Genomic DNA, 144,179 nt, shown 5'->3' on the forward strand with positions numbered 1-144,179 from the left:
CACTGGGTACTTCAGAGTAGTCTGCAGTGCAGTGGCAGTATGCGTAGGCACATAAAGTTCATATTCTTTCATTTAAGGATGTTTCAACAGAGTGCGAGATATTAGCTTCCAGTAGTGTGGGAGCACTTAGATTACAATACTGTTACAGTACTTACTGTTATGAGTGCTACCATTTATTCACAGTAGTAAACATTGTGCTAAATAGTAAGTGTATACAGGATCTAGGCTTTAGAAAATAATACCACAGTTATAAGTACTGAACAATCTTGAGAGATTGTGTTTAGTGAAAAGCATTTGCTGGAGCATTGTGTAAAGCCACAGAAATAGGCAGTGATTGGTTGTCAGAAACCTTCCCAGATAAAATTCAGGAAGAAATTAGATGTCTGAGACTAAATGACTCATTGGTGACCAAAACTGCTGAACACAGGGCAGTCAGCCATTGTTTGACCTCTTCTGAAACTGTTAACAAGGCTTATAGACAGTTGGATAATGTTTTTTGAAGTGTAGATTTTGCTAGATAAATGGACAAGATCTGTCAAATTTCCAGTAATTTTCAAGAGCTTCTGCCAGCCCTCCACAAATAGCTACTCTTTCATTCACTATTGCACTATACTAGAGCCACATAAATTAACACAAGAGAAAATTATGTCGTAGGAGTTTTTATAGTTTAATGCATCCAGCTCTCCATTTTAGAAAGCAGAGAACATAAACAACAGCGTTGCTTGTAAGTCTGGGTGACGTACAACAGTTCCATAATCAATAATAGAAAATGTTACTGAAAGGCCCAATAGACCTCAAAGAGATAATGTGAATTGGCCATTAACAGTAAGTCATTATAGAACTTATTAAGTGAAGCCTTGGGGCTGTCATAGAGCCTAAAGGTTGACATAAATTTTTCATACAGGTTGAACTTTGCTAAATGTGCTTGCATTTGATTAATGATGACTTTCTTCAGTACGCTAATAAGAGAAGGAAAATATGAGCTTGGGCTGCAGCAGGGAGAAGAGTCTCCTGGAAGGAAGGGCCATCTTTGGGGGCTTTCTGCCAAGTACGAGGGAATTTATTACTCCCTGAAAAATTGTTCCTTCCCACCCAGGGATAGGGCACTGAGCACAGCATGTGAACATGGAAAGCCAGTTTTGTAGTTGTGGAAGTGAAAGCATCATAGCGCCAAACAACCAAAAAAAAAAATCCACCCCCCAACCCCCTTCAGATCTCCATATATCACAAAGAGCAATACAGAAGCGCTTTATATTTCTCAAGCAGCAATGTGAGAGGAGTAGTATATCTGCAAGGCCTGCTGGTGATGGAGCTGGAGGAAATTTGTGTTGGCAGCCAAAGTAGTGAGTCATGGACTCATGGAATGATTTAGATTAGAAAATAAGATAACAACAAAATAAACCCTTCAGTTTCAGAAAGGCCTGGAGAGCAGCATATGGATTTGGTCAATCAGAATAAACATGTTTTTAACTTGTGGTTTGTTGTTTTTTAAAAAGAAAAAAAGGCAAGCGGTAACCTCAGTCCAAAGCAATCACAAAGTCTACGTCTCTTTCACTAACACCAAAAATGCTAGGAATGTCTTCACATTTGGGGGATAGCTTTAGAAAAAAACTAGAGAGTAAGTTTTGATTTGGGGTTTTTTTGTCTTTCTAGTTTTTAAGCCTGTTTAATGTCAAACGTAAGCTTTTATTTTCATTTATTTTAAAAGAGCACGCTTGTAATCAGGAGTCTAAGAAACAGCCCTACCCAGGAGGACTCCAGATAAACCAAAAGTTTTCTCCTAGACTTAGATAAGTAATTAAGTATTGGTCCTGATTTTGCAAACATAATGGAAACAAACGCAGAAAACAAGAGCTGTATCTATTCCTTCTCACCTCCTGGCAGTATGAGGTAGAAGATGACGTTTTATTCCTCATCACTATCAGCTATGACTTTGCCACTCCCAAGCTGACACTCCAAAGCAGATTCTCCCCTGCTTTGCTCACCAGCCTGGATGGTGGTTCAGCTGTTGCTGTTCTTGATGCAGTTATAAGCTACTGCAAATGGACTAAACAAGTACTAAAAATAAAAGAAAGAAAAAAAAAATCAGGTTTTGAGTTTTGCAGTTAGAGAACTCACAAGGAGTTTGTTAATCTCAGGTTCAATCCCCTGCCCCATTTAATATTTAATTAGTTATAGAGCACAGATTGACTTGAACAAAAAGTCTGAAAGACTCTTGAAAAGGACATTTCTCTTACCCGGAAAGAGGTCTTAGAGTCACACACAATCCAAGCAAGTCTTCCCCTCTTTGGACATCTGAGTTCTCTTTCTTTCCATGAAGAAACCTGAAATGCTCCATGTACTCTGCAAAATCCCCCACAAGGGTAAGCACTTGCCCCCAGCATGTACAACCCACCACCTCTGCCCAGGAGACAGGAGGTCTTGGACATGAAGCTTCCATGTTGTACATGACACAGCTTTTGACTGTGCATGAGGTTGCAGCTTCTGCTCATCCTCCCCTGTGAGCAGGCACAAAGCCTCATTTTTGGAAGCCAGGTTTGCAGTTACCAAGGGAAGGAGTAACAAATACAGAGCTAAAGCTGGTGAGCAGGCAAGGCCCAGGACTTTGTGCAGAGCTACAAGCCGCACGTTTTGCAAGTGACTATGAATCCATAAATCTCAATTGAGAAGAGGTCAGAGTTGGTTAAAATTGTTCTTGTGACTTGGGTATTTATAGCCAGCCCAGCTTGGTCAGTCAAGATTTTGAAACAGCCTTCCTTATCAAATTGTGAGATTAATGATATAAAATAATGGAAAACTAGTATGCCTGGGCATGGAACTGGGTCAAACTGGTTGATCCTCAGTCTCAGTCTAAATTAGTGAAAACAATAGCAAAGCCCCAGAGACCTGCATCTAACTCATCCTAACAAGCTCACTCATTCACTTTCACAAGCCATTCCTTTTTTCTTTTTTTTCTTTCTTTTTCTTTCTCTTTTTTTTTTTTTTTTTTTTTTTTTTTCCTTCCTTCCCCATAGAATGTGGTTCTGTCGCTGATTTTTCAGCTTTGGTTACAGTAGCTCAGTATTTCAATCAGTTACCAAAGTGAAAACCTGTACAGGGTCTACCTAGATTTTTTGTTTACTGAGCCTTTAAATAAAATCACCTAATTCTGCTGGAGAAGTCATAGAATTCCAGGCTTTTGGGTCCCATAAAGCTAAGGTTTCCTCATTGTGAGCCTGATTTAACTTCCCGTTCTTCACTTCTTCTATAAGCTTATCAGCACCCACATGGTAAAATTCATCATTTTATTTTGCCAGTCAGTCAACAATACGGAGCCAAGAAAACATGTAAATTATCTAGAAGCTTTTCTCATCTGTGGTGATATCAGTTTCTGAAGCATGATCTTGCAGAAGAGCATGTAAATGTTGGTGGCAAGCTTGTACCCTTTGACATGGTATCAAAAACTGCTTGACATAATGGCAAGAACATGACAGAGGCAATCTAAAAAAAAAATCCCAAACAAACACTCCCCTTCCATATCAGTGTAAGTTTTGAGAGTTCCCTTAGCAACCAGCACTGAACTTGCATACCTAATTGCTTCTTGCAGCCGATGAGAGAAATTGTGTACAAGAGCACTGTGGATATACGTGAGAGCGGGGACGTGTCAACCTTGCTCACATGCAAGTTCTGGTGATACGCAGCTAGACAAGGACCTGAGTATTTTTGCCAACAGGAGCACATACACGTACACAGCTCACAAAATACACATCACTCCTGGTGAATGTCACACCGTCTGTTACTGAGGGTATTTGGAGGGGTTTTGTTATTCCTCCCACTTCCCCCCAAATGATGTCTCAGACAGGACTTACAAGAGGGGGAAAAAAGAGGCCAAAACATCATCTGCACTTGCTACCGTCCATTACCTTACCTGGCTCAGTCGTGGTGATCCTCCTTTTAATTAGTGTTTGTCTTCAAACCCACTGCAGTTGTAGTTAATCTTTTGGTTGCCTTCTATGGATGTGAGGCTCAGTTGGGAAGAGACAGAGACTATGCTAAAGTAACTCATACGAGTAAATCCCTTCCCAGGCTGCTCAGCTCCTTGGGAGCACCACAACAAACTGCAGCCCCAGCCTGCGGGCTCCTCTGGTTTGTATCAGGGGCCAACCCAGGGCTGCTGTGCTGGGCTGGTTTTTACACTCTCAGATTTTAAACCTGACTCCAGTGAGCACCACTGTGAAGTTTAACATAAATAAATGTCCCGTGGTTGTGCCAAACACTCTGTTCATTGGGGGTGCTGCAGACGATATGTCATAATTCCCAGTATTTCAGAGGTGGTGTTGGCTGAGATCAGCATGACTACGATAATTGCATATTCACTGTGAAGGGGAAAAATAATCAAATGAAAAAGGACAAAACCAGCAGGGAAAGAAAATTTATTTCCAAGCATCTACGAGAGTGCTACAAACAATAGAGACTAAAACTCAAAGCATTTAAGACTATTAAAAAATGTAGTTGACAATGTCCTTCTTAAAAATTAAACATAAAAATGTAGAAAATGCAGTTATTAATTCTAAGTCTTGCTCAATACTGAAATAAACCCAGATAGCATCAATGAGGATGGAGTCCTACAAATGACTTTTTTTTTTTTTACTTTATTTCCATTTGTTAATTTGTAAATTGATACTCATTTCATTTTTTAATGTTTATTTAAATTTATAATGGAGAAATGTGCAAATCTAGCAAAATATTCTTTGGATTATAAACAGAGAAAAATCAACCACCAAAGAAATTTGAACCAAGTTAATAATAAACTATAGAATTATATAGAATGCATACAGCTATAATAAAGTGAAATATTACAATAAACATTGTAGAGCAAATCTGCTGATTTAGCAAACTCTGCCTTATAAAACATAGGGATATAATGGGACAAGTGAATATGTTATGAATATAGAGCTGAAACATCATTCATAATTTTAACAAGTTAAATTTTAATCTAACTACATATATGGGGGTCTTCAGAAAAGCAATACACCAACAAATCAGATTTCCTCTCAGATCAAGCAGTTTGGTACCTGACTGCAAATGAAGGACAGGGTCTGTAAAATGAGCAGTAGAAAAATGTATAACAGTTCTATTTATTGCCTCTTCCCATATTGCAGCTGCTGATCTCTGACCCTAAACAGCAAACCATATTAAATTTAGCAGAAGTACAGCTGTACACAGATGCTGAAAATGTTGATGCATGAAACATATTCCAATCCCTTGCTCAGTCTGAACTAATATAAAAAAGTTATAGATCATTTTTCAATTAAAAACATACATTACAAAGAACAACTCTGAAAGCACTCTGTATGTCTGTCATCACAAATTGAAATGTCTTCCTATCAGTAGATGATGCTATTCTACTGCAGTAAATGAAAAAAAAAAAAAAAAAATCAAAATAAAATGGAAAAAAAAAGAGTGCCAGAATCTTAATTACTACTCAGGTAAGGTAATTGTCAGGTAGAACAGTCCTTAGGGAATTCATAGCTAAATTGAGTCAGATTTAAGTCTCTAGAACCCGCAGAAGCCTAACACAGATATGGAAATTCACAAGCCTGGAGTAAATTGTAAGTACGGAGTACTCCTGTCCATATATAAAGTCATTTCTGAACCCTCTGGAATTCCTAAGATACAAGATAAATGCATATTACATGGGAAATATTGAAAAGTATTACACTTAATTTAATCCAGAAAACACAGTAGTAGTATATGAAGATTATTACTGTGTTCTGGGAGCAGCCACAAGCTGTAGATAGAGAGGGTACAAAATGTTCACCAGACATTACAATTTTTTTTAATCTAAAAAACATTTGTAAAATGTACTTGATTTTTAAATAATCACTTAACAAGGCAACAAACCAACTACAAACACATAATAAATAAGGCTATTAAAAGGTCACGATTGTAGTAAATTAGTCAGAACTATAAATGGGACATTAGAAACACTATGTTTTTCCTTATATGCTTAATAACCAGAACAAGAATTAAAAAAGAATCAGTTTATTTCAAAGTCTGCTTCTTATATTGAAGCACATATTAAAGCAACAGTACAATGTTCATAAAATATAAGTGTGATGCTGTAACATTTCTTACATGTCAGAATACTGATATTTGTATGTATACTAAAATAAGAATTTTAAAATTGTACAAATAGATACATTAAAAATGACATAGAAATAGGGCGCCTCCCACTGCAACAAGACAGAGTTTTTATATCTGGCACGTATTAGTTCAAGATGAAAGTATAAGCAAAAAGATTTACAAGAATCAGCAGTAACAAGTTTGATGCTCAAGAGACATAATAATTGTACATTGTACTGTACATACATCATATGGGTTTAAGCTGGCTGAATATTATATATTTCAAGTTTAAAAATGCACTACCATATAGAGTGTCCATAGTTTAAGGCGAAATTACAGCTCAGAACTGTTATCTTTTCTAATTTGTGGAAGCTTCTTTGACATAAAAGATTTAGATGTTCATAATACATAAGATTTCCCTTATTTGTAGGTTTGCTTTTAGCATCTTCCTTCATTTAAATATTTTGTATTTCTTAAGTGGGTTTTTTCCTCTAGTGAAGTTGGCAGCCAACTTCTATATTTGCCTTTTGTAGGAAAAGGTACTTCACAGTATTTACCACTTCTATGTCCTTTTTTATCAAAGGAATCCTCTCTGTCAAACTTAAATGTTTAAATGAGATTTTTTCTTGATTTTTAAAAAAATACCTGCTTACATTTCTTCTGGATTCTTCTGAACATCGGACACAGTTCTTAAGGCCAAATCTTAAACTTTATTGTTAAGAATCATCATCGAAAGTGTCTTTGGAGCCATACAAGTCTGCAAGTTTCTTAAATCGAGGTCCCCAATTTTGTAGATAGTCGTAGTCCAAATCAGAATCTGTTGTCGCTGACTCTAATGAGCTAAGTGAACCAGCCACTGAGCCTCTTCCTTCATAGCCATAGATCTGAATAGAGTCATAGGGAGGAGCAGTTGGATCGTTATCAGCCTCTTGTATTCTTGTGCTGATGAAATCATCAACATCAACACTATTAGGAGCTGGCCGAAGCCCTGGTCTTGGCATATACTGATACTCAGGTTTTATGTCTTTGCGAGGAATAAATCCATTGATGCCATCAGGGTTCTGCAAAGTAGCGATGTCAAACGCTTCAGTATCTTCCTCTCCTCCACCTTCATCATCGTAAGTAATAATGTTCTCTCGGACATCTTCTTCTTCAAAAACAATCAGAGGTTCTTTTTTCTGCCTTTTCAGTGTTACAAACAACACTACAATGACTATAGGAAAAAAAAAAAAAAAGACAAGTTAGACTGCACTCTCAAACATTAGCTCCTTTATAAATAGATTATTGCATTCACTGAAACCTCAGCTTTTGTGCTGCAGTTCATCATGTATTTTTGCTAACATCTGCCTTTTTAGCTAGGTAAAAGCATTGACATTTGTAGACAAAATTGAACACACCAATTTGAGGCTTTCTGTTTGGGTCAAATGCCATTGCTTTTACTAATTACTCATTAGCGCAAGACTAATTAAAGAAAAGTATTTGTGGGCCCACAGTGCTGCATGAGCATCGTGACACTGCCTTTAAGCAGCCCAATCACATGGACACCTGCGACAAACCAAAGATGAGTCTTTAATCTCTGTTGTAGGCCCAAAACTTAACTCTAATTCCATGTTTCATTTCCATGAAAACACAATTTTTCTTAAGCAACACCTCAAAACATATGCCTTTGTTGTATTCCCTCTCATTTCAAGTTTCTATAAAATAATTTTAAAATACATAAGAAAGACTAAAAATGTTTTTTAATTTACCCATAGTAATTTAATATATTTTCAAATCATCAGGAAATGCTTTATAGCACGTTCTTAAAATCAGGTCTTCTGAGCCATTCGTCTCCAACACTAGAGGAGTTAGAGGGAAATAGGTGGCAGGAGCCATTAATCCTGGCTCACCTCAATAAGGAACTTGTCATCAAGGAGGATCACGAAACTTAAAACTGTATGTCATGACCTCCTTTAAACAGAGTCCCTGATTAACTGATATTAGGCCACAAAGGGTGATTCTCTGAGCACAGCTAAATTCATTGGTGTTTGCTATTGCAGTTATACTGTATTTGAGCCAGGAAGATTAGTACCTCCTATAAACATAAAAGCTAAGAAATTAAGATTTATATATCCATCTTGAAGCTGAAGGCAAGGTTAATTTTTTAACACAAACAAGTATAGAAGAGTAATAAGAACTTTTTTTACCTAACAAAATCACAATGCAAGCAAGAATGGCAATTAAAGCTCCAGTGCTTAATCCAGCATTGAGGATGTAGGGCTCGGCATTACAGGAGAGCATGGAGCCATTGCTGTCGCAGCCGCAGACCCGAATGGTGAGGGTGTTGGTGCTGCTCATAGGGGGGAGTCCACCATCACTTATTACAATAGGAAGAAGGTATAAATCTTGCTTTTGGCGACTAAATCCTTCACGTCTAACCAGAACACTTGCTGTGTTATCTGTTTAAAGAAGGGAGATAGCCACCATTATTTTTTTCCACAAAGTCATCCTCTTATTAAATGTTGAAAAAAGATATCTTGCTCTAATGGCCCTGAATTTTCAGATACCTTAGTGTTATTAGTACAATAGACCAGCACAAAGTATTGCCTTCCTAGTGACCCAAGAGCAATTACAGTATTGTGTTTCATTCACACAGCATCGGACTCAATTTTAAGTATCTTAAGGTGATGAGGGTAACACAAGGAACACAAAAAAATCTGTCAGTACCTCCTTTTAGCACCCCTCTAACTTCCTGGGAATCTCACAATGCTTCATCAGCTAGCAGAATGACTGGGCCTTGGCATTGCTGTTTGGGCTGGTTCTAGTCTGTTCCCAGAAATAAAACCTTCAGTGGAGGGGAAAAAAAACCAAATTCCCCTGATTTGTTGTTCTTGGTGTCAGACCTACAGGAATGGAAGGCAGAAATCTGTACCAAAATGGCCTGTGTTAATGACACTCCCAGCAAAACGAAAGCCAACTTTTACTGTGTATTAGCAGATTTAAGCCTCGGTGTTGACCCGCTTCAGTAAGAAACACTAAAGTAAGTAGTATTTTATCAGAAACTGTTTTTCACACAAGCTCCCGAAGCCAGAATTCAGAAAGCTTGGTCATACACGCACAATATGTCTGGGCACATTTTGAATTACGTGAATATGAGGAAGACTTAAAATATTGCTCTAACACTATTTCCAGTTGTCCTCGCTAAGCACGAGGATGGAAACCAAGGTGCCGTCTCAGCACAGAAGGTGATGGTGGGTAGTCCCTCACGCTTCCTGGGAAAAAGCATTTGAAGGGAAGCGTCTGCCATGAAACACTGGGATGCGCTGGTCAGTGCTTCCTGCTCCCAGCTGTGACAGACACGGCTGGGAAACACAAACAGGGTTTCTTTATTGTGCTCCTTGTTTCTTAGCGCCCAGACTGAACCAAAGTTTATAAAATTGTAAACATCCTGAAGTAAATGAGACAATCACATCCGTGGTTTTCAGACCTTCAAAAACTAGTTTAAGATAAGAGTTTACTTGACACAACCTTTTCTGTTTTGCCATGTTCTTTATTTTTCACTATATAGTGGAAAGAAAAAGAAAAAAGAAGGGTAGTCTAAGGGAGGGCTCTTCATCTCTGATGGTACCCATTTTACTATTGCCTCGGGGTACTGCAGGAGATTAATAATTTTCCTATTGAAGAGTCAGCATAAATTCCAGAATTTAATAATGCAAATCATAAAACCTCTCTTAATGATCTAATCACTGCTATTTCCATGAAAGTCTGTGAATAAATTATATAAAAAAGACAAGTATTCTTGCCTCATATTAACCACCCTTGCAGGCAGTACCCCGATGTAGGACAAAGTCTGAGATTGAAGATTCGGTGGGCACAAGTCAATGTATGGGGTGTTAGCACTAGGGCCCTGTTTATCTGACTCTCCTGTTAGTAAATTCTGCAGATCACATCAAAAGGGATGAATTTTTTTTTTTAGGACTGTCCTAGATAGGATCTGTTTGTTACATGCCAAATTAATTCATTTCCCCATATCTACACCTCTCCTGCCAGGCCCACCGTGCCTGATGCCCACTGTGGTTACCTTGGCATGACAGAACTGCAGTGTTTCTGATACTGAAGTCTCACAAAAATAATGCCTGGGGAGAAGACAGCTTGTTAACATCTCCCCTACATGATGGTTATATTTGCTAAGGACAGAGAAGCTGATTAAGATCTGATTATTTATTACTTGTTGTTTTTGGAGGTGCCCTTACTATTTTTTCTTAAATGCCCACATGCAGCATTTGCCTAGCTAGGCTTTGTAGCACAATGTTTTAAAAGACCTTAGTGATAGCAGTGTCTGCGTGATAGGACTTTAAATTAATGGGCTCGTAACAGTTTGGTATAAATAGAAATGTAACATCTAATATCTATTAACCTATCAACTAATACTTGAACTAATATATATTGATACAGAATAAAATTATTCCACAGGGTTCTCTAAAAAAAACATGTAATAATTCATTTCCTCAATATGAGAGCAAAGATCTGCTCTATTAAATGAAAGATCACAATAGGACAGATTATTCTTGTGGCAAAAAATATGAACATTAATATTGGGCTGAGCTACAGCTGCCTAGAGGCTGCAAGGGCAATATGGAAGGAAGCACAGGCAATATCATATATTAGTATATTTAGTCTGTTGGCTAAGATATATGATATGACATGATATTAATTTTTCTTGATTTTTGGCAGCTTAAATAGTATTCCTAACTAGAAATAAAAAAAGGATGACAAATCATTCAGTTATTATAGAGACTGGCCAATTCCCCTGCAGTCAGTTATGTTACACTAAGGCTAAATTTGATTCAACGGTTGATTTTTCTGGTTTAACTTGAAGTGATTTCTAGTTTAATGCATTTTTTAAAAAATAAAAATCCAATTAACATGCCTGGCTAAAGTTTAGAAAGGACTACCATATACCAACCCTAAAAGGTCATTTTTTGTGCTTTCTTTCTGTTTATGTTCACTTCTTACATTTAGAAGAAACGTAATATCCATAAGAGGAAAAAAAGTCTTTTACCTGGATAAAAGATAACATATAATCCTAGCTAATATTCTCATCCTTGCTGTTTCATTATTTTCACATCCCACGAGTGTAACTATAATCCAGGTAAAATGGCATTTTTAAAGCCAAGCAACAGAAGTTAAATGTCAATACCATCTTAAAACTATTACTTAACACATATGAGAGCTACTTGACTGACAGTCTTAACAAACACAATTGGGGTTAACACAAGACAGAGGGAAGAAAATAACCATCTCGACACCATCCAGAAAAATACACACGCTCTCATTTTTCCAGCTGTTATTGTCTGGGATATCCAATACCCAAAAGTGCTGTAAGTGAAGATTAGCTATAGTCTCCATGAAATCTGCAGAATTACAAGTTACAATTGCATTACTTTATGGTGATCTTTATAGTGATCTTCTTGACCTTTGATTTTTGTCTTTTTCTCTGGTGATCTTATTGATGGTTTTCCAATTTTTTCCTCAACACACAGGCAAATGTAGCTTAGCTTTTGGGGGGTTGTTAACTTATATATTGTGTAAGGAGGCTTCTAGATTAAAGAAGCTGACTGCAGTGTGGACATTATAACCTATATCAGAACGTGAGTGCTGATTCAGCAAGAAACCTGAAGAATTTCAGGGGTCCAGCCGTCTGAACTCATTACCAGTGGCAATTGCTGTGGATAATCCATTATGAAATCTCCTGGCTTTATTGTTCATGTGTTTCAAAATGTCTTGATTAAAAGGTCAGAAATCAAGAGCCAGAGGACGTTTCTATTAAAAAAGTGGATTTTAGTCACTGATTTTAGTAGAATCACAAATTTAATTTTAGTCTTTGTAAAGCACTATCTCGTGTATTTGAGAACATTACTACACCTCGCTTTTGCTGTTGCAGTGTAACTCGTCCTTGTGCAGCAGGGTAAAGCAGGGTGGCTGCAGTCCCTCCAGCGGCGCGGGCCGTGTCCAAGCCCCACACAAGGTGAGCGAGCCCCAGCAAAGGGCATTTCAGTTGAGAACAGAGCGGGATTAAAAGCAGGAAATCCATTTGCTAAAAACCGTCTCTCTGCTGTGAAGTGTCATGAGCTGCTGCTTTGAAGCTCTGACTTCAATAGGAGTAAAATCGAACAGAGCCTGGGCAAACACAGTGCTGTTTATTTACGTGGTATAATGTAAGTAAACAGCACAAAAGTAATTCAGTGTTTTATCACAGCATGTGATAAGCCATTATCTCATGTTTTCTATGGAAGATAGTCTCAGCTGAAAAACTTGGTAACACAGTAGGCTATTAATAGGATGTAGAACGTGATTACGTTTTTTGGATTACTGCAATATGTGATTACTTTTAGGAGTTGGTAGAAAGAAACTCTATTAAATGATAATTATAGGACTGTATTCACTTTAAAGTTCTGTAATAGACCCAAACATTGGAGTTTTCAGTAACTGTTCTCCAGAGTTAATAAAGCCATTTTTCTTTGAAACTAGCAATTCTCTCTGAAAGTGGTGGCATGGTATATAGGCTACTCAGATTTACAACTGAAAAAAATCCAACCTTTAAATGATCATGTAAGTTAATTGACTTGTAAATGGTAATGCTTCTTTATATGGAAGTATAGAGAATTTTAACATTTTTACTTTGCTCTCTACCATAACTTAAAACCCCACAGAAGAATTAATAACATCACTGCACAGAGGTTTATACAAAAACGAGGGAAAGACAAGATGGAAATGGATGGATTTCATTACGCTATTCATTTCCCAAACATGGAATTATACAAGAAGATTCGGTCCTTAAATACTGTCTTACGGAAATAACCTTTTGCAGTATTGTCAGGTACACTCACTACATTCAACTGACATCATCACTTCAATTATAAAACACTTTTGTCTGAGTTAACTTCGTCATTTAAAAAAAAGAAGGATTTTGCTGCATATGGAAATGAAAGATTAGTGGAATTGGCTGGAGTCAGGAACCATAACACCATTTGCCTGCAGCTGTATCAGAGCATCTCAATTCTGACCTATGCTTCCTCTGTTAGATTATAAAATGTAATCCATTTTCAGTTTGATATGGTGACCATACAATATCTCTTAAAGCGAAACTTGGCCTCAAGCAAAGAATACATTTTTATTTACTTCTCTCTAAAAATTCATTCATCTTTTTTTTTAAAAATGTGTTTTACTACTTTAAAGGGAATAAATATATTCCCTCCTGGATCTTTTATGAATTGCTTATGTATGTACAAGTGTCAAGCACTAGGTAACAGTATTACTTTGATCCTTCAAGAGTAACAGAGATTTTGTTTAGGAACTCTGATGATACTTACCCTCACTTCCGATATTGATATAAAATACGCCACAACGTAACACTTGAGAGAAAACAGTTTTTACTGAAATTATGTATCTGAATTACGTTGCCTTTTGTACTTCTGCAAATCTAGAAGAAATCATCTGGATTCGTTATTTAAACCAGTTTAACTGAGTTCTGCTTTTCAGAAAACAGTAGTTTTCTTCAAATATTAAAGCTTGCTAATTAAAACCAATTTCTAAGAAGCTGAATCATTTTTTTTTTTTCCCCCCTGTGCAGGAAAATTAATGAACATTGAATGAGAATACCCTATTGATTATCATTAAACCCCCCCAGAATAATTATGTATTAGGGCTGAGCCTCTATATTTTCTTCGGTTTACCCCGCTCTGGCTTCCTTGACCTCTGACAAGTTAGGTTCACTGACGCTATTTTGTCAGATGATCAAATAAGTTTTGATGCTCACCTGTGCCTGGGTTTTTTTGCCTACAAGTCTCACCATAGCAAGGTTATGCTATATTTCATGAACATAAAATTGGTAAAAAGATCAGGATACCCATTATCCTGAGATATACCCAATCTGGATATATTTCACAGCAGAAATCCGCTTTTGTATTTCCTTCAGAAAGTTAGTGTGGCAGCGATTTTATTCCATTAGGAATTCAGTCTATGTCTCCTGTGATTCATCATTTACAAAAGCTAGCAAGCAGAGTAAGGTGAACAAATACAAGCAACCTAACAATTTATTCTGCCTCAGCTAATTCTAGCTCAGCAAGGAAGTTTTCTCTAAATCGAGGACATCTGCCAATTACACTTAGTGAATGTTTTTGTTAATGATTTTTATCCTCTTCCTGGGAGGTAAAATGGCAGTGGATTTTTCATGTAGGGTATTATTATGTAATTTTTAAAAATGTATTCAAGAAAATGAAAGTGAGTTAACAAGCATTACATTATTCCACAAACATCCTTGTATTTCAGCTATATTTTTTCTGCCTCCCTCCCCTAAATCTCTGGAAAACAGACACTCTCTCAAAGATAATGAAAATGCTGTTGCATGACATTATGCTGGCTATTAGTTTTACTCTGTCATTTATTTAGACTCTAGTATAGAGGGAATCTTCACACAAACCTCTGTTGTCTCTGAGTGTAAAATTTGGATTATGAATAATTTCAGGTGGTAAACTGAAGATAAATCTTGGTCCATTGGCCGAGTCATCTTTGTCATCAGCACTAATTGTAATAAATTGCTGTAAAAGAAAAGTACTCTGTAAACAAACAGGTCCATTTCTGGATACATTAGATATAGACAGCATTTTGGGAAATTTCTTGAATACGAAGAATTTCGAAATAGCAGAAACCCCCAAAATACCTCAACAAATGTATGCAATTATAAACACAGAGCAGACTCAAAACTAGAACAGGCAATCTTTACTTGCTATTACATTTAACCAACATAGAATTATAGCTGTAAAAGTATACACTTATATACAACTATGTGCTAATGATAATTTAATAGACTAAATAAAGTTCTGCAGAAAATTCAGCACCTCAGAGGAACTCATAGCAACAATGTCCTTCTCAAACTGCTATACTAAAAGCAGAAGTACAGATAATGTGTAGAGCCGTATTTCTGTATGGCACTAACCCCTCTTCCTCACAGATCGTTCAGGGATAAATGTGTAGGCTAAACCCTCCAAGCACTGCGCTGTGATTCTTCCTGTAAGATGCTGCGTGTTTCTGGAATATCCAAACCAGGCTCCCAGCTGGGAAAGCTGCTCCCAGCCAGCTTCCTTGCCCATGGGACGGTGGATACTCACAGTCCATACCAGTCAGATTCAATACACGAAGCGCTGTATCTGTAACTGCCGATAGCAGTTCAAAATAAAAACAGAGGAAAGTGCCTTTCTGTGTGCTCTAGGCATTTTGGTCAAAATTTCGAAGTAAATGTTTGTTTACTGCCATTCATATGAGCTACCAACACAAAACTGAGCTAACACCCTGAAGACAGGAATTCATGCACAGAGAGATGGTAGGACCAGGCATACCTGATTGCTTCGAGCATTCTCACAGACAAATGCTTCATAGGCTGCTGCAAATTTTGGAGCGTTGTCATTGACATCAACGACCTTAATTGCAACTGGAACTTTGGCTTCCTGGTGTTGTTTGTCTGAAAGCAGGCAAAACCAAAATGAAACAGAAGCAGGAAAAACCCCTCAAAACAAACAAAATCCCTACTGTATCCAGGTAAAAGTGAAATAGGCTAAAGTATTTCTACTGGGATTTATTGCAGCTTATCAAACTGAGATAATTAGAAGACTACAGAATTTATACCATTGATGATGAAATACTTTAGTGAAATACTTACGGACTTCAACTGCAAAGACAGAGATATTATGCCAAGCAATTTCTTCCCTATCCAAAGCTTTTATTGTCTTGATGTTGCCATCTTCTGCATTAATAATAAAAAATCTTTCAAGGTCAGTGTGACGATCAATTGAATATCTAAAAGAAGATTGAAAATCAGTAATTAGATAAGAGACAGACTTTGTAGTTGCATGGATCCAAATTTGTTCTATACCGTTATTATTTTTGAATAATTGCAAGTAGTACACTTATTGCTGCCCTTAATATCATGGTCAAAGGGATGATACATGTTCCTTTAAAAGCAGATTCATGTGGTTAGTTTCTACATTTAGAAAAAATATTAGATCAGAATTTTTGGAGTAAAGGAAAATTATTGTTCTTTGATATCTCTGCATTAAAGCCCCAAAATATTTTCTTTTCTTATGAAACATGATAAAAATATCTACTGATATATTTATGTTTTCTTCTGTTTCATATTAATCATGAAGATCTTTTAAGTCATCTGATCTTTGGATTACTCAGAATGTTAATTGATCATACCAGATTATTAGATATTATCCATTATTTACATATTTGTACATCTTTATCCAGTTCTGGTTTTCGTATCTTTGCCTTGCAGTTCTTTAAAATGTTAACTATACCCTCAAAACAGAGCTTCATAATATAATTTACACTGAGAACATGACAAATAAAAATAATCTAATAGAAGACTACCCAATGTAACTGCAGAAAGTAGGCGTGTGTATGCGCTTGTCAGTAGCAATTAACAGTTAACAATTAACCAGCGTAATCTCTAATGTACCGCATAGTAGACTTCTACATTTTGGGAAAAAACATGCTGTGATAACAGCATAGGATATTTTATAGAAAATATAATTTAGAATAAAGCCTAAAAGAGATGTCCTTAAGTATATTTTAGGTAGACGTAGCTATGGTATGCTTTCTTACTGTGATAAGGCTTTGAGAAACTAGTAGCTTATGGAACAAGACACAAAAACAACGCTGTATGGTTAAAGTTATTAATATTCTGGGTGAATTTAGAATATTACTGCGGTAGATCTATCACACTATCTTAATAACTTGCATAACAATTCTACATGCTAATGCTTAGAAAGAAACAGCTCTCTCTAATGAAGCGTACCTTATAGCACTGTTTGCAGCATCGGGGTCTTTGGCATGTACTTTTCCAACCACAGTACCAGATGCTGCATTTTCTTGTACTTCAAAAATATAACTTGGCTTTAAAAATACAGGTGGCTCATCAGCATCTTCCACTGATATTTTCACTGTTACTGTGTCCTTGAACGGCCCATTGCTGATGAACTTAGGATCAATATGCACATTGGCTGCCTCTACCTTCAGACTGTAGGACTTTTTGGTTTCAAAATCTAAGAGCTGTGAGAAACAAGACAACAATGCATTCCAGATTTAGGAAAACTAGAGTGTAAAAGCAGTAAGCAGTCCCCTAGTATTCAATGACATAAAACAAATGTGAGCATCTGTCAACAAGCTTGGACTGAAATGTGTGTATTTAAAAACATAAAGACTTAAATGGAAGGAGCTACATTCTATGTATGGAGCAGCATAGGAAGGCACTCAAAGTATCACGTCAGAGGCCTTGTCTTGCTCTTTGCTTGCTGTATCACTCAGAAAATCACCTTTATTGGGAAAAATTAACCTTCTCTTCATACAGCCTTCCAAGTAGCACTAAAGAGCGATGGATAAAGGGGTTCCCACAAAATGCCCAGCCCGGTCTATCCCAAGCTGGCAGGCATTTCTTTAGACATACAAATGTGGCTCGAATTGCTACTAGGTGCACCATGAGACAGGACACAGACAAAATAAATTATTTAAATGGTAGGGGACATATGAAGATAGTTAGTAGTGCTTTCGTTTCTGTAGTTCTTTCCATCCATAGATCTCACGGCACTTTACAAAGAGGGGGTGAAATAATACCCCATGGGAGCCTGATCACAGTCACAGCATCTGCATTGCCATTGCCATGAAATCACTGCAGCGTTGCAGTATTGGTAGCCTCAAAACGATTATGCAGGTGCCAACCACAATTCACAGAGTACAGTAACGCCATAGACTGAGGGGTGTAACAGTTCGTCCACGTTTTTAAATACACAAAAAATACACTCCCACCTCTAAAACAGAGACAGTAATTGAACCACAGCCTAGTTTTGACCAGAGGGGAGACCTCTGGGTCTGTTCCTGAGAGACTGCCTTGATGTTCAAGGCAGGGCTAACTTTGAACTTAAGTTGCCCAGGCCTTCTCCTTTGAGTTTTGATTATCTCAAAGAAATATTAATATCTATAAAGATGCAAAGGGCAAAATAATAATGCTTCAATAATGAATAAGATTTAAGCTTTATAATTTGTAATTTAAAATTCATTTAGTAGCATTTTTAAAGATAATACTGATGGATTCTATATGAAATCACCTCAGTATTTTTGCTGCTTTTTGCATAGCCTGTGACTCCTTCAGAACAATATTGTGGACAATGCATAGCTGAAGAATTCAAACTATAGGGCATGAGGCTATTCAGACTGAACATAAAGCAACAGTGAATGTCCGCTACTTATCAGCACTAGGCAAAACTTCATTAACAATGAAGCTGATGGCATTGTATTTTACCGTGACTTTTTATTATGAATTCATTTAGTTTGTGCAATTAATCCACTGTACAGTATTTATGTAACTCTTCTTGGTTATTTTCTTCCATTCCAATTCAGCTAATGGGGAAATGGAATATTAAGAGTTAATCACAGCCTTAGAAACAAACTAAGTGAAATTGCATTAACTGATATTACATCTTAGGTAATAATCCCTTATTACCAAATATTCTGTCAGCAACAAAGAACACTAGACATCAGTAGGTTTTACTCACCTTCTTAAGCTTTACAACACCTTCCTGAGTCTCATAATCTGTTGTAATTTCAAACATATCCATGCCATCTCCATCAATGATGCTGTAAGCTACTAAGCCATTTTCCCCAATGTCTGGATCTTTGGCCTTCACTCTTCCTACTTCCTCTCCTGGGACAGCTGCTTCCGACACTGACATCTGGTACACACCTGGTGGAACAAAAAAAAGGCATTTGCCTTAAGTACGCAGTCTGCTCTCCAGTTGTATATTTACTCATTCAACTTGTAAGTTCCAAATAAACACAGTAATTTTTTTATATGTTCAAATCCCCTAAAGGAATGTTATATTACAAAGAGCTCTGAGAAGAAAGTCATCTATGAAAGCTTAAAACACATTGCTAATCTATATAACATTACCTCATCACTGATATTTTACAGATCTGTGTATCTCTGTTCAGGATAGGGTTAAAAAGATAACCTATCATTCAGAATGCAGAAACTGTTGTGACATCAAGGTTAGAATTCATATCAGAAATCCTACTCCAAAAATGGAAGGAAAATTCTCTTTCATGTGACTCATGGTATGACCTTCAGCTCTGTAGAGTCCAGAAGTATTTCTGCCCATTCATTCAGGAGACATATACCATGAATTGGATAAGACCTCTCTGCTGTGCTGACTAAAGAATTAATCTGCTGCTTTCTATGGCTTTAATTTGGAGTACGAATGTATAGTAGCAATGATTATTAAAATTTAACACAACAGAGAATACATACCAATTTGTATGGGATTCCATACCAAGCAAAAAATGGCTTTCCCTCATCAAACACCGATAGGAAAACCATCCCCAAGCATCTCACAGATGTGTTGCCATACAAGTTTTTCCTTGTTTATTCAGGGACACCAGAGGAGAGCAATACTGTTCCGGAAAAATCTCTCTCCAACAGTTGTCCTTTAGGCACCATTGATTCCACGACCTTCCCAACGAACTCCAGAGTTCAGATAACATAACCTGATCCTAAATGTACAAATGTATGTCGGCATTTTCTGCCACTTCATCGGCATTAATTAATTGGGGGGAAAAAAAAAAAGGGCACGAAAAAATAAAATAATCTAATTGATTCCCCTCTCTTTGTTGCCACACTTACACCCAGCAGGGACTTGGCTCATTACCTATAAAAACAATTGGCATATCATCAAAATAGATCATTAACTCCAGTCACAAAGAACCCAAAACTTAAGCACATATAACTCGTTAAGGGCTTGAACAATGGGGAAAAAAGAAAAAAAAAAAAAAGTAGAATTAAAAAACCCAATCACTTGGATGTTTATATAAACAGGTCAAATCCTGGTTTTAAGTTGGGGGCGAATGATTAAGTAGAGTAACTGTTATTTGGCATTTCTGATAAATATTCTCCCAAAACACTCTGTAAAGTGGCTTGAATTTGTAAAGAAAAATCCATCCTTTGATGGAGTTACACAACAAAATACCATGTACTGGGGTCACAGTATTATGATTTGGAGTGAAAAGGTGTGTTTGTGAGGTATGTAAAACCTGTCATTTTAAGGATGTAATACTTTCCTGTTAGAATGGTAGAAAATGCTGACATAGATTTTTTTTCATTTAGGGCCTGACTACATCATTTAAGCTCTTGCGTGAGGGTCCAGGAAGCTGCAACACCGGAAGAAAAGCTGTTAGAGAGATGGTCATGTCCAGGACGTATCAGTGTTGTAAGGGTTGCTCACAGGAGAAACAGGGTGGGCTGGTGTGTAGTCTGCACTCCAATTTAAAAACAAACAAACAACAAAAAAAACCCTCCAAAGAAACAAAAACACACATGTAGAGAAGAGATGCAGAACAGATGTGTGGGTCCATTAATGTACTTCCACCCAACTGTGAAGACTGAATCTGTTAATGTCAGCCCCGATTAATTTTATATGTGAAAAGTAAGTAGCACAGGTATGAAACATAACTATTTGACCACCAACGATTCACTTCAACCATCAATTTAAAAAATGTATTTGTACCCAATTTAGTTTGTGTTGCCATGGTAAACACAAGTCTTGAGGAGTATCCCGTCTTAACTTTTATCCTTGTGGAGATTCACCATTCACTGAGAGCGTTTATAGAAGTAAAGGATGAAGCATCAACACTTAAAATGAAAGACTATGTGAAATAAAAAATGGTTCTCAGTCACTTGAAGGTCTGTCAGAGACCTGAAATGGCATCAGCAGCAGCTCTTAATAGATTGTGCAACACTTTTGTCAAAGGTCAAATAAAGCAAGAGACTTCAAGCCTGAGAGATACAGCTGTAAGAACATAAAATAAATCTCCTTTCCTGTGTCCATCTTCATCAAAAAGCAAAGTGGATTTGTCCATGGAAAACTACTATCATAACTATGCTTGCAAATAGCTATGAAACTGAAGTACTGAAAGGCATGACATGAGGCTACTTGGAGGCCACTTCTTTCAAAGACTGTACATGTAACTGGAGAGTGTTCTGCTGCATGCGCTATGTGACTACTGCCTCCTGCAGCTCTCTCAACTCAGAAGAATCTGTTCCTACATAATACACACAGGGATGTTTGTTTTAACCTCCTATTTCCTCGCAAGGTTTTCTTAAAGTTCTTGGGGTCTGAGCAGAGTAGTAGACACTGCTTGCTTTTTTGAAATGTCTTTTACATTCACACTATAACTATGAAAACGGAAAAGCTTATCCCAGCACTGCTGCAGGGCAGGTACATCTTCTAGTATTTTTGACCAATTTGGTTTAACACACAAGACAGACCTCAAGAAATGGGGCCTCCTTCTCCATTAACAGAGAAGCCTAGACTATGTCTCCCTGATCGTATCATAGATCTATTTCTACTATAACATGGTCTGGTAGTTTCAAAAACAAAGTGTAGGGTTAGGAATCTTTGTAATCTGATCTTGACCTCTCATTTTGCAACAAAAAGCAAATAATCCAGACACTAAAGCTCTGTATGTTACTAGCAAAAATGTGTAAATAATATTTATCTTTTCACATGTGTGCTATGATAATCCATCAGTTACTGCTTTTTGAAGTTTTGAGTATGTCTGATACTTCACAAATACGGGTACTGGTAGTAGATGCAAGGATTTGCTTGTTACTTACTCTGTGGGAACTTTGGTGGGTTGTCATTGACATCTGTAAGTGTAATTGTCACTTTGGTTGTCCCTGAGAGGCCTCCCATGTGTCCTCCCATATCTTTTGCCTGTATTACAACGTGGTACTCTTCCTTAGCTTCTCTGTCCATATTCGGAAGGGCAGTTCGGATAATTCCTATAAATACAAAGAAAATATAGCACATACAAGTTTTCACAAGTTCACATGACAAAAAATTGGATACAACATCTTTAACTTGCACTAAAATACAGCGATATTTGCAGTGGTGGTGCAGATTCTGTTTTCCCTACACTGTGCATCATGCTACACAAGGAAAATAGCCCAAATATCCAACACAACTGAACAAAGAATAATCCTGGAGAATTCCTGTTCAGCACAGACACTGCCATTTCTATATCATACCACAAAATAAATAGTATCATCTTTCTAGTGTAGCGTACCCAGAAGCTCTACCAAATGCCAGGGGACCAACCTGCAAAAGAGCTTAACTAGAATCAGGAAAGAATGAAGGCAGCTTTGCTCAAACACATCAGTAGATATACCCAACTGTACTGCCTCAGTCAATATATTTAGTTCTTCCTTTTAATGTGTGCCAGTTATGAAGTCCTACTCAAATAAACTGCTCAATAATACCTGTTTGAGCTTCGACCGAGAAGTACGGCTGACCTTCAAGAATACTGTAAACCAATTTGGCACTGTTCCCATAGGTAGGATCATCAGCATCTGAAGCTGTTACCTGAATAACTGATGTACCTAAAAACGGAAAGCAAACAGAGAAAAAATACAGTCAGAAGCAAACATGCCTGTAAGAACCATGCAGAGATGCTTTCAGTCATACGGCCTAACCGTTTCTTAACTTTTTTATTTCCAGGTTTCATAAATGAAAAAAAAATTACTCGGCAATTTATATACGACAGACTCATATGCTCCAAAAAGATTTGTTACCAGCTGTGATGTCAATGTGTTAAACGGTAAAGATATAAAAGTCAGCAGTCACTCTGTACCATTATTTTTTTTCCTCAGTAGTTTAAGCGTTATATTGCTTTTGTCATTAGACAGCCAAACAACAGACTTTATTTTTTACATTTTCTTCACCAAGTTTCAGAGAAATCATTCCTGTAGAAATCTCTGAGGTAGACACAAGCTCAAATAGGAGATGAAAATGGAATAGATAGTGTGGCAGTAACTCCTTAGCTTTATTACACAGCTCTGCCAAAGGAATGCTCTTGATGTTTACCCCAGAGAATTCACACTCCATAAATTGCAGGGGACCCTCACATTCCTCCGAGGAGGAAATAGTCCTGTTCAATGAGCCATCTAGAGACACTTCAGCCATGACAGTTAGTAGCTGTGCAGGATTTGGTTTGGTCAGCAAATTAGATAAATTGACTGAGTCCCTGGCTGAGCATGAAGTAAATTTTACTTCCCAAAACTCTAGACAATAGGAATGGAATAAAGCCAAGATGTACTGACAACGCAACGTATTCCATAAGGCCAGGAACTGAAGTGCGTTTATGAGTACTTACCTACATTCGATCTCTCTGGCACATTGGCATGGTAGTTTTCATGAAGAAACTCAGGCGGGTTGTCATTTATATCTTGAACTTTAACAATGAATTCAGAAGGTGGTTCCAAAGGTCTGTTAGTGTTTCTGTCTACCGCTTGTGCTGTGAGAGTGTACTGAGCTCTTTCCTCCCGGTCCAGTGTCTTTGTTGCGTGGATGTTCCCTGATTTGTCATCAATAACAAAAATGATTCCTGCTCCTTCACCTGAGAGAATGTATTTAATGTTTCCATCTCCAGAATCAATATCTGAATGAAGCTACAAAATGAGAAACAGACATACCTTAACAAGATGGTATACATTTCATCTATGTGTTTATGAAATTTAAAAGTTCACGAAATCAGTATCATTTCGGTTATCTTGTCTTACATCAGGCAATAATCCGTACTCGGGCACATGCTGTGAACACAGCTGCCCTGCATTCCGGGCAGCTGCCTGCACAGACCTGCGTAGCCAGGGCGCTACTGAGACCCAAGCTCTAAGATTTAAGGAAGAGAATATATGAGAAGATATCTAGAATAGGTTCTTTATTCAAATAAATTGGAAGAGCTGTTTTTGCAAAGATTGTGTATACTTCATATGAATCATATTCTACTAGGTTGCATGTAAAAAGTTGCAAAGTGACAGATAGGATGTAACAAATGAGCCAATCAGTGATTGCCAACTAGGTTTTAATTACAACCCCTTTAATATAAGAGAAGTAACAAATGCTTACTAAAGATTCTCACTTTCACAACCAATGCACACTTCAGTTTGATGAATGAGGGAAACATTGAGCCAAATTACAGATTTATTGCTTTTATATTTACTTCTACAAATTGCACAATACAAACCGTCTTTTAAACCAGAATGCCCAGAATGGTATTTGCTGTCATTGATCCTGTTCTCCAGTCTTTTGTGCTGAGGTTAAGTCAACGCAGTTCTGCTGACAATTTATGATTTAGCATATATACTGTTCTAGTTATGTATTTATATTCTGCTAGTATTAGACAATAACAGAATTAAAAAAATCAGTCCAGGATGTGTGTAGGTACACTTTTGCAGACAGATATATGTCTCTGTATATACATACCCCTCATATATTTAATTCCACTGATAACCTGAAAATGAAAAGATGAAGAGATACCTATTGAGCAGTACACTTTTACTAACCCCAGGAGGGTTAGACATTACATTTTTTTACAACTATTTTTAAAGACCCAGGAATGCTAACCAGATACGCTTGAGACATCTTGTTGCTCAGGTGGTTGCTGTGGTTCTTGCTGTTGTATTAAATAATAGCTTGTACACCTTCATTCAAAGACTGCTGAGATCAATGGAAAAATTTGTATTCACTTAGGAAGTATTTTGCTTAGAATCTTAATTGAGCTACAATCAAACGATTAATTCTAGGTGAACAAGTAGAAGCAGCTAATACAACAGAAAGGCAATGGCAAGAAAATAAAGTAACTCACAAAATAACAATACAAATTAATAATTATTAATCGGTGAATGAAAAAGAAATTATTTCTTACCCTTCCTACTAGTACAGGATCTGGTCCCGTGTACTCTTCTATAACAAAGAACTGATTCCACACCCAGCCTCTTTTTGAACGGTGCAGAACTTGTCCTTCTTTTCCTTTCTCATGGTGACCATGAAGTGATGGCCTTGTGTGGTTCATTTTTTCTGTAGTTATGGCATGGCTGTAATACAGCATGCCCAGGCAGATGAGAGCGGCATGTAAACAATTGTCCTCCTTCATTTTTGGTTATTTTGTAGGCACAGGAGTATCCAAGAATCTACCCCTTCCACCTTGGAAGTCAAAAAGTTTGGGGCTACTGAAAAGTTTCAGATAAAATGTTCTGCACATAGGATGCCACCACACATTAAACACATCACTTTAATGCTCTGCAGCTTCCCAGCTTAATTCCTGAAAGAAAGGAAAATGGAGAAGATTGACAGTTATTTTTATGTCTCTGAGGTGCAATAATTTTTTTATTAAGCAAAATAAGACTACCTTGGGAAATTTCAAGATAATAAGATTAAATTGTATTAATAATTATGAAATACTGACTAATGAGCATATTTAGAGTTTTGCTACGTTTTAATACCGTCTTGTAAAATCTCCTGACTTGCTGATTAGGGCATTCCTTTGGAATTTGAAAAACAGAGAATCATATTCTCTCATGATCCTTCCAAATGGATTTAGTCCAAGATGCAAGGTAACTGTAGAAATATCTAATTTATACCTAAGCCCTCTTTGGAGCTTAGTTATAAGCCTTAGATGTAAGCCATTAAGCCATAGGTTTAGATATAAGATAGATACCAAGATACTTGCTTATCAAGAATTGAACATTTCTACACATGCCCGGAAAAATGCCGTTTCACAACCAACAGATTTTTATGCTGAAAATAACTACCAACGTTTTTCTAGGCCTGAGCAGTATCTGAGAGAACTCCAAGGACCTACATTTTGGATTTAGACCCTTGAAGTAGCCCTTCTGCCTCCTTCTGAGGATCAAGTCATCAAAACAGAGAAGCAGCATTGATTGCCAATTCTGCTGTCTTTGTGCTGGTGACAATAAATGCCATAAATCAATAAAAACATATCCAGATACCTTTGATACTTCAGTAACTGATTTGGCTATTTATTCCTATTTTCCCTGTGATTTAAATTACCAGAATTGTATTGATTTCTTACTTTCTAATAATTCTTTAAAACACTAGGTCAAAATTAATATTTGAAGCAGAAATTGTGTAACACAGTGAAACCTGAACTGAGGTCTCTACCTCCAGCAGCTAGCAATCCATCATAAAGGGCACTTTGACTTATCCCTGGGGTTTCTAATATATTCTCCTTCAATCTTAGCAGAACAGCCAATTTTTATAAAGTCCCTATGATGTTTGTTTCAGCTTTCAGTGTAATTCACTTTACTCTTCTGCAAGATACTAATAAAACACTCATTGTTATATTCGTACAGGCATATGTATAAATATATGCTACCATCTTCTTTAAAGCAGAATGATTTTCTATGAGAAATAAGGAAATCTTACTTACAGTATTTGTAGCAGAGAAAAATGTGAATATAGGGAAAAGCTTGAGCCTACATCACATTCTATAACTGCAGCAACAGATAAACATCTCACTGGTACCAAACCCACTCATCTTGGGATGTCTTTCTAAAATCCTGAGCAGTCGTGGCTTCTCAGCCCCATTCCTTTGCACAGTTACATAAAAATACCCAACCAACATTGACAGACAGGGGTTTCTAAATAAGTAATTCATAAATAAGGAATGAAATATTTGTTCTGTTTCTTCAAAGAAAGATAAGTTTTTATTTTTATTTTATTGAAAACGGAAATCACCTCAATTACAATATCATTACAACATCACTACAACATTAGGTCTGTGGTTTTAGAGCTCATTTTGTACCTCCATTTTGTTGAGGGGTAAAAATAAGGTAGGACTTAAAGGACCTGAAAACTGAGATTTAACTTATTTTGGAAGTGGCTTAAATACAAAAAGCCTTTCAAAACTAGTTATTATAGTGGCTTTCTATGATAATAGTTAATTCTAAAAGCAAAGGACACTTTCTCCCCCCGCACCGCGCCCCAGTTTTGCATAGAAAAAAATAAAATTGAAGCACCTAGTATGCAGTATTTATTTGCCAAGCTTCCCTATCATTTAACTTTGTTAAACTTTTTAAATACAAACCATCCCACAGATGTAAAATGAGTCATTCTGTCCTGTTTAGTAAACACCTCCGGATTTACCTTCTCGTGGCAGGTATAAATCTAATCCCACAGCAAGCAGGCTCCGAGCTTTCCTCTTTTGACTGCCTTGTCTGCAGAAATGCATTGATGTTAGCAAATTCTACATATTAAGGCCAGTTCAGTCTGCTTCATAATTGCATTCAGTTAATCAATGGCACTGCCATCTCAGATATAGTTTGCTATGGAGTGTCCTTTGAGCCAAATAGTTTTCAACGCCATGGCCAGTAAAGCTAATCACGATGGACAAGTACACCTGCTATAGGGATCTATAGTGTGTTGCTCGTTTGCAGCAGTTAGATGTGCTTGGGCTTTTGGACTGTTAAGTGGGGTCTACGTGCTCCAAACAGAAATGAAATAGGAAGGTACGCCCAGACAGCTGTGCATTTTTAAACCTGCTCTGAAAAAAAATGTAAGCAAACTGCTTACACAAATAGATTTTGGAGGCATTTGAAATTAAACTCACTGATCGTTATTCTTCATTAACATCACATAATGATCTTAACAATGAAAAGAAGTAAACAAATATGACCAGTATTCCCAAACTTCTCAATATTGTTATGTAAATCTGTAAACACTTTATAAAGATGCTTAACTATAATGGAACAGCCAAGCTAATACATATGCTGCTTACTATCAGCCATTCGAGCGTGAAGTGCTGGAAACAAAATATTAATAATACATCCAGGCTTCATTTACTAGTAAGGATTTAAAGAAAAAATGGTTTGGTACCTTTTGTTTTATCCTCTGCATGTACGTCTATAGAGAGGAAGCAATAACACTACATATCTTCAAGATAAAAAACCCTGTTATCTCTCTCCTACTACTTGGGCTAAAAAAATATTCACTAAGGCTGTTTATGGTAATTGCTTCTGTTTTGAGTTATGATGAGAAAGGACTCCATGCTAGTAATACCAACTTGGCTCTTTAGTAAGTGACCTACTGCTACACAGGCTGCAATTAAAGCTGGAGCTGCAGGCAACAAGGTTTCCCTTGCCTCCTCGTGCCCCTCTCACCTTCTCCCTTCCTGAAGTTCTTACTCTGTTCAGTTCCACTGTGATTGCCACAGCAGTGAGCCCTCTGACTCCTATCAGTGCAAGAAAAGCTAATAGAATTAATCAACACAGTTCAGCTCAAGTCTATGAAAATACTTCATAGTACAGTTTGGTACATAGGTACAGTTTGGCTTTTTAGAAACTACTTTCTTCCTAAAAGGCAAGGTGCACAAGATGCTCTTAAGTTCAAACTAAAATAAATGCCATTAAAAAAAAAAAGCAGTATTATTGACAAGAAAGAAGTCTTTTTTAAAAAACAAAACCAATCTACTTTATGTTTTAGTGTTAGCTGCTGAAAGCCTACCGTTTCCTACTTCTTCAAGCAGAAAATATGGAAAAGCAGCTAAACAATTTATAAAGCCATTTATTTTATCTTGTGGAAAAATACCTCATAATCCTGTAAGCACGGAATACAGATCTGAGGATGGCAATCGCCGCAGCTGCCTGGGCTGCTGCTCTGGTGAGTGCTACAAATTCTCTGTGTGCAGCACTCTTATTCAGACACTGCACAACACAACACAGGTAGCGGACTGTCAGAATCATTTGCTGTGAATATTTCCAGCCTTTTTTTAAAAAAATCACAATCTTAGAGATATCTTCAACATGATTGTTATTTCTGCGCATAGTTTATATTCCTCAACTACAGCAAAGCACATCTCAGTGGGCAGTTTACTAAACTGCAACACCCTGTTTTCTTTCCACGGTTGTTTAGAATTGCACAACATGTAATTTTGAAATCTTAAGTTTTCCTAAAAAATCTGTAAGAAAAATTTGCTTCTCATTTCCTTAAATGCAGTGCATACAAACAAATGCTGGTGATTTTGGCAGTGAGTAATAGCTCCATTAGGGATAAAGGGGAAACGAGTTGACCAGCCACCACACATGATCAAATCACATCAGAGAGGTACATGAATGCAATGACGTTCCCGAATGCCGCTCATGTTAGTTGATCAGCTGAGGTATACAGGACTGCGAAATGTTAAAAAAATATCTAGTCCCCACTCTGAAAACCAACACACACAGGTGTATACAGAAGATGTTTGCATGGAGATAGAAGATCTCCCTAAATAATTGTGAGAGCATGCCTTCAGGGTACTTCTAGCTACATAGATATTTTGTCTATGTTTTGTGCTGGTAGGTGCTACTTAGTTCTGGAAATGCAAAGCTAGTAAGTCTCAATTTTAACATAAGAAAGCTCTGTTCTTCTACTGTTAGATAACAAAACCCATCAATATTCCTAATGGAAATACGCTATTCAACTAATTTAAGACCACATCTATCATGAACCTGAAAAGTGATGTAACCACGTCCCCAGACTGCAGCACGGAGCAGAGCTGGGGTCTCGACTGCTCCCCGAGGACTCAGCTCTGCTCCCCGTGCCACCCTCGCGCGAGGGACCGCAAAGGGCAGAGCCTCAGCACGCAGCCCAGCGCAGGGACGGCGTTACGGGGTCATCCCTGCTCTAACGGGCTGAGCTACAAAGTCAGTCTGCTCTACAAAACTTCGCAAACAAAGTTGAATGTCTGCTTACAGATGACTAATAGACAAAAATAAAGACCCAGCAAAGATTATTTTAATGACAAGGCCAGTCACGGAAGTGAAGTCTAGCCAATTTTAAATCTCTTTCGTTATATTTATAGTAAAAATAATCCCAAACATTCATGCTGACTTCCTGTGTGCTATTAAATGACCATATGCCAAATTATAATAGACTAAACAATTTTTCTGATTTGTCTCGGACGTAACTTCTGGATGATACATTTGGCAGAAGGCAGTCAAGAGCAAAGTGTAGCAATATAATAATGGATGATTATGTTCTGAAATGTTTTGCAAAAGTATCCAAGTAAATATAGCAAACTCCCAGTCCAAACGGGATTTTAGCTGTAATTAGAATTGGCTGAAAAGACAAATGATTTATTTTACAATAATTTTATCATCAGACAAGGAAATGAATAGTTTTTTAATGACAGAATAAATATTGGATCATATTAGTTCTGAGTTAAGAGTGCCTGAGTTTTGGGGCTAAGGAGGGAGCCCGGGCACGGTGGCGGCAGTGGGGGATGTGCTGGGGCAGGGGCTCTCCTGCCTGAGAGCGGGCACAGCAAAGCCAACAACAGCTGGGCTTTTTTCTGCCGTTGGGACAGGGCTGTTCTGAGCAGCCTCAGTGCTCATTCTCCATGGTTTAACTTTAATGGTTAGCTCAGAGACTTTCTTCCTAGAATACTCTAATCAGGGTCATGAAAAATGAGCAGTTCACGTGGAAAGAAGGTAGGAAAAAGATCTCCAGATCAGATAATCAGTTGAGTCCCACATGAGCCCATACTGGTTAATCTTCAGGGCATATCACGAATTTAACTACTTTGAAAGTTTTTCATAAAATACACAAAGTGAGGGATGTGGAATAGTTCTGTGCACAACTGTTTCATTTCTGATGTGCATTGATGAATGTATGCAGAGCAGTGTGAATGCAGGAGTTCAGTCTGGCATGTATTTTATCCTCTTGTAGATTGCTGTATTCAAATACTTGATGCCTAAGTATTTTCAATAACTTGATATAAATTAATATGAAAATAGTTTTGAAGGATACTAGTTCTTGCTGCAGAAAGATATTCAGCCCTAACCAGTAAGTTTCGCACATCTTGATAACCTAATATTTGGTTTTATTTTTTTTCCTATTTAACAAAACTTTGTTCTCTTCCTTGACTCATTTCAAGAAAATGGTACATAAAGGTAAACAAATTGCCTGGTCCTTTTTGTTTATGAAAGAAGATAAAATACTGAGAATCAGTACCTACCACATTTAACTTAATTCTCTCAATTACTTTTCCATTTTAGACGGTTCTGCATTATCAGACCAATTTTTGAGTAGTATTTATCTTGTATTCACTGTACAGCACACTTGTTGAAAGGAAGGCATCTCATTTTAATTACAAGAAATAATGTGGAACATTTTGAGATTTGCTATACAGCATATCTAGTTTGCATGACACATACAGCAGAGCCAGTTCTTAAATCCTTCAGTCCTGAAAAATGCCAAACCTTCTGTGAGATTCTAGGTACCCTAAATCTGGACAAGACTAGAATTAGGATTATTGCATTTTTCCCCTGGAACTAGAGCATGCTTGATTTTTCCTTGATACAACTACTTAGGTGACATGCAGAATTGAGAAAGGTGCGACACTGGTGTATCAAGGTCTACTTTACATGGAACAAGCTGAACTGCAGAATAAGACAGTATCACGTTCTTTTAACTCTCAGCTGCAGCCCAGCAGCTAAGAGCGTTATGCCTGTCTTTTCAGTCAGGAAATCATCCCATTAGGAGATGGATTTTTGCTTCCTCAAATGACCCCCTTCTCCTAGGGAAGCAGTGGGACACAGAGTTCTACTCATACACCAGAAGAGTTCCTTAAGTGCCAGGACCACAGCCTTTACTCATCACATTCAAAATAGAAAAATTAAAGGACTCCATACCCAGCAAATTGTCTTTATGAATATGAGTAACTCCATGAGACCAGTCATGTCTATGTGTATCTACTAAGAAATGAGCATTAAAGGCCAATATGCAGTAGTCTAATGTAAAACGTTTGTTTAAATGACAAGAGCTCTGATATCTGATACAGGAGAAGATTTTCATTCTGTAGATGTATCTAGTAAATCTCATTTTTCCCAATGTGTAATCCTAAAACAGACTGCCAGCAACTAACTCTCTGTGAGCCCTTCTGAAACACTGAATCTGTCTTCTTGTTGAAGCATATTTCAGGTCTCACTGGAGCGAAAAGCAAATAACCTTCATCTGAATGCAAATTGATATAAATCTTTTGTGTCATTCACAAAACATAATTAGTCTTATGAGACAAAAGCATTTAGTCTCGAAAAGGAAATTTTTCATATTTAAAGTTACTTTGAAAAAAAATTATTGTAGTTATTCCACTAAATACTGAAAACCTCACACTCCCCAAATTCACACTCTGCTGGTTTGCATGGGATCATGATGCCATTGTAAAGGATTACAATAAGTTGCAGTTCTGCAGAGCCATATGTATATATATATTTTTACATATGGTGTGCAAACAGCCACGATTACAGGGTATCCTACTACAGAGGGATTCTAGGTCATGGGAAGATTTGTATGTACTAAATACATAAATAAAATCTTTACAGAATTGGTGGTTTTCATCTTCAGCAACAGAAGTTACCTTAAAAATGCTAAGTAAGTTTTGTAGAATCCTATTCCGAGTTCTGTAGAATCTTATGAAAGGAAATCTTAATCCTTTGCATTTTTAAATTATGTTTTATAGCACTGTATTGGATTACTGAGACGTTTAAAGCCAATAATCCCCAGCTGCTCCAAAGAATAGTTTTTGAAATGTAGCCATATTTCCCTGTAGCAGCTTTGAGACTCAGTATTAGAAAACCATGGACAGAGCCATAAAATGATGGCTCTTTGAAAACAGAAGTCATTTTGCAGGAAAGAGGAAGAAAAATAACCTCCTGACTAATATGATGTGGTGTATCCTTCAGTATACACCCCTGAAATCATCATGGAAGGAGTATTTTCACCGGGCTTTGATTTATTTGTACTCATTCAAGAAGAGCGAAATCGCTATTTGGTGTACCTCATATAAAGCAGTAGAAAGTGGGAAGACGGTACATTATGAAGTGAATGACACAGAAATAAGCCTGAGAGAGTGATATTAAAAGGTTTGGGAAATGAAAAATGGCTGTAAACAGAGTTTTACATTTACTCGCTGCCCTGGGGAGATCCACTTAAGATAAATGTGACAGAGGCTGTCTGTTTTTAAGCATAAACTCTACAGGAAAACAACTAGCATAAGAAAGGTAGTCTTATTAAAGAACATGGTGATTGATAGAGTCATTTGAAGTAATGACTAAGCTCTTGGTAGAGTTTATTTTAAACAGTAATTGTGTTCCTGTGCATCTCGGACTAACTGGAATTCTCATAATTTCCTGTATACTCGAAGGCCAATATAGCTGCAGCCTGTGTGCCTGCTAGTTTCAATACAGTTTGCTATTGTGTAAGTGGCTATAAGTGACACCCCGAGGAGGAAATAAATGACTACTAAAGTCAACTTACTTCCAACTACTAACAGTGTACTTACATGCTAAGTCAACCCTGAATTGTTTTTCTCTCTAAGATTTTATATTTGTGAATGGCTAAATGACACTTGTGCTGTGACTGATGGTCTGTTTGGTTTATGCCAAAAATGAGACAGGAAGTCAAGATGAAGGAGTGATAACTGAAAACCTATGAAAAACTAATGACTACAGGCAGGCCTATTCAGCTACCAAACCAAACCAGAAGGAACTCCAACAAGCAATCCATTTCTGTTCTGATCTATAATCTCTTGCTGAAGGGCTGACAGCCTCCATGCAATCAGAAATCTAAACTGAATCTGTGGTATTGTACTTACAGCTTCATTTCTAGAGGCAGCTTCAGCAGTGCTGCTGAAATGCCAAACTATTATAGCATCTTGTGTGGTCTCTATATGACCAATGCGTTCCTCTACAAAACGTTTTTCCACTTGGAATATAATTCTACTAGACTGCTTGATCCCCTGGTCCCCTTCAATTTGGTCTCCCTCAAGTAGGCAAGTTTCTGCCAAAAGATTGCCACTTCAGAAGCACATGCAAAACAGCCTGACAGCATTTTGTTTGAGTCTAGCAACCATTGTGGCTCTCATTTAGAGAGGTTCACATAATTAGATTCTCTGTGACACTTATCTTTATAAAACCTGACAAGTTAGTGAATTACTAAGAGTCTCTTTCAAATACATTTGCTAGAGAAAGAAAGGTGAGAGCTAAATTTCTAATCAGAATCTTCTCCTTTTCTCAGTTTTCTTGGAGCTGCAGAGGGAAGAGTTCAGATCCTTCAGCCACGCACATGTAAGGTCCTTTTTGATAGTTTGCTTAACTGTTCCAGTTTAGTGCAAATTTCTTCCATAAAGAGTATAAAAGCCACTTTGAGATTTTTTGAATGAACAATTGAATCAATAATTAATTTTTTCATAGGCAGAGATTGCCTGTGAAGAGACCTATTTTGGCTCAATAGCATGAGACAATAACATCAGAATATGCAAACACATTCCTAATACAGAGTCAATAGCTCTAATAAAGGAGACCATAACTGTTTAAGTACCTAATGAGAAGCTACAGCTGAAAGAACCAAAACTGCAGATTTGTTATTTACAATCCATTAAATCACAAGATCATAATTCAAACAATATTTGCATGAGTATCTTCTGAGATGTCTTGTTGTAAGTAGTCACCACAGAAAATTTCCATTCAACTTAAACTATAAGCACACAAACACAAAGAAAATAACACCTTCATCAGATAAGACCTTCCCTTTGGCTTCCAGTGCAGCCTGACCTGCTCTGAGCACAAATCAGAGGAACTATCTGTATTTTCGGTGTTCCAAAGCTATAAGGACTAATTCCCAGCATTACAATACAAAACCCAAAATGCAGCAAGTGGTGCTAAGGTAATAACTTGGATTCTAAGCATATAAATAGCACAAACACACACATACACAAAAGGACAGGCTTGTCAGCTTGTAATTAAAATTTGTTTTTCATGCAAATGATACATTTGCAAAAAAGGGCAAATGATTCAGTATATTTTGCATGAACATAATTCATTTTGAGTTAAACCTGTTCATGAGATATTTCAAAACTGGTCATATGAAACACTAATACATGCCAGAGATTATGGACTGGCACTATTTCTGCCTTGTAATTACAGATGATTGTGACAAAACACTTCATTTCTATTCGTCTGACAGAAACTATTAAAAGCAATAGTTTTAAGACAGTGCCTTGCTTCAGCGGAACAATGTTTGGTGCTGTGATATCATGCAGGAAAGACAAAATTTTAGTATCTTGACCCTATTGCTGTTCTTGCATAAAAGCCCTAGTTTTAGAAACTGATGTCCCATAGAAAGCTCATTATGGGAAACTGGCAAAAATGGGCATTTGTTTAATCAGATTAGTGTTATTCATAGCTGAGGCTATGAATCAGCTATAATTACATGTATTTTGGAAGTGCATTATATGTTTTGGAGATATAAATACCTTTTAATCACCATTTCTCTGATATCAAGGGCAAGTCTTGACCTTAAGAGTACAACAATGAGGACTTGTAGCATATATCTGCAGCTTAGATGACCAGTCTTAGATTTCTGCCTCTCAGATAGCCAAGGTCTTGTTTAACCACTGGGACAGTATGAAAGTACTTAAGCACGAATGAATGTGTGTTCAGTCAGGTAAAGCTTTCACTTCCCATTTAATGACAGTTTTTTCCCTAATGAAGACCACTGAACTGCTACTTAAAAATGAACTTCTGAAAAAGAAAGAGGAAAACAACTTGACACTTGGTAGAACTGCTGAATTGAGAACAGTATAATTTTTGGAATTACCTTAATATGACGCAAGTACAGGAGAAAGAATTTATATTCATAGAAGAAAAATAGAGGCCAATAACAATAATAACAAGAATCAGCATATGTGTGTATATATATATATACACACACATATATGTTAAAAAGATTGAAAGCTTCAGTCGATAAGATTAGGCATTTTTTTTTCACATCAAATATACCCTTACATTCAGCATATTTTCTACCAAAATATTCTGTTCCAAAAGTTGTTGGGGTGATATCACTATTTCAATCCAAGCAATTTCCTTTGAAGTCTCCCATAATGGTGATTAAATAAATTGCTCTTGGAGTAATTATGTTTTTCCTGGAAAAGGATCTATTAGGGTAAAGAGAGATGAGAGAGCCTGTTACCAAACATAATCTTTTTAAATGCACTGGTACTTGTTACATTTATTTGAAGAAGGATGAAATACTTAGAAACTTTGGACCTTTTTAGTTTTTGTGAAGGAAAAGTCAACTTGACAGTTGAAATAAGAAGCCAACTAAAATGACTGCTGACAGTCTTGGGAGTGCAGAGAGAAAGAAAATGGAAGTTGTGTCAATAGAAAGCTTTTAAAGACCATACATGTTAAGCCCAAGGGAGCTACTGTGAACTAGAAGCCCAAATTACCATGTTAGAAGCAAGGAGCTGGTGGACAAGATGAAGGTGACTGAAAGCCCAAGACTAAAGAGCAAGGGTATTGTATCAAATGGCATTCTCCACACGAGCACAAATGCATCATGCTTGCAAGAGCTTGAGGCTTCAGAGACCAGGTTACTACAGTTCTGTTCAGAAGGTTCTGTGCATGGCAGTTCATCAGATCAAATACTTCTCATCTCTGTGAATGTCATCATTTTTGATAGAGAGAAATGAGGCTTTCACAATTCCAAGTAACTTCCAAATACGTAACTTCATGTTTCATCTGTACTTTTCCTCTTGCTTACAAGCCAGGCTAAAATTGTTAGTTGTAGGGTGTTGAGTGTACCATGACTTTCATTTGTTTGCTTTTTTTTTTCAGATTATGTTTTTTTTTAACTTTGCTAAAGATTCCCGATTATTTGTGGAAATTTGCTGTGTACTTGCTAAGCAACCTGTAGCATCCACTGATTTAACCATCAGAACAGGCTGACATAACCCTATACCTTGTTCTCTGGTCTAGTCTGGTATCTCAGACTTCACAGAATTTAAATGCAATACAGATGTGTCATGGTTTAACTCGAGCTAGCAATATAACTATGATAGCCACTCTCCCACTCCCACCCTCCAAATAGAGGAGAGAATCAAAAGGGAAGGGAAAAACTTGGATTGAGATAAACACGGTTTAATAAAATCACAAAATACTAATACACCACTAGTAAATACAGAATCATAGAATCATTTCACTTGAAAGAGACCCTCAGGATCATCGAGTCCAACCCTAACCTAACTCTAGCACTAAACCATGTCCCTAAGAACCTTATCTAAACACGTTTTAAACACCTCCAGGGACGGTGACTCCACCACTGCCCTGGGCAGCCTGTTCCAATGTCTGACAACCCTTTCTGGGAAGAAATATTTCCTAATATGCAATCTAAACCTCCCCTGGCACAACTTGAGGCCATTTCCTCTTGTCCCATCACTTGCTACTCGGGAGAAGAGACCAACACCCTCCATGCTACAACCTCCTTTCAGGTAGTTGTAGACAGCAATAAGGTCTCCCCTCAGCCTCCTGTTCTCCAGGCTGAACAGCCCCAGCTCCCTCAGCCGCTCCTCATCAGACTTGTGCTCCAGACCCCTCACCGGCTTCTATTTTATACATATATATAAAATAGAAATAGACTATAAAAGATACTCAATGCAATTCCTCACAAACTCTGTCCACACCAAGCAGCCAGTCCCAGGAAACAGCACCAGGTCCCAAAGCCGATCCCAGAGACAGAAAATAGGAAAAAAGGCAGAAAGGCCCAGAGGCCTCTGCAAACAGCAGGATGGCAAAAGGCCAAACTAGAAGTCCTGAACAGAACTCCCCCAGCTCCAGCAAAAAGAGCAAAGAAGGTGAAGAAGTGAGAGTGAGACCAGAAGATCCCAGTTCTCCTTAAATATGAAGCATGATGCTAATGGGATGGAAAAAAAAAAATAACTTAAAAACATTAACTCTGTCCCGGGGTGTTATCTCTTGTTCTCAAAGTCCAAATAATGATGGTGCTAGCTATGAAAAGCATGAAACTGCATGAAGAAAATTAACTCATTTTCAGTCAAACCAGCACAGGAAGCTTGCTGGTTTTGTTCACATTACAAAGAATCTGGAGTTGTTCATTTAAAAGCCTATGCAAAATTTCAGTGGGTATGTTTTTGTTTGTGTATAATGCTGAACACTGCCATCTTCCTTTTTCCTTTAAATCTCTTCAGTAAATAATATATGGTTGCATAAGACTAACCCATATGGATTAGTATTTTAATTTCTTTATGGTGTATTTACAATATCACATACAAGGGTAGTGATATAGTGCTCTTTGACAATGCCAACCCTATCTTTCCTTCCTACTTGAAAGACCAAAAGACAGTGTTTTCAACTCAAAAACTCACAAGAGTAAACAAAAGCAAAAGAAATTATTTGGTACCATTTGTACTTCACCTACAATCAAAAATAGCTTTCTGGAAATCCAGTGGTCAGAGAGAATAAAGCACCAGACAGGCACCAGCTGGAAAAACTGGATCTGGGGATTCATCCAAGAACTGGGAACATCTCTCTGAACAGACAGACATATTTCGTGTTCAAATGTAATGGCTGTCAGGGTAAACATCGCTTTAAAAATTTTAACTTTTGTTTTTCTTTTTTTAACTCTTTGTGCAAGTTTTCTGGGCCCCTTCTGGCTTAAGCTTCAGTAAGTGAGCTTAGAATCAGACCCAAAGAATGATAAATATATATTATAAGCAAGAAGAACTCATTATGAAGGTCATACACAGGTACTTTTATTATTCTATGCTATTTGTAAACACAGCTATAACTAAACCCAACTATAATACATGACATGGATGATTTTGTAAGAATAAGATTGCTAATATGAATCTTTACTAAATGCTTATTTAATAATGGAGTTTCATTAAATAGTGTAAAAAATAATTTTCCATGCATAACATGAACTAGAATTTCAGAGCTTTGCAAGCCAGTGAAAAGGTGTTACCATTGCTTGCAACATGCCACAGGCTCTGTGTGAAGCTGGCAGCACAGCCCTCAGGACCCATTAGGACTTATTAGGCTTCACTGAGACTTGTTTTGGCCTGCCTGGGGCTTGGTTTTGGTTATTTGGCTGTAACAGGTTATCTAAGGACTAGGTGACTGTCGCCTCATTTAATTCGACTTTTTTGCTTAGCTTTGGATGGCTATGTGTTGTAATACAGTTGGATTATGTATATAGTAGTAATGAATAGATAAGAATGAACTATGGCCCTCGAATAAAATGCAGCATAGAGACAGGCATGGGATGATGTGAGGAGATTTGAAAGTCTAGGTACAAGATGATAGTGGAGGCCCCAGGGCTGTAAACTGCTCACTAGAGGTCAGCTACTGGCCACTGAACGAATGCAACCTTGGAAGCTCCACAAAACCAATTTTAGAGACATAACAGACAACAAAGGACAATATTCAATATATGTAAACCACATCGTTCACAGTAAAACTGCATGTAATGTGGAACTACAGAAAAATGAAGAAAGTGCAAGGTGTGGAGAGGTAGAGGATATTAGCAAACATAAAAATGACTCCAGGTGGATTCTGGACTAAGGAGGAAGAAGGAACCATCATTGTATTGCTCTGGGTCGCAGGGGCCCTCCATCCCCTTCCTCTCCCGGGGCCATCTGCCTGAGAGGCAGCTGATGCTGAGTGTGACACCAGAGAAAGGGTAGACACTAGAAAGGCTGTGTGTATCATTTGAACGGTACATAACTTGTGTAAGAGCCCAACATGGGTGAACTGATAATTCTTTGGTTAGACTGTTAAGATATTAAGCTAATAGTATATTCTTGGGTTTATATAGGTTTTGTCCCTTTGGCCTAAATGAGCTCCACAAGCTATAGCATAATAGACTGGTGGAGACCTCAAGCAGCCTAGTCTGAACGTGGATGCAACACACCATATCCGCTCACACGCAAAGTAGCTCAGTCAAACAAAAGACAGTGTTGTCAACCATGTGTGAGCTCACGTTAAAGGAAAGAGAGTCTGTGCTGAAAGGAGGTAACAGCATGTGGGGAGCAGAAGTAACGTAGATAATGACCAGGCCAACAGAGCACAATCTCTGCTTAGGGGAGTTGGTTGTGACAGTTATTAAACCATTACCATTCTATTCTTTGCTGGGAAGTTTTCCCACTTAAACATTTAATTGATCTTTAGATTTGTTAAATGAAACACTTTTTAGGCACATCAAATCACTAGAGATCTACAAGGAGGAAAAGAGGTCATTCCATTTGATGCGACCTTTCCTGAATACACAACCATTGTATTATTCTGTTTATCCTGCAAGCAGCAAAGTAGCGGTAGCCACTGGGTCACTAGCTTTACAGTGAAACAGCACAACACAGTCTTTGTTGAGCTTTCCTTGGAGTGAGTAATTGTGATTCAGTGACAGGCTGTTCCCTGGGATGGGGCTGTTCTCTCCTGCGCCTTACGCAGGGCAGGGAGGCAGAGCAGACAGAAGCGGTACCTTTGGACATGTGAACTGAAGAACATAGCAGTGAAGTTTGCAGTTAGTAACCAGTCTTGAAATGAACTGCTCATTAGTGAGCGCTAAATGTTTGTGCAAACACATTCCCTTTAAAAATTAAGAGAAATATTTTTCTCTCCAACGTTATGCTACTTATCTATGTTGCTCACAGTGAAAGTATGAAAACAGGAGGTTGAGGGAGGGTCCTTTGCTTGGTTGGTTATTTTTGCTTCAGTGGAGCCTCAGTTCACAAAATATAGCTTATAGCATGAAACTAAGCCAACACAGCCAGGAGGCCTCTCCGGGTGTCCACGCTTTTGAAGTTACATAATCTGTTTTTCTATTTTGAGGGGAAAGAAGGGGGAATGGGAGGCCAAGTACCCAAGTTCTCCTGTAAAAGTGGGTATAAACCTGTGAAAGTACAAGGGGATCAGATCCCAGAACCATGACTTTTCAGTATTTTAGGCCATTGTTTCTAAAAGAATATCATGTTCATAAACAGAATCAGAGAATACCCTGGAGGGTCAGTCCTGTATTTGATTCCAAAGATTATGTTGGCTCAGAGTTCCCCTTTTCTGGCCTCTCCTGTTATCCCATTGAATTCATTAGAAGGTTGTGGCTACCGGCCAAAAGAAATGGTTAATGCATCCCAGAGCCCATATTGTTTGAAATACCTTCTAAGACAGGAATTTATAGCATTGCTATAATAAAACTCAGATTTCAACATTAAAGTATAAATCTGTGTTCTTGCCACGCATACCAGAATTATATAGAAAATGTGAACCACGAAACTCCCAGGAAATTAGGAAAATATGCACGAACATCTAGAAAGAGGCAATTAGGACTTTGCTATACCTTTTAGAGTAACCTTAAGCAAGAGATAAATCATGTATGATGTTACAGGTAGTGGCAATGGACCTAAAAGAAATGCCATTGAATCACAAATCCTTTGTCTTTGCCACACTGAAGTACAGCGATTTTAGACTGGTCTAGAGCAGTTACTACCTTAGGTAAGAAAAGCTGGGACCGAGTCCTGATTCCACCCTTGCTTTGCCCCTCCATGCCTCTGCCCATCTCCAAGAAGGTTAGTTTTTATTTCGATGTAGCTGTATAGTGTGCCCTATTCTGTTCTCTTTTATGTGTGTTTGTTATTATGCATTCAAAGTATAATGAAATATGTGCTTTCCATCCCAAAAGAGTTCATATTAATCTTCTGCAGGAATTGCTTTTATAGACAAGAAACCGTATAGCTTTTTCCTGTAAAGGAGTAGAAGTACAGACTTCGCCTAAAACCTTGGAACAAACCTTCATTTATGAGACGGGAATCATTTTTATTCCACTACATGAATTCAGTGGGCTGCCACAGGCCAGTCATAATCTGTTATTGTTTCCCTGCAACCTTGTACTATTAATTTTTCTTTTTAATGAACTGTCCAGTCTAGTTTAGCTATGGGAACTATGATGGAGCTGCAATATAAATGGTTTATGTCATGCCTTTGTCAAAAGGCTTTCCCCTACAGCACTAGAATGTAATTGAAAAGCCATTTTGAAAGAAAGTAACTGAATGGTTGCAAATGCAGGTTGTCAGGCATAAGTGGGAAAATCCTTTGCGTTACATTAGATTTTACCAATCACAACTTCTGCGCTTTTATTAGTGTTTATACAGATTAGTAAAGCCGCATAAATTGCATATGTTTGCATGGTTATATTAGTAGGTATTCCTGAAAGATACTGAAGCCATTTTTAAGTTTTTCTTCAACTGTGACTAACAATGCAGTAATTGGTTTGGTTAAATACCTCAAAATAATTAAATACATTACATTTTGTTTTATTTTATAGCATACAGAATATGCCTGTTTGAGACAGCACGCTAGCTTCTGAGTGGAATTCAAGACAGTTTTTGTTGCATATGAAACTCTGAATGCCTCAGCAGATAGTAATCTTTTTATATATAATGCATATGTACAAGACACATAATTTAGTATTCTCTTATGCTTACTTTTTCCAGCCCCTGATCTGTGTGTTTGTTCTTGGAAGCAGGATGGTGTATGTTTTAATAAATGCTATTATGCTTGTTTCTGTTATTAAAACACAAAGACAGCAACTGTAGAGAGCATTTATGGTTAAAGCTGACATCATTTTTCTCAACAAATCTCCATCAAAATTCTTTCTGACAGACTTTGCTTTATCTTTTGGTTTACATTTCTCACCTTTAAAATAACTACGGAAATCTTGTCAGAAATAAATTTTATCAGAACACATTTTTCACAACTAAACCCAAAATATTTGAAGTTGTTTTGACTCATAGTAATTGGATATTAGGTGATTTTTTTTTTTTTTTAGTCAATATATCAGCCTCTTAACACCTTTTTCTCCTCTTATGTCCCATCTCTGCGTTTTGTGCAGTGCAGCCTCTCCTTTGCTCAGGTAAATCTCCTGCTTTGGGGGAACCTCAGGAGTTTGCTGTGACAGCCCAGCGGGCAGAGCACATTGCAGCCCAAACAGGGCCGGGATTTCCCAAAACCTGGGAAAATGCAGAGCTGAGTGTTTGATGACCCAGTTGTTTCAACATTTGAGCTGAAACAAACTTCTTGTCGCTGAGGCCTGAATTTCAGTTCAGGTAAAAGTTGTTTCCAACAACAAACTGCACACTTCAACAAAGCCAAGATTCTTTCGAGGCAACAGTGCCTTCATACAAATAATTTTCTATTAAAAAGCATATAGGAAAATCTAAAATGTCCGTATTATGAGGTATTGTGACTATAAGAGATAAGACAGTGTGAACATATTTCCCATCTTGGTGTCTTTTAGAAGTCGTCTTAATTTATAACAAAATAATCATTCTTTGTTGTATCCATTTGACCACAATGTATTTTAGAATTACTCTAACAATATTTCCAAAGGTGTTTTAGCTCAAGCAAGTCTTGAAGAGTGCCAGCAACGCAGAGGTGACAAATTCAGACTCCATCTCGTTACACAGACTATGTGAAATGAGAGTGACACAAGCAGATTGCTCTTCTTAACATTTCACTCTCAGGCTTTAAGAAGAGCCTCAGGATTTGTTGTACTTTGGAGCATCATCCTACTAAAATCAAAGGTTTTCCCTCCATATATGAGCTTATTTCAGACTACTAATATTAATCCAAAAATATACGCAATAAGCTAATCCTGCAGATATACTAGGTGTTTGTTCCATGTTGTAGTTCTGTGGGTTGAAGTTGAGAATGCAAAAATTCAGGTCTTAATACCTATGTAAACGTCTACCTGTATAGAAGTGAGATGCGTAATACAGGTTAAAGCAGGCAATTGGATACGTAACACTTTCTGTTCAGATACAGAGGCCTCGTTAAATGTGCTAGCACTGTCTTAAGACAGGGTGATTCTAAGTAACTGAAAATTAAAATTAAAATTAAAAAACTGAAAAAAACCCGCCACATGGCATTTGTACAGAAACAAAGCTATACAGCAATTTCCTTCCAAGATCTACTTTGTGTGTCATGCATACCTTGTTTTTCCCATTATAATATAGACTATGTGAGAATTAAAAACAAATAATAAAAAGGTTGTTATAAATGAAAGAGGCAAGGTATACATTATACAACACTGATTTATACATATTACTCATATATAATGCTTTTCAGAGTAATATAATTGAGAATAAGTTTATCCATTGTGCCTACTCTCACTCCCTCCAGAACTTCATTATAGAAAATCCAACCAGTACAGGAAGGAAATCCCTAGTCAGGATTTCCCACTTAATGAAGCTACCGACATCTTCCGGTGTGACCCAGCAGCCAAGCCTGTGTTCCAGCTCCCAGTGAGCTCTGTAGTGCCTTTCTGTCTGGCCTGTTGTTCTTTGTTCCATTAACAATAGTTAAACATGAATATTTACCTTCTCAACTGTTTGATTATCTAGATACTGTAACAGGAAATTTGCATTCCTGAACATGCACAGCTGGAAACAATTTAAGAAAGGAAGCTCCTTCAAAAGAAGAGACTTTAAGAAGCATATGGATGCCCAGGTTTACATGATAATCAACAAAAGCGGTGCTTATTCCTCCTCTTTTGTAGGGAGGCACTTCACACTCCAACCAGAGGGAACATCCCACCGTCACTCTGCAGGAAGCTTTCTTTCAGAAATGATTTGCTCAAACTCTGAAATGTAAAGAAGCCTACAAAAATAGACACAACAGTTTCTCAGATAAGACATGAAAAAAACTTGAGTAGGGACCCAGTTATCTCGCATACTAGTGAGAACGATGGGCCTTCAAGTTTTCCTTTAGGGTTATTTCTCGCAGTTCTTTAATTTGTAAAAATTAAATCTACTTGGAAGTGGAGCTCTGAAGTCAAGAAGAGTATAAAGAAGCCTGAACTAAACCTTGAAGTGAGATAGAAGAAAATGCCAGAAGAGACAAACCGAGACAGCAGTGAGCAAACTCACATAACTCCGCACGGAGGGGAGACTAAGAGAAACTGAACGCATAACTGAAGGTATTTTTGCTATGTCTTCATGATACCCATATATGAATTTGGAAACTAGACAGGAAGTTTTCAGTCAAACCAAATGCTCTAACTTAAATCTATTGAAAAGCTCTATGTGAACAAGAACTGAGTATTGTTTGCCAAAATTTGGCCCTTATGTTGAATGAATGACAGGATAAGAATCTCACAGGCTGAGCTAGCGCTCTTCTAAGAAGCAAAGGAGCTCACGCATTTTGCACATAAACTGAATGCTGCTGGTATCACTGTCAAATAGACTCTGTTTCAGCCTGATATTAACTGCTGCAGTCTACCTTAACAAGTCGGTGGATACCATAAACACATATCCTATCTAGCTGCTCACAAGGATGTTTAAGTATATGGCCAATTTGGCTGCCAGAAATAAGATTATCATCATTCAAGGACATCTCCACAGAACAGAGGCATCTGTCAAGCAGGACTTGAGTGCATTGAATGTAAAAAATGTGAATGAGTCAGCTAGACAAAGAGCTTTAATATCCTGGCTTTGTACTCTTTATCCTAGACATGCCTTTGATTCTGTAAAAATTAAACTATTTACATACTTATTATCTATTACATTTCATATCTTTCTGTGTTAATTTTTAAAAAAAAATCACACACAAAAAAAACCCCAACCAACCAACCAAATACACAAACAACATGAATGCTCCTGTAAGTGGACAATTCTCACCTCTGTGGAATCACTGGTTTCAGTAATAGCACAACTGAAAGTCACAGAGGATATGAAAAAGGCATCAGAGCAGCAGATATAACTGGTTTTAGGTCTAGGCTTTTCTGTACTGCTCTTCTTCCACAATTTCCACATTCACGTTCTCTGAAGCCTAAGAATCACCGCTAAATTCTTTTTCTAACTCAAGTCTGAACAGTTATATTAATCTCATTGGTATTGCACAAAATATTGGAGAAATACACCAAAAATGAAATGAATTACTCACTCATCCAGGCCTAGAATAAGAAATATATGAAGCTTTTTGACTGCTAAAATCAAGTTGAAAGCCTAAATATTAGAAAATTTCTTACATTTCTGTTCTTCTGTGCTACATTGCTATGAGTTTTCAAGAGTTTCTCTGGATGTTTTAAACAAGAAATCAAACAAGTGTGACCCCAAAAACGCATGTTATCCAACTGTGCTTTACAAACACAGAAGGACGGCCAGTGTCCTCCAGCATCAGCTCTCCTGAGTGACAGTCAGGACCAATGAATAAACTCTGAGATGCATGAGCAAAACTGGCTGATAGCACACAGCAATCCAGGGATTAGTCCCTGCAGAAATGTTCTCTGTATTGTACAAATACTGTGGACACTTACAGAAACAAGAGACCAGCTATGCATATCTGACTTAACTCAGATCATAACGTTTGGATGTACTACTTACCTTCACCCACTGGAAACTTGTTGCCAATTTATGTAGCATATTCCACACATTTGAAATGCCACTCAATGAGACAATGATGACAATGCAGATGTCAGCTTTCTGCTGCCACTTATCCAGCACTTCAGCTCCGGCTGCAAAGAATGAAAAAAGTCCATTTGAAATCCAATGCGGTGTAGGTACCATAATAAAAAACAACTGAAGTCTAGCCTATCAACTACCACAGCAGCCTAAGGAGAGTTTAAAGACTAGCAATTAAATAATACTTATAATTCCAAGGAGAAAATTAATAAATAGCTTTTACCTTAACAGACTCACTACTGCAAAAATGTTCCCATAACTAAAATGCCGGAGGCCATATCAGAATGCCTTCACATCTCTTTCGTTATCTCCTGAAAAAACAGAGTTCTATGGAAAAATCTGTTCTGGGAACATTATCCAATACAAGACATACTGTAGGGAGAAAAGTAACAGCTGCAGATACCATTAGCCAGCAAGATGTGCTTTGAACATTTCTAAGTGCTCTGAAGGCATATTAGAAAATTAGTATTTTTACCGTTATGATGGCGAATGGAGTAGGTTATTTTAGTAAGTAGAACTTCCACTACAGTAGGGAGAAGATCTCTAGGGTAAGACATTTAAAGTGAGAATATAAGCAAGAGGTGCCTCCGCCTGTAAGAAGTTGTTTTGATGGCTAAAATTCTTTCACAAATGGGATAGCAAGTTGAGACAGCCTGAATAAAGGCTGCAGAAACAAAAAGAAGCCAGCTGAATCATTCCTTATGAGGTAAATCTATTGAATTTTTATGAGTAGGTTAAAAATGCTCAGTTTCACAGAGCAGTCCCTCATCATCTTCTGTTTCTGACAACATGTTCCCACACAAGTAAAATTATAGTTGATGTGACTGAAGGCAAAAGAAATACTGTGTGTGATCTTTTGTTATGTACTGATGTAGACAACGGTATTTCCGATGCTCATTTGATACCTTGATAGACTCTTAAATGGGTACTAAATGAATCCTAAAACTAGGATTCATTCCCACCAGGGAAGTCAAGCTAGATTACCCAGTACTTTCAAATTTATTAATTGAGAATTTCTAGGAGCAGTTATTGGAAAATAGTCTATGTAATTTGGGTTGATACATCCAAATCAGTATTTTTCTGCAGTATTTAACTCTTCAAGCTGTTTTATCCCTATGCATCCTCTATTTTATATCCACTTTTCACCCCCATGAAAGCAACCAAGTTTTGCTTGCAAAATATAGTTAAGCAGCACAGGCCAAATTTCAAAGTTGCTAGGCAAAAGTGTTGAGGAGAACTGAATAGGTATTGACTGAATATTAAATATTCAATATTGCAATATTTCACAAACATATTTCACATTTAATTCATCAACAGAAGAAATAAAATCATGTGGCTTCTGTTGCCAGTTGTGACTGCAGATACATTGACCTACTGTTTTTAAAAAAATTGTGATACACATTCAGTAAAAAACACATTCCTAGAAAGTGAGTTTTGCTAAGATAAGCTCTATGAAGTAAGTCACTAATACATAAAGCACTTGCTTTATAAAAATACTCTACACATGCAACATATTTCTGCATTGAAGTATGTATGGCACTCGAAAATACGCTCATTTTGCAAGCCTTTTTCTTTTTCATAGAGGACCTTTTTGAACTAATGCACAATTCATATGAATGAATGAAATGACTAAAACTGAAAAAAACTTTCTCATTTTTATAATTTGTTCCGTATCTTCACAGATGACAACATCTGTACAGATGACTTTGCAGCTCAAGATTCCTTTTTGCCCAGGACATTTTAAGTTGCTTAGGTAAGTATTTCTCAATATATCCTCCTACATATGCCTGTGGTCTAATTTTTTCAAGATCTGCTTTTGCTTTTAAAAGCAGCAAATAGTTGGTAATACATACTACCAGTCCTCAGCCTGACCTGCTATGCTATTAAGCTTTTTCCTCTACACACACCTGACCACCAGACAGCGAAGTGCCCACGTACATAATAATTTAACTGTCAAGTAAAGGCTCCATTTTCCAGCTATGCTGCATTTAAACAGACCTCAAAGTCTATGAAACAATATTTTTTGTAGCACTAATCATTATTTGAAAGAAATAAACCTTTACATTAACATAAAGCAAGGAATCTCCTCCAGATATCTATTTTCATGAAAAACATGATTTAAGACTGCTGAATGATTTCCATCATTACGATAACACAATAAATAGTTTAGCTGATTCATACAAAGGTATCAGATGCTACTTTTACTGCATGTTTTTATTTTCTCATTTTATGCTGCAGTTGAATGGGGCTTCATCAATAGCAAGGTTCTGCTGACTGTATAACCTTTACAAAAGAGAGAAAAGCCAAAAGGAAAACAATTGCTGTATTTACAGAAGGCTGTTTCAAAGTTCAATTATAATTACATGAAAACTCAAAAATAAAAATCCATTAAACAGTTCCAGTGCTCCAAATAGGTTTGACACAGTGGCACTCTATCAAATCTCCTAACAACTTTTTTTTCTTGTAAAATAAGCCGTGGCTTCAGAGTTGGTTTATACAAAGTGACGCCTCAAACGATTTTGAAATGTTGCTAGTTAGAGGGGAAAAAAAAGCCCAAACCCATTGTCACTATGGTAATTATTTCACAATGCCTGATGTTAAATGGGCAGTCCTGTGGCCTAAGAAGCAGCTGAATCCTGCATTGTTCTTGCATGATAAAAAGATTTGAAAGTCTGAAAAGCAGAGGAACGGAATCTCACAGCTTCTTAGACTTCTCTCTGAAAGGGCCATTGTAACATCATCATAAATCCTGGGCTCCCCAGGCACTTGACAACTAAAGCAGTGGACAATAGAATTCTTGTGTTGAACAAAACACTCCTTGTCTGCCAAAGGGCTTATCTGCTTCATTTACAAATGTCTTTCATTGTACCAAAATAATTCCCTATTAGAAAAACTATTAGGAACAGAACTAAATAAATATTCACAGCTTTGTAGCCTGTTTGGCAAAATGAATAAACTAATACAATCAAGGACATGCGAAATACGAGATTTAAATCAAAGAAACCCAAAACAACCCCAAACCTCCATTTATCTTCCTGTCTTCATCTTCCTTTTTCCTGATTGCAGGGAATTACACTGAATACACATTTGTCTCTATGAAAAAGATCTACGTATATTGCACTCATTAAAAGAGATGAAAAATATTAGAAATCTGCAAAGATCTCAGCTTGGAGCAAAATTGTATCCAATGTGCTTTTAAAGTTAAATATTTCCAGAACAGCAATTACAGAAATAAACTTGGGAACATATCTGAGAGTTTAATGAAACAGAGACAAAATACTTAAAATTTTAAAAGGATTAAAACTGTGGATTTATAACTACATATGTTTAGGTCCTTGTTACTAAGAGATTACTGAGAGACAAAGGCATTAGGGACCAGTTTTTGAAATGAAATGGTCGCCAGATTATTGCAAAGAAAATTTTGGCAGCTATCACAGAAATGAGACTAAAATATCCCAAATCTATATATACATATGTAACTTCAATAGGCATTTCTAACATAGACTTCATTGCATCAGGTTTTCACTTAAACCGTTATTTGATTACATTTTACTAGAAATGTGCTTGTGGAAAGACAATATACGCCATATGCAATTATTAAGGAAAAACCCTACCAATCTAAAGTATTGCCTAAGCAAGAACTATTGCCCATATTCAAAGTGCCAGAGTAATCCATACAACAGAATTAAATCCTTAAGAAGTTGAAACTTCTTGACTGAATTACTGATCATAAACTACTTAAACAATTCCAATATAGAAAAAATGTTTTTTACATAGCCCAGGCAAATGGACTGAGTGGCTGAGTAGCTTTTTTTCACTGTGTCTAATTACTACAAGGCTACAAAACATACAGGTTATTTCTATCTTGCATATTAAACAGATATTCAAGTGGAAATTTAAATATTCAGAATGTACACAACACCACTGCTAAATATGAAAAAGAATCTAACAACATGTCAAATAAAAATAACACAGGTTTGAGTTCACTTTCATAAGACAGAATCCAAGATCTAGGAACATGTGAGCTTTTCATAGTCCTACTGTGAATTTGCAGTCTGACCCTGTCACACACCACTTAACCCTAGAGCCATTTCTAAAAGTGTACAAAGGCACACTATAAAACATTTCACCTATGAAAAATGTATTCATCAGTACAAAAATCAGAGGAAAGAGGCCTGAGTTCAGAACTCCCACATGCCAGCTTGGGTGCAGAGCTTCACCTTTTTGCCCTCACCTTCTCTCCTCAGTGAATAATTAACTGTTATAAAGATACAGGTATAAGTTCTGATTTAACATAAAGTTTAAACTTGACTTCTCGTATGCCATTTGTTGATGTTTGCTATTTTGTGCTATGCATCGCCAAAACTCCCTCCTCCTGAAGTTCTGTCACCTGTTTAAATATAATTTGCATAAAGTTATTCTGATTATTTAGGCAATTTGTAATTCAGGAATATGTCTTCAACAAAAACTGTCTCCTGCCACCTCTTATAGTTTTATTCTAGTTCCTACTACATGACGTGCAATGACACCACATTTTTACATAGTCAGCAGCCCCTGTTTAGGTATAAAAATTGGCTCTGCATGGAATTTAAGTCTTTTAGTGCAAGAACAGCATTTAACCCTGCTAGAGAATATATATATCTGGGTGCCTTGACTAGGAGGGTAGTGTCCTTGGCTATGTATATATTGCTCCTGCAAGCTATTATCTTAGCATCTAAATAAGCTTATCCTCCGAATCACCTTCCAGGAGACTTTATCTTTTTCCACTTACTATGGGCAGCTAAGTTAAGTTATGTGAATCCCCACATGCAGCAACCAATACAGCATCCTAGAATAATTTAGGTGGGAAGGGACTTCTGGAGGTCATCTGGTCCAACCCCATCACTGAAAGCAGCACCAATTTCAAAGTTGCTTTAGGTAATTGAGGCTGTCGCTTCATCAATGTTAATAGCTGAAATTAGCAGCATGACCAAGGTCTCTCTGTGTGGACATGAATGCTTTAAGCGCTCACCAACATATGCTGAAAGACGTTTACATGAAAAATAATAAACAAACCAAAGGGCGTTGCATCAGAAATAATAAAAATAATTTGTATAATTTGCCTTATAAATTCACATGCAATTACAGGGTCTACTGGCAGGTCAGAGCCAATGATTTAATGACTGACCACATTTCAGGAGGGACTGGGAGATGTTTGCACGGCTCTGTGTGTGCTCCGGAGCATCCGGACCCCTGCAGCAGCCCTAAGGTGCACCTGGTGCTGAGCAGCAGTGACGCAGGATCACGCGCTTCCTCTCGCATTGGCTTCCATCGCCACAACACTTCAACGCTTCAGGTTGCTTTTGTTATCTCCCGCTTCTGAGGTGGGAAAGTGTTAATATCTGTATCCTGGAGAAGCTAAGTTTTTAACCCATGATTTGAATAAGAAGCCTGTCATAAAATGAGGCTTGAAAAAAGATGTTGAACCAAACAGTCGTGCCGTCTTGTACCTTTCTCCAGAAGGAAAGAAGGACCTTGTCACCCAGCGGCATGCCTTGCAGAAGGCAGGGCACACGAGAAAGGCAGGACATGCAAGAAAAGGACAAAAACCAAGAGCTGCGGAGAAGGTTTCACACAAACAGGGTTCTGTTCAAATCAGGTAAACAGTCCCTTTCTCTTTCTTGTGAACTATTCTGATTTTATATTCCACTCTCTGCCAAAATACTTTCCCTTGGTGTTCCCATCCCTGCACCGTGCTGTTGAGTGCTGACTAACATTCAGCAGGCTGCAACGCCACAAGCAGGGAATCGGTGAGCCTCACCACTTCGCAGTACTGGGCATTGAAAAGTAAGTGACCATCCTGAGTACTGAGCTGTTAGACACGAAGGCCACGAACCATGGCAGAAATTACCAAACTAAAAAGCAGAATAGCTGTATGCTCTTGTGAGAGAAACAAATACATCTTAACTTTTCAGAGCATTAACAGACTGCAGACTAAAGCCCAAATCTGTCCAAGGCCAAATTAAATAGCAGTAGAAGTTCGCGTGGGCTCACAAGGAACAAATTAGCTGCCCTTATAAAAAGCTCTTTACAGATCACGTGAGCACCCAGACCCTGTGCTTACCCAACACAATATGACTTTTTCAGTTCTTTCTTGCTTTTGGGTCACAAGTGCCTGAAGGCAGACGATAGGCCCTTGAGGATAAAGTCTGTATTCATTAGCTTCATGCTGCTCCAGTCCCATCCTATCCAGGTACTAAGAATACAAGTGGATCAGGAGGCCCGAAGGCAGGCATGTTCTGTCATTTTAAATATCATAAATCAAGCCCTCCATTTCAATGTTTCCAACTTCTCTGAGTTTGTTCTAAAAACTAAATTTGGAAGAAGAGGATCCACAGTGAGTAGATACATACTTTTTATACACACTTGCCTATATAGATATATATTTTTTTTTATACAACTTTTTCATGCATAAACAAATACTTCTGTGTACACACTGTACATAATTTGAATTCTCTGCATTTAGAAAAAGTCTTCATTTGTCCTCAAAAAGCTTAACTTTTTATATTTGCTATCTAACAAATTAACTTAAGTGTATGTTCTTGAACCACCACCAGTAAAATGCTCATATATATTCTGTCTTGGATAAACGTATTATAGATACAAAGCATACAAAATCAGTTACTACCATTACAAGAGGCACAGAATTGCTCTAAAGCCTTCTAAGTCATGCTTGAACTCAGCTTCCACCAGCAGCAGATGTCAAAGGCTACGAAAGTGGGATCTTGTCATCATTGAAAATACTCTTATGGCAAGTTTTCCCTGCAGATTTTTTTTCTCGTTTGTTTCCTCCCCTTGCCATTTTCATATGCATATTCTTGGTGCTTTTCTTCCAGTGAACAGAAATGGTCGGATCCTTCCTCTAGAGCAAAGCTACAGCAAAGGCTGCCTTCACTAGCATTTGGCGCTCTATTTATCTTATTCTTTCTCTGCTGCCAATTTCAGTAGCCTGTTCTCTATTTCTTTCCTCTGGCTTTCTTCTGCTCTCTTTTATCAATCCCTTCTAGTGACCTGAAAAGAAAACCTAAAAATTGAGAGTCACTGAAGTATATGCTGAATGCCCCTATTAGTCAAGCTGTAGGGGACACTCAGCACTGAAAAAAAATTTAACTAACCTTTCAAAAAATCTTTATATAAATGTTCTACAAAATCATCCTGCTGGTTCCAGGTCTACTGGAGACACCCAAGAAAGAAAAATTCTGGGACATCAGAGATACCATAAAGGAGAATACCTCAGAATTCGTCCAAGAGACTCAAGAGAAATGGAGGTCTTTGGTCTCAGGGACATTTTTTCCTACCTTCTCCCTTTTATTAATAAATAAAGAAAAGAGGGGTTGTTCAAAGTCACCATAGAGATCTGATGTTTCTGAATTTCTCTGTGCCTTATTCAACTCACTGAATATCATCCCAGAAAGTTACATGATTCATTCTGGGAAGCCTATTGCAAACCCAGCAATGGCTCTTCAAACAGATGTAAAGCTTTTTTTTTTTTTTTAAGTTGAATTCAGCCTTATTTCTGGACTGAATATACCTCTTTCCTTATTCCCCCCAATCCTCCTCCCACACTCCCACAGGTCATAGCTTCTCTAGATCTGGGGAGAGTGGAAGGAAGGGAAAATGGAGAGTAAACTCATTTTAGGTCAACTGAAAGGCATTCAGTCTTTGTCTTTTCTAGTCATCTTTTCCTCATTTCCTTTTGTGTTTTCTCAAAGGGCATTACACAGTTGGCTTCTCAATCAAGGACAAGGCAATGTCAAACACATTAGTTTGTCCATTAAACAGTCTTAAAGTATTAACGAAAGAAAACTTAAAAAAATGAAGAAAAGCAAGCTAAACATTACTAACTAAACATTACCAAGCCTCTTCAAATTATACAATTCAGTTTTCAGGACTGAACAATACTGGACAACTGATACTTTGATACTATCCTCAATAGTACATAAATTTTTAAAATGGTAATTAAAGACACAGCAAAATGTTAATGATTAAGTGTAGAACCCAGAAGATGTGCAAGCATTAGGAGCATTTCATGATGCCTAGTGTGCAGTTTCTACTCACAACTAATACAGTTTTCCAGAATTTTAGCAATTTTTTTAGCAAGGATGATATGATTTTCCACCACCTATCATTTCAGGATATTCCACTCTGAAAATGACAATATATTTCTATTTTTTATGGAGTTTCGTTATTTAGTAGCATGCCTACCTGTCCTTGAGAGTCGAGACATAAACACAGATCTGTATTTCAGCTGCGTCATGTAATGAAGTGCTCATAACACTGAAGATCACAGCCAAAATTAACCAGAATATTTGACAATATTAATATTTAACATTTGTCTGCTATTCATTATGCCTTCAAAATGCCACCGAGACTTTAATTTTCTCTAGTGTAATTATTATAAGCTATGAGCAAGTGTGTTATGAGGTTTCTTTAAAATAATGATTGTGAAATAGATATATGCATAACCAAATAATAACAGAACAAGTGCTCTGCATATTCAGAAGAAACTGCATAATTAGGAAAGAATTCCTACTAATATCAATGAGAGGTTTGCCTGATGGAGGTAGGCCTAGCTGCTATAAAGGCATTTGCTGTAAATAACAACGAATGAACTCCAGAGTACTATACCACTAGCAATCATCTAGTAAACTCAGACGACCAAGAAGATACATTTATGAAAAAATAAGGATGATTAAAAAACAAAACACAAACACCAAACAACAAAAACACACACACAAAATCAAACAAACAAGTCCTAGTTAATTGAAACCTGAGAACCTATCTCTACTATATTAAATTATTTCAGAAACGCAGCTACCCTCTAAGTTTCAGTTGCTTTCTTTTGGGACTCAGCCAGGAGTGCCCAATATTAACATATCTAGACAGAAAGGAAAACTGTATCTAAAAGTAACTTAATGCCTAATAAAAATCAAAGATAACTTATAATAATGAAAGAAGTTGCTTTGCCAGCTGTGCAGAAATGTGGCTCTCCAGCAAAAGCACGGAAAGGTCTATTTGCAAAAAGCTTATATGAAAACTTAAAAGTAGAATAATTTTCATACAGCAGAAGCTTTTTTCCTTTTCAACTGAATACAACAGAGATGGAAGAATATTCCAGGCCATAACTTAAGTCTCCTGGGTGGCCTTGGGCAGATTTGCTGGAAGTATCTACACAGCATATTGCTGGCAGATGTGAGCTTTTTCTGCCCAAGTTCCAAGCTGAGTTGAAGCTGAATAAATGTGGTTAGCACAGCGCTGTGCCCAACCCACCAAGCCCTACTGCGAGCCGAGGCATGTGAGCTTGAGATCAGACCTGCTAACTCAGATTTGGCACCACGATAAACACGTTTGTGTAGCTCTGGTGGGCTGAGATTCCATCTGCCAACAATAGACTTTGTCAACATGCCCTCTGCTCCTCAGCTCCATCACTAAACTGGAGATAATAATTAACGCCTGTATCTGAAAATGCTATTGTGAAGGTTAGTTAATTTACTCTCACAGTGAATGTTAAGATGTTCTAACAACAGAATCATATAGCCATGTAGTTATTATTATTTTTTCACATGTATGCTTTTGAATGGAGCCAAAATATATACATACAATACTTAATATATATAAACTATGTATATACACACTTAATGTTCAATTTGGTGAGCTCTCTCTTTGGATAATATAAATAGATATTTATATCTTTAGTATTATCTTCAGGTTCATGAGACTGATGAGTATTTGACAACTCAATGTATCTAAACAAACCTGTTATTTTGTTTTCAGAAAGTGCCAACCTAAGTGAGTCATACAGAAACAAGTCACCTAATAAGTTTACCTAAGAGCGAGGACAACTTTGCTTCAACACCTTGCTGATTCTCCAGTCAAGATTCACAGCAATTGCAATTATAATGTAGTCTTTCTTAACAGACAGCATTCTGCATGCTAAATTATGGCTGAAGATGTCAGAAAATTCATTTGAGAAGCTTCAAATGACAATACCAAGCTTCCTCACTCCTCCTTTAAAAAGAAATCTAATTATTCATTCTGTCAATCTCATGCAAAATGTTCTGTGTTTTTTCATTATTGTTTACTTATTACTGTAACTGTAGTGCATTGAGAATAGAGAGAAAATGAGGAATAAACCACAGAAACTCCACCAAATGCTGGATTTTTCCTTTTATATTTTGTATTTTATTCATGTGCTGGTTTTATGCTTTTATTTTTCAGGGCACAGGAACTTCCCCAACCACACTGGAGAAAATAAACCTTAACAATCCCCCACATCAAGACAGTATAATTTTACAAGTGGCTACATAAATCATCTTCCAAAAAACTTTGTGAAGAAATATCTTGTGGCATTGAGAAATACACAATGCTGCAACCCAAAAGGTCAAGATTTCATGGTTTAAAACAGTGGGCGTCCACGAATGTGGTACAATGGACTGAAACAAAACTGGCTGAAAGTTGCAAGTTTCACAGCAAAATCCTGTGCAGATGAGACAGATGAGTTTAGATGACAGCAGGGAAGCCCAGACATTTGCACAGCACCAGCGCAGAGCACCCTTTCAAAATGCACCGCCCGGGTCCCGCGCACAGGCTGGTACCGGAGCCCTGGGCGCACAGTCACACTCTGCTCCTCCTGCCCTTGGAACGCCACAATCTGCCCCTTTCCCCAAGCGTGTGTGCTGTGGGCATGGCCCTCACAGCCTCTGGAAACACAGAAACCTGCCCAGCTGTGCTTCGTGCCACACAGATGTTAACACGTGCCTTAGGAACAGGGAGTAAAATTACATATTATCAGAAATATGAAACATGGACAGTTGGAAGGGAAGTGGAGCTGTTGAGCTCTACTTTTTCCCCTATAGATTTTTTTGTGCCCTGAATTTCCAGTATCAAAGTTACCTCATTCCAGGACAGAAATATTTCAATTAATTAATAATTGCAGGAAAGGATATTTACGAGGAAGAAAAAAAATAATCCAAAGCATCAAAGAGACTTACGAGCATAAATTCCGTTGAAAGTCTTAAGTTCTTATATGACTAAATCACACTGACTTTGAAAAAACTTGTGGTCTTGTGCATCTGAAGATCTTCCCCCGTAATAGCAAACTCAAACCTATAGTTAAATGTAATAAAACCCACATGTGCAACTGTTCAGTAGCTTTCAACAAATGCCATTTATTTTATTTTCCCATATCAAAGCCAGCATGAGGTTTATGCTCTAAAGGGTATACTTTCCCAGAAACTACCCAGGTAAGGAGGAGATTTCTATCCGAGCTCTTGTATGTACAGGGCGAATGACTGCCTAAAGATAATGTAGGGATATTGTGGACTCGCCACAGTCTCAAGGGACAGCACATCACACCGTACCTGCATTTCCCAATCTACCAGCTCTAGGACAGCCGTGCCCGCTCTCTCACCGCAGGTTGGGGGCTGTACAGGACCCCACGCTTGCTAAACTCAGCTCTGAGTAGAAGAGAGCAACTCGTGAAATAGAACGACATGTTTAAATGTCTTAAGAAAAAAAAAAAAAAAGCCTTAAGAATGAAGCCAGCAAGCTTTGAAGAGCCAGCAGGCTCCCATGTTAGCCATATGCCTTCATATGTCTGTTCTGTGGGAGTGTTACAGCTCCTGCTGTTCCATTCTTCACTTTTTAAAGAAAACGTTACAGGGCCACAAGGACTCACAAACATTTGTTGACATTTCTTCTAGGTCAGCCTTAGGAGGCCTGCAAGAATTTAAACATATGGCAGTATTTAGTTGCAAGAAGGAATGGCTTGTTTCAGAGAAAAGCACTATTTAGTTGCAAAACAGCTTAATCTGCCATAAAGGTTTTAATTTTTCTGGCCAAAGTCCAAACTTTTCCCATTACATTTTTCACATTATATTTTTAAAGCAACAGTGGTGTGCTGCTTTGGGCTGGGATAGAGTTAATTTTCTTCTAGTAGCTGGTATGGGGCTGTGGTTTGGATTTGTGCTGGAAACAGTGGTGATAAGACAGGGATGTTTCAGCTATTGCTGAGCAGTGCTCACACGGAGTCAAGGCCTTTTCTGCTCCTCACGCCACCCACCAGCGAGTGGGCTGGGGGTGCGCGAGAACTTGGGAGGGGACACGGCTGGGACAGCTGACCCCAACTGAACAAAGGGATATTCTGTACCATATGATCTTCAAGGTCTTTTCAACCAAAATGATTCTATGAAGTCGTGCTCAGCATATAATGCTGGGTGAAGAAGAAGGAAGGGGGGACGTTCAGAGTGATGGCGTTTGCCTTCCCTAGTAACTGTTACGTGGGACGGAGCCCGGCTGTCCTGGAGACGGCTGAACACCTGCCAGCACTGGGAAGTGCTGAATGAATGTGCTTTGCTTTGCTTGTGTGCACAGCTTTTGCTTTACCTATTAAACTGCCTTTATCTCAACCCACGAGTTTTCTCACTTTTACTTTTCTGATTTTCTCCCCCATCCCAGCAGAGGGGGTGGGATGAGTGAGCAGCTGCGTGGGGCTTAGTTGCTGGCTGGGGTTAAACCACAACAAGCAGATTATCAGTGGAGCTGGTATTATGAAATACTGCACAGTATTTTCTATTGTCCTCCACACAAACAATATATTGATGTGGGGTTCCAGATCAAACAGATTTGATGTGTGTCTAGATTTGAAAAGGGGAAAAAAAGATGGGACCAATTGACTACTGAAAGAAAGGTTATTTCCCAACCTTGTCAAAGGACACGGAACTGTTGCCATTTTGAACCACAGGATAACTTGAACTGGCTTCTTAACGTGTTTCAGTAGCCGTATGTACACATTTGCAAAGCAGAAAAATGGGATTTCCAAGACTTTATCTTGTTATTCAGGTGACATTGTTCTACATCAGTTGCTAGTAAATGCACAACAACCCACTTGCTGACATTCTTTATATCTTGCTGTTAAAAAAAAAATAAGCTGCACACAGACATTTGCACTGAGGTTTGTCTCAAGCCATGAATAAAGGGCAGCACAATGTTAAACTTACTCAAAAACACACTGGGAACACACCTGATGTAGCTATACTGACCGAGCTGCAGCATCAGGTGCAGACCATAGCAACCTACCTCACAAGTAAAGGTAAAAGCCCCATGAAGACTATTTTTTCTTCAATGTTTATTTCCTTCAATATTAGAGCACACTAATGAAGGAGCTCCTGCCACCCTTTTCACATGCATGATACTAAAGGGCCCACAATCTTGCCTATTAGTTGTACAGTGCAGTATTTAAAAGAAATAAAGCGAGCAGTTGAAAGGTCTTGCATGAAAAACACGAATGCAAGAGACGCTCTCTCTTAAAAAATATTTTTTCCATACTATACAGTAGACAAGGTTTTTAAAAGGTAAACCTGACCCAGTAATTTTGCTTCTCCTATGATGTTCTGTTAACTAGGATCTAATCTAACACATCAACTAACATGAACCAGAAGTTGTCAAATGAGCCACTAGTTCTTGCAAGTGGCCCAGGCAGGGCCAGGAGAGCAGCGGGGCAGCTGGGGCACCACAGCCATCTCTGCCGGGGAAAAGCATTTGCCCCAGCGGGTACGTAAAAACTGAGGAGACCCATGGTAGTATTTCTGGGCAAGCAAACACGCTGAAGGATTTTGAAACAACGCTCTTGTTTGGCAAACCCCTCTGGTTTTGAACAACATTTTGAAGCCTAAAAAGGAACCTGAGATTATTTTGGTGAAAACAATTGTAAGAAATTAACTTCTGAATGACTGAGATGGACAAAGAAATTTTATAGAAATTATAAGGGAAAAGCAAGGCTATCTAATTTTAACAAGTATATTGCACAAATAATAAAAACATCTGGATGAAGAAGTTCAAAAGATTTGGGTAGCAGACGTTTTGTTTGCACTACCTTGGGAGTGTTTTGGCTGGCAGCAGGCAGGTTGGGCGTATTATTTGTGGTGTTAGCCAGAAGAATGAGAGTTGCTTATGTGTGTGTTATTTTAACCCAATTATAGACTGGAAAAGAATCAAAACATTCTGAAATTTAAAATTAGTCAGAGGACAAAATTTTGTCATTACAAATTGTGGACATATAAATTATATGAACAAAATTTCAAGGTCAAGTTACTTTTATTTAACTTTCATACAACAAAACTATCATGCAAATTTGCTTAATGGGATAACTATCCAAAAAGTTGCAGACTTAGCAGTCCTTAAGAAACAGAACATGTTATATCTCATATAGCTTTGAAGAAAAAGTTTTTTATAATTTTGCTAAAATTAATTTGACATTTCCTTAAAGTTACCCACCTACATTTAACCTTTATCCAAAATTACCTTTTATTCTAAACTGTTCAGTAATAAACTGCATGAGGCATTCTGATACTAAGGGAAAATAAAAACTGAGTTCCAGGATCCCGTTATCAGCAATAATTGCAACCAGGCAAATAAAGATTACTATGAGTGACTATGGTTACTATGAGTAACCAGTGACTTCAGAGGAAACAGTAAATCGAACAAATATTTTTAGTCACCACATAACAAATCCTATGACTTAGGGATGGGAAGATTTGTGCTCAAAAGCTGAATTTGGCCACAGTAGAAGGTCCTGACTGTATGGAAGACATCTTGCACAGTATGAAGGAACTAGTCCACTTGACGGAAATCAGCCGCAAAGATTTTAGTCAAATGCACATTTGATGCAGTAAATAAAAATTAGTTGAAAGCAAACGGTCTAACACAGTAGTGCCCAACCTTGCAGTTGAATTTGAAGCTTAAAAATATGTGAGACAGACAGATCAAAAGATACATCAGCAGCACAGGAAAAATAACAAAACAATGAATAAAAGGGACTGCATGACTCACAAGTCAGTAAGAAAATGGCATCAGAGAGATGAAGCCATCAGCTTGTAACAATAACGAAAAGGTTAAAAATAAGTTTTGTCTATTCAAAGAGTGGCAGGAAGACAACTGCAAACTTTTTGTTGCCTTCAATGGCAATGCTGTAAAGCAATTAAAGCTGGGAATTGTAAAGAAATTTTTATAATGAAATTTTTATGCAAGCGCTTGGCATTAAATTCACATTCTTCACAGCATTATGATAGAAGGCAAGACACACAAGTCCATTTTTATCTTCAAGTAAGGCAAACAATGGAAATATTTTAAGTACCTCAGTGTGAGGAAAAAAAAGGCATGTGAGATTGAGTCTACAAATCAATGCCATTTTTCAAGGAAAAGACGAGATGTATTCAGTTCTGGATGTGGACAGAACATAAAAAAGTGTAAAAATAACAGAATGCAGGATGGAACAGCAAAGCTGCATTGGGCGGGGAGATCCTACAGAAGCAACAGGTTCTTACAGGATGCCGGTGGGACGCCAAGGGTTCTCAACCGTTTCGGGTGGCGCAACACCGGCACAGCCCCCTGCCTGCTGCCGTCCCGCGGAACCAGGGCCATCTGCCACGGGTTCCACTGGGACCAGTCTGTCTTACAAAGATGAACAGCTGTGCTTTGGACTCTTAGACACAACTTCAGCTAGCAGTTGTAATGAGAACCTAATTCCAATTAACTGTAAGCAGAGAAGAGTTTGTTTCTGTATTTAGCTACTTACCCCTATCTGATTAATTTCTCTTTTACATGATAAGAAATTGAAGATAACTCTGGTACGCACATGAGCAATTGTAAAAACTACGCAAATATTGCCAATGTATCCATAAATATTAATTTCATATTAAATCTTTTCTGATCAGATTCGCACGCTTTCGGATTCTATTTCTGCAAATATTTCTCTGAATTCTGATTATCAAGCATGTTTGCTGAAACAGCATATTTTAAGTAACTATTCACAGCAGACTTTCAACTTGTAATTGCTAATATGCATGTCAGAAACCCAACTCAAAGAGCTACACTTATCCATTTAGGAAACTGCAGGTTATCACATTACTTGTACGTCCCATCAACACAGCTCAAAATACATCAAATGATCATGCTAACAATGCATATTAGTGACCTTGTGCAAGCAGTCACTAAGATGAGGAAAGCTGATGACATACACAAATCTTTGCTGAATATTTTCCTGAAATTAACTAATTTTCCAAGAATATGTTAGTATGGAACTATTGCATGAACATACTGCAAATAGAAAAGCAAGATGGCCCTCGGTTAATGAATTCTAACTATCCTCCTATAAAGAACACCTTAAAAATCTCAACTATAGCTACACAAAATGTTTCTATATTAATGGATAAACAGAATAAACAACTAAAAATTAATTTGATGTGGTTTAATATTGTTCTCTGTAGACATGATGTACCTCCAGCTGAAATCAATGCAAGCCAGTTAAATAAATGCACTTGGCAGCTACTTGTTTGTGCCTTAATATATTAGCGATCCTTTTGATTAAATCAATATTTCATTAATGATTTTTTGCACTCTTAAATCACTGCAACTCTTTCTGAAAGTCACCAAATGTATACTGTCTTCTGCATGAACATGCAGACACAAAAAACTTGACTATCAAGTTCATAATTACAACATATCAACACATTTTCTACTCCTATACTTCTATATTATACTTTGGTCAATATTTGTGTTCCTCCGCTTGGCATGAGACAGTGCTTCAGCTACTTGTAGAGACTCTCATCTAGCAAAGCTACCTCAGAGGCAGCGTTTGCTCTTATTGCCTTGTTTTCTTAATATAACCCATTCAGCTGAACACACTTCCATACTCCATCATCGTTAACACAACCATGACGAATGCAAAATCTCGGAGTTGTACTGTATCTGGTTGTATCTTCCACTTATATGAAGGGTTATGAAACATAAAAAGGCCCCGCTAATATTAGATGGTTGTAAAGCTTCCTTAGCTGTCTGTTTTCCTTTCAACCATTTGTAATAAACATCTCAAGATTTTTTTTTAAGACAGATTCTTGCTGGCACAATACGTGCCAACTTCTGTTTCACCCTTTCATACCATGGCTGATGTATGTTGTGAGCCAGATACTGCGGAGATATATAGCTATGGAGAAATGCCATAGTAAAAAGAAGTGTAAAGCCCCATCTTATGTGAGATTAAATGTTACATCCATTTGTTTAGTTTTAACCTATAAATTCTGAAGAAAGGAGAAATTACATGACAATGATTTCATGGCAAGTTAGGAGCATCTGTTAGGAGAAGCCATAATAATCACAGTTAGAAATTCTCATTATCTATGTCCAGCTGAATGCCCAACACTTCTGTTGTCAAAACTAAACAAAGTGCATCCCAATTTTCAGCAATAATTAGCTACAATTAGCAAACTTGATGGCTGCCTCAATCAAAACCATCACAAGCGAGGTTTTGTAATTCCCACCGCTTCAGCTGAAATACAAATTTGGTTGAGATAATTTCCATTTATACAAAGCCTAATGAAATATATCAGGTCAAGCAACTACTATTTTTATTATCCAACAATATAGATGGCTTTGCTGCACTGAAACAACAAACATGACGAGAGCTGGCATCTGATTTATACACACACTTTGGTCCCACAAAATTAGGAAAAAGTAGATAAGCCAAGCAGAAGTTCAATGCACTACTAGAGTTTTTAAGACATTAAGCCATCCTGATGTATTAGCAGCATTACTCTGTAATCCTGACAAGATACTAGCAGCAGCTCAGTTTCATGCCTTTATTCTTACTAGGAGCATCTCTGCAGTATTTAGCAAGCACTCCATCCTCCATGATCATTTAGTACAATCCCAAATAAACTGCATACAGTTCAAGAATAAATTCTTCCTGCTCTTGGGAAATAACTCCAATTCAATAAATTGATATTAACCTTTTTACTGTCTTGCACTAAATACTAGCATGTTTTCAGTAACAGTTTCAGTTCAGACTTTCTCAGGTAGTTTTTGGCTGGAGATAAAGTATCTTGTAACTATTATCTGTTTAACAAGAGCTAAGGATTAATCACCCTCACCTGAAAGGCAAGATGAACTTGACTGTGTCTTTAAGAAGAGCACGACATTTTCTGGATGGCCAAAATGCCATTGCTAGGATCTCTTCAGCATCACCCTCCTTTAATTCCAAGATGAGCTAGTTTTATGTGCTTTAAAATGTACATATTCTTTTAATTTGTCGTTTTCACAACCTTAAGTATCTTTCCAGCATCTGCATTGGTTATTCTTTTCCTGTTTTGGCCTAGCTTATCTTCCTATTCCTAAATCCTAAAAGCAAAGAACATGTTTTTCTTAATTAATAGGATTTTTGTGTGCAGAAAAAGTGATTAAAAAAACCATCAAACCAACCCCTCCCACCCCCAAACAAACAAAAACCAACAAAACCAAAAACCTCAAAGCACTTTATTAAACACAGAGCAGTAACGAAACTAAAGAACATACAATATTCAGTCAGAACTCTCACATATGCACAAAGAAGAAACCAACTCTGCACCTCATTTTCATTAAATCTAATTTTTGGAGAAAAAGGAACAAAAAAAAATAAACAGGAATTCACAGAATCACAGAATCACAGAATGTTAGGGATTGGAAGGGACCTCGAAAGATCATCTAGTCCAATCTCCCTGCCAGAGCAGGAACACCTAGGTGAGGTTACACAGGAAGGCGTCCAGGCGGGTTTTGAATGTCTCCAGAGAAGGAGAATCCACAACCTCCCTGGGCAGCCTGTTCCAGTGTTCCGTCACCCTCACTGAGAAGAAGTTTCTTCTCAAATTTAAGTGGAACCTCTTGTGTTCCAGCTTGAACCCATTACCCCTTGTCTTACTGTTGGTTGTCACCGAGAAGAGCCTGGCTCCGTCCTCGTAACACCCACCCTTTATATATTTATAAACATTGATGAGGTCACCCCTCAGTCTCCTCTTCTCCAAGCTAAAGAGACCCAGCTCCCTCAGCCTTTCCTCATAAGGGCGATGCTCCACGCCCTTCATCATCTTTGTGGCCCTAAAGGCTAAAGGACAACATTATCAAGAAGAATGTTTGTCAAGCACTTTTCTCAGCCTACTGGCAAATAAAAGACCTAGTGTCAGCTGATTCTCACTCTCTGAATTTCATTTTTATTCGTACTAAACCTCCATAGTATAAACTCATAGATGCATTGCATATAAACTAATACTGGTGAGGAGGAAATAAACCCACAAAGGCTTCTATAGAAAGGAATGCTCCTAATATTTGTATCTCGTGTCACATCTTTTCTGTACTTGACCATCTTCCTTAGTGTCTCATTTCTGCTGAGCAGCTCTAGCACGTCAACCTAAGACACCTGTAGCCCAGGAGAGCTCTGACCTCAAGAAATACCAGTCAGCCGATTCTGAAAGAATGACAACTTGGCATTGATAGTTTCTCAGTTATCAGCAATAATGAAGTGCTTTTTGCACAGCAGAAAATGCTAGAGAGCCATGCGTGCTGCAGTAACATTAGCTTTCTCGGTGGGCAAGACGCAGAAGAGCTGAACAGATTTAGCAGTTTTGTCCTCGCGTAACTGTTATTAACAGACCCGAAGACTGATCTGTAACAAAGGGGTTCGAAAGCTTTTTTACTTTTTTCTTTTTTTGTCCTGCCTCTCCTTAAGCAATCACACCTTCAGGCACAGACACACAAGAACACCCCAGGTCTGAAGTAAATACACATTGCGCTTAAAAGCTCATACACAGAAAAACGGAAAATGGTGCTTAACCATAAGGACCAAGGGCTGTATTGTACTGCGTATGAATGACACATATATTCCACCAGCAATCTTTTGGTTACATTTCCAAGCTAAGAAGTGATTATTTTGCTAATTTAATGTTCACGTGTATAGTTAACTCCTTCTGCAGGTTCTGAACTGGAGGCCACTGTTGGCCATGTTCAGTTATATTTAGGCTATGTTACATCCACGGATTTTCAGTCTCCTGCATAAGGCTTTTCTGTAAGAAAACTCTTCAGATATTTTAGATTACTTAGATTGGTAACTATTCCTGATTTGACAGTAGGACCTATTTCCCTAAAGGCTCTGGATTTCTAAAACCAAGTGCAAACACATTATAAGAGATGGGCACAGCCATCTGGGAAGGTGTAAAGAGACAAATTACCTGGATACACCCCGCAAAACAAGTCATTAAAAGAATCCACAATGGTAGAAGAACCCACATTTTTAACTAAGATCCCTGTAGGTTAGAAAATGTGACATTAACTCATGTACTCAATCGATCAGTCTTTTTTGTCGTTTTTTGCGGGACCTAAATCTCTTTTCACTGACACAATTTTCTGTCGGTGATATCAGTGTTTCTTTAATATTGTGACTTCAGCAATATTTTTTGAAAAACAGCAGAAACTTCAGAAACGTCTAAATCAGCAACGTCTCACTTTCTCTGGCACTGTGAAAACACGGGTCCAGCCTACATCAGTCCGAGATGTGTGGTTTCAGCCCCTCCTCACTGGCAACAGTGTAAGATAACCTGAGAACATAAGTATTTCAGCTGGCAAAGACAAGTAATTTCTGCTCTATGAGTTTTATTCATGAACTGATAAAGCGTGCCTTTGCCAACACATGCTGTGCTTAAAACAAGGATCGTTACTGACATAAGATATCCTGGCATAACTATATTAGCAAACACTTTCTACTGCAGAACAAGACCAAAAACATATCTTCTTCACTAGAAATTTTTTCTTTTTTAAATTTTGAACCACAAAAAACTTTAAACTTGGAGCAGGTTTTGAGAGAGTTCCTTTCCTTAAAAGGTATCATCATCTACTTTTGCAGTAAATTTTGTTTTCTGTTACTGTCCTGGCTTAAAACTAATTACAAATACTAATATGAAAAAAAGAAGTAATTTCAGACATCTTACCTGTAAAGGCCACCTCTATATTCCGTAGCTTCGTAAGTCTAATCTAATGGATTTTTCCTGTTCTCATCATGCTGAACAGAAACAGCTACAAAACAGAAGACTCTCCCGCTAACTATACATACACTTCCATGAATACATTTGACTTCCAATATATCCACATATTCTGTCCTATATAGAAACAAGAAGCAAAGAAACAAATTTGGAATCTAGTTTCAGTTGAGTCCAACTGACATGATGTGGGAACTAGCAATTCCTCTTAAGTTCAGTCCTCCATCTTATCAAAAGAAACATTTGCTTAAGAGTTTGAGAATTCTTACATGAGTCATTTGCTAAGAATACTAAGGGATGGAATTAATTTTCCTCTGAATTAAAAATTCTAGATTTTTTTTTTTTTAATTCCAGGAAAGAAGTATCTAAAATCACAGCAAGTGTGTTGCTTTATGATTTTTGCATATTTTAGCATCTGAGAAACTATTACGTCAAGGTAGTAAATGTCCTTTCTTTTCTGCGTAAAGAATTGCAGCTATCTGATATACGAGTGGAAATAGATACTTGGTAACATTATTCTAAAAGAAGATGGAGAAAACAACAGTTCAAGTACAAGGAAAAATAAAATTGAAACTCTATACAATAATAACTAGAGCAAATACTTGGAATAAATTATTAGCCTGTATTGATTTAATGCTCTTTCTTTTGAAAACCTTAACAGTTCATTGGGAACTATTATTCAGATTCAGAAACTATTATTCAGATTCAGAAACTAAAATTCAGATTTATCTGAATTTTATCTCATTCTTTGGTACCCTCATCACCTCCTTGAGGAACAGTTTACTCCAGAAATGAAATATTTACATTTCCTCCATTGTAAATCTGAGGGAATAAAAATAATTGTAACTGAATCAGTAGTATTGAACTTCTTGAAAAAAAGAATGGAAAAAGAGTAAATTAAATACAGGGAACATCTTCCGATCTGACATACTGTAAAGAATTTTCACAATATTTATTTTTCAATAGTAAGGACAAGGCTATGGATTTCAGCCGAGGTCAATTAATCAAATATATGCCCCCTTAGTTTTCTCTGATAATATAACAAATATGTGATATTTAATTTGAAAGAGCACAAGAGTTATTTTATACTGAAAAACACTGAAAATAGAGGTCATCTTCTCCGAGTTGAAAGATGTCAAATAAATCTGAAAAGGATAATTGTAACAAACAACTTACATTTCTCTATTTTCTGTCAGAATACTTTTAAGAAAAGTGTTGGTGTTCCCTTGCTCAAAGATCCCTATTCCAATAGTGTTTCTTCCAACTGACTGTAGAAGCAACAACTCACACCAGGATGTTATTGGGGGTAAGTTATTTAATGACTGCAGTTGAGAAGAACCAGACTGATTTAGTGGGTTCAGTCCAGGTTTAGGTAATTAAAACTTGTACAGCTGAATGAGTCGGAAGGACTGTAGCAGCTCTATCTTGATCATTCAACAGGAGAAACTCTTCTGACAACCATTTAGGCTCAGTGCCATGTAAATATTCTGGCATAAGTAATTCAATCCTCTTCACTCGGCTTCCTTGCAGCAATCTATGGCCTCTTCAAAAGACTTCTAACACTATTTGCTTCTGAGGATGATAAGATGCATATGATTTTGAAGTACATAATTATACTTGAAATAATTAGAGTCACAGTTAAAAAAAAATTAAAAGGGGGGATCCCTGTAGTAAGTGTGCCGCAAAATTTGAACTGAGTTTGGGAATCCAGTGTGTGTGGCTCTCTGAACACTTAGACCTGACCCATTAAAGTTCGGCAGTAAAAATCTCATTGAGTTCAAGGAGTTCAAGAATGTGGAAAGGGAATTTGTTGTATTAGGATATTTAAAAATGGGCAATTGAGACATACGTTAAAAGCAGCATCCAGGCACTGAAAAGATGAAAGACTCAGCAATATGGGGGTGAAAAGTCGAGAATAAGAATTCATTTTATCTCTGTCTTCTTTAAAGCAAGAAGAATAAAAGAAATTTTATTTGACAGAGTGCATACGGAGCAAAGAAGATCCATGTTCTCCCCAGCTCTGGCACTGCTTAATCTATCTTTTATTTCAGCTCTCATGATGAAGCCCATAAACGTAGGTTGCTGCAGAATAAAACTTAACATGAAACAGAAATTTTAAGTACAACACCTCCGTGATCTTTCCCTTTGCCTACATGTAAGCATATTAATCTATCCTCAAAAGTACTGCCACCTTCCACATAAATGTGTGCTAAGATACCTTTGATATCCGAGAACACATGAAGTTGCTTATCGTCCCCTGTCACAATGCCATAACCTGCCCCAAATTCACTGAAAGCACTTCAGGAAAGAGAAACCAAGAAACTGATGTCAGTAACACCCCTGTGTTAGTCATGTTTGGAGTCAAGGGTCTCTTTCCCCACGAACACTTAGAAATCATAGTTTCACAGATGAATTCTTCGGAAGTTTCTCGAAGGAGCACTGATGCATGTCCTGTACTCAGTGACATAAAGCAAAGCTGAGAGATAATTATCCTGTGAGCATGGAGCCAGCACCGTGTAAAAAAGGTGCCAAGAATTCCAACACTGTCATTAACTGCTGCTGGCTGCTTGTCATCTGAGAGGGGAGGACAGCCCATCAGCCTGTAGATGGGGAGACGAGAACATACCTGTACACAGCAGGATATTTATAAAATCCAATCATGCAGAGAAAAAAATACAGAAATTGCCTCACAAAGAGTTGTATCACTTATTTCAGTTACATGACATTTCATTTTTCCTCTAGAGCTGGCAATGTCATATTGCTGATCTTTCCCTGATTTAAAACTAAGTTTCCAAAAACCTATTAAATACTGAATTTTTGTGTAGTCCCTGAATTGAAACGGAATCAAGGATGGAAAGAACCACTAAATGAGTGGAACATTTTGTCTATTTGCAGTTGATCTATTTCCTTTGAAAGCTGTCAACATTAATATTTTTAACTTTTTTTAAGGCCCCCTGTAAATATTAGCACTTAAAATAACGGGTTTCTGGTCTCGCTTCTGTGTTAATACACAAATAAGCAAAGAAATTGCCTCTATGCGTATGGTGTTGTACTACTAAACAAAAAAGAAGAGGAGCACCAGATATGTTTAGTCTCTGGCTCCAGCCCGATCAGGAAGGCAAAGATGAAGTGTATAAGGTGTTTCAAGAAGATGAACCCAATTTGAAATCCCTCTGCTTTGAAATTGGGTCCATATTTTTGAAACATCCTGTACTTTAGAAAGGTGCATCCACTCAAAAGCACAATCATATGTGTACAGCATATAAGTTTCAATGCACGCTATAGTAAACTTAAGACATGATACAAGACCATGTCAGTATGACGTGCCGTAAGAAGAGAGCTTGAGAAATCAAAAGGTTTCAACACTGGTGTAGATCCTAGAAGAGGAAAACATTTGTTATGTAAAAGCCCTAGAAGATACTATATAAAAAAAAAAAAAAAAAATCATATTCTATGTTACAGAAGAAGAAAAGTACAAATTGAAAACCAGTCCTAGTGAGCCTGATCTGAGCCTAAGTCCTGCCCAAACCACAACACCTAAGAGAAAGGTGAACCATTCCTTGTTCTGGATGTCAAACTGTCCATCAGGAGGTTAGAATGGAAGTGCTGTTGGTGCTCTTGGTCTTGCGATTACTGGAATATTCAGCATTTCTCTAACTGGATTAGCTATAGCCTTTTCGAACCAAGCTAAGTTATTAAGTTGATAGCGAAACTGTATTTTGGTTTGCAGAAAAGAAGTGTTTCTGTTTATTTGCAGCATCATGGTACTTACAAAAAAATTCTTAATCTGCTATTTCAGCTGATTAATATACACTTCATTTTACTGGCTGGCCGAGTTCTGTAGCCATTTTAAGAGATAATTTGCTAAACTTCTAAAACATTTTAACTTTATCTGATTTCTCTTTCATCCCTCAACTTGAGCTAAAATCCACATTTTTTTTATTTATAAAGAGTGCCACAAACACAGATTTCAGCTGAAGTCTGATCTACATGACAGCTGCTGAAGCCACGGACAAGGGAAACTACATATCGAAGCAAACGAAGCGGGATAGAAATGATGGCACCTTCAGCAGTAGGTGCATTGCTGAACATCGCATCAGCAGAGCTGGTTAAGATATATTGCTCTGACTATTGTATTTTATTCTCATGGCAACAGCAGATTGAGTGTACTTCTGTTAGACTTCAGCAGGTCTTATTCTAGAAAGCTCACAGCAGTAGGACTAAGCCAACTCTGAGGTGCTACTGCATAAACTCAAAGCTTCCAAACCAAACTCAGTAGTTTAATTCATCTGTGTTAGATGTAAACATAGAGCTTCACTTGGTTCGATTAACCTCCAGGTGCAATTCCCCAGAGAGGGCACATCCTCAGGTGGTATGAACGGGCATTACAGCTAATTCTTCATATACCTTTCACTTTCTCTTCTTGATCTTTCAGGAACATCCATTCTCACCTACGCGGGCAGCAGGCTGGCTCCCCCCAGATGGCCAGGAGGAGCTCAAACAAAGACGAGCTTTGGTGACATTTCCAACTGGCATTTTTTCAGCTGATGCTTAATCAACAGCAAGATGTGCTGATGCTTGGAAACATCAGAGTCCAAAAATCAGGTGCAGCTCAAGCGAGATTTCGATTTGACAAAAATACTCTGCAAAGCTCACAAAATCAGTTTGGGGTTCATACAGCTCTCACGCACCGTGTATAGAAAGGAAGTCATTTAAAAACTGTGGGACTTTCCCTGGCCCCCTCCTCTACAGCTCATCCGATCGGAATGGCTGCGCTATAAGAATATGAATACTCAGCACATCCATTGTTTATCTCTGAGAATGTGACTGGGCAAACAGACAGCCCTGATTACATTACTTGCCCTTGTTACGTGCCTCTGTCTGAAAACCTTCCCCTCTTGATAGTTCCTTGCAGATTTTTAAACAACGTCCAGAGGATGTGGAAAACGGTAGGAAAATAGGTAAGGAAGAAAAAAGATGGAAAGCAGGCAAAATAGTCCTTGTCAGCGGAGCCTGAGAGCAGAATGAGATGGTGTTTTCAAGGACTGTGCAGCACATATGGTAACTTCTATGAAAAGCTGAAAAAAAGGTGGCCAGTGTTACAACTTCATCGTCATGTTAATAGGCCCTTTATTGGTGAGTTTAGTTGCAAAATGAGTCCCTCCTTTCCTTGGATTTTCTCGCTCTGTCAAAGATTACCTGGCTTCACATGTCTTTTGCACCTCTCTAAACCTACTGAGCATTACCTGATTCTCTATGTATTAATCTTACAACTTTAGTAAAGCGAACTTAGTTATAGTGTTCACTCTTATTTTTATGTATGCAGTTGTTGCATCTACATTAACATAACACTGTTCAGCAGCATTTTAAAACACAATGGATGTTAACAGTTACTATATAAGCCAAATTTTCATTCCCATTTTACACAGAGATTGAAATATTCACAAATGTCAGATTTGTGTCCACTCCTGTACTCGAAAATACAAGTCATCATGCATGTAATATACTCACACACCCTTTTCTTAGCAAGGACTAAAATACAATTCAAATACAATACACTATGATGATTTTAAACTCTTGACATCACATTAGGGCTTTATTTATGCATTAATAAAATTATTTGTATGAATGTTTTGGTAAAGAACGGAAGTATCTGTCCATATAACTTCTTGTAAAGAGCATGACTGTCAATATCTAAATATATTCTGCATTTCTGTTAAGAGGTTCTACAGAGATTTTCTTTGATAAAAGCTGGATGAATCTTGTACTACCTGAATTTCTGTACAGGCTAGAGCATGGAATATATATGTTTACACTGTTGCATAGTAAGATAGTATGTTATAATAAAAATAAATGTATATTCCAACATTTTAGTCAGAATATCCTTACTTGGGTAATAAAAGGGAGAGGAGAACTGTCTGCCACATGCCACATATAAAACTCAGTACTTCAAAGGTCGAAATGACAAATCTTACGCTATGGTAGCTCTGTGACACTCTGTAGAGGACCTATGTATCTAAACCAGTGGATGCATTACCTTCCTCATTTAGATAATATTTTTAGCTGCTACAAATGTTATAAAAATGCTGTACTTTGTTTACTAAAATATAATAATATTCTATTAAAACTATCTTATTAAGCACTTTTATTTTCATAAAGAAAAGGTTGGCCCTAGCAGGCAACAATCAATGATGGAGGTTTAAATTTACAGCATCTTAATTGCTTAACTGCTTTTTAGCCCCCTTAGTTCCGAAAATGTTCGTAGAATGGACTCTATACAGTAACTGCCACTAAACAAATGAAAGGTACCTTTCCATTCAATCTGGTAATGTTTACCTTCAGTATACAGCAATAGCACACACCGCAGTAGTTTTATTATACCAGCTTTCTCCTGAAAACAGGGAACACAGTCCAGTTTTCAGTGCTTTGCCTTAGCACTTCTCATCTTTCACTATGACATTTTATCCATTTATTTATTTTTATAAAGATACTTCTCGCTAATAAATCTTCTAAGGACCTCAAAATTCTTGTGTAATTGAATTAACAAGTTTATAGAAAATAAGTTATAGCCAAAATTACAAAGGTGGGGGTGGGGAAAGAAGGAATATTTCAGCAGGATGCAGCCTATTATGTAAATTTGTCACCACATGCCATACATAATGAATAAACCTTGTGCTCTTAACACTTTGATTATAGACTATACAGACAATGCAAATTAAAATTCCTGCTGCTCTATAAACGCAATGAGAGGAAATTATGTAAATTTTAACACATTAGATTGATTTGGTTGAAATGAAACCTGTTCCACTTGATGTTTTAGGGGAAGAGCCACAATTACAATGATTGAGAAAGTGCAGTGTTAATGAAGTGTGTTATTGCTAATCAATTCCTCCTCCTCTGGTAATGGCACAGGCATGTGCACTGCCACTGCGTCATTCACTGGCAAACAGAACCACTCACACCACCACATGGATTGTGTGGCAGAAATTAAGGCTTCCGTAAACTGATGTATATGGTCCTGTTTAACATCAGAAATTTCACAGTAGAACTATGACAGACATTCAGGAAGGGTGCATGTTCTTATATGTACATATATACACAAGCATACACAACGTGTGTGTGTGTATATATATATATACACACACACATACACATGCACACAGGTAAAACTTTTTGGCAACACTGCCTGGCTGACTAGAATACTGCTGTCTTGAATGCTGCTGTAGATTTGGTGTGATACCAATCAAGTAACTTCACTTTCAGTGAAATAATCACATTTCTACTGGCTGATGTCTTGGAAAATATGGAATGAGATTATCATGTGGTAATAATTTGAGATGAAATGAAAAGCAAGGTCTTTCAAACTTAAAAGAAAGTTTTCTGTCCAGATTGAAGGAACTGAAAAATCGGACTCTATGGTTTCAAGTTTCATACAACCAATGTATTCTTCCAATAACAGTTACCCAGGAATTATGGTAGAAATTGGGAATGTCATCACGACTAAGTATAGTTGACTCCATTCTGTAACCTCGTTGTAAGGAACTGCAGCACACACAGCTCACAGAGCTGTTTTACTGTTAGCTGATACGTGAGGTAGATTACACCTTCTTTACACGAAGCAGAGGAAAACGTCTCTCCAAGCATCACGTCACCATTTTAAACACAAGACTTTGTAGAGTTCCTCACCAGCATAACAGTGAATTGCAGAATACCGCATTGCTACCTTTATTATTTACTATATTAGATGAGATAATTATTTAGATTATTTATCATAATTTTGCATTTAATAGTCCTTTTGTTCTATAAAAATTTCCATGGCATTTTTAAAGAAACAATTTCATTTGCAAAAGGATCTGCAGTATTAGAAATTTGTAGCATTTATTATTTCACAGGTAAGTACGAGAAGATGGGATGAGCCACCCCACTTTATTGTCTTACTATTTCTATAACTTTTATATTATTCTTGGAAACATTTGTCACCACATGTAGTGACTGCATTTGTTTCCTGTTTCTACTAACTTGCCTACCACTGATTTATTTCTGTTCCTGCTAAGATGTAAGGAGCACTCTGCACAGAGACATCTCCCTGTCTTCAATAGCAGTTTGACACACAGGATTGTTGCAGGTCGTGAATATAACACACAGGAAATTAGGACAACACAGGCAATGAGAGTGCTTTTATGCAGAAATGGCATAGCAGATAAACATACAACACACACACTAAGGCTGGAACTTACCATAAGAAATTTCAGTATATTATGTTTGGAAAAAAGATGGGTTGGGCTCCAGCTGTGAAAAGAAATCTGGCAGACCAAAAAATAAAACTGAGGTGGGGTAGAATGCAAAAGAATTAATCTTTCCTAGAAATAAAGTGGCATTTATTTTTGCAGCCTGAGAATCCATTCTTGCATCAGCATGAACATCTCTGCTATGTTTAGAGTTTTAAAAATGCCATCTCATTTTTGCTTCATTAATCCAGAACTAATGTGATTGCTACCAATGGTGAGAAGCACAGAGAGCACTTGGGACTGAGCACTGTCCCTTCAGACCACGAGCTTCTGTCACCACCCAAAATTTCTTCTGACTTTTGGCTGGGGCTGCTGGAGGAATCGGCTATGAACTCTCTCCTCGGCATTACAGCACACAGTCTACATTACACTGTGCTAATTAGCATCTCAAAGCATGACGTGGTGAAAGAGCCACTTAGAGCTTGGCAGACAGAGATTCACAAAACAGAACATGAAAAATCACAGAAAATTGAGACACAGGAAAACCAGTGTCAACTAAGTGAGAAGTAGAAGCTAAGCATTTCAGTTCAGTTATATAAAATAAATACAAGGAATCACACTGGTAAATATCTCACCATACAGGAATCGGCTTAATTTCCAGCTCGCAAAGATTCTAGAAAACTGAATCTCTCCACACTTGCTTTTGCTTGAATTCTTTGACTTCAGACTGCTTTGTTTATAGGAAAAAGCTCTCTTTGATGTTGGAATATTAGGAGCAGTGAAACAATAAATTTCCCATTTTCTAATATCCAGACATCCTGAGCTTGTTCAAGGACCCCTTGATTCATCAAGGCAAATAATTAAATTACCTGAGCTTTGATCAAGGAATTGCTGCAGTCCCTTTTTGATGTAGAATGTGGCTGTTTGAAGCTCCGGATAGATAACTAGTCCATATGTTTTTTAACCCTTTTGCCACTAATAGCAGATTTCATGCAATGTTCTGGCATTTCCAAGCAAGCACCACAATGTAATTTGGGGATGCTGCTCCAAGAGGAGTATAGTATGTGCAATAGGATCTTTATACCACAGACTTGATGGGATGTTTATCAAAAGGCTGAAACTCTCCGTACTAAATGAGCTCAAATTATTTTTCAGTCAAATTAACTTGCCTTAATACTATGCTTTGGAAGCTGCTCCTTAGATGGCATGTCAGTGAGACACAAAAATACTTCTGAGAAGTAAGGGGTTTGCCTTTCCAAAACAAGAGTTTTCATCATGTTCCATACCTTTCAACTATTTCCCTTGAAAGAAATGTGAGTGAGCACACTCTCATTTAGTCAGGTGAAAGAATGCTTTTAAAATAGTAAAAACAAATAGATAGATGTAAGCCTTTCATTCTTCCCTCTCCTCAAATATAAGCACCTGGATGAAGTCGTCTTTGCCATTAATGAGTCCAAGTCCTAGCCATGCTGCCTGCAAAATGGAACAGAAACTACAAGTCAATATAGATGCCGTCCTCTCAGCTGATTTGTAATTTTAATATGATTCTTGTAAGAATTCTTCTCCATAAATACAGAGTTACGCTCCTCTTCATTCATTCTAGGATTCTTTTGGGACATGAGGAGGTTACTAAAATGGCACAATTAGAAGGCATAATTAATGTATAGGGATCTCTTACTCAGGTCCCTCTACAGCTTCAACAGCATAGCCATATGTATATATATACCACTAATTTTAGCAACAGTTCCATGGATTATGGAAATGACCTCACCAGACTACTGAGAAGTGGGAAAAATAGTTTTGCAACAGGACTTTTTCTGGTATCAGATGGTAGAAAGGCATGTGTCCTTTAAGGCACAGCTGTGGAAAAGATTCATGTAATTCAGACTGACATCTCAATTCATAACGATACAGGCTTAAGAAAGCATAAAGAATAAGTCTGGCTTACTGTAGATAACAGACAAATAATTTGAGGGCATGAGGATGTAGATAGAGATCCACGTATTTATGTTTAAAACACTTGACGTGTTATTAAAAAGTTGGTATGTTTCTAATTTGTTGAAAAATAAAACTTGGAGCCTGTTATAAAGCCCAAGGGGGAAACGCGTAAAAACAATTGTTAAGAATGAGAAAGGAAGTTAAAGCATATACAATTCTGTTTTTCTGTTAAGTCACAGGAATTGCATATATAACTAACACGTGAAACAGGAAATCATCATATCTGAGTGACTCAAAATAGTCCTTGCAGCGTTATGAAAAAATATGAAAGGAGGAGCTGTTGATCTCAAATTTAAGAAGCAATTAGCATTCATTAACTCAAAGTAATAAACTGCCCAAGGCTTTTATGGGTTAAGTATAGTCTACTTTTAAGCACATGGAAACAGTTAAAACACAAGCTTTTCTGCAGTTTATTTTGAATGATTCCATTTCTAGTAAAAATGGATTTAATTTCCAGATGGGGTATACCTCTAGGCAAAAACATTCTTCTCTCCTCCAGTTGGCAAAATGATTTAATACCAACGGAACAGCCTTCTGTACACATTATTAATTTCATTTGCATTATTTTTTTTTCTTAATAAAGTATCAATAACCGTCTGTAAATTTTTTGCAAAAAATAAGTAAAATTCCCATTTTTCGTAGCTCTCACATTATGTACAGCTTTCAAGAAATAGCTCGCTAGACTTTGCTTTTTGAAGGAAAATATCATAAAGGCTCAGTTCTTCTACAGACTGTATATGGTGGCAGTCAGAGACAGGACTGAACTGCTATGACAACAGAATACAGATTTGCACCCAGTTAATCAGTCATCTGGTACATGTAGACAATCTGGTTTGAGTTTGCTGCAGAGGATGGCCTACGGAATCTCAGGAAGGCCGTAATTACATCTAGCACACTTTCTGACCTCTAGCTCATAATAAAAAAGCCAAGGTCATGACAACAAGCAACTGTCAAATCTCGGTAAGTATCAGAGCTGGCACTTTCTCTATAGACTTGATTATTCCAGCCAAACTCATTTCTTGTTCAATTTGATTGGATAATTAAACAAATATTAGTGCAATTTCTTACATATGATAGTGTATTGACAGCATTCCTAATGCTAGTAGGGCTAAATACCTGCTTAGCCCTGAAATGTACACCTCCATAGAAATTCTGTTTAAATACGCGAGTTAATGTAATTGCCAAAATGACTTTAATTTTCCATATCAAGCATATTGTTCAGTAATACTACTGTCAATTGAATAACCCCATGGACTCCAATAGTTTCTCTTGTTTTATATCAGGTTGAACAGACAGAATTTTAACAAGTAAAGTGTAAATATCAGATAAATAGTTTAAACTTGACCGCTCTAGAAGTCATTAAAAAAAGTCTGCTAACAGCAACAAAATTGAGAGCATATATTAAATAAAGTAGACAGTTCCCTGGTCTTCTAAATGTACAAATACATACTGAAGGTCACAATAAGGTAGCATTCAATGTCAACTCAATGCCATTTAAAAAAAATTAGATGTTTGTAATTTGACTTCTGATTTTCTTCATATGTTTCAGCTGCTCCTTTCAAACACAGGCCAGTAGCCACTTATTAATTTGTGATGCTACAGAATCACAGCACATCACTGCAGCATGGAGTAAACCTTTGTGTTACCTTTTTCAACGGTGCTCATCATGTCCTAGTTATATATGACATCTGTATATTGTATATAAACAGTCTATAGTGAGGCAGTAAGGCTGGTTTCCATTTCCTTTCTTGTAAGATTGCTTGACTATTCTCAGATCACACCAATGTCACCTTATTTGAATTTGAACTTTTCTTTGTTATGAAGTAAATATATAGGAAGCCATTGAACATACTGAGAATTAGTTTTTATTATCTAACTGCCCCAGTATTTTGACATATATCTAGCCAAATACAAAGAAAGTAGGACTTCTCCTTATGGATCAAAAAAATTAAGAAATGTATGCAGAAGGCAGCTGGGCATTAGCAACCACAAGATTGTAGTGAGGGGTAGAAAAGTCTACTATACCTGATGAAATGGAGGTTATGGAAGGGCACAGCAAAGTTTGCATTGAAAACTGAGAAACTTTGAAGGTGAAAAGTACAATAACTATAAGATTTTGTGCTGTAGAAGGGAGCAGAAGCTAATAAACTAAGGCACAAGAAATATCTTCTAAACATAAGCAGGTTCAATGAACTCAAGATGATGATGCAGGAACCTGAGAAACCAAGAACTATGCCTAGGAGGACAGGTTCTATCTTACCAAGGTCACACAGACAGTAACCTTAAATATTGTACATGTCTTATTTCAACCTAGATCATGCAGACATCCCAATTAGCTCTGAAATCTCCAAATCAACTTTGTGCACATCAGTGGACTGTGAATGGCAGTCCAGGACTGGGAATCATTGAGGAAGGGATCATCTTAAACTGGCTTCACTACAAGGGTATAGCCAAAGACCACACCACAGAAAACCACACACTAGAAATCTCTAAGAGGATTGTTACATTTAGTATTTGAAACATGACTTCATATTCATAGTTTATGAATATAACTTTTTCATCTAAATCTTGCAAAATTCACAATTCTAAGGACAGAAAGAACTATAATGACCATCCTAAGTCTGACCTACAGTCACTTGTATTTCTACCTGATCAGCCCTTTTGTATGTAAATGATAAATTGTTTGTATGTAAATGCCAATGCCTATTATGTTTTCTTCTTGCTTTAGAAATAGAAATGCTATGTAAATTGCTACTGTGCTAAAAAGAATTGAAATGCATACTAATCAGCCATATTCTCTGAGCTATACCAGCTATAACTGGAATGGTAACAAATAAAAAGGCAACAATCAGTGGTGGACAAAGTTTTCTATTTAAATCAGAGCCTCAAGTTACATTATTATTCAACTGCTTTTCAAAATTTTGGAACCTCTTATGTCTGGAGAAATTGGGTTGGAAACTGTGAATGAACAATAACTTTCACAAATGCGAAATATTGAAGATCTTCAGTGGAATTCCAATTGCAAGAAAAAAATGCTGAAAGAGAGTGGGAAGATGTTACCTTTAAAAATATCTGTTCACTGTGTGCATTGGATAAATGTTTGATTCTTCGGTTACATCAGTTTGGTAATCTCTGTGGTTAAATAATTATGGTAACATGAAATATGAAACAGGAGGTTTTGATCACTGTGCTGTATATATTGAATTAACCAGGCGGCATTCAACTGGTTTAATATGGGTCATTCCTCAGAAAAAACTTACAATCATTTCTGCCCTGACCAGAAAGTTCCCTGTAATGAAGAAATGCACTAAAATCTTTCCTTGAACAGTGACCTAAAATGAACCCAGTGATACTTCGAAATACCTAACTACATCAATATGTGATCAAGTCTGCTGAAAGGGAGGACTGCCCATCGGAAACACTGCTCTGAAAAGGACAAGGTTTAATCCTAAAATTTCAAGTGTGTTTGCTAGTGTTCATGAGACCAGTTTTTAATTTTGTAAATGCTATTCGAAGTCCTGTATTTACTTCAGGATTTCTCTCAGGTAACATTAAGTTATTATTTTAAAAAATTAGGTACAATTTTTTAATTACAATTTTCTCAAACAATTTAAAGCTTGCATTTTTCTACCTGTTGCTTCACTTGAAATTTTCCAGTAATACACAAAAAATAATTTTTCCTATATAAATGAAAATAGACGTAGATATGCATAAAGCATACATAAGATATAGACAGGTACATAATGTTAAATGACTCTTAAAAGGTCTTACAATCCTCGTCTGGGGGTTGGTACAGTTACAGGTCTTCTGCTGTGGTAATGAAAATACATTTATTTTTGGTCCGAATGCCAGCCAACTTCACACAAACTCTATTTCTTTTGTTTGCCTTACATGTCTACATACATTAAAAAAAAAATAGTTGATAAAAGATGAAAGGACTAACATAGTTATTCATTCAGCAGTCAAGATCTTTGAGATAATTATTTTAAATCAAGAAGGGACAGACCATTTAAATTTATGACTTAATGCCGACACGCACATGTATTAATAAAACAGTTAGCGTTAATGGAAATAGGGTTTAGTCTCCTGATTAAAATAGAGCTATCATTTCTGGTTTATACTGAACTAATGACTTATCCCTGGCAGAATGATATGTATGCATGTATTTAACTATTTAACTTAACCACTGAGACCAATTAATATGTTTCTGAAGTTTTATTTTATTTTAAAAGATATATCAGCAGCCTGCTGGGATAAAAAAATTATGTTGAACCAGAGTTTCTATGACACCAGTTTAACCTTAAATGTAATACTTTCACATGGAGTATCTGATGATCGCAATGAAGAGTACTGAAATGCAGTGCAGAAGAAGCAGCTCTTCAATGGCATTGACATCAAGTTAAGGAACTTTTTAGCTTACCAAGCTCGCATCAACTACAAGCTCACGTGAGAAGAAGCGGTGGCGGCAAGAGGGTCCACCATAAATTTAATCTCTATCCCACTTGCTAGTGTGAGGATAGGAGCAAGAAACAAAGCTGTGCACAGCCATCTAGGCCAGGCTGGTTTCAACCTATGGGGCAGCACGGACACATGCTGGCAGAGCAAGAAAACCCGCACTTGTTGCCCTGTACAAAGGTAAGGGAGGTAAATGCTTGGTGCTGTGAAGCTCACAAACATGGGAATTCTGTGAATTGTGTTTTAAAGTGTTATTTAATATAATTCCTTCTGCTCATTGCCTCGGTCTTTGCCTGTATGGGCCTGTGTCTCCACAGCATCACGGGGAGTTCATTGGAACAGTGTCAGATCATGGCAACACAATTAAATGAAAGCTTATGCGTAATTACTATGGAGATAGGTACTTTGTACAGCTTACATTCACGTATCAAAGTTCTGATCAATTTTGTTTACTTTGTAACACTTCATGATCCACAATTGCCTTTTATGTTAGTTTATCTATAATGTCGCTACAGTCTATCTGTTGATGAACTATTAAATCATCATTATAATAATGAATTAGATCTGGAAAACTATTGCTGCGTTGTTCACCAATCACTCTGGAAAATCCCGGCTCCTCTTTTACATTCAGTTACTTGGTCCTTTTCTTTTAATCCATTTACATTGATTTCTGCTACTCCAACTCTGCCTGCCATTGCATTACAATTAAGAATTCTGATGAACTCTTGCTGATTCAGAAGGGTAAGGGCTGTTACTCATTGCCAAACTTTAAAGAAAAACACCCACAAAAACCCCTTAGAATTTGCTTAAGCCAGCACTTTAAAATTGAAGAGCTAAATTATGGCTCATGGAGCCAGCGGAGCTCAGTGAGACTGGGATGCCTGAAAGCCACCACACCACCCAAGCAGTTATAGAAGGCGGCCTTATGTCTTTGTCAGGCAAAATTAACCATAATGTCACCTTCCCCACAGGCACTGCTCAGCAGCAGGGCTGGCTGCTCCAGATATTGGTCTCTGAATTCCTGCTGCCTTGCAAGGCACTGCTAATGCCCCAGCCATGCGTAATGTTCTCTGGAGGGCCCTGAACATGACCGGCAGCTCTAACTTTTCCACCCACCTTGGGCAGGTCTAACAGCTTAAGGGATGTTTGTGCCTTGGAGCATAGAGGATGGGCAGTTAACGGGTCTCAGACTGCTCTTTGCAACACAGCGCTCCTCAGCAAAGCGGTGCTCCGTTTCCAGCGCAGTAGTTACTAACTCTCTAACCAAGAGTTGTTACTCTAAGATAGTTCTTAATTAATATCCTAAATCAGGCAATTGACAGAAAACTGTACAACTATTATCACACTGCATTACTCATGTTTAGCATAAAAGTTGTAGACAACAATTTCTATTAGACTCCTTAGCTTCTCTAGCTGTGTATCTGCCCAAGTGACTATAATACAATATTATAAATTTCTGCACTCTGTTCTTTATAGTGTATATTTCTTATACACAGAAATTTGGCTGGTCTATGAGTCAAATCAAAGACTTGTGCAGCCCAGTATCCTGCCTTTAGCAACAGCCCACAGTGGATGTCTAGGGAAGAACATCAGAAGAGGGCAGGTGGAAACGAGACTCCTCCCAAGCCTGCAACCATTTAAAATCCCTACTGTTATGTACATCCTTTTTGGTCAGCATTTGCAATAGTGGGTTGTAACAATTTCTTTTATATTCCAAGGTGCTACAGGATATACAGAAATGATTTGGACCACCTTACTTTTCTCTGTTGTAAGCTCCACTGACCTAGACGTGTATGGGTAAAATTGGACCAATCTGGACTACTATGTCTTTTTTTTTCCCATCAAGGATGCCTTTATAAGATCTCTCAAGCATGACAATATTTTTGAAACAATTTTGTTGTTGTTTTGCTCTATCATTTTTTCTGCCTTTAAACATTTCCCTTTGCATAGCAGGAAACGACAGTGTCTTTGAAAAAGGAAGAAAGAGATGGGAAACCCCTTAAGAACCACTGCTGCTGAGAGGACCAAGCTGTTGGTTTCACACCTGGAGCCCAGCTGTGGCCACTCCTCAGACACGCCGAACTCGCACCGTTCCAGAACTTCGCAGCGAGTAACAGGGCGCCGAAGGGAACGCGATCCACTGACTAGAAAGATGCGAATCCTGACCAACCGCCTGGGCACCAGCCCGAACCGCGGCGAGATGGAACCCGCCCCCCGGGAGGGCCGGCGGGAACAAAACCCCTTTTCACAGCCCGGCCGGCACCGGCGGGGCCGCGAAGAGCAGCAGCGCCCTCTGGCGCCCGCCGCGCCCCCCCCGCAGCCCCGCGCTGCGCCCCCGCGCTACCGCCGCGCTACCGCCGCGCCCCCGCGGCCGCTCCGCCGGGCGGGGACCTGTTGAGCGAGGCGGAGCGACAGCGGGGCCCGGCGCCGGGAGAGCGGCTTCCACACACCCCGGCTCCTGCAGTGACATCTCTCCTCTGGGAGTACCGTGTGCAAATTCGCTGCCCTTTGGTAATATTTGAAATTTTAAAGTCCTTACTTACACAAGAAAAGAAAATGAATGGCTTTAATAATTCGGCATACGCGGGCTGGCACTTAAATGAATCAATAATTTCACAGTCTAAGAGTATCCTAGTCTTCAGCGTCAAAACCCAAGCACAGGACTACATTTTCTCTTAAAATGCAATAAAATAGTTTTAGAATATATAACTACAGTGTTCCTTAACTGATAAGAGATAAACTAAAATATATCTATATGACGTAAAATGACAATACTTAAGTATAAAACAAGCCCTTTTCATTCATATGGACAAAGTGCCGGATCCAAACTACATTTAAATATTTAAATCAATGCCCATTGTTCCATTTATTTCCTAAGCTTTGGGTTGGCCCCAACAAAGGGACAATGAAAACTGAAGTGCCACTCAAAAAAAACTAAACAAAAACAAAACCCCACCAACATATAGCATAGTAAAGTATACACAGAATTTTTAGCTTAAACTGCTAGTATAAAAACTCAGACACAAAAAGTCTAGAAAGTATGTTGCTAAACTGTTTCAAATTAATTGATTCCAGATGAGACCTCTGTTTCTCTTACACTGAAGATATTTCGTTAAACATCCGGCTCACAAAATGGATTCAAAATTCTAGGAGGTTCACCAAAAAGAGGAGACACTAGTTTTAAGTTTGAAATTACTTTAAATTTCTATGACATCTGAGCTAGAAATAACTTCTATTGTGGAAATCTCAGCAATAAAACATTTGTTTCTCGAGTTACGCTTTGTTTAGTTACAGCGTTTGCAGAAAACTAAAATGTTAGTCTCAGTCTACTGGAGCTCTGAACTTCACATATGTTTCTTACACTAAATTAAATTAAATATGTCAAACGTTGCCAGAATAGTATATTAATTGAAGCTGAAATCACATTATATATTTTAAAGCATTTTATCAGATAAATCACAGAAATCATTCTAATCTTTGTAGTTTCCCCATATTGTTATGTAAAAGAGAAATTAATTTAGCTGTTCTGTCTCTCAATCAACCATTTCCATACATATTTCCTTCTGAAATTGCTGATGATAAATTGCAATGACTTATCTCTTGACATACTCTGTTGTAGCAGTATTTCTGGTAATGAAGCAATCTAGTTCCTAGTGATTTTTTGGACAGACAACACTCAAAATTTTAGCAAAGTTACAGCTGATGTAGCATCATCTGTCCATGCTCATTCTCTATGTTCTATTGCAAGGCTGAGGTGGCAGGAAGAGGTGGGGGGGAAATAAAAATCCTACTCTAGGGCCTAAGAACAAGAGCCTGCTGAAGAAAGATGTCTTTTAGGTAATTTTCCTAAAGAATTTCCAACTCTTTTACTGAAGATCTTGTTCTTAGTTCTGTAACTTTATTTTTGTTCTTCTCTTGCAAGAGGAAAGAGAACTGCTTCAGAAGTACTGTCAAAAACTTCTGTTTTCTAGAGTTTAGTAGACTAAGAAATATGCTGGAAGAATGTTTTGTGTGTTAAGGTACAAAGCTCAAACCAGACCTTCTGCTCTCAGTGCCCATCTCCCAGCAACATGAATTGCACCACTCTGCTACAAAAATGCTGTTCATAAGCAAACATCTGCAATTCCACTTCCATATACTTCCATGTATCTCCCCATATAAAATCATCTAAAGGACTGAGTACAAGCATTGATTTGTATTCCAAATCTCAGTGGACAGACCTGACTCAGGCAGATGTCAGATTAATTATAGCAGAACTTCTACACTGAAAGCAGGTTTATTTATTGGTATCCATTAGCCAGGGTAGAAAAAAGAGAAGAAAGTATTTACCTGGAGAATCACACAGACTTTGGAAACTGAAGCACGCGTAAGAGCAAGGGAGGGGGAAGAGAGAGGGACATTCAGTAACGTCCGTGTGCGTGCTTCCCTGCTTCTGCATCTGTTAGTGCTTTTTTCATTCAACAGTTTCACTATTAAATAACTAAAAATACTTAATTTCTTAGTAGAGAGATGCAGAGTCTGGGAAATTCTTATTGTATCACCATCACAAATCAACAGGAAGAAAGTCACAGGGAGTTACTAGTCATTGGGATGTGAAAAAGAAATGAGCATTCTCCTTATAAAGGGCCAATTTCTGAATTAGTGACCTCATTTGCTAAAGAGGTTCCTTTGTCACAGATATCTTGGTAGGTAAATACTGTGTTAACACAGCCACACTGTCCTTTGTAGCAACGGTATAAAGAAGATTTCCGAGCATATACTGATTCTCTCCTCACCAAATGAATATTTAAAAGAATAGACAATAAAGGGGGGCTTCTGTAGAAGGTAAAGGCATTTGTATCGTGATGTCAGACTGCTATATGTGATCCCAGAGGACTGCACAGGAAGCACTTTTATTCTAAAAGTTAATGGTATTTATGGGGACTCGCAGCCTGATCTATTTTACCTTTCTTGGGGATGTGCTTATGCTTTTATCACCCAAGAGTCTAATGCTTTTTGGACTAGCCCGTATTAGAGACAGATACCATTTTGGTCCCTTGTGAATAGTAATGCACTTGAAAGCCAGCAAGCAAAATAAATTGCAAAATACATATAAATCAAAGTTGTGGGATTTTTTTTTTTCAAATTCCGGATAGATTATCCTTCATTTTCTGCACTCATAATTTCTGCATATCCATTTCATGCCTAGGAGCTACAGTGCAAGTAAAAAATTTTCAGTTCGGGGTTTTTCAATATCTGCTTATCCGAAGGAACATTTTAAAACGGACAAATGCTCGTCCTCCCCCCGCCCCCAGGCAAGAACCGAGGAAAAAAATATGTGTATACCGTTTGCCACACTGTTTCCTTTCTCCCTTCGGAGAGACCATCTCGCTCCTTTGGGGAGCTCGCCGGCCGCCTCCGCGGGCAGCTGCGGCAGATCCGCGCACCGCGCCCGGCCCCGCTCGCCAGCAGCCGCTCCCGGCGCCCGCCCCGCGGCACACCTGCCTGTCCCTGCCCCTGCCCCTGCCCCTGCCCCAGCCCCGCTGCTGCTGTCAAGTTTCTGGAGCACAGGCACGCATCCTCCCGCTCCGTCCTCTTGCTCGGCGCTGCGGGAGACGAGCGTTCCCCGCCAGCCCGCTCCTTCCCTTTCCCCTTGGCCAAGCCGCCTCCTCGCCCGGCAGCAGCGCGCCCGCCGCCCGCTCACCCGACACAACTCCGGCGCCGGCGTGCCCGCTGCTCCCCGCGGCTCTGCGGGGCTCCCCGGGGCACCCGCCTGCGGCCGCCGCTTACCTGCGGGTCCGGCGGGGCTGGCTGCTTCCCTTGGCCACCTCCGAAGGAGGGAGAGGAGGCAAGTCCCATTCACAACTAGACAGTGAGCAGACACGGCAGCATCTTCAGTCTATTACACTCCACTGGCAGCGGCTGCTGAATGAGGCTCCGAGCTAGTGGCAGGAATTAGAAAGAGGGAGGGAGGGGAAAGGGGAGAGGGAGGGAGAGGGAGCAAGGGGGAGTGAAGCAAGATTAGACGAAGGGAAAAGCTGGAGGCTGTTGCTTCTTCTCTATTTTCTTCTCCCTTCCCCCCACCCGAAGAGGAAAGGAGACCCCAGAGCCTGCCCTCCTGCAGACCCCGCGTCCTGAGTGCCCTCTGATGCCTGCGGGGGAGAAGTTGGGGGTGGAAAGGCAAACTGAGGGGGTGAGGAGCCCAGGGCAGTCTCTCCCTCTGCCCAGCCAGTCGCCGGGTTGGGTAGGGTACGCTATCCCCGACCCCACGGGTCGGTTCTGCACCCCCTCAGCCACACAGGCATCCACACGCACGGCTGCGAGGGGAGCAGGGACACCCCTCCTGCTGTGGGGAGGGATGCCCTGTCCCTTCCCTGTCGCCACTCCTCTGCAGGCAGCCCAGGACCACCCCACGGCAGCAGCGGCGCCGCGGGTGGGCTGAAACCCACGCCAGAGCCCCGGGCACGGCAAACCGTGGCCACTGCCGCTGCTTGGAAGGCTACCCCCCACCTCATAGCACAGACAGAGAAATCGGCTGAGCTGGACAAACAGCAGGAACATTTTATACTGAATCCAGTCATGTTTCTCATCATGATCAGACATTTGTCCGGGGGAAAGAAAAAAAAAAAAAAAAAAAGGAGAGAAAGAAAAGAAAAAGTTCCCCAAGCATTTCTCAATGTGGAAAATCTTGGTCTGCTCACAGCCAGAGGCTGAGCCCAGGACTCCCTGCCCAGGCAGGCTGCCCCCCCGACCGGAGGTGGAAGGGGTGACCCTTTCCTTCTCAAACACACCTGAACCAGGGGCCGCCACTCTTGCTATCTGTTTTCATTACCTAAAGTGAAAAACCCGCACATGATTCCCAGGTGGGACTGAGCTCTATGAGCCCAGGGAGAAGTGCCCCGAGTCGATGTACTCATCCAAATCCAGAGGCAGCATGCAGTCCCCTCCTGTCATGCCCACACAGGCTCACGTGAGCCTGAAGTCCCCTCTCACCCGTCAGCTTTCCTCACGGTGGCCAAGACCTGTGCGCTCTGAGGTGGCTGTCAGCATAGATGGTGCCATCTGTGTAGCTGCAGAGCGGTGCAGAGCAAGGAAGGATGCAATGCGCAGCCCCTCAAGAATAAGGATTGCATTAGCTGTTGGAAATAACTAGGTACTTCTTTGTGAAGATAATCTGCCCATCCTCAGGCAACCCATCCAACCATTCATGCCCCACACCACAAGGCAGCACTCACGCTGCTCTGTGACCACACCACTTGGCCCTAAAGAACAAGGCTTTTATATTCTGTGGTTAATTAGCTCTGCCAATAACTCCAGGCAAAGAAAAAAAAAAAAACCTGGCACAAAAGCTGCCACTGTACAAAGAAAGAATTCGGAAGGAGGAAAGCTGATAAACAATGCACCCTAAGGAGGCTGAGGAACACTGAACTTAGCACAGCAGAGTAGCAAGTCCTGCCTGATGTCAGCCCCAGGGAAAGAGCAGGAGCCTCCTGGCTGCGGAGCTGGGAGCCTTGGAGAATTAAGACTGAAATTTGCTTCAGAGTTCACAATTCTATTCACAAATGCACCAGGGCAAGGCATGTGTGTACCACGAGGTGCAAGGGTACAGGCGGGAGGGCTCTGAGGCGAACGCAGGGCAAGGCAGCCTGGAGCGCTGGTGCAGCACCCAGGACCACACTGGGATCCACTGGTTGAGCAGGTGACTAACAAGGGGAGCAGCCCTGGTGTGCAAACTTAGAGCTTGGGACAAATGGTGGAAAACAGTGAACAAACCCAGAAACACCCCAGGCTGAGCTGAAAGCATGAGGTAATAAGACAGCTAATTAATTAGTATTGAAATACTAAGGGCTTAATTTTGATAGGAATAGGGCCGTGGTGCTAAGAAAACTAGTTTCAGGAGTGGTTTTTGATAGAAAATGCAAGGAGTAATAAATTGACATAAAGAAATAAAACATGCAACTGTTCACCCAGGAATGCTTCGCAGGAGACGTAGCTGAGTAAGGAGGGTAACGCACATTAATTTGGAATAGTTTTGTCAAGAAATTGGTTTTGGACAGAAAATATGAGAGGAAGGGAAATACGTCTCAAAATAGTTCCATCTAGTCACGGTCCAAACCTATTGCCTTTAATGGATACCATCAGTCTCCTGTGATGATAGTATGAGAATTACCATTTGTTTTCTTTATGGATACACTATAGTGAGTACTACTTAGTGCAACTCTGCCAAAATTGCCGCTAAGCTGAAGCCCAGAGCTGGGCAGCTGCCTGAGGATTTTTTCCCTTTTTCCGTTCTCTTGCTCACTTCAGCAGCCCAGTGGAGGGGATGACTTTTGTAATTCCCTTTTTTTAAACTGCTGAGACCAGATTTTTTTTTTTAATATAAAGGAAATGTGAAAGCAATCTCAGTCTAATTAAGCATAGACAATAGGTACCCATAATATTCTCTAGTCAAAGAGCTTATTGATCTATAATGAAAGGTTTCATTAATTCCATTCAAAGAAGCACGTTAACAAATTAGTGTAGTAACATCTGATTTGGTGAGTGGCTTGTTTCCTCCCTTCCTTTTGCATTGAAATCCCTGTGTAAACTAATCAGATTCTGCTATTATTTTTTTCTCATTTGTTCATCTTCCTATAGGATCTATAGACAGTCCTTATCTGCAAGCAAAACTAAAGCAGAACTCCTGCTGAAATCTATATGTTTGCACCTCTGGCTAAGTCCCAAGTCTGATTACAATAATAACCACTGTGGAATTAATTTCACCTAGCTTAAGCCATTTTAAAATTGAGTATCTAACAGGCTATCTATAGCAAGAGTTCATTTAGTGTCAACAAAAAGAAGTCCCTTTAACTGGGACAGGCCACTAGCTGGAGGTGCCTCTCTGTATACCAAAGAGATCTTAACAACTTCTCAGACCAGGAACCTACCTACAACCATATACAAGTCAGACAAATCCAACTTTTCATGTTAGATACAGAAAACAAGAAGTGGTCAAACCAAAATCAGTATGTGATGCTGACAAATTATGACATTTGGTATATTCCCCTTAGCCATTACAGTTTGCATTCAGGCAGTTCCAAACTACTCTGCCATCATTTCAGGAGAACTGCTACACAGAGTAGTTGCACAAGAAACGACAGTGGGTCTCCTGAAGGAGAAGTGTGCGGGGGGAACATCTGCAGAACTACTCCACTGAATTCCAACCGGCTCTCGTGTGTGCATTCCCAACACATAAGATGGGAGATTCTCACAGGCTGCCCAAGTCAGACCTTGCCATTCCTACCATACACAAAGCCAAGGAAAAGAGGATACAATACTGCAAATTTCTGCCTTTGCTGACTATTTCTACCAGGCGGTGACTCTTCATCTATGAAGTTTCAGGCTAGATAGTAAGTTCACTTCATGAACACCATGTTGAAGCCAATGTAAATTCAATGCGGGCAGTACCAGGTTAACTAGTAGGAAATCTTTCTAAATACAGTTGCCACCTCTCTTCGCAAAATGTTATAGGCAAACCAAAAAAGCAGGTCTTAGTTATCCCGCTGCCATGGAAGTCACGGCAGAGCAGCAGGAGAGTATAGTAAGGTCTGGAGTTAACATTTACAGCTGCCTGAAACCTGGTGTCTCACTGTCAGACATAAATAAAGGAAGTTTATACATATTTTAACCAGTATTTGGTTTTGCATATCCATATATTTAGGTTAAGAACATCTGTGATAACAAATCTGTGAAATCTAAAAAAAGGTTGCTTTATCTACTATGGGCTTACAGAATCTGAAGTTTGTTAAAATTCTGCTCAGTGCTTGGTAAGTTAACCCATTTATCATTTGAAAATAAGCTAGCTGATTAGTTTTCTAAGCATCTGAAGGAGTACATGCACTTCTGCTAATTGAATCATTGTTCTTGGAAACATTGCAGCTGAATTCATGAAAAAAAGCACATGTAGGTATATTATAAGTTTATGCTGGACATCTGTATTAGGGTGCATGATAAAGTTTGAAAAGTGAACTTCAGACACTGAACTCCAAAAAGCCTTTTGCAATTCAAAAGAATTTATCAATGCCCCATTTGCTCAATAGCTTGGTCACATCTACGCAATAAATACGAAAGAAGAAAGTTCTTCCCATCTTTTGACCCCGTTTTCTCCAGGCCTTATACAGACCCTTTTCCCACATGGCTTCCAACAGACTCTCTTCCTTCTCAGCTACCTTTAACAGACCTGCAATTTCCTTCACTTTTCTTCTCACCTGGAAAGTATTAGAGATTTAAAAGGCACACAAACAGCATATTGCTATCCACAGGAGCTGCAAGTTTAGAAAGAAGCAAGAGAGACTCTGAAAGAGAACAAGAGATTTATAATAAAGGATATTCCATGCAATCCGAATGAAGTTTTTGTCCAAAATGCCCTTCAGTTTTAGTGACATTTTGCTAAGGAACCAAGCGAAATTTCATTACTATGTGAAAATGCGAAGGGTGAGCAGGATTGAAGGAGATAAAAAAATTGTTCTTAATGACTTCAAGAAAAGGAAAACTAATTAAAGCAACAGTACCAGCACAGTGAGAAGACAGTTGTATAAGAAGAATGTAACTGTTAAGTTATATTTTTTGGTATATATTTTTGTGCTTTTAAGGGTTTTTTTGGTTAAAAAGTATGCATCTCGTGGCAAAGAAACAAGGCTTTTAGTCAACGAAGAATGGATAGCTCAAAGCAGCTTGTATCTAAAGCTGTTTTTTCCAATAACAAATGTCTTCCTTGTAGAAATATAAGAATATAACAACATATGTTTACTTGAGAAAGATTAAAACAAGGGCAAAACCACTGAGGTTAACAAAATTCTGCACAAAGCAACTGATACAGGAAATATCTCTGCAAAGTTAGCAATGAAAAAAATCTTTCTTCGGCTATACCAGTGGGGTTATACTTGAGGTATTGAAATACGGAGAGAAAAGGAAATTTTGAAGTGGAAAGAAGGTTACAGTAAAACCCAAATACTACAATCTTATATACAGTACTATGCAGGGTTGGGGCGGGGGGGGGGGGCGCATTAAAATTCCAGATGTGTACATGGAGCTTCTTGTAAGTGCACTAGCTACAGTAATAAATCATCAGCCTGAATCACATATTCCAAGTGGTGTCTGGGCTGGTATTTTCAAATATAGGACTGATGTACCTGGTGTATCAAGGAGGAATCCATGTTTTGGGCTTGGTTACCTCCTTTCCCTGTTTGCTTCAAAAAAAAGTTTCATTCCTATACCAGAGTGAAGGAAAGCTCTTCTCATTAACCTGCCAATGGAGTCGGGCCTTGATGGCATTTCATATTTTAACTCGTTTTCATGATAAAGATCCCCATCTTCAGTCACACCCAAGTGACCAGACTCAGGCCACAGAACAAGAACTTGCTTACCCATAAAAGACAACAGAATGGAGTCCAATTTCGTTTAGGCTGAAGTAGAATAAAGGTCTATTTTTCCTCTTTTTTCAGAGACCTTATAAAGCTAGATCTGTTTTCATCAAGACTTTGATGAGGGAAGCTACCTTGGTTTATATTAAAAATATAAATAATTAAAAAAAAAATATTAGAATAATCTTATAATTTATAAATATAATTTTAATAAAATCTAATGAAGTGATTTGGCATGTACTGAGTATGGACAATTATACATTTCTGTCACTGAGCTTTGGGACCATCTTACCCTGATAAAGTCCTCAGAATCTTCACGTTTAAAAAGTGCTGCGCTAAGTATGGCTGCAGCAGCATTCTGGCCATCATCCCATTTTCCCCAGCTTTACTGTGATGTACTGAAGCCCAGGCAGGACTGGACTAGTCAGGTTTTATGTTCTGAAGGGGAATCTCCAGAAGCACTGAGACAGCCTTTTGGTTGCCTTGGGTTACAAATTTGACCCAATCAAGGATCAAGCCCTGGCTGGGTAGTTTTTACAATACTGAAGTAGATTATTACATAATAGTATTCATAAGGATATTAATTGAAAAATGCTGGATGCAAAGGGTCTGCTGACCAATGTAGATTCGCAACTATGGACTCTATTTATAGTTCCAGCCTAATATCCAAAAATTACAGCATAAAAGAATTCAGGGGGAAAAAAGGCCTAAATGGTGAATCAGACAGACCTTATAAACTTTTTAATGTATCAGTGTCCTTTGCTAATGGGTTTTTAGAAATACAGATCAGAAGATGGAATTTCTCATTTAGACAAGGTATTATTTAGTTAGGAACTTGAGACTCATTTATTTCTGACACTGTGCATTAAAAGAAAGAAATGCAGTTTTATATATATGCACATGCACATACATCTTTGTGTATTGCACTGTTTGTGTAGACTGTCAAGCAGGATGAGGCCTCCAAATGTATTTCTCTAGTTTATTCAACTTATAGCTTGCATAATTTATTTTATTAGAAAACAAGATTGAAGGAAAAAATCACTGCACCTTACTAGAGAGCATGCACAGCTTGTACATACATCACTTGATAGTAAGATATAGCATAGCTAAATATTATAATAATTATATATTTTAATTCCATTTCTGCGTGTCACTTATTTCGTGCAGGATGTGTTGTATAAGAAATTATTATGCTTCTTCCAAAACCTAAGAAAAAAAATACATTAAGTCTTCACTATTTTGCCTTTTTTTTCCCATTTTCCTGTGCTTTAGTTAAAGAATACACATTCATTAGAATGCACTTCTGCTCCACTACAAATACTCTTTACATGTATATTGGGTATATCTGACATCAGTTTGCAACTAACCCAAACTGTGCCCAAGAAGATTTAAAGGAGAATGATGTTCCTGTAATCTCAGCTGCTAACCCTTCTGTACTGATGAACACCAGGCAGTCATGCTTATCTAGCACAAAGATCTTTCTTCATTTAATGTCCACAGCTTGAGATAGTCAATCTTGCCCAGCATGCGCCTCAAGTATTTCAGATTGCTATTTGTGATTTTTGTGTATGTCTCCATGCTATTCCAGGTACTATGAGTTGGTAGCCACTTATCTATCCACACAAGGCTACAATCAAAGGCATTTTTACATCAGTATATGAATAAACATGTTGCACAGATCCAGGAGATCAATCACTATCATGATTGCAAGAGTTCAGTAAACAATTATGAATTGAGCTGTTGTATATTAACTAGCAAAATAATGACAAAATTATAAACATTTAGCCATAAATTCTACTTTAAGCTGTACATAATACTGAACCAAGTGATATGCCGTCACTGCATTAACATCTATCTGCTACTGAAAAATCACTAAGTGACTTTTCTCTAATGAGCTGGAGTAAAAAAGTTGTAAAAAGAAATATAGGTTTCCTTGACTATTTAAATTCCACAACGGTATAATTCTTTAATGTTGCTTTTATCAGAAGATAAAAATATAACAGACTTTAGAGTTTGTCAGATGAGTCATAACTAAAAACATTAGATGATTCACACAATAATCAATCACAAAACACAAAAACAATCTCAGTTATTAAACTTGCTGAAAAATGAAATGGTGCTACTTTACTATAAATCTGCCACGTGGTTTAAAATCTCATTGATCACTAACCAAAAGATTTTTAAAATCCTGTGTATAATAAAGCATCCTTTTGTTCGAGTCCAGATATTTAAAGAGTAGTGATATTTTTTTCTGTATTTCTCAATAACAAAAAAAGAATATTGCATCGCATTTCTAGTTCCATGTACAAGTAAGTCAAGGGCTATAAATCACACTCAGAGAGAGAGGTGAAGAGAGGTATGCCTGAAAAAGATAGGCTTTACTTCAGGAAGCTCGGATATATATTTAATTAATGTCTAGACAGGTAATCTAACAAGCTCCTATGAAAAAAAAAAATGGCGTCCCTTAAGCATCCATTAGAAATCAGTGAAAACACTACGGTTCTATGTCTGAAGGATCATGAGATGAGATATTTCAACAGGGTATGTCCCATGACTAGAGAAGTCGGGGAAGGCTTTGCATTGACTCCTGTGAGCTTTAGATCAGGCCCTGTGGTGTTCCCATGCCTGGGAAAGGGCTGATTGAGCTCCTTCCTTTGACCAACCAGTGAGAGCTCACGAGAAGACGTGTTGGCCAGTCAGTCCTCAACTGCTCAACTCATCACACAGATCTACTGTGTATCCATACAGTCAAACAGTCACTACAAATATATAATATTACCACTGTTATAGGAACGATGTCACACCAACAATCATTTAAACTAATGTAAACAATTCTTATGCGACTTACATTTTGGATGCCAGTTTAGTTTTTGATGTTTCCCTGTTTAAAAAACAATATTTCCATCCCTGCTGTATTTTATGGCACCAGTGAGAAATACAGCTTTTTATAACACGTTTCTGCTGCTTGGTTGTTTGATGCTTTTGGTTATTCAGTGAAAAATACGGCTTTCTATAATGCATTTCTGTTGCTTGGTCATTTGACGCTTTTGGTTATTTGTTCTGTATATTTGGTGATGTTTTTTTAGTTTTTGAGAAAAAGCTCACAAATCTTCTGTTGATTCAATAGCTGAGATGTGTTACTGTTTGCCTTCCATTTTTCAAAATCAGAAGGTAGATTAACACAGATGCTTAAAGCATCAAACAACGTCAGGTTTTGTTCCGAGTGAAATATTGTAAGTGCTAACAAATCGTGGAAAACATGCTCAAACTATGCTGCCACGCTGTCAAATACAAATAGAAGAAAAACATATTCCATCTGAAAATCCAATACGCCATCCCCATTAATTTAATCAACAAAGGAAGAAAAAAACCCACATTTAAAAAAGAAACTAATGTGAATTTCCACATGGACTAGGCCTCTTCAGCCTATGTTTAGGTTATACAACACAAAAAAATGCTTCACATAAGCATTTCATAGAATTTAACACATCTAAATGGCTCTTTCTGAAGAGCATTGGAGAAAATTACATATGTTCTGGATCTGCAGAGCCCTTAACCCATGGAAAATGCTTTCATTTCCATAAGACCTACTCAGAGAAAGCCTCATCTTTCTCCATTTTCCACTGTTGCAGCCTAGGAATGTGCAAGCAGCCCTCACTAAACTGTTTAGCATCTAGATGAACTCATTTCCATGGAAAACAGTACCTGCGACCCTCTCCTGTGTAGTAACCTCTAAGAAGTTCTCTGTAGCTGCTTTCTGCTTTTAGGAATGTATTTATTACTCTGACTCTTCTTAGGTTTTCTAAGCATCTTCTTGGAAAAGGGTTGCCTTCTGAGGCATTTCAGAAAGAGGTGGATATTCCATTGCTGCCTACTCTGTATTCCTCACCTGCCCGAGACCCGTCCTGAATGGAACAAGATACTGGTCTAAAATTTCAAGAGCATACCTACAAGATGGTAAAATGAGCCAGGTACTAGATTCCTCAGATTTTAAAATTCAGTTATTTCAATGGAGTCTCATCTAGACTTCTGCAAAGAAAGTCATGGACCTTCCTCTTACAACTTGATTTTTATGGTGCCATACATAAAGTACATTGTACTATATTACAGACTCATAGAACGATTTGGGCTGGAAGAGACCTTCAATAGTCACCTAGTCCAACTCCCTTGCAATGAGCCTATATACAGGCTCATTATTATATTATAGCATTATTATAGGCCTAGGCATTTTCTTTTTCAGTTTGATAATGTAGTTTGGCATTGTTTTGAAGTTTTAATTGGATTGTAGTGCTTGTGGTAGATCATAGTATTTGAAAGCTTTGATTCAAGAATACCAGAAACTGAAAATTTAAGAACAGTGTTAACAAACAACGCCCTTACGTCCTCAAGAGTTACACATCCTCACACATTTAAAAAAACCCTGGATCCATGGACCTTTTAGCCTTTTAACTGCAATACTAAAATTGATAGTAGTGACAGCTACATGTTTCCAACAAAACCAAGATTTAAAAAAACCATCCAAAATGAGGTAAAGAAGCTGGAGAACAACTGATTAACTATTAATGTCACTAATCTTTGGATCAAGCTCAAATAAAGCTGACAAACCTTTTGGCTAGTAAAAGTGAAGGAGGAAGAGCACGTCATTCTGAAACTTTTACAGTTGCTATTTCAATGAGCTAAAACATAAGGATGCTATGCCAGATTCTGTTCTCGTGCCATAAATCCAAAATAACACCATTGGCTTACTTAGATTTCATGTTGACTTCATGAGAGTTACTTTGAATTTACATCACTGTAAGATCAGGATCAAACTGCTGAGAAGATATTAAAAGGAGATTAAACATGATCTTAAACAGTGATACCCCAGGAGATCCAAGGATTTTCAATTTGTGAGACTTTACAACTGTCTGAGAGTTGGATAAATTTCAAATGCAGTTTCTGATAAGAGCATTTGCAGCTGCCAAAAGAACCTGTTTTAAGGACCTGGAAGTTGGCAGAGAAACTGAACATATCATGGAAGAGTGTAACAGAATAAGCAAGGCTGCAAGCAAGTGGAAGGGAACTCTGAGGGCATTTATGAAAGCATACATACATTACTGTATTCATTTGACTTCAGTTATTGGATAGGTTTACGCTATTCTGGCCACTCATCCAGTAAAACTTTGAATATAGGTTTAAAGCACAGATATATGTATCTTGATATCAAGGTCCACATTCAGCTACCTAATTCCTGTTCCTGATAGACTCATATTGAAATAAACTCAGAAGACATTTCGGCATCTTGATCTGAGTTGTTTTGCTTTTTCCTGGGCACAAGATTAATATTCAGCATTTCCATGTCTGAACATTGATTCCAGTGATGATGCCTTGTCTTGCTTTCCTTCATTCATTAAACAGTATTCCTACAGAATTTAAAGGGAAAAAATATCACTTTCGTCTGGAGGTCTGTGCTCTTAGATCTTTGCAGCTGTTATTTGTAGGATAATCTAAGAGCATCAGTGAGATGAATGCAACAATCCAATCTGCAATTCTTGAGACAGAGGATGATTTTCTTTTCATTCAAATTAATTTCTCATCTGGTATAAGAGGACACAATATCCATCTTCTGATACTCTGAAAGTCATAGGCTCAGTTGACAAATTTTCCTGAATAAATGAGACTCCCAAAGAACTGATTAACAAACAGTAAATTATGTTCTGGTGCTGATCTATAGAGAAGAGATTTTGAAACGAGATTAATGCTAGATTCCCAATCCATGTGTGCAATTTTGAGTATTGTGTGTCCTTTCAATTTGCTTATGCACACACATACAAAATGACTAGTCATGAAGTTGAGCAATATACATATGTTTTCTGAGCACATCTAAGTATTGAGTAAAACCCACACAAAGTACATATGCGCTTTTTTTCACCTTTAACACCAAAAAATCAAGCACTGTAAATCATCGTCCTCAGGGATGTGCTGCAGAAACTGAAGCATGCAGATTTTAAAGACAACAAAAGAATAACTTTAAATAATCTAAACTACATATAGACATTATACATTAAACACGAAACATTATATAATGGGTTAATTCAAAGAAGTCACCAAAATTCTACTGCCCTTAAATTTGGCTGAGAAAAAACCTTAAAGAAAGCATCTTCTCTAATGCAGAAGTGATTTTTTATTATTTGGATGATATGATGCAACAATGCTCTAGAGTTTACATTTCATACAGTTATGCAGCAGTCTTTCTGAAATAAAACGCAACCAAGATGCACATACAGAGTAAACCAGTTTATTTTTATTGCCCACAGCAATTATGGCCTGGAATCAGACATCAAGGTTGCAGAGCCTGATATAAAGGACCAGAGAAAGTATTCAAATTGCAATATAACTTCATTCCTAGAAATGAAGTTGTCACTAGGAAATGTAATACTGATATTTTTTTTATTCATTATAATAAAAAAATACCATGTATTGAAGTATGTCCTACATGACATTCCTGAGTAGTCCATGAAATAAAAATTATTTCTGCAGTACAGTATTCCTAGTCTGCGGAGCCTGAAGTTATATCCATGGCCTCCATCCATTTCACCTCTCTGTCCTAAATCAAATAGCCCTCGTGGCACTCAATCTCTCACCTTCCAAAGCATGTGACACTTCAGCTTCTGTAAATCTTCAATTAAAATCCCAACCAAAAACCCAATTAACAAAGAGAATATTTCTTCTCACGACAAAATATTCAGTGCCTTGTTTAATTTGGGCCTTAATTTGCATGTCTTTTTATCAGCTACAGTTTAGAATGTTCATTTCCATAACAGATTTACTTGCGATTTTACTTGTTATTAGTCAAAATATTAAACTGAAGTTTTTAACAACAAACTATTAGTAAATTGACATTAAATCCAGTGGGCAGGTTTGACTGAGAGGAATTGGGAAAAAGAAACGTTTTAGAAAAGTCAAAACATTATTTTAATATATTTTAAACAAAATGTGTGAAAACGTTATTTATAAATGTAAACCAAAATGAAATATAGATAGAATTAAATTTTCAAATATAAATGGTTAAAACCTAGTTGTTATGCCCTCTTTGAGCAGAATGTAGCATTTAGTTCAACTATAAAAATAATTTTAGTTTCATTTCAATGAGAAACACTAAATGTTTAAATTGTTTCTTTCAGCTAACAAAATGGAAAAAATAGTTCTCTACTCATTTCAAATAAGTTTTATGAGAACACCTATGAGTATTTGTATCAATTATTAAGATAATGATGTGCACAGAAATATTCCACTGAACTTTCAAATTATGAAGTTCATTGGTACTTCTATGACTTTGTTCCCCAGGAATTTAGAATGTGTTCTCCTGATAATGTACCTAGTACAAATATCTTCTTGCAGTTTACATATTCCTAGAGAAAAAAAAAAAAACAAACGAAACAAAACCTCACAAACGAAACCACAACAGCCTATTTTTATCTATCTTCATACATATTAGATATGTAAAAGGCAATGAAATGTGAAAAGGCAGCAGTTAAAATGGGTAAAAACAAACATCTATAAGGATACAATCAAGTCCGAGCAAAAATTTAGACTTACTCATGCTGTAGATTACATGACGTGATGACAGATGAAGATGGTTAAGTGAAGTTCTATTAAAAGCGGTGCAATGTTCAAGATAACGAGGTTATCGCACCATTATGTATTTTCTGTATGGAATTAACAGGTAAGCCTCATTGACCATCAAAATATTGGATTGTAATCAAAGTCCTCCAAAGCACGTACTTGAAAACCTATCTAAATAGCAGAGTGAGAAGATTAGATAATCCATTGTTATAAACTGTTATATAACTAGAAAATCATGGAAATGCATAAAAATCAGAGGAAAACCTGGTCATTAAATGTTGCTTATAATTATACAATATAGTCCTTCCACAGAAAACAAAAGCATCATATGGCTTCATAATCTTTATAATGCATACTCAAAAAAACCCCAAACAAAACCAAAGCAGATTTCATCCATATGTCAAAAATAGACATTTGCTCTGATTACAGACATTGTCATGCGAAACACAGGAAAGCCATTAAATGCACTGGTGACCTGTGTTTTGTGCTACCAGCTCAAACCGCGGAAAAAAATAGAAGAGTTTCTGATGACGGCTGAGATCTGGGAATAAACTTCACCTCAGTGCAGAGAAGAACTAGACATGGCTTCTTTCTAAAGATGAAGACCTTATGTTCAAAGTAGCATTTTCAATGTATTTTTTTGAAATATTTTTTTAAAAAAACTTAGCAGTGGCAAGCGCAAAGAAAACAAGAACAGCAAATCTAATCAGATTCCTAACCATACTAATCTATAGAAGACGATACACATAAGGAAAAGGGAAGAATAAGAAGTTAAAATGAAATGTTGTCTAACAAATGTACAGACTTGCCAATACATTAAAAACTTATGTACTGCCTTCTCAACAAACAAAATACCATAACTCCATTAAACATAAATGCTAAAAATCTGTCTCCATAACAGAGCAATTATAACGAGAATTGTCATTCATCTCCTTTACAAGGGTGTCGTGAGGCATGATTCATTATGATTGGAAAGCACTTTGAAATCCTGAGATGAAAGATGCCAAAGAAATGTAAAGTATTATCATCACAATACAAAGTAGCGTTACCATTGTCATCAAACAAAGTGCCTTAGGAAAGGGCACTTCTATGCATGAATTAATTTGCGATTTTTACCAGCTCATTTATTCCAATGTAAAGATTCTGTTACTGTTAGACCCAAACCTGGTTCCAGGGAGTGAAACTATCAGGACTATATTCCTGAATTCCCAGCTCCAAGATGTCATTGCTATACAGAGAATTGCATCTGAATTACAGCTTAGCACAGTGCAGGCACATTTAGTTTATGTCTGTCATGCAGCATCTACCTAGGTGAGCGGCAGCTGCAGCTCAGGAGCATCTCTCCTCCAGGACACTGCATATTAATTGTCTCTTTTCAGTTCATGTAAATGCTGTTTCAAAGAACAGAGAACACCAAAGTAAAAATACATACACATACATAAAATAAAAAAGTGAAAATAACATTTTTGAAAATATGACCCTTTTCCTCTGTATTTTCACATCTCCCCCAAATCTGCAAGTAGTTTAACTTCACAAATACATTGGATTCCTCCAGCAACACAGACTCACTTTGAGATCTAGGTCATTAAAATAATGGGGCTGTGCCACTACTATCTAAAAGTAAGCAAATGACATCAAGTTTCTAAAGGTTATATTTTTTGTTGATCCAAAACCATGATCTGACAGGTATCACTCTCTTTCCATAGGTGCTGTTTTTGGCAACATTCCTCAGATGAATAGCCCTGAAATTAAATTCCTGCTTTGGTTCATTAGAATATTTAGCAAGTTAATACATTTATAAATCATAATTAACTACTCCTTTCTGTTTTGTTTCTCTCTTGAATTGTTTTGCATTTGTTTGTTACTGTTTTGGGGCAGAGAGAAAACACGCATTTAAGATTTTGGACCTATCCTGGATAATATTAACTTTTATTGATTGCATCTGAAGACATCTGCTCCTGCTCAGGGAGGACTAAACACATTGCTTTTCTCCAGTTAAACCTAAACCTGACCTTCAACTGCGCTGCCCAGTTTTCACATGCTGGGCTTGTGGCAACTTAACACCTACAGTTGTTAAATTCTGGAATTAATTTGCAAAACTGCTTTGAAGTAAATGGAGTTGTGCCAGTTTTCATGTACAGAATATTCTGCCTATTACTTCTGACATCATACAATTATAGGAAAGCTCTACCGGATTTCTTGTTTTTATCAAGAAACAGTTTATTTAAATCAAGTGTATTATATTGTACAACACTTCAGAAAAGGCTTAAAAAGCCAAGGGAGCGTAAAGAGTAGATTACTGTATTACTTACAACATGGGGGTGGAATAGCTTCATTTTAATGTAAATTCCTGTAAGGAATGATGGGTTCATTTTGCCTTGGTTGAAGGTAACAGTAATTTTTTGTGGAAACATCGTGTCAGATACACAGAAAAGGTTTCCATTGGAGTACACTGGAAACTAACATGCTTGTTACTTTTAATAGAATAATAGACAGATTATTTTGGGAGCAGTTCCTTTTACTTTTGCTTTTTCTGATAGCTCGGAAACTAATTATCAGCATTCTCAGCTATTAGCACGGAGTGGTTTGGCGTAATTAAAGGACGCGTAAGCCACGTTCAAAGGGTGAAAAGCAGATGACATTGCTATTCATTCTGACCCTGACCAGCCATCAGAACAAATTAGACATCCATGCTCATCAAACAGAGGAATGACTAGCATAGTGCTAATCCTGTCTGCTAAATGATGACCATAATGCTAATCCTGCAGACGGAGGAAGTCCAGGATTTTGTTCCTGGGACAGTGCAGTACCACATCTCCACACCACAGACATACATCTGTCTACCACGATCTGGCCTTGACCTGTTTGCTTACTAACATGTCTTGTTACAGAATCGTACCTCACTAATGCTTTCTAAGAAATGATTTCCAAAGACAATACAAAAATTTAAAACCTTGTAGAACCAATCTATTCTCCCACTTCCTCATACCAGGAGAAATAAGGGAATTAATAAATCTGCATTCTGTGCAGCCATACAAACTCTAGTCCCCATCTACAAGACTGGTGCAGAACACACAGGACATATTCTATGGCTCACAAGTCAGAGGATACGAAACCACCAAAATCTCAAGCAGCTCTGACTGAGGACCCAACTCCACAACTGCTTGTAGGTCCCATCTTCTTAGCAGTGCATAGGAACCAGTACTCCACTGGTTCTTGGCTTACCAACTACCAGGTCTTTACAGAAAGGACACAGAGAAGTTGCTTAAACTACCATTTGGTCTCCACAACTACTTACTTGGATCATTCCTCTGATTCAGAAATAAATTTCCCTTCTTATGCTGCTGTTCTTCAAGTCACCACTAAACTCATTTACATTTATGTCACTGGCAAAGAGAAATACTCTGTTTATTTATATGTTGATTCTTGTCCCTCCTCCAGTTCACAACATGATGATAAAAAATAAAGTGTTGATCCTCCAATAAAACTTAGAGACATATGAAACACTGCCCAGGAAGCCAAATAAAACAATATAAGGTGAAGAGAAAGGTACAGAAGGAAACTACATATTGCTGCTTCTGTTCAAAGCACAGACTGCCTAAAAGAATCCAGCATGAATATAACATTGAAGTGACCTACAAAAATTATAAACACTTGATGTTTGAATCACAAGACAGAAAAAAACTAGGTAAGACATCAAATGCAGTGCAAAACGGTGAGGATAATAACTACAAGGCAATGCACAAAGGTGAAACAAAAGAGATATTTCAAAAATCCTAAAATAAAAAGGTGCTAATTGCTGTTCATCTTAAAAGTATGCAATTACCAAAGCACTGTAACTAGCCATCTTCCCCCTGTTAGCATGGAAGAATAACATTTCAGGTAGAACACTTCAAATACAAAAGCAAAAAAAACCCAAAGCACTCCTCCCCGCTCCCCCCAAATATTACAAGTAAATTACACTAAAACTCATTGGATTTGTAAAAGCAAAACATAAGAACCTAGTACACCATCCATTGTCAGCAACGACTTAGTGAATAGGTTAACATGGTTATTTGTATCATTTAACACAACCATCTGGAGATATATAAAACATTATTTTACGACTCCCTGGGCTTATTCCTTTATAATGCTTGTCATAGTTTTGCTTAAACTATCACTTTAAAAAAGAAAATGTTTGCTTTTTAACTAAGTCATATATACGGTTAAAATGAACACATCAGAATGCATTTTAGTCTTGATTTTTGGGTATCATGTTCACTTAGTCAACAGAATTTTGCAGGAAATTTTACTCTTAACTGTACAGGTTCCAGTCAACGAAATATGGAGCATACGGAAGCCTTGGAGCTCTTTCTACACACTTAGAGCCTTAATTAAGGCTGAAATCACTTCTTAGTCTCAGGAAACACTAGGGTTCATTCCTAGGAGTTCCTTGGGGAACCTTTTGGGAACCAGTCAGGCTCTACACTGCTGTCCCGTCAGTACAGAGCAGGAATGCCCATACCCAACCATGCTTTTTAAAGTGTTGAAAGACTTCAAGGTCTTCTGACAGGAGAATTAGCTCCGTTTAAATCCACTGATGTTTTGAATGTCAGAAGATGTCAATTAAGATAATTTTAAAAGCGAAACATTCCAAAAGATCGAGAACAGTAGAATTAATGATCTACATTAGTAAATCCTAAATCATGTGTCTATGCTGTTTTGTAGACATAAACATGATATCCTTCAATTGTTTTTCCTCAGTCAGTGTTTCAAAGTTATTGTTCTTGATTCTTACACAATTATTACTCCTCTTGTTTCTAACCTTTACTGTGCTTTCCATTGCACAAAAGGTGGGGTACACCTGGGTCTGTCTTGCCTTTTGTGACCTGATCTGCACAAAATCTTGTTTCAGGGATTCTGAAAGAACTTTTCTTCACCTTGAAATGTCCATCCTGTTTCAGCTGAAATATTTATTCCAGCTTTAGGCACTTATTCAGGGTTACAAAATTCCATTTTTTCTTCCATCCTTTTGGTATAGGCCATGCTGGGAGACCTAATTTGTACACAGGCCATGGAGCTAGACAAGCTGCACCATGGCCAATTTCCTGCTCCGAATTTTCTTGTATAAAATGACTCAGTTATTAGTATGAGAATAAATAGCACATGCCCCACAAGTCATGATTAAAACCTTCTATATCATCTTGAGGGTTTGTAGTCATAAACGTCTTAGCATTTACAGATTCCCTAGAGAGAGCCAAAAAAATCCTCAAATTTTGACAATGCTAAGGGCTTTACATGGAATAAAATATCCACCAGAACATAGTAAAGCATGCGGTGAAGAAATGTTTGGTTTAGACATTCTTATTAAAAATCTCCTGTTAGTCTAACTCCATCTGTGACCTGTTGATATTGACTTGCTCTCTACAATATAGCAGTATCAACTAATCCAATCCAAACCCACCTATACGTTACACATCTTGTACTACTGCTATAGTGAACAGTGCTTCCACCTGGGAAAATTCACTGGGGAAAAGAGTCATGGAAATATTATGAAAAAATGTAATGCTGCCTCTATTCGAAAAGCATTTTGTTATGCCCTGAATGAAGAATACAACATAAAAATAAATTGGATTCTACATCGTAGATGCAGAACTACCTGGCTGCTAGAAGAGAGAAAAAGCTATTGCGGTAGCAGGAGCTAATTATGGATGACGATAGGACATCTCAAAGTCTCCCGGAGAAAAAAATAATTGATCCAGGCTATCGAAAAGATAATTCCACTCCATCTTTCTTTCTCTTCCTCCGTTTCTTTTTCTTCTTTCTTTCTACTTTACTACTACTCTTATTTAACCTTCAGCTAACCATTTAAGTAACCACTGAACAGCAGTAATAATTGTATTAAATCAATAGTGTGGTATATAATCTTGTTGCTTTTTGCATTAATGTCAAGAGGTTTTCTACTTTTTGACATCACTTTCTTAATGTTTCCAGTATGATAAGAACATATTTTCTATTATTTGCAGTGTTTTCAATTGTTACTGCAACTGTACTTATTATATTTTCCAAAATTTGAAAATATGCTTCAGCGACAGGAACTAAGATCCTCAGCCTAATTTCATCTTTCTGCCAGTGACTTATTTTGGATCCATGTATAACCCTAGATCTGTCTGTATGACAGGAACTGTTCAGTGCATTTTATCTTTCAACAGGTAAATGAAATTTACTTAGAAGGCCTTGGAATTCTCACTGATAAGGTGACAAGAAGGTACAAGAATGCTAGTGCTGATGTACCCTGCTAATAAGGGGAAGAAGCGCAAGCTTAAAAACAAACAAACCAACCCAACACCGACAAAACAAAACACAACACAAACCTACATTTGAGTTTTGTTGTAATTCTGGATATCCTAGTATATTACCTATTACCAGGGACTTTTATGATTTCAGTTCTGCAGAGTATAAACATCATCTTAACAGAATTAATAACTATTCATATTATGGCTACTAAGAAAGTACTAGCAAAAATGTTGTAAAGCATTACAAATATTAACATTTAAAATAAACAGTGCATATAAATTAAACTGTGAAATTAAATAACAATATTTCTCCTGGCTCTTCATTTTAAGGATATACTTGAGTTTAACTCACAGAAATGTTATTAGGAAATTCATTTAAACTGACTATGCATGCCAAAAATGGTGTGGATTGCAGAAGATGAGATAGCACAAAGGGATGACTTAGCAAACATTATTCTAACGAAACCCCTTGCACAAAGACACTGAAACATGCAAGCAAGACTAGAATTTACGGGTTTGATTTGTAGTTAGAGCTGCACCAAACTGCTACTTTCTCTCAGTAATGTCACAGTGACAAGGGGAACTTTCAGTGGTAAATAAAGGACATGCAAGACCAAACGTTATTTTTTACAGAAGAATAGTATTAAATTCTTTGATGAATACGGTGAACTTAACAGACAGCAAACTTAGAAATCCTAAATGTGCCTGACATAAAATGTGCTGAAATCAGACAGATCTAAACTGGTCATATATTTGTAATGGATAATTGAACATGGCACTAATTAAGGAAGGATGGTACCTTCATCTTTTCCCATCTAGATGCTTTTCTTGTTAAAACACTGGTGCCTCATTCACATCATGGGGCCCAGTACAGTAAAAGGGCAAGATTTATTGCACATAAAAGGTCAAACTAACTAATGTAATGGTTCCATCCAATCCTGAAATTAAAAACATTTTTTGATTCCTTGCTCTCTAAGCTCTATACACATCCATGTCTTAATAAATACCTGGACTACAGAAGGAATTTCCTTCATATTGCTCCTTTATTTGCAGTTGATATTGCTCTCCACATTGATTTTTTTTAATTTTGTTTTTTTTAATGGAGAAGAAGCAGGATAGCAAAAGAGGTCTATTAACTTTTTGCTTTGTTTTTGTTTTGTTTTGGTTTTTTTTTAAAATACAGGTTACAGAACTAGTCTCCTTATGGCTTTACGGATGATATTTTCAACATTAATATTGCTCGCCAACAAAGGCTGTGAATGTTCTACAGTACACACCAGGCAGCCAAAGGCCATTCACACCAAAAAAAAAGAATGTTGCTCAAATGAAAGTTTAGATTATATTTTTTACTTTTACAAAAAATATCCCATTTTGACTTCTTTAATACAAAGATTTTTTTTCTGAACAAAATAATGTACTAGGATGCATTCAAGATATGCTCTTATAACGAACAAAACTAGCATTGAAGTGCCACCTGCAGAAACGTCTAAGATATTACTTGCCAAGGTTAGTTAATAAGGCATAAATTAAAAAAAAAAAGGTAAACAAAACAACAAAACCAACAAACACCATCACCCCCCAACCAGCAAAAACCCCTGAACCAACCCACCACCAAAACAACAAATTTCATTTTGAAATATCTAGCAAATATCTTTGTATAGAAAATACATCAAACAATTTACAGGTCTCTTCCATCTCAATTTTCATGACTGGGAAGCTTTCAGAAAGTAGTATGAAAAGGGCAATATTCCTTGCATAAATAAATAGAATATATTCACCAATACTATTTTTCTGTAAAAAACCAAAACCAACCAACCACCACCAACAACAAAAAACCACACACACAAAAATATCAAAACCACAAAACCCACCACCAAACCCAAACAAAAAAACCCCAACAATGTGCTTTTACAATGTATTTCATTCTTTTTGTAGATCTCCATCCAAGTGCATGTTGAAAGAACATCAATTTGAGGGAAATAAAAATGTGTTCTGGATTAGAATTCCACATAATGAAGAAAAGAATTCCAGTCAAAATAAAGCAAATCTCACATTACTTTCTTGGGTTGAAGAATCAGATACATTGTTTCCCCTTTTTTTAAACTTATGAATTTGAAAAATGTTTCCTCATTAAGACATAATCATGAACATGTGTGGGAAAGATCTAAACTGATGATACTCTCACAAAGCAATGAAAGAAACAGATTTTCAGAGATAGGATTCTGATTTTGTAATGTATAATATATACGTAATTGCAACTATGAAGGTGAAAGCATAAATTGACAGAAACATCTGCATTCAATCTGCTTTAAAAAGTACATTCAACAGTTCTAAAATTCAATATTTAACCCCCAAAATATTTAAGTCACAATCCTGCAGAAAAAAAAAAAAAAGAACACAAAACACCACACCCTTAAAATATATCTAAGTGGCTAAATATATTTTTAATATCTCAATTTTTTTAAAAAAAGCCAAAACAAAACCCCAGTCAAACAAAAAACCCAAACCAACCAAACAAAAAGAAACATACACACACACAAATCTCAACTGGATCTCTGATCTGACAGAAGCATAGTTTGAGGTTCTTATACCTCTTCCATTTTAAAACTTAATTTGCGTGTTTTTTACCAACTCCATAATTTGTTCTATCTAAAAGCCAGTAATGAGAAATCTCCCGGAGCATACAGACTTAGCATTTCTGTTGGGTACAACATCCAAATAATCTCTGATATTTTCTAGGAAGGTTTGATCTTGTAGGTTTTCAAATGAACCTTTATTGAGAAATACAAATGTCAGAAATAGGTGGGATCAATTATCTTCCACATAGTCCCATAAACCTGAGTGAAGCAGGAGAAGTAACGCCAAGTAAGTGAGAGAGAACAAGAAACCAGAGAACAGAGCTCAAGTATCTCAACTCTTTTCTGTTCATATTCACCTACATGCCCCTCTATTAAGCCTTATTTTATGGCCAAATATCAGCGTTCAGAAGCTTTTTGGGGCAGTTGGGCTTGGAGCACAAAGACATGGAAGGACACGCTTTCCAGCATACAAACTTGCTCCACATTTTTCTTCAAGTTCTTATCTGCAACATAAAGAAAGTCACAAACTGGCCGTTCTTCTTTCATGCATGTATTAGCTATAAGAATTAATAATTTCACTCTCTCCTCTTCATTCTTTCAGAGCAAACCTGGGGTTTCCAAAGAAGTAAAGCGGATGTGATGAACATATTGGGAAACTTAGATTTAACTAACTACATTGAGGACAGGATTTTCAACCCTTTAATTTTTTAGGGGACATGTACAAGATTTAGCACAAAAACACAATCATACACCGGGTAAAGCTTAAGAAGGAAAAAAAAAAACTGGCTTCAAAGCAGTTGATATTAAAAATGCTGATACTTTGTTCCTCTCCATGGCCCAAATATTTCTAGAAATTTTGTGAACACAGATAAGATTCTGTCATGGTACAACTGGAAGTCAGTAAATCTGAGCTAGCTTACTCCAGCAGAAGATGTGCCCTTATAAGACAAACTTGAAACATCATATAAAAAAGAACACAGTATGAGGGATGAACACAATTCCAAATGTAACTATACTGATTTAAAAACAAACAATAGCTCTGTTAGAAATTGGCAGCATTCCCAATAATAATATTTAAACAAGGAAAGAATACAATATGCGCAGGCATACTCCAACTATTTTTAAATGACATATTACTGTATACTTTATGAGAAAAGTTCAACCAGATTTGTCAAATAACTCAAGGTCTAGCTATTCAAATGCTCATTGCACAGAACAATTGCCTCTTTTTTCAATAGCTAACTTTCTGTATAGTTATTAAGAATGTGCTTAGAAGCTCCCATCTGAGGGCTACAGTCTTGATATCAGCAAAAACATCAGGCAAATTTTCTTGCAGTTTCTTGTGTCAGAAAGGATTTTAAATGACCAATATGATGTACTATTATGACCTGACTTACACACTGAGCAAGCTGTGGACAAGCCAATTCCTGTCTTCCCACCTTCTGCTCTTCAGGGAGCAAATTTTGCTTTCCCTAGAATGAAACATCTGCTCTGGTGAAAAGTCTCTGCAAGACTGCTCAAGGACCTTGAGGCTTCCTGGGAAGCTGCTAAAGACTCAGAACAGTTTGTCCCGATGAAAATTTCACCAGCACAAGGTCTGTTAGATTTAACTGCCTGACACCATTTGAGCCCCAGCTCATGGCATAATTGGAAATTTTTAGGCTGACACATATTTATAGGGTCTGTCTGATACTCAAAGATGTACAAGAGTTATGGCTCCATACTGGGCTTTTCAAAGATTTCTTTATCAGCAAATAACAAAGTGAAACCCGTCATTACAGACCCACGGATGAGATTAGATATGTTTTTAGGTCGCAAGCTAAAAGCTTGCTAATGCTTACAAGCATTCCTTGTCTAGGAATGTTTGTTAATTTGAACTCCCCTCCCTTGCTGGGTTTCTTTAATCTCCCAACCAGCTGTCTCCCATAAAAAGATATTTCTGTTTTTAGTTACAAATCTGTTTAGAGATAAAACTTGCTCATAAATACACAACTGCATCCATGGTCTGTTTTTTGCTGACAGTAGAGAACCAACTCCAGATGAAAAATATTAAACTTTATTTAGGAACAGAAAATGTATTCTACTTGCTTGAAGCATAGTACATGTGTTATGGATGCTCTGGGTTTTAGGTCTAGCATGACACTGTGAAAGAACGCACTGAAACAGCAATTTTTGTCACCTTTTCAGATTTAGAGCTCATGAGATGGTATAAATTGAAGCTCACTCCGTGCCTGGTAGTATTTTTACCTGCAGAGCACCTGAATATATGGAATGGACTCAGTGTAAACAACAAAAAAAACCTCCCCCAATTTCTGTTTTCCTAACAACAGCAGAACAGCACATAATTTCTAACTTGTTTTCCCTTCCCTTGATTTCTAGATTTTAACTAAATAAATTGCACCTATTTCTTCATTATATATTCACTACAGTTACAGCAATCCAGACTTCAACACTACTGGGAACAATGGTTTTGAGTACAATTAAGGACTGTGAGCTAGAACCTCTGGTTAAAACACATACGTGTAGACAGTTTGCAAGCATTTTCACTAGAATGTGTTAAGAGTTCTTTAACTTACCTCTGCCCATACCATATTCCTCTTAAAGTAACCTCTATCTTCTGAATAGTTCTGGTTTCCACTAAAATTATTATTAGATATTTTATTAGGGAGAAATTGAAAGACGGCTCCCTGTAATTCAAGCTAAGTGCAAAAGAGCAACAGATTTCTGATGCTGAATTTTACTGCTGCAGAAAGGAGCATTTCAGTGACATCCAAGCAACGTTCTGCAAAATGCCCCTACCCATCATTCTTTGTACCTACAGGAAAACATATACTGTCCTAAATCTATCATTCCTCCACTTGTCATCTGCTAATTGAGGCTCTGGAAGCTCATCTTGCAGTATTACTTTGGAATAGCCAAGTACATTTTTGTATATATGATACTCTAGTATTACCCAGCATATATTATTAAAAGATTACATCAAATGTATTTTCATTAATATTAACTTTATGCTTGTTATAGTTCAGCATACAGTTCTGTGGAAAAATGATTAAAAATATAGTTGCATAGAATATATGAAAATTAAATTCCACTAGTCTCAAAATATCAAGATTTTATGGACAATGTGCCAAAACTCTGTGCTGTACTGTAGAGTACAAATATTTACAATCGAGTTTATGCTTTAGTAGTTAAATGTTGTGGGATATATTCATTCTCCCAAGTGAATTCACATCTCAAGAGACTCTGCAGTCTGTCAGTTAGTTATTCCATGTAGGTACTTTGTCTAAACTGCCTTCCATGACAGGCCCTGCCATTTAGATCCTGAAGCAACAGCTGCCTTATAAATACCTGAGATAGGTAACGGTGACTAATGGGAGCTAAAAGGAACAAGCAAACTACTTCAAGATGAAGAAATATTTCCTTGGTCTTCACCTCAGGAACACGCTTTTCAGGCACAGAAACTGCCCTTTGCTTCTTCCAGGGCTCACTCATTGGATTTTCTAACGCAGCTGTGTTTTCACTTGTTTGGTTCTGTGCAATGGGTACAGTTTCGAGGGTCAGAGCCAGGAACAAGGACCTTCAGCTCTGGAGTAGATGTCAAATTAACTGAACTTGGAAGGTTTGGGGCAAACAGCAATCTCCTTGCGGTTTAGCTTCAGACCACCCTGGGATTCCAGCCCCCTCCGAGAAGCCTTTGAAAGTACGCAGAGGTCTACAGGAAGCTAAGCTGAAATTCGGTAGCAACAAAAGAAATTACACTGGCTACTACCATCCATCTGCTCATGTTGTGCTCATACTTAAACCAGAGCAGAACCATATAACTCTCAGTTACTGCACAACTGTAACAAGATTTCTCAGTTCAGAATGCACCCTTTAATAAAAAAAAAAAAAAAAAAAAATCAAACCAACCAAACAAAAAAGCCAAACTGACAAAATGAAGACTTATCCAAAACTTACTTTAAAAGCAATTATAATAATAGTAGGTAACAAAATGAAGCTCATCAGTGCCCCATCTATAAATTAATTAAAGAACTTGTTACAGGGAAAATAAAGATCACACATAGGCCTGTGTGGCACAGCTGAAAAATGATCTGACAAACATGATGCCTCTAGAGGAATGAGCCAGCAGTTAAACAAGACAGGTTAATACCCTGCTTACATCCACAAGACATTCACAGTGTTCCCTTGTAGCTGCTGTGACTTGAGACTAAAAGCTTTAACCAATAAAAACCATTAAATCTGGGCAATAAAACAATGCCAACCACAACAGACCACATGACTACAGATCAATACACGGTATTTCCTTTAGAAATCACGTCATAAGGTTTTCAGTCTGAAAATATTTTTCCTGCTTTAAAATGCAGAGAGAAAAAGAAAACTTGGCCAGGTCTAAGTTTAAAGAACTAAAAGCAGAGGGTAACAAAGAAAAGATTTGTGATGTAATCACTCCCCAGATGATAAAAACGAAACACAGACAACTCACAACATTTGTTCTCACAGGTATGCCTCTGTAGGGCAAATAGACCCATATATTCATCCACTGCTACACTTAGTCTTTAAGAAGATATATTTATTTTAAATAATAATCCAACAGATATTCTATAGAGCTGCTTCGACTTTTACCTTAGATAGAGTAGCAAGACTGGTGTTGAGTAATTCCTTTCCAGGATTCAGACATTACATAAAAAAAATCACTAGGCCAGTACTGTGCTACCTAGAAAGGGAAAACTACCTTGACATTAAGCAAGACTTCCCCAGGAATCAGGCCCTTTGGTTTTATGCCACTGTGCTCTCGGCACCAGGCTGGAGACCAGCCAGAGCTTTCTCAGCAAATGAACTCCTCCATGCCTGCAAACTCTTCATCAGGGATAGAGGTTTTTATCCTTCACCTGATCTTCACCACTGTGGTGACTTCTGTGTTTTCCCATACATTATTTAGTGTATTCATAAAGTATTCTTTATATTTATATACTTCTCAAGTATCAGGTAATATTCTGCAACAATGGAGAGCTCAAGACAGAAGTCAAAGAATATACACAGAAGGTTAAATAAAGACAACCTCTTCGTACGTTGTCTATCAAAACCCCTTCCCCATTGCCTTTGCAATGTCTCCAATAAAAGCAACGCCTCCTAACTTGACTCTCTACATTCAAAGAAAATTGAACATGAACTTGCCAGACAAATCCTCTGTAGCAAACCTCAGCAGGGCTTCCAAGCCGGCTTCCCAACTTTGCCAGGCTACTTTTGTGTCTTCAGGTAAAATGCACGCACCACCTTTTAGTTCCTGAGAACCACTCTGTTGTTCAGTTTTCCCTTCTGTAAAAGGAGGATGATCTGTACTCACCTCTGAAAGCTGTTGCAAAGCTTCATTTATGAAGTCTGACAGAGATGGGAAGATAATGCAGATCCCTGGACACTCCAGACCTGTGATTTTCCAGTTCTACAATCCTTCCTGTCCATGTTATTGCTAAAGGCACGGGGCTGTTACATCTACACAGTCAGTACATTCATCTTACCCAAACAACCTGAGTCCAGCTAGGCAATACCACATTTTGTTTCTTTATGAAAAAGAACAAAAAATGATATAAAACCACAACGAAACCTTAATTCTTAACTGAATGACCCATTTGACATCAAATTACTCTGATATTTCAATTCCTTGTGCCTTAACAGGGTAGCAGCTTTATCTCTCTCAATGTTAAAGGCCTTGGGAAGTCAGATGGGCAATCAAAGTAATAGAAAAAGCAATACAGAACGTATATAAACTGAGCTGAATATCCTAAAATGTTTTCTCAGCATGTTGGCTGTTACGAGATCAGGCACCTGGATAGTAAATTATGGGAGTTTGATTTGTGTAACAGGTATTTTGTGCGTGGTTACCAAATGAGCAGAAACAATCCAAAAATTCCCCATAGTTACTGGCATCCATGTTCTGTTTTTCAAATGTCATTGCAAGTTTACTTGGGAAGGAGCTTTGAAGGGCAGTTTTCCAGAAACAAATACTTTTTCACGGGTCAGTTTCTGAAGAATATTATTGTTTCTATTCTGAATTGTTTGACCTTCATGTTATGAAAATCAAAGTCATGCAAAGCCTTTTTTATATAAACTGAAATTAGGAAAATGTCACTTCTTACATTGGTAAGAAAGGCTCAGAAGCATGCACACATGCATATACACGCTGCATTTCAAGTCCTAGCCAATTTTCTGTTTCAGTAAATAGAGAAAAAGAGAAGATTTATGGCAAGAATAGTTTCCATTTCTTTCTCCATTATTTGATATGTGTATAGCAGGAAGAAAAAAAATCAGAGAGAATATATTCAAGTAGCCACAAAAAAGAAGTTAAAACTTTATCAGATGTAGGAACAAATCTTCTCGACCTCCTACCTGCCTTTTTTTTTTCCTTTGTAGATAATATATGAGTTTTGGGGAGGAGGGTTATTAGAGCACTCATTTTGGGCAAGCAGGAAAAAGTGAGGTGAGGAATTTCTCCTGCTGAGAGAAAGCATCAGGTCAGAAAGAAGACAAGTCATGGGAGGAAAAATTCTCCTCCGTCCTCCCTTACCTCCTTGTAAAATCTCGTTTTCTTCTTCTATGATTCAAAGTCAATACATGCAAGAACATAAAGACCAATTGACCTTAATGAGTAATAAAAGACTTGCACTGCTTTTTCCTGTCACTAACAAGTACCACAAACTCTTCATGCTTTAGCACACCTTTCCTCCCTCTTTCATTGCTTATCTTGCAGTGTAACTAAAGGTCATCTTTATTAAAGACTGTTTCTGCCTATTTCTACTAACATACTAAAAATTCCTGCTACTGCTGGTTGTTTTAGAACTACAGTCATGGACAGGTCAAACAAAATGGCATGGAAAGAGAGAGAGGGCAGAAATAATATTGCAGAAACCAAAGGTGAAGACAGGAAGCTGTTTCTTAATGGCACAAGCACTTCACAGTGGTTACTTTCCTAGAAAAGCTTGATTTTGCACATATGACTCTATCATTACTACAAGCCAAATGATGCATAACTGTAGATTTCAGTTTTGGTTGGTTTTTTTTTTAAGATATAGTAAATGTTTATTGATTTGTGAAGGCAGCATGACTTGAAACCACACTGTCCTTGAAAAGGCTGGTAAGGAAGTAGTTTTAACATTTTTACGAAATGACCTCCAATAGGTATAACGAGCATTCCATCACTGACATTGAACACCTTGGGAGAGCTGGTGCAGCACACTCACATTTCTAACTTTCAGTCACTCTTGGGACACATCAAACTCACTAATCCAGAATTGCAGTGTCCAGACACTGAGAATTTGGAAAAGATGAGCACATTTTGTGGCAGAGAAGAGGAAGAGAGAAGGTGAAGGAAGAAATGTTGCTCCTTATAAGGAAATTTTTGTTTCAGTTGGCTAGATTAGTGACTGAAGCTCAGATACGGGAGGTTAAAAACACTCAAAATGCACACAGACGCATGTTTCCAGACTGCAAAATTAGACAGAATATTCCAAACAAGTGCTGGTGAGACTTTTGTACCCTGAACTAACTCATCTATTCTCTCAAATAACTATTTATTGAAAGATAAAAAGCAGCTTTAAAATGGATTACTGAAACTATTTCTGTAGCCTGTGCCCATAGCCCAAGTTCTACAGCAAGTGCCAACACTGAGGGTTCAGAGGAAGAGAAAAAATGTGAACTAATAAATTCAGCTTTGGTTTTGTAAGGCACCCCCTCCCAACCTCATGCTGATAAAACCTTTATGCTGCTCCATCACATATTCTCTCTCTCCCTCAATTTTAATTTGATTTTTCCCACATCATATGTAGCATACGCAGAATACGTGATAGTGCTTGGTATAAAGGTTTCATTAGCACTCATTTGGGATGCAGCATAACTCACAACATGGAAGAGAGGGAGCCACTCCAAATACCTCCTGCTGAAACATTTATAATGCAATGAGCTATCACCCACTTTCTCTTTCACTCCACATCCACCCTCCACCCACACATACTGCTTACCCCATTACAAATGCAATTTTGTTTCATTTCTAAGAACTGAATAAACAGATTGCTGCCATCTACATGTGCATCCATGTCTTCTTCTCTAATAATATCACTTTATATCTTCTGTTTGTGTGGGGCTTTGGTGAGGGATTGGAACAAAATAACTAGAGTGACTCTGCTAAAAAAATTGACAAAACCCCCACCCTTATTGAAATGGCCTTCAAATTTTTGCCTTTTCCATAGAAATACTGCAGAAAGCTATTTCAAGAATTCAGCTAGCATTATATCTTTAAATACAATATATATTCTGAGGAATCTGTATATTAAAAAAAGTTCCAAATAAAAGCTGAAAAATGTAACCTTTTAGCAAGATGCAATCCTGTGTCTTTATTTTGCTGGCCACGGAAATTAGAAGGAAAGGTGTATTTATTTTAGCTAATAAGTAAAAATGTCAGCAACATGTCTCTGAATGTACCTGTCATTTTAAAGTTAGGTACTATACATATTCTCTAATTGTACTGGGGAAAACTGTGTTGGTATGAAAAACTATTAGGAAGAGTAAGAAACTTTTGGGTGGAATGCAGTGTTAATGAGAGCTCATTACTTTACTGCAAATGTTGACATACTGCATATTTTTCTTATAGTCCCAGCTGCCCAAGCAAAGTTTTATTTCTCTAAAAAGGTAAAATAGAAATACGCTTCCCCTCTGTCTCCAGCAACAAAAGCAGAATAAAAGGATAAATAATTTAGATTCCTATTACCTGAAATTACCCTAATTACTTAGGATAAAAGAGTTTATGACTTCCAAATAAGTATGGTTAGTAAAATAAGGAATATTTAACATCCGACAACATAGAAAATAGCAAGGAACTGCCTATCAGCAAAGATGAACCTGCCACTCCCTGGCACGAGGCTGTAACCCTTCCTTCCAGCACCGCTTCGCCCACCGAAGCCACATGACTCATTTGTTCCATGGTTACTTTTCACTTTATCTACTGCAGGAAACCTTAGACCATTACTTCTTCTGATTTCAAAACCAACAGTGATTTAAGAATGTAAGGTATTTTTATTCATTTTAGACAGTTTCTTAATGACATGATTTATAGAGGTTGTTTTCAAAGGTTAAAAAAATATATACAGACTTCTTTGTATAGATATGCTGGCCCTTAGTAGCTTCTTAGTTACACATTCTATAAGAAGATGGGCCTTTCCTACAGATTCAGTTATAAGTTGAAGCATCTTAAAGTGTGAGCGTTCCTTATTCTTCTTAACTTTTCCAATATTAAACAGCATTGAAGCAAAACAGATTTTCCGTTCCATTCAAATATCTGACTGAATTTTCCATACAATAAAGTGGCAAAATTGTAAACAGAACAAAAACTGTACCAATATGAAATTTCCTGATATACATTTTTATCTATTGTGAGCCCTTATAGTAAATAGACAAAAAAAACCAAATGAGCAAACAGACAGGGGAAAAAACCTCACACACACACACACAAAAAAATAGCATCCCTTCTAGGACACATCTTCAGATCAGACCGCACTTACCACTTGCATGGGCAACGCTGTATTCCCACCACAGACTCCGATAATTATGTTAGACTCTTTTAAGAAGGATACGCATCCTTTCTGCATCTGCTGGATGACTAAAGGAAATTATCTCATTGTTACAGCAGTGGCATCACAGTGACACAGTCCAGACTGTATAAATCTGATAAAAATTCTGTTCTTTCTTGTCTTACAGCTGGACAAGAAATGAGATCAGATCTGAATCCCAGTTTACAATGACATTTTTCTGCCTATTTGTATCCTTTAGCATATTTTACAGTCTTTTTTTTTTTCCCCATGAAATTAAAAGTGATTTAGTCCATTCCTTTTTTCTTTCAATACTCATTTTAAGGCATTCTTGTGTGCATAACTCCAGCATAAGTTTGTTTTGAAATCTCAAATTCAACACTCTGTACATTCTAAATTTAGTCTAATTACTGTTGCTCTCTAGCAGATAATGTACACCACAAAAGAATCCCAGCCCAGATGCATATGCACTTCTCTCCTGCACAGAGGTGAACACAATGGCAGAAACAAATACTGCATTACATAGTTCTGTATATTGTAAAGGAGGCCACGCATTCTCCTCCACTGTCTGTGTTGCATGGCATCCAACCTGTCTGCCTATACCATGCAATGTACTTATATACTGCTGAGGAAAAGCTGTAAAATTTATTCCAGTTTACATAGGATCTAACAGAAGAGGAGTCTAATTCTAATGGGTCTTTTTGGACACTACCTGAAACCAATAAAGAATGGTACTAATAGCAAACCATGACTGTTCCCGTCAGCTTTTATTCTTATTATTTATTTCTTGTACCCTTCACTGAGAAGATCAAAGCCCACTTTTGTTAGTAAATGAAAACTTTGGTTTTATTGAAATTCTTTAGGAGTGGAGCTCTAGTTGACATTTCCTAAATTGAAATGTCTTAATTTTGTGGAACTCAGGTGATGATATAATTCAGCATCCCCTCTGGATACAGAAGTTTTCCACTTAGATGTAGGAATTGGTAATGCGACTAAGAAAAAACATCTCCAAATGCAAACCAAGAGAAGTCCCCTCAAAATGCTTTGAATAAATGAGTTTCGAAACTTTTAAGAAGAACTGTCTTGTTAAGGCACTCTTTAAAGTGCTGTCACTGGGTCAGCATCACGGTGTCTCCTTCAATGACTCCTACAAGCCTGAAGAGGCATCACAAATTTCACCACCTGTACCCCAAATGCAAAGCACGCTCCTGTCCAATATAAACAGGGACAGTTTGTATATAAAACAAATCAAATGACAAACCCTACCAAAACAAAATGCTCCACTGCACACACCATTCCGCCTTAGGGAGAGAATCAGAGAACAAAACACATGAGACAGATGTAAGTCATGTTGCTTAATGCGCTCCTGGAAGGCACTCATAAAAAGTCTGTTTTAAAAACAGAGTCATTTCCTGTTCCTAGTCTTTTTTTTTTCTCTACACCACAACAATAACAACTCATTTTGAACTTGAAGATAAAGTTTAGTACAATTACACTGGGCTCATCCCCTCTCAGTAAAACAGAAACCAATGTTTCCTACAAGGGCAAAAAAAAAAATCAGGTCAAACAAATCTGTGAAAGGCTGGCAAGAGGTAAACAAAGTCCAGTGCTACCAGAAGGAGAAAAACACAAGGCCCCTAATACCTCACATATTATATCCTGTTAAAAGAAGAGAAATTAATTTGACGGAAATATTTTGATTATGTTTCTGGACAAACACAGCAAAGCTCTTATTTGCATAGCCTGAAGCATACACTAGCGCACATTTACTTAAATAAATATTACTTTTTAGAACAATTTTGTTTCTTTATTTCTATTTTTTTTCCATTAATGAGCAGACACGACAGCAAAATAAGTGATTAATTTGACTTCAAGCCCATTTGCTTAAATGATAAAATACACTGATGTAGTTATTAGCTGGTTTCACCCATGGCTAATATATTTTTAAAATATCTTGTATGTACCTTGGGTAACTATGAAAGCCATTCACTACTTCTACATATTTTTTCACAAATAATCAAATTATATTTTGGAAACAATACAGTATATCTAAAAGTCTTGGGCCTTTTTTAGACTTACAATTAGATTTAGAGCACTACAAGTACGGCTAAAGGTTGAATCCCCATTCTGCCCATTCATCATATGTCAAAGTCAGGTTTGAGAACATGTACCTGACATGGGATGAAAAAACAGGTGTAAATTGCCATACTGAATAGTTGCAGTGTGGTACAGTCATATTCTGCCCTCATTCTTGGCAGACATTCACTGCATTCAGCTCCCAATGTCCACATTAATAATCAAGCATTCCATTAAGAGGAGTTTTTAGAGGAACTCCTCCATACTGACGCATGTTACAGAATTTCAGCCTCAAAAGGGAAAGCATGTACGGAAAAAAAACCAACACACAACACAAAAAAATCCCAACAACAACAAAAACCGCACAAAACAAAACCAACCAAACAAAAAAACCCATGCAAGAATAAAAACAATATGTAAATTGGCAAAGTTTCTGTCGCTAATTTAACTGGTACTATACATTACCATATGCCAAGCTTCAAAATACTGCCTGCAAACATACGTGATTATTGAAAACATCACATGGGAGCCAGGACTCATCATTCACAGCAGTGTGTGTGGGGCAGGGTGGGGCAAAAAGAAAACACAGTCCATGAGGAGCCTCTGTATTTTACCAGCACAATTATCATGTACTATTTCTCTAGGGTTTGGGTTGCAGAATCACTGAATCTGATCCAGAAAACTGAACATTTATTCAAACTGCATTAGTCAATACCGGCTACAGCGAATATTAACATGCTGTGTAACATGCAAAATAAATGATGTGTTCTACTACCGCACTCAGTATTATTATGCTTTGTCTGTACAATAAGCTTAAAACACAGTCTTTCCTAATTTGTATTGCGTGCAGGCGTGGCATTATGTTAAACAGTTCTTGACTTAAGAATTGAAAGTCAGCTGGACAGGAATGTGGAAATTTCTTCTGCAAAGCATTTTGTTTTTTCTAAATAAATTAACATGGTTTTATTTCCTTCAGACAAGAAGCCACAGAAAAGGTGTAAAACACTGGCATGTTTCTGAAAGCATAAATTAACCCAACTTCATAAAAGCCGGGTTTTTAAGATGCAGATAGCTCTTGTCTTGGTATTGTCCAGGGCTTTGTCATAAACCCGCATTTTTACTTTCCCTATGGCCGTCATCTGGGAACCTGTGTTTTGTCTTAATCATTAAACAGATGATTTGCAGATTGCATCCCTTTCTCTTGCACATGGCTATTCTTTTATCAGAATAAATTCATCAAAAGTAAACTTCCATGTCATACTGTATTCATCCAATAAATACAATTATTCACAGTGGAACCACAGATCTGTATTTAAATATAACCAGTTGAAAACCACTATTTTTTCCACTGGGAAACATCGATTTCTTGAGACATAGGATGATGAAGAAAAAATTTGATACCAGAGTACTTCTAGAGTAGCTATTGAGAGCTTCTTAACATATCTAATTGTTCATTCTCCTCAAGTGATCAAGATGATCAGATTTCTTTAGCCAGATATGTCACAGGCTTAGATCTTGCTCAGCTGCTACACAGGAAAATCTCAGGCCATTGGAATGAGATAACATAAAGCATAAACTAAAACTGGCTCTGGAAGACCCAAATCCAAGTTTTCAGCAGAAAATAATCCAGAAAACACAATTTTCTGACTAGAAAACAGAACATTTTTTTAAAAAAAGGAAATCACTTGCACATTTCCAGAAAGATCCCACTTTAATTTCATAGGCACTAGGAGGATTAGTGGCACAATGATTGCTTTGGAGAAGTCCTTTGCAATGAGACCTCATTACAATGGGCAGACAGATCCAATTGTCTGTCATTGCTATCAGTGATCATGTCACCAAGTAAAAGCGTTAGTTACCCCACTATCAAAAAGGTAAAGACATCCTTAATCTGTCAATTACAATAAAGAAAATCTCTCCAGCTGCAGCTCTTAGAAACTTGCCAGTCCCTGTCTTACACCTAACATATTTTAGATCACATTAGATATCTACCGAACATACAGACTCTATTAAAAGTAGAGAGCCCTGTACTCAATTACAGCAGACCTTTGCAGTTTGTATCCAGTCCAGAAAATGACAGATGCCCTCAATCCCACTAAAAATTCAAGAGTCCAAAATGCTCAACCCCTCACCTAACCAGGTCATTTGTCATCCAAATGACTGCTTACTCCAGGAGCCGCTCAGCGCCCCGCGACTCGATAATGCACATACCTTTCAAAGGCTATTTTAGGCTCACAAAACTCAACTGCCTTAGCAAGCTCTGCCTCTGGGTAATTCAAACCATTTTACCAGGCTGAGGTTTTTATATTGGTTTTATAAATATCTTAAGGGATAGAAAAATACCTTCCACGAGCTAGAGATTCACAGAATATGCTATGATGGTATATTGTTCATTTAGGCCCAGCTTAAAATAAAAGGGCTATAATTGGTCTCTTGTCCATATTTAAGGTAAAATAAGTGCCTAGATTTTGTGAAGTAGAGCACAAATCACTCATAGCAAATTTAGAAAGTGCTGAACAATTTTGTAAATGAGGATAAACATTTTTTTCAGCCTAAATATGAATAAGAATCTAACCTGAGGCTGCAGTTCTCTGAAAATCCTGCTGCCCTATCTTTTTTTTTTTACTTCTCTTCTATTTTCACACCAATACACAGGAAAAAGAATCTTTTCTTTCTGGTCTTCACCCTGCTTTTTGCCAATTCTCTTCATAGTGGAAACTTAATATGAGTCAGCCTCCCAAAGCCATGTAAGTTGAGTAAAAATTTGTAACTACGCAAATGGAGTTCACCCTTTCCTACCTAAAATGCAGATATAATTTTGCAGACAAAGTCATGATAAAAGCAGGGTCCTTGTATGAAATATCCACATCCAACAGTTACAGTTCAAAATTTAATTACTTAATATTCCATTGAGACACATTCTATTCCCCTGCCCCATGTTTGTTATTTACTGCTAAAAGAAAAGTTTAATATCTGTAATTAAGAATCAACAACATTATAGTTACAACATATTTTCAGTCTGTATTTAAAGCAACACCATTCAACAAGGAGTCTGAATGGCTACTTCAAGTCTTCTGAGATGGGAGTTCTAGAAACTTAAGTTTTCAATTACTAATTTCAGCTGAACAGACACAAGTGAGAACTCTACAGCTTTTTAAGCTTGCCTGACTATAATTACTTTATAATTGTTAGAAATAAAGATTCATCTATATGGCAGATGAATCTGCAGTCTTCTCATGTTGCACAAACTGTCAACATCTTTTATATAATCTCCTAAGGACCTTTAAATGCACAGCTTGAGGGGGGAAAATACACCTCTCCAAGCTGTCTGTGTACATAGTAGATTCACTTCTACATTCAAACAAAAGATGAAAATTAGACCAGAAATTTCCCTTTGTCACTTTTAAGAGCATAAGTCTTTGTCTTAGAGTATTTATCAGAACTGTTCTTAGTTATCAATTTCTAGGAAATTTCTCCACAAACAAAAGAATGCAGTTATTCACTTATATTCTCCTAGAGAGACAGAATATCATGGACATATAATTGCACTGCGTTACTGTCACCATTGTAGGGCACAGAGGCACTTGGCAATAGACATGACTTTATCCTTCTAATACTGGTTAGACACAGCGTTTTTCTTCACACTAAATCTTGAATTTGCAATGTTGTATAACCCCATTCCTTTTATATTTTCTTCAGCATCTGATGCAGTATCTTAAAAGGTCAGCTTTTATGCCTGCTTACATAAACTTCATGTTCTTATTTAAGAATGCAAAAGATTACACATGCACCTTGCTTGTTAGAAATACATAGGTTCTCATTTCCTGATGAGTTTTCTTCCCAGTGTTGAGTAGAACATTAAAAGCAGCCAGGAATTCAATAGAGAATGGAAATGACAGTGGACTGAAATGAAAGGGCACTTTAAATGACAGAATAATTAAACCAAATTATTTCTTAACTGAAAATGCAACAACTTAAATTGATTAGAATTTGGAAGTTTTGTCCCACAGAAAATTATCATTTTTCAACCCCCCCCCAAGTGGGATAAGAAGGTTAAATATCAAGTAATTATGGAATGAAATATTAAAAATGAAATGCCAATTCTAGTATAGAATCAGATGTTCTAAAAATTGCTAACATAAGGAGCACTTCCTTGAACTCCAGGAGCCTGGATGAGTCTCCAGTTACAGAACTCTGAAGGTGTTTTTTTTCAAGCTGATGCTTATGTATCACCAGGTATCACTCTGGTAACAAAGCCGGTCAGGCAAATCACCTGAGCATCCTGGACAATTACAAATCTTGAAGCGGGAAGAGTTTAAAAAGAAAACACAAATGTACAGCCCTTAAGTAAACTTGTATGTTTTTTCACTACAGCTCAAGATATGCATAATTACCTTCAAACAATTCTAAATTTAAAGTGATGAGCATTGTTGAATACAGACTAGCAAGCATAAATTTCCCTCTTAAAAAAAATTCTACAATTATAATGAATTGTCTCTAATTACAATAAGAACTTATAGATATTATGGGAAATGATTACAACTATTCAGACAGGTTTACCTTGCTATGAAATGGAGGTTATCAAATACTCAATAAAGTTTGTACTATTTTGAGGTCTTGCGGAAACTAAAAGGACATGGGATTGTGTTTAATACAGTAATAGAAATCAGTATATATAACAAGGCAAGTATATGTGTGAACCTGCATTAATTCCCACTGATTTAACAAGTAAATATTTATGCATTGAAATTACGTGGTCCAAAATGCTGAAGATTTTTAAATCTGTGAGGTTTTTATACACCCTTGCTGCTTAATACAGTTGCCGATCTCTACCATGGTCTGTAGATTGCAACTAAAAGAATATAGACCTAATAACTCTTGTATTTAAGTCAATAATATATAAGCGGGACTTAGGTTTAAAATGCCAGGTAGGATTTTGAGGTGGTTTGAAGGGGATAGGAGAAAGGAAAGTGATACAATGACAGCTGATAAAACAATATTAAAGCTAGAGACAAGTGAACTTCACCAAGCTCAGAGTCTGAGTTCAGGTCTGATAAGCATTCAGAAGTCCAGGGGCTTATCCAGGCTTATCAGAAATAGCTAGATCCTCCTGGCTCTGCAAAACTGCGCTGTAAATCTTGCAAGAGATCTCGGTTTCTGGTTAGAAACACTTCACAGACAGATTATTTCATTGCATTTTAGCACCTTAATTATCACTCTGATTTGGACTTGGTAGGCATATGAAACTGAAAAGAAAAACAAGCATGTCATTTTTAGAATTTCCAGAAAGGTTCCTCAATCAAAGTTCAAATATTCTAAAAAAACCCCCACCTTCAATTTTGGGCTTGGATTTGAGATGAAATGAGAGATTTTGTTTACTCATTTTTTTGTTTGGTTGGGTTGTTTTGGGGTTTTTTGGTTTGGTTGGTTTGGTTGGTTTTTGTTTGTTTGTTTGTTTCCTAACTCCATTTATTATCCAGACCTAGTAAAACTAATGAACCATGAAAAAAGGGTATTAATTTTAGAACTCGCCTACCATTGTTCTGGGATCTGCTGAAAATGCCATCAATAATAGAAAATATACCTAGTGTGAAGTGTCAACAAGATGACTGAGTCCTGCACTCTTAAATTGGTTATTTTAGCTCACATAAGATCTTATTGACATGGATATATCTGAAACAATCCCCTCGCACATAGCCATGAGGTTTGGCAAGACCTAAAGCCAAGATAAATGACGGAGCCACATATTTCCAAAGTCAATACTATTTATTTTCTTCAAGAGAGGAGATGGTGATGAGCAGGAACTTGCTGAAATTTGTGTCCTGGACGTATCACGCAAGCTTTCCAATGAGACAGTTTTTTATTTAGCAAATCCAGTATTTTCATCAGAAATTTTAGTTGCTATTTGCTAATACTCCAGTTTGTTATTGCATGGATTTCTCGAGGATGAAGATAAACAGGGTTTCTAAGTCACACCACCTGCTTTTTAAGCAGATTGCCTTTGAAACCCCTCAGAAGTTCTGCTTAGAGAGCCACTGGTTTGACATCAGCTGCTTTATCAGCTCTGCATTAGAGAAACGGACCTGACCTCGCACTATCTGCCAGCATTGCCTGCTGCAAGACTTTGCTGTCGAGACACACTGATATTACTGGAAGATGGAAACCCTATAGCAAATAGCTTGTTTTGATGTTCTTCCATCAGACACTATTGCTGTTTTCTTTCTTCTTAAAGCTCTTCGCTAGGCTTACTTCGCAGTGAACACCAAGGCATAGCTTTTGTACACATCTTGCCTTTCCCATCTACTGCCTTCTCCCCACAAGAAGGAACTACAAACATTCCGGGTTCATAGTGAGATTTCATTTAGCAACTGCTTCAATATTCACTAAAGCCAACAAAAAGTTCCGACAACCTCAGCACACTTCAATTTTTTTTAATCTGCAATATAACAAAGTTTTACATGGAATGTTAGAAGAATGTTATTAGTCTTTTTAAAGACACAGAAAAAACTGAGCTATTACCACTAATTAATAAGTTTGGCATAACTTTTAATCTCTTATGCAGTCTTGTATGTAGAAATATAAGCACGATTGCAAATCTTTGCATTTCACCTGCCACTAACTTCACTGGACTTCATGCAAACATTTTCAGGTGTCTGAACAAGGGTTTTGCAGACTGGCTGAATCTCGGGAATTGCAGTACCTACCCCAGGCCTTGGGAGGTGGAAATCTGAGGGAAGGGACTAGTCTACTCATAATATTCCTAATACTTGCAGTGCAAAAATAGTGTTCTTACTGCCATATACCACCAGCTGCTCTCGGGATTATAGAGATGAGAAGCAAAACAAAAAGAATTTTTAAACACAAGGGGATGCTTCTAGGGACCAGCACTCCCATTGACCAAGCCCAAACTACAAAATACACACATGATTTCAGACCACAGCACCAATTCCTACATTCAGAACGTTCTGAAATTGTCAGTTTTGAATATATTAGAAACCACTGAACTGTCTCTGCATTCATATACAGGTGCTTAAATGTTCCCTCTTTCAGCATTTTTCTGCCACCGAACCTTAACGAGGACTCTGAGGTCATTCTGGCATGCGAAGATAATTCACATAAAATTATCATTACTCATTTGAAGGAAGACAAATGATTGTGCAGAACTGTGCTTTTCACAGGAATCCAAAAGGCACAGAATATGAGCTGAGATGTCCAACTCTGAGTTACTTATGTCTAACGCTATTCTATTTTCAAGATACAAAGGATATATGAAGCTAAAAAATCAAACCTGGTGTATTTTATGCATGGGAACTATGAAGATTTGCAAACAGCACATTGGTATCAGCTGTAGATTTTTTTTTTTTTTTTTTTTTTGTTAAAGTTCTTACAGTGATGTTACAGTGACATTAGACATTTGCATTCCCAATCATTGCCAGGTGGTGTTTTCCCCGATGTGAGCCAATAGTGGGGGGAGTATTTTTTATTTTTTTAATGTATACATATATACACACACATATATACATATACCTACATACGCAAACAGATTTATGCATATATATATGCATATATAATTATCCTTATGAATACATACATAAAAATAAATGCTATATATAAAAATGATTTCGCTTGAAAGCCCAAGCACTGAAAGCCAGTTGTTCTGTGTTGAACAGAAGCCAGACAGAGTGTGAGTAGGCACAATACCGACTCCCTTGCAGCACTCCAGTGCAGGCTGACCTGTAGACACTCTTCTGTATGAGTGGGAGGTAAATCTGCTTCTATGTTAACTTAATCTTTGGCCTTTCTCAAACAGACACTGTGATTGCTTCACTGTGCTGCATTTTTTACATTTAATATCTTCACAGGAAGAATACTGTTCCTGAAGGACCAAGCCTAAACCACCAAATAGATTTCACACTGGACTGGACCACCGATTAGATGGAAACTCCAGTCCCACAGGCACAAGTTTAGTGCTTTATTCATTCTCCTCTATCTATTATTTATCAGCAAGGAGAGACTGAAGAAGAGATGGAGAGAAAGCAAGATCTTGCAGTTTAATGCAAAGTCTTAATCCTACAGATATCAGAGTCAAAAATAAGTTGAAATGAGTGACTGAAATGTGGTCAGTCATTTCATTACAGCCCTCCGTGGACAGCAGCATGATATCAGACTGCTTTTTCCTTCAAGGATCACTTAGCCGGAAGAACATGAAAAATGAATTAGTCCCTTCTCGGTGGAGCACAGGTTACAAGGACACAGCCCAGACCCACTGAAAGAAACAGTATTGGCAAAAATGGACTTTAAAGGACTTGTTAGACATAAAATTAATCTGGCCTTTACCTTGTCTTAACAAAGATCTTGTGAAAGAATAAGCAGAAATGGTTTAGTTTCAAAGCGTTCTCTATTGGAAGGATAAGATGGTCAGAGAGGAAGCGACAGCCAGGAAGCAGAACTTTCAAGCACACTTACTGAAGAGTACAACCCAGGTACAGCACTCATGACCCCTTGCTATCAGTATTCAAAGCTATATTAAAGGACTAAGATTCCAATAAAAAATCCAAGGTCCCATTACCTGCATCTATTCCTCTCACTCAGCTATAGAAACAGATTGAATGTTATACTAACTGGAAGCGTGAAATTATTTCACTAGCTGGAGTGAAACTTTCTGCAACTGTTCCCCCGATAACTAATCAATTGAACTCCCATGATGGCTGCAAAGTATCCTCAGATATCCGGGATGTTCATGCTCTTTATGAACATCCTGAATTATACATGGAAGCAAATGGAAACACATCACAGCTCTCCAGCTGGTATAGTATATTCACATCAAACTAATACCACCAAACATATTGGCAGCCTTATTTTGCATCAAGTGAACATCAAGTAGATTTCCATGTAGAGTGCAGGAAGGTAATTGGATTTGTCCCAACTAAACCATAGATCCATATGCAGAAGCGAAGATTTAATGGAAGAACTTGTAATTACCTAGCTGCATGCAAATTATAGTACATTTCCCCCCAGGCTACTGTTGCTGGCTATCTAATCTCAGCCACAGGGCAGATCCATAAATTCTATAGTTCCCCAGTCTCCCTATGTGAGAGGCATCTAACCTTTTTTTCACTTCCTTAGCATCTTAGCATAGATTCTCATCAAGTAAATCTAGTCCAACAGTCAGATCTTTAGAGTTATTCACAAACTATAACACGCAAACATCTCTGGATCTGAAATTAATTCCAACTCCTACCCAACGCTTCACCAGCTCAATCCCTCCACCCCCAAAAGAGTTTATTACTTTCCCCATCTGGCTCTGGAAACAGAAAACAAACGAATTCATCTCAAAAAAAAAAAAAAACCCAAACAAACCCAAAAACCCCCAAACTGTTTTCAGCAATATCTCAGCATCATAAGGAACTCTGGAAAGCAAAGTCCTTCTGGATGTGGATGACAGGAATATTAATTTGTTACGTAGAGAGAGACCTGCATCTATACAGCCTAGCTGCAAAGAACCTGCACCCGTATGCTTATATAACCCCTACTGAGGTCAACAGGAGTAACAACAAAACAGATAGTTACCATGTTTTAATATATGGTAATCTATATATTTGATGAGACAATTAGGGTACCCATTCTGTTTCCATTCTTACTTCGAATGCAGTTACTCTGCACCTTCTACTTTCCACAAGTCCCTAGGAGAGTTTGCTGCTTTCATGTTAATACTTGTCTCCACCTCCTAGGATTTAGTGTTCAGACTTCAAGATTCTGTCTTTGGAGTAACATCTTCACACGTCAAAGCCTAGTTCTTCAGCTGCATGATCACATCTACTGTGTTTCAGTTCTTCTCATGTGATTTAATCAAAAGCACTCTAACTCTATCACTTCTAAAAGAATAACCAATGGCCACTTTTTCTGTCCTGCCACCTGCAGGCTCCTGCCGCCTCCGAGGTGAAGCATCATGGCAGAACATCACAGCGTGAGAATCCTCCCAGTTCTCCACAAGAAAACTTCATCCCTCAAACCACTCATCATTCATCTTTACCTCTTCTGAATCTGGTGGCAGCCGTTTACATGTGTACCTATAGGCTAATCAGGCCTCAGATGAATGATTTCCAGGCTAATGGAATCTATAATCCCTTTCACTCTTTGTAGCCTGGGGGCAAACCGAAGCCTGAATCACCACAGTGTCTGGAAAAGGCAAAAATGCTTAGGACAGACAAGGTCTTCCTCAATTTTTTTAAAAAGAAGTTATGTGTTACTTTGTTCAGAACAGACCCAGGAGACATATTCCTTGAGCCCTGTGACCTCAAGTCAACTAACTGGAGCAGTTTAGAACATAAATATGTGGCTATGAAAGAATACAGTAACTGTCACATATTTAGTCCCCTGGCTTTCCAAAAAATTAAATCACCGTTGTTATTACGAATTGCAGCATTGTATTTACGATGGGATATTGATCTCAATTTTCTGTCCTTCACGTTGAAATAATGCAATTGCTTACTTCACTGTGGGAAATCAGGGGACTTTAAATCCTTTTGAAGAATAGCTGTGAAATCTTCAGTTTTACATAGTATTAATCAGGCCTGAAGTCAAGTGACAGAAAACCAATAGCGGTGTTTTAAAGCGAGGTGGGAAAAACTGGAAGTCTTATCAGATTCTCTGCCATAACATCAGTGATGCACACTTTTCCCCAGATTCTGGACAGGAGCAGAGCACCTAGTAGAAAAGCCAGTGGGAATGCACACAAAGCAAACACCATTTCCCATGGGCTCCCTCTGCAGCAGAGAGATGCAGAAGGGTGGGAGGACAAATACTGTCACAGCGTCACTTAATGAAAACTAGTTTTTCTGCTCACAGTCTAATAAAAAATAATACAGGAGGGTGACCACTGCTCTGCTCTCCAAGACCACACCTGAAAGCAGCAGAAGGGATTCTATCGCAAGAGAAGTGCGGCTGTGGAAGTTTCACCTGGAAGGAAGGCAGGGTGAAGAGAATCTGAATTACAGAGCTGTGTGGCCTCAAAGACTTTAGTCCTATAATTACGGCGGAGGCTGTCCCTTGCATGCCTCGTCAATGCTCCATATCTGCCCAGCTTCACAGAGCTCAGTGTACAAGACAGATCTATATAGAGGCACAGTTACACTCTTATCACCTAGCCCAGTGTGGTTTTGTTTCAGAAGAGAGTCAATGTACCAAATTTATTACTGTGATTAGCATTTTCACATTGCATTAGTGAACAGCGTTTGCAAGAGGCAGAGAAGTACATGGAACTCATTAAAACCCTCTGGGTTTAGAATACCAGGAAGTGGAAATGAGAATAGATCCTGCAAGGAAGAGAGCAAAATTTGCTGAGACCCACAGAAATCTCAAACAGGGGGAGCAGGAGGGCTGAATGTTTTACAGAGACGTTCAGCTACATTGAAGATCATGAGTAGCCTTCGAGTTTTCAAACCAGCAACAAAACTCCAAGAAAATTTTTCTTACATATAGCAGCTGCAGTAGAGGTTTTTCATGCCCTTTAACTAGTTTTCTGGAGGAAGAATGAGCATATGTGCTCTGATAGTGTGGTAAGAGAGCCGCAGCACCATCAACAGCTGACACTGCAGAACAGTTTTCATCATTTATTTAAACTGGTCTGAAAATCTTCTGAAAGTATATTCCATTCTCATAGATCCAACTGTGAAGATACTTATCATAGTAGTCAATATACACGCTTCTTTGGTCAGCTTCTTCCCACACATCCTTGGACCCACTCCTGCTTCTCTTCAGTGTTTACAGTCTTGAGATTTTTGCAGATTGTTATCACTTCTGTTAAGCTACACAACACAGAACTCCAGGCAAGAAAAACACTGAGCTGACCTTAGAGGGGCTGCATATGGCCTTTTGAATGGCACAAAAACCACAGAGTCAGGAGGGTCAAAAAGTTAAAGGGGAAGGAGTACAGGGAAACAACACTTTAAATAACTGTGAATTGCTTACAGAAAAGAGTTCTGTAAGATAGAGTCATTAATTTCATGGGCCTGGGGAAAGAGCAAAGAGAATCAGTGACCAAGTCAAGAAGCAAGTACTAGAGTTGATGAATACATCATTTTGTTACAAACGCTGCAGCTAAACAGCAGGCCTATTGGATAATTTTGTCTTATAGCCTTACTTGGTAACACATGCTAGATTGACACATGGATTTAAAACAAGATATGATGATAAACCAAACAATACTCTGTAGAACAGAAATTTCCTGATTACTTTCATGAGAATTTTTAAGACTAAAGCTTTGCTGTCCTTTCAAGTCCTGCGAGCCCGCATGGCAGAGATACTCTATTCCACAAAACTTCAAGCACAGCCGCTTCTCTGCGGGGTAAAATCATAACAAATAGAGCTGGAAGGGAACTCTAGTCCATCCTCTGGCCCAAGGCAGGATCAACAATATCTACATAATTCCTGGCAGACATTTGCCTGATTCTCTCTGAAAACCATTAGTGATGGAGGTTCCCCAAGCCCAAGGCAATCTATTCCAGTACATCACCCTCCTTGCCATTTGAGTGTCTTTCCTAACATCTAATCTGGTTCTTCCGTGCTGCAATTCATAAATGTCTATTGCTTCTTTTTCTAATCAAGAACAGAGCAGCTTCCTCCGTTCCTCATTGTAAGCACCTTTAATAAACGTGAAGGCTGTGAATATCCACTGCACAATCCAAGAGGAGATACTGAGCGAAGGTACTGATGCCACATGCTCGTGTGCTGAGAGAACATGTGTTTGGGGGCAGGCAGAAAGAGACCTGTTTCAGAAAAAAACTATGCTGCTATTGAATTCTGTATTTTTCCAAGCATGGGGAGATGGCAGGAAATTCCACAACAGAAAAGACTAAGCGCTCCTCAATTCCCAGACCTCCCAAAACGCTAAGAATAAAACCTAACAGAAAAAACTTAACGAAGCATTAAAGCAGAACATATAAATAGAAGTACTGGTTGTTCCTTTCGTGGATTTTTTCCTGTGCTGAGAAAACAGGAAAGTGATTTCTGAAATACAAAGTAAGGGGCAGAATCGTGCTTCAGGGAAAAGGGGGTTTTTGTGTATATGTAGACATTAGGGACATTTTCTTTGGGATCTGCATACCCTGTGTGAACTACAAGCCTCAATATATCAAGTCTGCAGTCTCAAGGCATATAGCTGTCATGTAATTCCTGTGCCAGGGAGCCTGTGAAGAAATCTGACAGTGATTTTAATAAGTACCAAGCCCTTCAAGTAGTCTGCATTTGTTCCTTCTTACTTTCAGGAGTCTGGTCATATGATGTGGATGTGGGTCAGTCTTTAGCAGGATTTTCATTTCATTGTGTACAGTTATTTCATATAATTTGCTGTATTTCTGCCCCCTCTTTAATAACGCATGTAATTAAGAAATGCACAGAAAGAGGAGTCTCTTGGGTTTAGAATTAGAGAGAGCCAACTGCTTTGTTCATCTGAAATCAAGCTAAAAGCAACTGGTAGGGAAGACCTTCATGTAGAAACACTCAGAGGAGCAGAGGGTATAATTCTTTAAAAACAAAACCTTAAGAGCACTGGAAAAAAGAATTTTCATCATGACTAAAATAACAGGCCTTCAAATTCAGTACTGTGCCGCTACGAGTAGTCAGCTGAACATCAGCATGTTAACTCCCTTGGCATATTCATTCCTTATTGCAGAATCAAATATCTTTCCAAAGAGAACACAGACACTCAAGTGCACAATATTCATTCTAACATCACGATATTATAATCAAATCAATATTTTAGTAAATCATCCTAATCTTTGAACATTGTTGAAATCCTGCAAGGCCAGGAGTTTTTCGCTATGAAAGAAGGGCATTTGAATAGCACATTTTTGAAGTTGTCTATATTTTTTAAATCACTGTGTTCAATATAACACTCCTGTTAGTTTTATTTTTCTGCCTTATACCAAGCTGTATTTTTAACTCATGTTTGCATAAATGAAAGATGGAATAGCCTTACATTGTAAGGTTGTTTCCCACTTGTTGCAATCAAAAGATGATGGCCCCATTTTCCTACTAATCTTGTTTTAAACTGGACATACAGAGCTTCAGTAAAATCTTAACCATGATTTTCATTCCCATTATAAGCCATGTGGAGCCTTCAGGCTCAGGACAAAGACAATAGAATAAAAAAAATTAGCTTCTTAAAATATCTACATCCTTCTGTGTCTAAATGTATGGATAATTTAAGGCACATTTCAACCTGTAAAGGTTATAACTACTAAGAATATCAGATAGGTTAGGGTTAAGCCACTTTATGGAGTGAGGAAAGAGCTGTGCAGAGATGACTTGCTCCTCTATTGGATAATTAAAATCAGAATAAGAGGTATGATGATCCTCAGCATTTTCCCATTCTATTTCTCTCTCATGCCTCTGAAAAAGTTTCCAGTTATATATTGAAATAATTGGTGATGTCGATATTGAATTTTTGGACACTTTATGTCCTACTCTATGTCTCTTTAGCCCTGTTTTCTCTAACAATGGATGCATCCTATCCTGCCTCCTCATAATTTTTTGCCGTTTTCACTCCCATGTTCAAATCTTAATCTCTTCTTTCCTGCCTGCCAAAAAGTACTATAGTCATACTCCCTTCTAATCAACAGGCTACTTACGGCTCATTTTTCTCCCAAAAGCTCTTTTGTTGGTGGTGGTTTTTTGTTTGGTTGCTTTATTTGAATGATAAAGATTATCTCCAGTACGTGCCACCTCATGCACACACGGGTATTTCATAGCCTCGCTGCTCATGATTACAGGAGATCCTCTGCCGTCCACAACACCATCATAGAATCACTTTGGTTAGAATAGACCCTCAAGATCATAGACTCCAACCATTAACCTAACTCTAACACTAAACCATGTCCTAAGAATCTCATCTGCACATCTTTTAAATACCTCCAGGGATGGTGCCTCAACCACTTCCCTGGGCAGCCTGTTCCAACACCTGACAACCCTTTCCATGAAGAAATTTTTCCTAATATCCAATCTGAACCTTCTCTGGTACAACTTGAGGCCATTTCCTCTTGTCCTATCACTTGCTACTTTGGAAAAGAGATCAACACCGTCCATGCTACAACCTCCTTTCAGGCAGTTGTAGACAGCGATAAGGTCTCTTCCCTCAGCCTCCGTTTGTCCATCCTTCCCTTCTGTCTCTTCCATGTTTCATACAGCTCTCCAATCACATTTTAATCATCCTCTGCCCTAAATTTTGTGCCTCTTTAATGTCAGAGTTAGTCCTCTTATAAAATGACACAGGTGGAGCATGGAAGAGAAAAGAACACTCCTACTTCACAGCTCTCGTGCTGTGATGAAGTGCAGGACCCATTCTAGCCAAGGGTGCCACTTGTCTTCCAAACCATGAATCAGGACAGAGGCAGAAATGAGGACTGGAACACACGTGCAGGCATTTGCCTGTGTTGGTACATAAAAGTCTGTCTGGGCCAACTGTGCAGTTCCGAGATGGAAGAGCTTTTCTAAGCAGAGGATGCTGCACACTCAGGAAGCAGGACCTGGAGATGCAGAAGTTAAATGGGGAAAGAAGAAAGCGTGTACAAGAAAGCAGAGGTATGAATACAAGCTCCTGCTACTAGGAGGTGGTAGGCGGCTCCCAAAGGAGGAGCCCAGTACTATCCTGGCGTGATGAACAGAAAATTCAGCTGGCTCAGTCCCTGAAGCCAGAGGGGAGCAAGAAGGCAGAATAGCTCAAAATGAGCTGCTGTAGGTGCTAAAGAAAGTTAATGGAGGATTGGACTTGTGACACAGACACAGGAAACACTTGGGGATAAGAAAAGCCTCATCCATTGTTTTTCCCATGGATTGTATTCCCAATTCTGTTATACAGTCTCAGGGTTTTCAGCTTTTAGTGTGCATGTGTTCTTTACGCTTTGCTCTGTATCTGTGCCACTAAGACACAGACTTTTATTTTCAAACATCATCTCTTGAACCTGGGGTTTTAAAGAACACACCTTACACTGCAAGCAATAGAAGTCACCTAAGAGAATAATAAAATCATGAGAGCTGGCTATAGGCCGGTACCATATGTTGACAGCACTACAGCGGCAATGCAGAGAACTGCTCTGGGAATTTGTCACCATGCATTCTCTGTTACAACTGCCATGAAGTAGCTTCCTGTGAATTTAAAGGCCACTTTTGTTAACTGTATTAAATACCAGTTTTATGACACAGAAGTGATATAACTGGTTGGCAGTACAAGTTCTTGACATGAACCCTATCCTTCCTACGGAACTGGTTTTTTAGCTACGTATTATTCTTTTTATGGTTGATGCAGCAGCTCTTGACAATAGTGATCACAATAACGTTCAACATATCTGAAAATGCTGTGGCTTGCCCTGAACGTCCTCTGCTTCCCATATCCATTTGAAGAATGATTACTTCAGGGAAACTTGGGTCATTTCAGTTGAGTCCCACAGAAGTGTCTGGCCTGAACTGTTTTACCAACAGACATCCCAAACATTGATCTTGCTGCACTGGACCGGTCTGAGCAATAACGCATGCTTTGCCTCTGAGCATTATCTGTATGTTAAGCTAAATAGAGGTTTTCACATTTTAGCAAGTTTGCGCAGGTTTCAGCAGTTTCTCAACTGAAGTTGGCAAGGAATCCCACAGTGTTTGTAAAGTTTCAGTTTTGCTATGAAGTGAAAATTGACATTTCAGCACAACACTAAATTCTAACAATTAGGCTTAAGTTGAAGTTCTACTGTATACCCTAGAACTAAGGTTTTCGAAACATCAAGAAAAGGAATATTATGCTAAATACTAATTCTGTCCTCTCTCACAAAATAATCAGTTTGCAATCATGCCATTCATTCTAATGGCATTGCATGCATTTCTTGCTAGGACTATCACATAAAAGGCTTACATTGGAAACCAAGCAAGTTAGCTATTTCTCTCTAATTTCAAAGGTATTCAGAAACACTAATATTAACTGAAATGTATTTTCAGGACGTGATGACACAGTTAATTTCATTACAGTTAATTGATCAGAGAATGAATATAACGCACAGAATAAATAAACACAGAGAGCTTACTATTAAGGTTGCAAAACCCAGTGCTTAAACGTTAGGATATGCCATTAAGATAACCACATAACTTGAAAACCTGTCTGTTATGTCTATACATACACATAGAACATAAAGATGTAATTTACTATTACATGAGTTCACAGTATTCTCCCTGAAAGACCCCTGCCATATTGCCACAGTGCAATAGGCAGTACTTGCTTAATGAACAGCTATTCAATATTTTGTTTTCTCATCACCGCTCAAGGCATGACCTAAATCTTATTTATTGCTCTCTGTTTAAACCTTGCTCTGCAGACAATTATTCTTGAGCCTTCCACTGTGCCTGTCAGTACAGTATTTAGCACCCACTATGGAAACTTTCAGTCTGCGCAGTTAAAATGTTGGGAAAAGTCTTATAGCAACAAAACACAATTATTAATGGAAAGCATCACCTGACTTTAACAGCAGACAGTGCTACTGGGGCAACTTCAAAAATCTGAATGCTTGAATCACACCTATTTACTTTTTCATACTCACAGACCTCAATACCTCAAGGACCTCAATACCACAAGGAATATATACACTTTAAAGACAACCAATTTCTACTATAGTTTTGCACCGGTTCAACACTGCACAGACTAGGACAAATTAAATGCTGATCTATTCTACAAGAACCCATGACCACACTGTTATGTTTCAAAGAAAATCAGCAATTGCTAGACAAATATCTGTGCACATGGAGGAATGCAACAGAGGAGAACAAAAGGCAGGGCCAGAGGAGGGGGAGAGGGGACACGGAGTGTCTGCACATGCTCTAAAACGTGCAGCTTTTATTGCGGAGCAGCTCTGCATGCCTGTGCTGGGAGGGCTCAGCATCCCAGGAACGTCCTTTGGTCTTCCTTATTTTTGCAGGCAGACAACTAAAATGTTCTGTGCGAACTTAACAAGGCAACTGAGAGAAAGACAACTCCCAGAGTAGTAGTGTTACTAAGCACACCAATAGCAAACTGCAGCCACCTCATCTCCTCCCAGACAAAATACAAAGCAAAGTAGTGATATCCCATGTAATGTCTTGGTACACAAACTGCAGCACTGGTATTAACGTTTCACTCAGGCAAGCTGTTCTATCTATGCTAAAAAAATAAAACAGAGAAGCCAAATTCAACTCACCCTCAGTACAACGTTTCCTTGGCTAGAAAATTGGTTTGGGTTTGCTTTGTGTATTTTTTTTTTTTTTTACAAGACAGGTTGGAGCACTTCTGCTGTATTCTAAGTTATACTCCAACCCTCCACAGAACCTTTATTCAAGTCACAGAATATTTCCAGACTCCTAGAGAGCTTTAGAGTTTGACATGTCAAAAAGCTCATTGTGTTTGGGTTTCTAGAGGCTAAGGACAATCCTACAGCTGAGATCATGCACTACAAGACTACCAAAGATTTTACAAGGACTTCACAGTGCTGAATTTGCTGCAGGAAACCAAGGATAAATCGTGGGATGTCTATTCCATATGAGTATGTGAGTGAATCCATCTGTTCATCTACATGGACAAGGTACCAAACAAAACTTAACTATTTACCTTTCATTATTACAAGGGTCAGAATCTTTCAAGAACAACAGTAAAAATCATACTGCAAAGTGTTTTAACTACAACAACCACCAAAAGGAAAATTGCTGAATAGGGATACACAAAAGAAACTGCAATTTCTAAAGCACAAGAAAGGCCTCTGGAAATACAGATCATTTATATACTTATCAAACATAACTGACTTCTATATATTTCAGCATAAAATGTAAAAAGCTCTACAAAAATCTCTCTAAAAAGCTTTGGAGCCTCCTATGGCTATACATAGTGCAACAGGAATAATTTGATCTACTTTTTGGAAAGGACATTACTCTGTCTGGGAAAAAAATATTTGTAGAAGAATGTATGGAAATGCATATGGCAAGCTAATTCATATGATAGCAGGGATAGCATACAAAGAGAATGTTTTTACAATAAATCTGAGAAGAGAGAGTATAGGTTTTTTCCTATGCTGTGGAGATCTTAAAACCTGGTCCCATAACCATCAATGACAACGGATGGAAAGGTTGCACTGATTACAGCAGCTCTGGATTAGCTTCGCAAAAAATTAGAACTTTCAAAGGGCCAGAAATGGGTTGCATCAGATGAATCTAGATTCAGGCATCTATATTTGGGTACCTAGAGGCCAGTGGCGGTTTCATCTGGGTATGTGAAAACACACAGAAGAACAGCATGAAAAAGAGCACTATGTACAGCCCCACTCCATTCTTTCTGTACATAACCTGCTTGGAAGGTGCAAGGCTATCGTATTTATTTTTTCTTGCCAAATGCCTTGGGGCAAAAGGTGACACCATCTGCTTCTGTTTAGGTTCCACATCTATTCTAAGGCTTTGGCTCCCTTCTGATCGTGATTCACATAGTAGTTGTCTCATACCTTTTCTCTGCGCTATTACTTATGCAGAGACGGGAAGAGCCTTGCTTTCCCTTGAAAAGTCAGTCAGTCAGCCACCACTATGGACTGACGATTCATAGCACCTTTCAAGATGTACTTTATACTGGTTAAATATGAATAAATATAACAACGGCAAATTACGTTGTTGAAAATATGTCCTTTCTTTCAGGTTAATGTATTCAATCAATCTAGCATCTGCTCTATAAATATCGCTTCCTCTTTCCACATCATCCTACCATAATATCAGTATTTCCATATGATGATGAATACTACTTTGGGGAACTTTGTAAGAAAGTAATTTCCCTCATTATAGGATCACGTAAAACAACAGGCACTTTGTGCTGCAAATGGCCAGCTAAAGAATAGATCGTAAGAATTGCATTCCCCTGACCTGTAGATCTAAAAAGACAGCATTGTTCAAACTTGGAACCTTTTGTCTTCAGCACTGTGAAGTTTTTATATTCTGCCTTTGGAAAGTATACATTCCTCTGTTCCTCTGAATTCATCTTACAGTCAGTCTGATGAGTAGCACAGAGAGAGGGCTCAGATGATGCATCAGTTTGCTTTCCTCTCACATGGATTAAAAGGGCTACAGAGGGGGGATGTGAGAATAGTGCTTACGGAAGAAAGGAACAAAGAAAGGAAAATGCTTTCAGAGTGAAAATTAAAAGAGAAATGCCACTGTAAGGGACAAATTAGAAATAATTAGGCAGTCAAAAAGACCAGGAAAGCAAAGGTCTGTTTCTACAATGAAGCTGCGACGATATAAACCAGACTGACCAGATGTGATGCACAAAGCCGGCAGCAGATCTAACACATCAAGGTTCCCCATCAAAAAAAGGCACTTGGCCAGTATCAGTCTTACTTTGCCTGAATCATTTTCCTTGCAGATCACACTTTTCTGATTAAGCCCTTTTTCTCTTCCTGTTGTTAGCTGCCTCTTCAAAAGAGGCTAGCATTTCAGTTCCACGGCAGTCTGCAAATCTATCATTCTACTACAGCAGAGTTCTCTAGGAACTAGGAATACGTGTGCCTTCCTCTTTTTTCTTTTCTTTTTTTTTTTTTTCTTTTTTTCCCCCTTCACATTGAGGAAGGCCCTGAAGCCATGTTCTCATTAAATCTTTATGGCTTTTTAAAATAGGAAGCTATTGTGCCATATACCTCCTTAATTATGCACCAATCAAAAATTTTAAAAGAACAGCTCTGCCAGTGGTAACTTGGAGGCAAGTGAAAGGAAAGAAACCTGACTTATGAATTACTGTTTAAGGATTTTCCCTGTAACATAGGAACCTATGTAAGCACAAGGATGGCTTAGTACAGGAAAGGGACTAAAGGCTCCTGAGGGAAAAAATTCTAAGAATCTATTTTTTGTCAAGCTTATACTATTATTTAGAGGACAGATATGCTATTATTTACTGCCTCAAGTAGGCTTCATGATACTCATAAAAAAACCATATTCAAAACAGACTTCAAAAAACTCTTTAACTTCAAATGTCCATTTTGAGACACCTGGAGCTCACATATTAGAAATGAGTGACTTTAGAAATAAAGCAGCTAGGTAATATCTAACTAGCCAAATTCTGACATGTGCTACGCAATATTTAACTAGTTAAATTATAACATGCTACATATATGAATTGCTTTGACTTCAGCAACAGCTAGACAATGCAAAGACCAAGCGAAGAAATTTCTAAAATAATACCAATAGTATGATCAGGAAAATTGATATGTCTAATTCCAAATTAGGTTTGTGTTGATTAACACATAAGATTTAGAAGCAATGTTACTGCTTCTCACAGGCTTTCCTAAAGAAGCTTTCAGGCAAATCGTAGAAATCTCTAGAAGACGAGTTGTTTCTACCACCTTTCATCACAGAAGAAGCAAACGCTGCTAACAGTCTCCCAGTGTCAGTTTTGACATCATGAGCTGTCACTCCAGGAGAAGCTGATGTTCCAGGGTCTTAAGCCTGCCTGACAAAGATCAGGGGAAAACAAAACAAAACACAATGCAACAACAACCACCACCTCATCCAGTTTTAGATCTGATGTGTAATTAAGAGCTTAGGTTCAGGTTTCTTAAATTGAAGTTTGAATGAAAGTTTGTAATAAGGAAAATTTCCGTGCGTTCTCCCACAAACTATGAGGCCCCACCACAACAAAAATGGTATAGCAAGCGGGATTTTTAAGTGGGTCAATGGCTACATCCAAATCTGCAGCTCTCAAGTTGGGCTGTCCAGAACTCAATGCTGAGTTCTTTGAAATATCACTTGTTTTCTTTGTAGTTGTATTCCGATTTTATGAAATTGTACTCTGGGGCACAAAGCAAAGATTCTCTGGGGATTAAATGCTTTTCTAAACCTCGATTATATTAGAAATAAATTAACATAATTATTCAAGGTTATTTTTTCATTAAACCATTAGCATTTACACTCGAATTAATATCACTCTCTGTGCATTTATACCCATTTAAACAATGACTAGAGGCACCATATGAAGGGTTATCATTGACTACAGCAGTGCTGAAGCCAGACACTTGTGATCTGTTCCAGCATGAAACAGAAGTGGTGAAAACGCACATGGCAGCCCTGGCCATGTAATCAAGCACAGCGAGAAGAACCGATCTTTGGTTCAGCTGCTAATCCAGGCTCTGGCCCCCTCTGTCCTCAGTCATGCAACTCTTCCAGCAGCCACAGTGACAGATGTTTAGCACGGGTAATCCTTCATCCTTCTAATCCCAACAGAGGGCTAGGATTGATGGACCCTGGCTACACGTAAATAAAGAACTTGAAAAGATGTAAGTTCGGGCTTGAATAAACAGTATTGAATGAACATATTAATAACAATGCGGGCTTCACAGTAAGATTAGCTGCTGACACAAATAATATTTATTTCACACTACAGGGAGTGATTCTAAAGAACATGAAAGTGCACAGTGTTGTTAAATCAAAAAGGCTTTATGCAAAGCAGAAAAAAAAGTTTTAAAAGATATGACACGGAAAGTGATGACGTTTCCTCTTTTTAAACTGCATAACAAAAAAATTAAACAGCTGTAGTAGCTACAGGTACAAAGTTGAAAGTGGGTAGGATCAAATCAATGTTTCTTTTCAAATGTTCACTAGTAACTTTTTTCTAGTATGAGACCTGAATACAGAGGGCAAATGTTTGGTTATACACAATGGCATAGTTCATAACTAAAATCAGGTACCATTTCCTTTTCTGGAACAGTTTTATCTCTTTAGAAAAGTCACAACAGAAATAGAGTATCTACTTTCTGTTTTCTCTATGTAAATGCATCACATTTACATTTGAACACATGCTTAAAATGCTCTAAATTTGTCATCTAATG

At 37.8% G+C, this 144,179-nt stretch overlaps 1 protein-coding gene across 2 annotated transcripts; it reads right to left on the bottom strand.

The window, feature by feature from the left end:
• Positions 1-4,821: 4,821 nt before the first annotated feature.
• Positions 4,822-87,770, bottom strand: CDH11 (cadherin 11). Of its 2 annotated transcripts, XM_065640603.1 has the most exons (13): positions 87,602-87,770; positions 46,201-46,331; positions 24,898-25,293; positions 23,347-23,641; positions 22,454-22,573; positions 21,809-21,976; positions 18,696-18,883; positions 16,943-17,196; positions 15,803-15,939; positions 15,483-15,604; positions 14,567-14,684; positions 8,292-8,543; positions 4,822-7,318 (listed from the first exon to the last, which is right to left on the bottom strand). In XM_065640603.1, the coding sequence occupies exons 3-13, from the start codon at positions 25,123-25,125 to the stop codon at positions 6,822-6,824; spliced, it is 2,379 nt and encodes a 792-aa protein (XP_065496675.1). In that variant the 5' UTR covers positions 25,126-25,293; positions 46,201-46,331; positions 87,602-87,770; the 3' UTR covers positions 4,822-6,821. The 2 variants fall into 2 exon arrangements, with proteins under 2 accessions (XP_065496675.1, XP_065496676.1); XM_065640604.1 differs by lacking the exons at positions 46,201-46,331; positions 87,602-87,770 and adding an exon at positions 35,813-35,841.
• Between the last annotated feature and the right edge of the window lie 56,409 nt (positions 87,771-144,179).

Source organism: Caloenas nicobarica, chromosome 9 (genome assembly GCF_036013445.1).
Source record: "Caloenas nicobarica isolate bCalNic1 chromosome 9, bCalNic1.hap1, whole genome shotgun sequence".
NCBI classification, from domain to species: Eukaryota; Metazoa; Chordata; class Aves; order Columbiformes; family Columbidae; genus Caloenas; species Caloenas nicobarica.

Bases quoted from the DNA above. Each gene is read 5' to 3' on its own strand.
- CDH11 (XM_065640603.1), bottom strand. From the start codon at position 25,125: ATGAAGGAGGACAATTGTTTACATGCCGCTCTCATCTGCCTGGGCATG. The intron at 15,940-16,942 runs GTACGCTTCATT...ATCTTCTTTTAG, and splicing joins GCTGCAAACAGTGCTATAAG to ATATTCAATTGATCGTCACA. The intron at 15,605-15,802 runs GTAAGTATTTCA...GCCTGCTTTCAG, and splicing joins TGTCTTTGCAGTTGAAGTCC to ACAAACAACACCAGGAAGCC.